General features: G+C 44.3%; 2 protein-coding genes across 3 annotated transcripts in view; one reads left to right on the top strand and one right to left on the bottom strand.

The window, feature by feature from the left end:
- Nucleotides 1-14,046: 14,046 nt before the first annotated feature.
- On the bottom strand, nucleotides 14,047-113,375 carry ITPK1 (inositol-tetrakisphosphate 1-kinase). Its single transcript, XM_066607526.1, has 11 exons — nucleotides 113,026-113,375; nucleotides 108,606-108,800; nucleotides 93,546-93,570; nucleotides 61,606-61,731; nucleotides 54,393-54,510; nucleotides 27,768-27,866; nucleotides 27,577-27,617; nucleotides 25,788-25,953; nucleotides 24,431-24,498; nucleotides 21,042-21,204; nucleotides 14,047-15,181 (listed from the first exon to the last, which is right to left on the bottom strand). The coding sequence occupies exons 2-11, from the start codon at nucleotides 108,698-108,700 to the stop codon at nucleotides 14,901-14,903; spliced, it is 1,182 nt and encodes a 393-aa protein (XP_066463623.1). The 5' UTR covers nucleotides 108,701-108,800; nucleotides 113,026-113,375; the 3' UTR covers nucleotides 14,047-14,900.
- Nucleotides 113,376-133,376: 20,001 nt separating this feature from the next.
- The window catches only part of LYSET (lysosomal enzyme trafficking factor), a 9,140-nt gene continuing 7,090 nt past the window's right edge, over nucleotides 133,377-135,426 (top strand). The window contains exon 1 of one of the 2 annotated variants that reach the window (XM_066607524.1): nucleotides 133,377-133,568. The gene's annotated coding sequence lies outside the window, so the exon portion shown is untranslated. Of the gene's footprint in view, nucleotides 133,569-134,018; nucleotides 134,171-135,426 lie in introns of those variants that run through there. The other variant, XM_066607525.1, reaches the window with a different exon arrangement.

The following is a 135,426-nucleotide window of genomic DNA, read 5'->3' as shown; positions in this document are numbered from 1 at the left end:
AACTTTGGGACATACAGCATGAAAAGTTGGGGGTTATGCTGACGCCCTGATGACATAGTGGGGAAGCCTCCTTTCTAAGTACTTTTCACTAGAATAAAGTATAAACCAGACGCTTTTCAGTCACTACTGCAGAATAGACTCTATTCAGCTGTATTTACTGAACTTCATCATGTGCTCTACTTGGCATCCAGCAGTGTTTAACAGGTTACCAACTGTGATATATAGGCTGATTGTCAGCAGTAATGAATAGAATAACTGTTACTGTAGTTCATGTCCTATCAGAATTATTCAACCACATTGAAAGTTAGGTTTATTTGCCAAATTTACAAATTTTCAGCTGTTGGCAGAAAAAAAAAAACAAACTCAAGCAATAACAATTTAAGTAGTTAAAGACTAGAGATAAGTGAGCACGCTTGGATAAGTCAGGTACTCGAGCGAGCCTCGCTCTTCTCGAGTAACTGCATTCTTGTCCGAGCGTGCTCGGGGGGGGGGGGGGGGGGGCGGCGGATTACTTACCGCTAGTCCTTTTTCCGGGAGTCATCACGACGGCCCCATAACACATCGAGGTTGCCCTCTGACCTCAATAGGGACAGGAAGAGCCCTTAAAGCACCTCCCTTTCCACCATCTCCTCAGTGTCTTTCAAATTATTACGGTGGACAATGTATACTGAACCAAAAGTTTTACCTTCATTGGGTCACATAAATATTCTATAGGGGAGGGAACTATGGGCCGTTGTGATGACTTCCGGAAAAAGGACTACCAGTAAGTAATTTGTACATTTCCCGGTCCTTCATCCCGATGGCCCTATTACATATGGAGAAATACCAAATTATAGGTAACTTAGGGTGGGACTACTGCCTGGAGGACTTTCCGTCCATATCCCAGGTCTTTGTCAGACTGTACATTAACCCTGTAGTGTTTAATAAATGTATGCGGACTGGACCAGGTACCGCTTTACAGATTTGTTCAGCGGAGGCCTGGGCCGTCTCTGCCCATGAGGAGGAGAGGGATCGTGTAGAGTGGGCTTTGATATTTCCTGGAGGATTGAGACCCCTGGCTTTGTATGCCTCCTGGATGGCCATCCTGATCCATCTTGCAATGGTACTCTTAGATGCCGTCTTTCCTTTGCCCGGCCCCTGAAATTGGACAAAGAGGCTGTTAGGCTTCCGAAAGGAATGGGTAGCCTCTAGATATGTTAGAACAGCCCTCCTGACGTCTAAAGTATGGAATTCTCTCTCTGTCATTACGGGGGTTCTGGCAAAAAGAGGGTAGGGTAATTGCCTGCTCTCTGTGGAATTTAGACACGACTTTTGGAAGGACAGCGGGATCTAGATTAAAGATGATTCTATCGTCTTGTACCACCATATGTGGCTCCACACAACATAAGGCCTGTAATTTCCCCACACTCTGTGCCGAGGTTACAGTGACTAGGAGAGAGACTAAGTGTAAGCAACCTTATGGGGAGTTGGAAGAGGGGTTCAAAAGGTGGCTTACAAAAACTATTTAGGACTAAATTTAGGTCCTATGTAGAAAAGGTTTCCCTAATGCCGGAGTCTGTCAGCTCCTTTAAGGAACCTGCGGACCCAGTGATGCTCTGCCAAAGGAAAATCCAAACAGGATCCTAATGCTGCCACTTGTACTATAAGAGTTCTTGGGCTTAGACCCTTCTCAAAGCCGGCCTGTAGAAATTCCAGAATTATAGGTATATCTATACTCGGAACCTCACTCGGATCTAAATTGCAGTACTCCAAGAATTTCTTTCACACTTTATTGTAAATGGCCGCGATTTTCGAGTACTTCCGTATTTGGGTGAAAAGATTCGGGGGGCGCCGTGGGTGAGTGGGGGGTTGCAGCGGGGAGCGGGGGGAGAGGGAGAGAGAGAGCTCCCCCCTGTTCCCCGCTGCTACCCCCAGCTCCGCCACGCCTCCCCCACCCCCCAAATCTTTTCACCCGAGTACGGAAGTACTCGATCGACTAATTACTCGAAACGAGTATATTCGCTCATGCCTAGTGAGAACCCTTTCCCCCGAAGTATTATGCCTTCAGCATCCAGGCTGCTAACTTCAGTCTTTCGACTCCCGAGTACGTTAGTGAACCCTGGAAGAGGAGATCTTGCTCGACTGGTAGCTGAAGATGACCCTGGATTGCTAGGGCCTTCAATAGGCGATACCAAGGTCTCTTGTCCCACATGGGGGGGGGGGGGGACTAGGATTACCACTGCTCGGGTGACCTCAACCTTTTTGAGGATGTATGGGATCAATGGGAAGGGGGGAATACATATGCCAAGTCTATGTCCCAGTTCTGAGACAAGCGTCTACCCCGCATGGATTGTCCCTTGAATTGAGGGAATAAAAGTCTCGGCATTTTGTATTTGCCTTTGTAGCAAACTGATCGATCTGCAGTTTCCCCCACTGGCATGTTAGGAGATCGAAGGCTCCTTGGTTCAGACACCATTCTTGGTGGGAGGACGCTTTGCCTGCTGAGGAAATCTGCAACGACATTTGTAGACCCCTTCAGATGGACTGCTGAGAGGGCTAGCACCGTGGATTCCGCCCAGCGTAGTATCCTTGCTGCCAATTGTTGGAGGTGCGAGTGTCGTGTTCCCCCCCTGGTGACGAACAAACAATAAGGCTGTCATGTTATCAGTCAGGATTTTGACATGCCTTCCTTTAAGGTGGGGTTCTGCCACACAGAGGGTCTCCCATATTGCCCTTAGCTCCCTATAGCTGGATGAGCATGCGGCTATTCGAGAGTCCCAGGTTTCCTGAAAGGTCAGGTCTGCTACTTGTGCTCCCCACCTGGTCTTGCTTGCACCCGTCGTGACAGATATCGAGGGTTCTCGTGACTGAGGGGTACTTTTGGTAAGGTTACTCTGGGAAGTCCACCAGCGCAGGGACTGTTTAACCTGGACAGACAGGCTCACCTTCTTATCTAGGGAGGCCTGCTGTTTGTCCCACCGGGAAAGGATAAACCGTTGCAGCTGTCGAATATGGGCTTCTGCCCATGGGACTATTTGTATACAGGCTGTTAATAGACCCAATACCTTCATTGCATTTCTGATGGACACTGTAGTGGCTTGGCATAGGGACGACACTGATTGGAAAAGGTCCTTACTCTTGGATGGGGGGGAACCGTGATTCCTGGGTGCGGGAATCTAGGAGTACCCCATGATATGTCTTCTGCGTACCCGGGATCAGGTCTGACTTTTGTTTGTTTACTATCCACCCCCAGTCATCCAAAGTGGACAGGACTACGGACAAGTCTGCGCATAAGGCCTCTGTTGTCTTTGATACTAGCAGGAAATCGTCCAGGTAAGGAAAGATGAAGATTTGATTTCTCCTAAAGTAGGATATCATTTCTATCACTACTTTCGGGAAGACTCTAGGGGCAGTAGAGATACCGAACGGTAGAGCCATAAATTGGTAGTGATAAACTACATCGCCTATTTGCGGAGCAAACCTCAGGTATTTGTAATGAGCTGGGGCTATTGGGACGTGGTAGTACGCGTCTTTAAGGTCTATGGTGCACATGATGCTGTCAGGATCTATTACAGGTTACGATGGACCTGACAGTTTCCATTTTAAATTTCCTGTAAGAAATAAATTTATTTAGAACTTTAAGATTAAAGATGGTTCTGATCGAGCCCTTTGGTTTTTTGATCAAGAAAAAGGGGGAAATAGAAGCCCTCATCCCTTTCGTGTTTGGGAACCTGCATAATGACTCCTAGTTCTTTAAGTTCCTGGATGCCCTTTACCAGATTTTTCTGCTCTTGCGGGGACCCCTGAGGAGGCTAAGAAGAATCTATTAGGGGGTAGGGAGTTAAATTCAATTTGATACCCTGTCTCGATTATCTGTAGTACCCAGGGGTTGGATGTTAGCCCCCGCCACTGGTCCAAATATCGTGATAGTCTACCTCCTGTTGTGCAGAAATGGGCTGCATTTCATTACCCCGACCTCCTTTGGGGTACAACCATTTCCCCGTTTTCCCTTTTCCTTTAGTTTCTGGAGGTGGCTGCCGTGTCCTTCTTGGAAAGGATGGCATCTTATATGACCTTCTATCCAGAAGGATCTTGTTTTTGTCTCCCACTTTCTCGAGGATTTTATCCAGGACAGGCCAGAACATGTATTCTCCTTGAAACGGAATCGTGCAGAGTTTGTTCTTTGATGTCACATCTGCTGACCATGATTTTAGCCATAGCTCTCACCTTGCGGTGTTACTGAGGACTGCAGTTTTTGCACCGTATCTAACAGATTCTGCTGACGCGTGTGCTAGAAAACCAGTAGCCATCTTCAGGAGAGGAAGGCAGCTGGCTATCTCTTCCCTCGGAGCCCGTTCTTTAATTGATGTCTCCATCCAATTCAGCCACAGGACCATAGATCTGGCTACCGATGTCATATTGATGTTGGCTTCGATAGTGAAGGAAGTCGCTTCCCATGTCTTTTTCATCAGTCCGTCAACCTTCTTGTCCATAGGATCTGATAGTTGGGATGCATCCTTAAAGGGCAGCAGGGCTTTCTTAGTCACCTTGGCAATCTGCATGTCAACCTTTGGGGTTTCTCTATATATGTGGACATCTTCTGGAGCAAATGACAGACAGTTCTTAATTTCTTTTGAGACAGATAGTCTCTTTTCTGGTTCCTGCCATTCGTCCGAGATGACTTGTAGAGTCTAGTTTATCGGAAAAAGGGTTTTCTTTCTGGACCGAAGCCCCCTGAACATTTCGTTCTGGGCGCATGGTCCTCTGCAATCTGCATGGTTTCCCTCACCGCTTTGATGAGATGTCCCATGTCATCTGAAGAAAAATAGTATTTCTTCTCATCCTCTGCTTGTGGTAGCGGGTCTTCTAATTCCCCCTCTGATAGGGGTTCCAGGGACTCCTCAGAGATGGAACTCGCTGATTCTGCCACCCTTGACCTTTTGGAGGGTCTTGATGAGCCAGGGTGAGAAAAGGACGCCATAGAAGCCTGCAATTCCTCCTTAATCATGCACCTAATATCCGCTTTAAACGCCGCCCTTTCCTCCGCTAGGATTTTCCCTGTGCATTCTTCATATAGAGACTTTTTGTAGTTATCTTCTAATCTCTTCTTACAGATAGCACATTTCCTAGATTTTTTTCTAGGGTCCGCTTTACTCTTCAGACCTTCCTTATCGGTTTAACCCATGCAAAGAATGGGGGGAAAGGGAGAAAAATGGAACATATATGCATTCAATTAACCACAGTGACAAGTTGCATTTTCCTTTTTAGCATATAGCCACTCACGGTTTGAAGGGTATCTGCCTCTCCTTCCCGTGCTGAGCTGTCACGTGCTGACATGCTGAAGCACTTTCTTGGGTCTGCAGGGTAATCTCCAGCGGGAGCATAGCCTGCACTGAAGGCAGATTTTTAAATTTGGCACCATTTCCGGGTTTGTGTCGATAGCCATGCCCCCCCTACGTCGTACGCGTGACGTCACCGCGCTGGATGACATCACCACTATGCGCCCCGCCGATTGAGGAGGCTGCCGTTCCCCTGCCAGGAGGAACTATCCGATGTCCGGTCTGCAGCAGCGGCGGCCAGGAGAAGCTAACCTGCCCATGGAGACCTGCGCTGCTCAGTGACCGACGGCTCTATGGTGGCGCAGGCCGGGGATGCAAGAACTCCGCAGTATGCAGCCCCGACCTCTTCCCTCCAGGGGATCTTTAGCACAGTGTGCACTTGGTAAGTAACCTCCGGAGCTTGCATCTGGCCACTGTAGGGACAGGAAGACACTGAGTAGATAATGGAAAGGGAGGTGCTTTAAGGGCTCTTCCTGTCGCGTCAGAGGGCAACCTCCATATGTAATAGGGCCGTCGGGATGACAACCGGGAAAATGTAGTTACTAGATGAAAAAAAAAAAAAAAAACAACAACAAAGCAAACACAGAACGCCCCTTCTGCTCCTTTTTGTTCCACTGCCCCCTTGAGAAGTAAAAACGCCCCCCATCTACGTTGAGAACCACTGGTCTAAGACACTGCATGCTACTATTGTTGGCCAATGCTACTCATATGAGTGTCTTAGACTACCAGTATATACAGACTAATGCACACTGTGTATTAGATAGAGAAGCTTCTTTAAAAGAAGAGTTAAAAGGGGTTGTCTCGTGAAATCAAGTGGGGTTCAGCACTTCTGTATGGCCATATTAATGCACTTTGTAATATACATCGTGCATTAATTATGAGCCATACAGAAGTTATTCACTTACCTGCTCCGTTGCTAGCGTCCCCGTCGCCACGGATCCATCTAAATTCGCTGTCTTCTGGCGTTTTTAGACGCGCTTGCGCAGTCCGGTCTTCTCCCTGGTGAATGGGGCCGCTCGTGCCGGAGAGCTGGTCCTCGTAGCTCCGCTCCGTCACGTGTGCCGATTCCAGCCAATCAGGAGGCTGGAATCGGCAATGGACCGCACAGAGCCCACGGTGCACCATGGGAGAAGACCCGCGGTGCATCGTGGGTGAAGATCCTGGCGGCCATCTTGGTAAAGGAAGAAAGAAGTCGCCGCAGTGCGGGGATTCGGGTAAGTAAAACTTTTTTTTTTTTTAACCCATCCCTTGGGTTTGTCTCGCGCCAAACGGGGGGCCTATTGAATTAAAAAAAAAACTGTTTCGGCGTGAGACAACCCCTTTAATTGTCTTGCACAAACAAGGAAAAATACACAAAAAGATAGCAAAGGTTCTGAATGTTGATATGCAGTTGGAAGCATAGTCTATAAATTCAAACTTAAAGGAACACTGACCACACTATTTGGATGTGGCAGCAGATTCCTGAGTGACTGCAAAAGACCTGCAGTAAGATTTGGTGACAGCTGGCACTGAGGTTTATGTTAGCACTATAAGGTACATACTAAATGCTGAAAGTCTTCATGACCGAACTCCAAGACTGCCCCAAAAGCACAAGAAATGTTGGTTCCAATATGCTCAAAGATTTTATTCTGTACAGCAATGAAACAAAAGAGGAACTTTTCGGACCTGTGGATCAGCAGTATGTCTGGGGAGGAATGAATGAAAATTACACCGAAAAGAACATCCTGTCTACCGTGACACATGGCGGTGGCTCGGTGATGCTCTGCAGTTGCTTTGCTTCCTCTGACACTGAAAAACCAGCAGTGTGTAGAGGACAAGTTAGAATCAATCAAGTATCAGGATGTCTTAAAGAGAAAAGGTCATTCCTTCTGTGAGGAAGCAGAAATTTGAGCACCATTGGACCTTCCAACAGGACAACGATCCCAAGCATATCTTAAAATCCACCAAGGCTTGGTCTCCAAAGTCCTGGAAGATTCTGGAGTGGATGTCACGGTCGCCTGACTTGAACCACATAGAAAATCTTTGGAATTTGAAAAACGTGGTTGCAGAACGCACATCAAAGAATATTAGTGAGCTGGAGGCCATCGCCCATAAAGAATGGGCTAAGATTCCTCAGGAATGCTGTAAGGAGCTGGTTAGCTGGTATAGCCTGGCTATACATCACATTTTCAGCAGGTCATGACAGCAAAAGGTGCTCTACTAAATACTAAAGACGCTTTAGGGGAAGCACCACAGGTGAATATTAACTGGCATTATAACAGGCATTATTACAATGGTGGCATGAAAATAAAGAGTATTATTAAATGGGGGCCTATGAGGTGCATTACTACCAAATGGGGACCATGACAATGAAAAGCATTACCACCAAATAGTGGCCTATGAGGTGCATTATTACCTTTCATTTGGTAATAATACCCCTCATTTTCATAGCCCCCATTAGGTAATAATGTTCTTCAAAGACTCCATTTGGTAATAATACCCCTAATTGTCATAGCCACCATTTGATAATAATACTTTTATAATATCCCATTTGGTTATAACGGGGCACTATGGTTGAGGATATAATGTAAAGGTTTGGAAAACAAAGCCGGATGGCTGGAACATTTAGGAGTTAAATTATGTCTATGTCAAATTCTGCAGAAACAAATTGTGACCAAGAGAAGTTGTCATGGTGGTCTGGGCTAGATTAAGAAAAGGGAAAGTGAATTACTCCAGTCAGAGGGGATGTCACCTGTGATCATTGGATATGACCATACTGTAATCATTAATATAGTCTGCAGAGCTCCTGTATAGAGCTGGTAAATAACACTAGGTGGTCTTTATTCAGTACCAGTATGGTGGCATTATTTAGTCACTATGTGGTAGTAATATGTGATCACAGTCAGGTGTTATTTGGCCTATATATAGTTTTATTATTGGCAATGGTGGTCTTGGTATAGTGGGTTTTGTACAGTGACAATATTGATGTGCCAACTTCTCAGCAATGACATACAGGCTCGTTATCAGCAGTAATATATGGAATAGCTGTTACAATAGTGTGAGGTGTAGATCACATGGGCATTTGAACACACTGTATAACAAAAGAAATAGTAAGGCCAGTGGCACACGAACGGATTTGAATTACAGAATCCACCGCAAATACCATTCGTTAAATGCCATGTAAAAGCGCTTTTTCTTACACACGTGCGGAATCGAATTGGAAATAAAAAAATTTGAAAAAAAAAATTTGTACTGCGCATGTCCGCCGGCGAGCTATCTGGACCATCCGTAGTACAGATAATGATAGGTACACGCGAATGCTGGCCAGGCACAGGGCCGGATTCCGCTGCGGGCTCTGACCAGTTCGTGTGCCGCCGGCCTAACAGTGTAATATGACAGTTCTATATTTTGGGTGGAGTTCTCCTTTAACATCATTATAGTCCTACGATTACAATATATTATGGCCATCATTGTAGGTAATTAAGTTGCCTCATCAGCCATTTCCTCCAGTAGGAGCTGCTATATATAGATTATACAAAATTTTAGCATATTAGGACTATTATGTCCTGGGGTAAACGCCCTCTTCCCAGTGCCTAATAAACATAATCACATAATTGCCATAATTGACTTGTTTTTCACACTGAAGTTGGAGCTTAGTGCATGTGAATTTCATGACATGAGAAGCCGGAGGATGCTGCCTCATTATAATCTCCAATATGTAAATGACACATAATTACCAGGTGATTTGCTGCCATTTAATTGTCCTCGTGCATTATTATGAGTAACAATGGAAAGCAGATAAAGGTTCTTCTAATACTGGACACCAGAACGTCTTAATTAGGTCTGACTATTAATGACACACTAGGATCATGTTCTTCTCGACGTGAAGGAAAAAAATCCCACAAAAATGTCAAAAGCCAAGGCATGCTGGGATTTACCCCCAGGGCAGCATCCAAAGAAAGTAGCGGCTCTGTTCCACATTGTGATAATAATTGGGTCTACTATAGGCTGCATATTTTTGCACGATTTGTAAAAAGAAAACAACCAAGAACAGTAGATGCAGGAGGACACGCACACAAGGCGACCGGGCTCAGGCCACCTGAGCCTTCGACAGACCACCAGAAGAGAGGGTTGTCTGACCATGCATCAAGCACGAGCAGCTCCAATTGTTTCGTTGTTCGCCATCCAGAGACAGGCGGCACCATCGTTATAGGTCCCTGTGTCTGTTGGAACCATTTCTTGGCACTTGACTGAAGGACATTTGGTGTCACTGAACCCATCAAGTGTACGGTCTTTGACAGTCACTCACCATCACCTCCGTTGGCAGTGGCGTCATGAACAACTATAATGGACTGCTATGGAGTGGAACCGGGTTGTTTTCAGTGATAAATCCAGGTTTAGTTTGGGCACTGACGACAGCCATGTTCATGTCTGACAAGGCAAGCAAGCTAAAATTGCTTACTTGTCGCAAGTCGCTTGGTTTTTAGATCAACTACTAACCTACTGACTGTAGGCCCATTTAAACAGGCAATCGTTTATCTAGGAACGACTGCTTTTTCTGAATGGAGGCGGGTGGCTAGAAGAGATCCTGTGTAAAAGTACACTAAGGCCTCCTTCCCACGAACGGATTTACGCCACGTAATTCGCGGCAAAAATCCGCTGCGTTGCCCCCTGCTATTAGGTTCTATTGAACCTAATAGCACAATGCTCACGATGCGGAATTCCACCGCGGAATTTTGCACCGTGAAATCTCCCGTCCTCACCCGCAGCATGCTCTATTTGCCGCGGGTGTACGCGCTGACGGCTTCCATTGCAGTCAATGGAAGCCGTCCGTTCACGCTATCTCCCGCTGTAACACAGCGGAAGATAGCGTGAAAACGCTTTCCCGCCTACCACCGCCGCGTCACATGACGCGGCCGGCGCGTCACGTGACACGGCCGGCCGCGTCATGTGACGCGGTGGGCGTGTCACATGACGCGACGGCGGTGGGCGGGGAAGCGTCTTCACGCTATCTTCCGCTGGTAAGTATGGGGTCTCTGGGGGGCGCCGTGACGGGCTTCACTGCGGAATATTCTGCGGCGGAGCCCGTCACGCTCGTGTGAAGCCGGCCTTAGGCATATTGAGATTATGTAGGTTGTCCTGTCTTCTTCCTACAAAGTGGGGGTAACATTAGGCAATTCCACACAGGGAACTTCTGCTAACTATGGAGAGTCTGAGTTATGGACCTCCCATTATGATCCAATTCATCTCTACTCATAAGTTGGGCTCCCCAAATCAGGATAGTTGCTATTCTTCACAATGTTCAAGATCACTGCTTGCCCTAAGAGATTAGAAACATCAGGGACTAAAAAGCAGTCCTGATCTCATACTTTACCCGATTTGGTACAATTACATGTAGTCTAGATGTTTGCAGGGATGAATGGAGGGAAATACCAGCTGAAGTGTATCAGATGTCGGTAGAAAGGATGGCACGGAGACAATCTGATGTCACTAAGACCGAAGGAGGCCCATTAAGTATTTCCAAAATGAAATAAATACTACTTTTGATTCTTGCTCAGGTGTCCAATAAACATTTGGTAGGATAGTGTAGCACACAAGGAAGTAAAGAATTCAATCACCGCACTCAAAAAAAGAGAGAGGAGAGACTTCGAGCCCTTTTACACACAATTATCGCTTAAAATTCGCTCAAAAGCCATATTTTGAATAATAATCATTGGGTGTAAATATGCCCATCTTTCACTTTTCTGCTGAACAATGATTTTTAGTTTGGCATGAAATCCATCGTTCAACAGAAGATTGTTTGTGATAAGACAGACTGCACGCTGTGTTCTGCTCGGGGAGCACTGAGAACATTGTCTCAGCTGTCAGCCCCGTGGCAGAACAAAGGGAATTAATTCAGAGAACAGCGAGTACACCTCCTGACGGCTCACATGCTACTAATAGGCATTAGTATCAAGTAGTAGTTTATGCAAAATGATTGCCCATAAGCCAACTTTTGAGCGATCATCTTTGTGTGTGAATGGGCCTTTCCTTGTTTACGTATTTAGAGGGGCAGAGATTACCAAGGATCGCACTTGTGGTATGTTATAGAAATCAGTTTGTTAGAACAGACAGTGTTAGTTCAAGATAATGGAGGCTTGGTGCTATTATTAATGACTGAGTGTGTCGGGGGCTGCGCCAGCATTTGATATCTTAAAATGACAGTGAGGCCAAGTTGCCGCCCCCTTCCCCTCCATCTTCACTGCGCCCAGGGCACATGTCCCGTTTGCCCCTCCTAGCTAACCCTGCACTCACATCCCCCTCAGTTGTCAACTTCGTAGACTTGTTGTGGTGTTTCAGATCAGGCCTAGCCTCTCTAGCACTTTACCTTCTGTCACTTAGCTAGCTGCCCCTTCATCCTGCACCTCCATGTTACCATCCACCCCACATCTACCCCAGCCAGTGTCTGCTCTGTGAGCAGCAAACTCCTTTCTAGGTTATCAATGAATCTTACTGTTGCAAACTGCTCATTAAAATCCAGGTTCCAGAATTCCAAACGTGCGACACGCACACATCTTGTGCAGCATTACACACTGTCAAATGGATGTTCAAGGACTGCAAACATGGTACAAGATGTAAACTGCATAGACTGTGCTTCATGATTTGCAATGCTAACTAATGTGGAAAGCAGAGCTAAATCAAAAGAAAGCAATTTGGACAGATGAATACAGAAACTATCAAAAAATACAACTTCCTGTTGGAGAATCCGTGACGATTTTTTCATAGTCCTCTCTGTGAGAATAAGGTAGTGACAGGGATATGTCTGCTGTGTACATCTGTGGAGTAGTTTAGGAAAAAATTACATTTTATTAGTAGCAGCCAGACACAGAAGACTACAAGAAGTAGTCCTCAATATTCATGAGCTGCAGCTAGCCACACCCATTCCCCCAGTCTGCCTATAACTGTGCATAAAGAGATGGCAGACAATCAATGACTGGAGAATGAAGTGGGCATGGCTAGAGTTGCAGTTCATTAATACTGAGGACTACTTCTTGTAGTCCTCTGTGTCTGGTTGCTACTAATAAAATGCAAGTTTTCCTAAACTAATCCACAGGAACATACAGCAGACAAATCACTGTAATCAGTGAGCCGGTCACTACTTTAGTTTAGTTCCACAGTGAAAAGTAGCATTTCCGCCATCTGTGAACATACCTAAAGTCCCATGTCAGGCGAGTATATTGCAACACGTCTGAAATTTGGACATGTTCTAGATGACATACAGTAGTAACGTCATTAGTATTTCATCAACATTTGGTCAGCATTTCCATCCGTATATTTTAATTTTCTTCGGGACAAATACGGATCCATATTTACCCAATAGAAAATAATATCAATACGGAGACAGATATGGAAAAAATAGATAACGCTGTGTTTTTAAAAAAATAGCATGAAAAATAGAGCCATGGGAATAGATGGATAGATTTACATTAGTTCTGTATTAGGCCGCCTGCACACGAATAGAGTTTTGCTGCGGAATCCGCGGATTCAGAGCAACTACTGTCCATAGCATGCTATGGAATACCGCTTTTTCTTGCAAACTTGCGGAAACCAACTGCGGTGGAGGAATAATCGCAGCATGCTCCATTTTTGTGTGGATGGCTTGCATTGAAATCAATGGAAGTGGTCTGACCCATGGCCCGGAGAGATCGTGGATTCTGTGTCATCAACTAGCGGCGGTGGTGTAGGAGAAATAAACATTTTGAAAAAAAATCTGTACTGCGCATGTCCAATGGCAGCTTGGCGCGTCCATTTGCAGCACAGAAAAGGAAGAACCCCCCCCCCCCCCCCACGTACGCAGGGTTACCAGCCGCGGTCAGGGTCCAGAGATAAATTGACTTACTATGTATTCAAATTCCTCACTGCATATCACTTTTCGCACGGGTTTTGTGCTACTATTGTAAGTGTCGCGGATTTTCCCTGTGGAGGGTCTGCCTATAAAAATCTGTGGCAAATACGCCCCATGTGAACATGCTCTTACACTGCAACTGCTTCCTACTCCCCTCCCATCTCTATAGACTTCTATGGGCAACACAGAACCTGATCCTTCATTGATCCGACCCATTTCAAGACAAATTTTATCACTATATAAGAGTAAATAATAAGTACAGGAGGCTTTGTACTAAGTTTTTTGAAACAAATACGGAATCCAGCTCTGCCACATGCAGGCGGCCTTAACCCTTTCCAATCCACTGTCTGGTGTCTGAAGACATTCTAATTGAAGGCTGCACAGCTCCGATGTGGGAAGATGTCCAGCAGGGTATTCTTACTGTATATTATCGTCCGCTCTGTTGTTGGGGGCCTCTCCAGCATGTCCCATACCACAGTACTGGCTCTAGCCAGCAGATGGCGCCATTGTATAATGTCAGAAAGAGAAAAACCCCTAGCAAACCCTGAATCCAAAATTGGATTGCAAAGGGTTAAGGTCCGCAAAACACAGCCCACATACAGAGCTAAAATAAGCTCGTCTGAATGTGGCCCAAAGTGAGTTCTTTTTCCACTTAGCTGCAGCAGATGCAAATGATTCCTCTTGTTGTGAACTTGACCCTCAAGTGCCATACCTGTCACTTCCCATAGATGGCACTGTGGTCAGAAGATAACCAGTGACCATGACACCCTTCTGGGACTTGCGGTTCTGCAGCCAATGAACTCGCTGCCAGAATAGACATACAATTTTGAATAGCTTGTGAAAGTAAATGCTAAAGACGGCATCTTTCATGTAACGGAGTACATTTGTTTTAATCAGCAGGATCATTTTAACAATATATACATTTAGTAATTCTTTCTTTCTATAAAACAGAAGTAGAAGAGCTGTCCGTCCACACACACACACACAAGGTGGGAAGAAGCTGGAAGTGTTCTGACAATCACATGGGTGGTGCAGAATGTATTCTCTCATTTGCTGGGGTGTTTTGTTGCACTACACCAAGGACAATCCGACCATGATAACCTGGAAAAGACTCCCTACCAGATGGATGATTCATCCAAAGTTAATAAAATCTAGGAAAAATCATTAAGCTAACTCAACAAAGCAATGCACCAAAGAACCTAAGGAGCTTAAAAACAATAGAAAAAAAAATTTGAAAATCCTACAGTGAATGGGCGGCGATCACACCGGACATCATTTACTAGAAGTATTACTTTCTTTAGAATAAAATTTCTCTTTAAAAATAATTTCATTTTTGTAAAACATTTGCCAAAAAAAAAAAAAAGAAAAAAGAAAATCTCCATTGCAGTTGTATTTAATCTCGCTGCACATGATGGCGGTACGCTTATTTAATTAAAGCACTTTTTCTCCTGGTTGTGTTATAGTTGCGGGTAAAAAGTTCTCTCCGAGGATTCCGTTGTCAAGTGGTGATTTTTTTATATATATATATTTAGATATATACATAAAAAATAAAATAAAAAGTAATTATAGGCAACCGCGACAGAAGTGCAGATCCGATGACAAACTGCGCGTGATGCCGCAACGCTCCTCAAGTTATTTGCCCTATTTCTGTTCAGATTTCTCAGATAATAATCATGTGTTCTTTTAACCCCCTACTTGCTCAGATCGCAGTTCTGGGACTATTGAGAGGACGCCTTTGTTGCTAGTGACGTCACACAGTGCTTCTGGAAGCTGGGAGACATGGCGGAGTTGCACCCTAGTCTTTGGCTTTGCAGTTTTACAGCTCCGTTGGAGTCGCTCTCCACCATCCAGGGGTCTATCCGAGCGGTGGGAGTGCAGCACATAACGGTCGTGGTTATTTGTTCTGACTGGGGCTTATTCGCATTCACCTCTGGACGCTGAAGGATAGTTGTGATGTGGTTCAAAAGATCCCCAAAGAATTCGGGAACGCCCTCATATCCTAAGAAAAGAGGATAGAGAGACTGATGAGTTACATCCTATATACAGATGTAGCAGATTCAATTTGTCAATGAGATAACTACAAATTTCTATAGGATGATGTTTAGGCACTTGCTGTGCCACTGTTGATTGGTTGGTTATTACAGTTAATATAAAAACAGTATAATTGTTGGGTTAATCTCTCAGAATGTAAAAGTCTTTTTTAAATTAAAATGGAATAAGATTTAAAGCATGCCGCCCGTTTCAGATGACTTTCAGAATAAGCCCTTATGTGTGTGTACATAAAGAATGCCACCATTGCTGCCCATTACATGACGTGTATCCTACCTTTTCAAGTTTCCCCCATTGCATCCTCAATCTCCATTTCTCAGTTGTCTCTGAGCTGGTGGCTGGAGACTAGCTGCTATTAAGTATCCCATTCACAGAGAAAAGAAGATCTGACTGCCTCATTAGTAGCACACTCTCAGAAGTAGAAGTGACATGGAAGACATTATACAAAGACTGAGCAGTGTATCTGTGTGTATCTGTGAATGCAGCACTTATGTGAGAGAAACTGTACTACAACCGGTAGCAACAGGGACCTGACAGAAGCTTTTTGGCTGGTATAGTTTTTTCTAAACTGCACAGAATAGCAGAGTCTGCATTCTATACTTGAGGCAACTTTTGGAGGTATGGGTCGGGAAATCCTCCTGACATACCTCCAAATGCAGTGCGAGTAGACTCAGCGTGGAGGAGTTTACTTTATATTAACCTCTATTGCCCAAGCATTTTATATATGAGGAGTTTCCTATAATATTACATTCCCCTTTAAATTGAGAGTAGGCCGTGAGAAGCGTAGAAGCAAGATCCTCATCTACATGGTGTTGTTATTCATGTGTGCATTGCGGACAAAGCACTCTTCATATTAATAGAGAGATTTCATTAACATTTATTAGCTAGGTCCAGGCTGCAGCTGCCACGTTCCCAGTAATCAGATTCACGGCTGCTTGGAAACCTGATTTTATGCAAGATATGTAAAAGGTTGTCTTCTCTGCTAAGAGACTATTACAGCAGCAAGTGAAGGGCAAAAATGCTGCAGGAGCTTAAATGATCATTGTGGACTGAACAGTTGTGCATCTTTCTAATAGACTTTGTTTCTTGTCCGTTTCATTGGGGGGGACCGTTTTGATCGTGGTTATAGCTATTGCCATTAAGAAATGGGCACCAAACAGAAAAAAGTATTAGCTCCTCCCACTAGCTATATTTCCCCTGCAAGCTCCAAGCTAACCAGTTTTAATGTAGTGTCCGTAGGAGGCAGACCTCTGTCGCTGGTCTTCAAGCACTATTTGGATTCAGGGAGGCAGAACTCTTCTTGTAACCCCACTGAAGGGGGCAACCAGAACGGCGCTAACCATTCTCATCTTGGCCCCGACCTCAGCAGAAAAGAAGGCACATCCGAGCATCAACTTGAACATGGCCCACCAGCCAAAGTATCCCCTCCTTACCTCTTCCCACAAGCGCACTTTCTTCCTTGCTAAAGGCTGCTGAAATCGTGGAGCATACTGCCGCTGGATGCCACGGTTTATTTTGATAGGTGAGTATTTACGCTCACTGATCACTAAGGTAAGTATCCTGGATCTGGTGCGAATCCCTATCTCTTTGTGCCCCTTCATTTTAATCCCTACTAGCAGATGTAGGGAGATCGAATAGCGGGGTGGGGGTGGAAGGAAAGTGTACAAGGTCCCATTTTCTTAAATCCCTCAGTGCACCGCTGGCCACCAGGATATTTTTCACGGGAATACCTACGCTACTTCAGTGGGCATGTTCAGGATGCTGGCCAGGCCTAATTGAGTTCCTGTTAAAGCCATACCTGTGGGGTAAAGCTATCTTGGGTTCACGATGGGGAGGGCTGAATGCAAACAGGTGTGGTAGCTCAGTTGTTGAAAGATGCTGCTTTGCATTCCTGGAGTTGCAGGTTCAAATCTGACCGAAGCCAGACTCTGGATGGTCAGGGCTCCTATTGGTCTCTGCTTCCTGATCCTGGGATCCACTCAGAGTCCAACGACTTCTGTCACTCCACAGAACAACACCAGTTTGGGTAAGCTCTGCCTTGCCGTTAGCTCCCCTGCTTGTTACCCCTCCTATGATACTTGTAACCGTCCGTGAGATCAGTTTAGCTCCATTTCCGACACCAAAGTGGAAATCCCGAGACAAGGGTCAGCCATAACCACTTACTATGTGTGCTCTCACTGCAAGACAAAGTTTATATGCGGATAGTCATAAGCAGTTTTGTCCTAACTGTATCCTGTTACTACTGGCACCCCTCTCGTTCAGCCTTCTCAGCTCGCCCAATCAGAATGGGCACACTCAGACCTTACTAAAGCATGCATGGCGATTCTCGACAAGTTGGACCGTATGTCAAGCCCACCTGGTCGGAATGTATCTGACAGAGACGATTCCATTTTGCATGGCTCCTTTCATGATAGATCACGGGTCCCCTGCATCGTCTTCCTGAAGAGCTCGTGGAAGCACACTCTAGACACAATGGACGCTCAGAGGGCGAACTGCCCGAGTCCCCCTCCGATTCTGGACAAGTGACGAGCTTCCAAATTCTTGACTACGATGGATAGCCTAATAGTTGCCGTAACGGATACACTACTGATAAGATGACTATGAAAGTTTGTGTGACTTGTTCCTTCAGGCGCCCAGGGTGTTCTCCGAAGGTCTTTCTACCTCATGAGGATTTTGATAACACATTATTGGGAATATTCTATTCGCTGATTAACCGCTTCACTATGCCTAGGTGCTTGGACCTTATTTATCCCTTTCTAGAGGGGTTTGTGAAGAAATGGTTGGCTTTACCAGTAGTGGATCTGCCAGTGTCCCATTTGGCGAAACATACCACTTTGCCTATGGCAGATGCTTCATCTTTTCAAGACGTGCGTTACAGGAAGATGGCATCCCCAGGCAAAACCTACTTCAAGGCAGCAGGTTTGGTCCTCAGGCCAGTTTTCGCCTCAACCTGCTGAGTCAACAAAGCCGCAGCTGAATGGGTCAAACAATTGTGCAGATGTATCCTCTCCGGTTCCATATCTGAAGAATTGGCAGACATTGCACTTCAGATAGGCCAGGGGGAAAGTTTATCTGTGAAGCTTCCCTGGAGGCGGTCAGGCCCTTAGCTTGCATGTCGGCAGCTTCAGTAGCCGCACATTGTGGCCAAAAGCCTGGGATGCATATGCCTCCTCTAACAGGTCTTTAGCAAACCTCCTTTTCATTGGCGCAAGGCTTTTCAGTAGCAGACTGGATGAGATCATCGCTGATGCCACTAATGGGAAAAGTTCAAAGCCAGACCCAAACATGTGGTAGTTGTCACCTCTATCCAAGTGCTCACAGCTTTGTCGGCCAAACCTCCGTTCACCATTTTTCATCAAGGCAAGGTGGTACTACGTCCAGTTTCCTCCTTTCTACCCAAGGTGGTGTAGGTTTTCCACCTAAATGAGGACACTGTCCTGCCTTCAATCGATCCTGACACAGCTCATCCGAGCACAACATGCTCTTCTCAAAACGGATCTAGTGCAAGCCTTGCAGACCTATCTATTCCAAATGGCCCCTTTCAGACACTCAGATTCCCTATGGAATCCCAGATAGCCTGAGGTGTGGGCTTGCGGCTTCCAGAGTGGTCATTTCTTGCTGGATATGATCTACAGTGGTAGAGATCTATCATGCCAAGAGCAGGGCACCTCCATTCTGCGTTACGGTGCATTCTACTGTGGCAGTATACAATGGGGCCCTCAGCTACACAGGTGTGCAAGGCCACTACATGGTCTTCACTGCACACCTTTTCAAAGTTCTACAGGGTGCATAAGTTTGTCTCCGCATACACCTCTCTCGGTTGGAGAATTTTGCAGATGACTTTTGCAGAGGACTATAGGCTGTCCGCATGCACCCTGAGATATCTTCCCAGCCGCGAGGGACTGTTCTGGAACATCTCATGGTCAAAGCGGTCTCCTCCAATGATACGGACAAGAAAACAAGATTTTTGTACTTACTACAAAATCTCTTGCTTGTCTCGTTGGTGAGCAGGTAATCGTTCTTTTACATTTATCCCTTCTTGTTGGAGTGTCCCCTTCATTGTTGCACATCGTGCTATCCCGAGTTATCATTTTGTCATGTCGTTATATTAACGGTGTTCTTTGTGTACCCTACTTGGCTGATTCTACTGCTTGCATACTAAAGGATTAGCATTTTCAGTCATAAAAGGGGTACAACTGGTAGGATGAGCTTACACTTTGTTGCCTGTGTCTGCCTCCTAGTGGCAGTAGCTATACCCACAGTCAAAGCTGTGTCCCCCAATGAACGAGACGAGAAAGAGATTTTACGGTAAAAAAACAAAAAACTTGTTTTTCATTCTTAACCATGTTCAAGATAAGATCTCTGCTGAATTAGTATTATTATGCTCACCTCTGCAGGCTGAAAATCTGTACAACCCTAACAGCTGAGGTCCTGTTACAATTGCATCTAGGATAAACAGCCTGGACGCAGTATGGGTCTCTGCCTTTACACATGCACGACTACCCTCACTGGGAGGTCCAGAACGATGTTAGGGGGGGAGGGAATTCTATACAAGTAGTTATTCCAGATTTTCAGACATTGGGGCACGTTTATCTAAAACTGGGGTTTTACACGTTGATCTTAGATAAGTGCCACGGGCGTAAGATGAGCCAAATGTATTAAGAGGTACATGCTTCTTAAAGGGGTTATCCAGGACTGAACTCCCGATGATCAAGTCTCAGGATAGGTCCACACATTCATGACACCTGGCAATCAACTGTTATCCAGTCCACTGTCAGTGCAGATGCAGCTGCAAGCTCACAGCTCCATACACGTCGCAGTGGCCCAGGTTGGTATTGCATTGAATAAAAAAAAGTTAATGCTTACAATACCAACCCAGGCCGCTGCCGACTTCTGGCTACATCCACAATGATGGTGGGCCACACAATAGTTGACCACTGTGGTCTAAAGCAGCAGACTCCTGTCACTGAACTATTGATAACCTATCCCTACAACAGATTATCAATAGTCCAGTGCCAGATAACTTCTTTAATGTCTTTGTTACATCTTGGACAAAAATCTGTACCTTTTACACAAGAATTATGGCATAAAACACTGATCAATTCTCCACATTGTGCTTCTCTTTCAACATTCACAAAGGCAAAGCAAGCTGGAGAGATATGTACATCACAGAGAACACGCACACCCAGGAGATGATGTAACAGGGAGACGCCCGATTCTCACCAGGTCCTAGGACTCTATCCCACTGATAAAGTGAGTAGGATTTCTTGCTATTATTAACCCCTTAACGACCAGCCCATAGTGTTTTTACGTCCTCCCGAAGTGGGCTCTATTCTCTGAGGACGTAAAAACATGCTTCCTGCAGAGAATAGTGCCCCTCGGGCTGTGGACGTGACAGCTCCATGCTGTCGGTGTCCGCAGGTAGCTGACAGCATGGAGCTGTCATCCCGGGCTGTTCGGAGCCCCCCCCGGCATTGCGATCGGCGCTATGCAATGTATAGCGCCGATCGCAAAAAAAGTAAATAAAAGTACATAAAAGTTAAAGATTCAGCTGCTCTGATGGATCGGATCCATCGGAGCAGCTGAAATTACTCACCCAGGTCCTGCACGCTGCTCCCCGCTCTCCTGCCGCTCCGGGGCCCGAAGCCGGTCTTCTGCGCATGCGCGCCAGGCGGCATTACGTCAGCCGCATGCGCAGAAGGCCCGGCGGCGCGGGAGATTTAAAATCTCCTGGCTCCCGGCTCCTGTAGGTAGAATTTATAACAAAAAAATATCATGTCACAGTAATGTTATAGCAGCAGCCTCTTTACCTGGAAATGCATTTATGTCAATAACAGCGTGTTGGCCGGTTTTATTATTTATTATAATATCAATCCCAAATAGTGAGATGCCCAGAGCTTGTCGGAGAGCCTTGGAGATGGCGCGGATGACATCATCATTCGGACGCTCGAACACGCCTTCTACTTTGTCCAGCTGTGTAGGAAAATGAGGAAAATTGGAATTTGATGAAAGAAAAAAAATATATATAATTCCCAGAACCCATTTACTTCATTCAGCATTAATAGATGGAATAACTGCTACATTGTGATACATGGCAATCATGAGTATTCAGTGATGTCAGTAACCGCAGGGAGAGGGAGGGGGTCGGTGACTACCTCTCAGACATGATATACAGGCTGGTTGTCAGCAGTAATAGATGGAATAGATGTTACTGTAGTATAAGATGTGTGGATCTCATGTCTGATCACTATGTAATTATATTACTATTATACTCAGTGATGTCACTAACAGGGGGAGGGGCTGTGACTACCTCTCAGACATGATATACAGGCTGGTTGTCAGCAGTAATAGATGTTACTGTAGTATAAGATGTGTGGATCTCATGTCTGATCACTATGTAATTATATTACTATTATACTCAGTGATGTCAGTAACAGGGGGCGGGGCTGTGACTACCTCTCAGACATGATATACAGCTGGTTGTCAGCAGTAATAGATGGAATAGATGTTACTGTAGTATAAGATGCGTGGATCTCACGTCTGATCACTATGTAATTATAATACTATTATACTCAGTGATGTCAGTAACAGGGGGCGGGGCTGGGACTACCTCTCAGACATGATATACAGGCTGGTTGTCAGCAGTAATAGATGGAACAGATGTTACTGTAGTATAATATGTGTGGATCTCATGTCTGATCACTATGTAATTATATCACTATTATACTCAGTGATGTCAGTAACAGGGGCGGGGCTGTGACTACCTCTCAGACATGATATACAGGCTGGTTGTCAGCAGTAATAGATGGAATAGATGTTACTGTAGTATAAGATGCGTGGATCTCACGTCTGATCACTATGTAATTATATTACTATTATACTCAGTGATGTCAGTAACAGGGGGAGGGGCTGTGACTACCTCTCAGACATGATATACAGGCTGGTTGTCAGCAGTAATAGATGTTACTGCAGTATAAGATGTGTGGATCTCATGTCTGATCACTATGTAATTATAATACTATTATACTCAGTGATGTCAGTAACAGGGGGCGGGGCTGTGACTACCACTCAGACATGATATACAGGCTGGTTGTCAGCAGTAATAGATGGAATAGATGTTACTGTAGTATAAGGTGTGTGGATCTCACGTCTGATCACTATGTAATTATAATACTATTATACTCATTCATGTCAGTAACAGGGGGAGGGGCTGTGACTACCTCTCAGACATGATATACAGGCTGATTGTCAGCAGTAATAGATGTTACTGTAGTATAAGATGCGTGGATCTCATGTCTGATCACTATGTAATTATATTACTATTATACTCATTCATGTCAGTAACAGGGGGCGGGGCTGTGACTACCTCTCAGACATGATATACAGGCTGGTTGTCAGCAGTAATAGATGTTACTGTAATATAACATGTGTGGATCTCATGTCTGATCACTATGTAATTATATTACTATTATACTCAGTGATGTCAGTAACAGGGGGCGGGGCGGTGACTACCTCTCAGACATGATATACAGGCTGGTTGTCAGCAGTAATAGATGGAATAGATGTTACTGTAGTATAAGATGTGTGGATCTCATGTGTAATCAGTATGTAATTATATTACTATTATACTCAGTGATGTCACTAACAGGGGGAGGGGCTGTGACTACCTCTCAGACATGATATACAGCTGGTTGTCAGCAGTAATAGATGGAATAGATGTTACTGTAGTATAAGATGTGTGGATCTCATGTCTGATCACTATGTAATTATATTACTATTATACTCTGTGATGTCAGTAACAGGGGGAGGGGCTGTGACTACCTCTCAGACATGATATACAGGCTGGTTGTCAGCAGGAATAGATGTTACTGTAGTATAAGATGTGTGGATCTCATGTCTGATCACTATGTAATTATATTACTATTATACTCAGTGATGTCAGTAACAGGGGGCAGGGCTGTGACTACCTCTCAGACATGATATACAGGCTGGTTGTCAGCAGTAATAGATGGAATAGATGTTACTGTAGTATAAGATGTGTGGATCTCATGTCTGATCACTATGTAATTATATTACTATTATACTCAGTGATGTCAGTAACAGGGGGAGGGGCTGTGACTACCTCTCAGACATGATATACAGGCTGGTTGTCAGCAGTAATAGATGGAATAGAGGTTACTGTAGTATAAGATGTGTGGATCTCATGTCTGATCACTATGTAATTATATTACTATCATACTCAGTGATGTCAGTAACAGGGGGCGGGGCGGTGACTACCTCTCAGACATGATATATAGGCTGGTTGTCAGCAGTAATAGATGGAATAGATGTTACTGTAGTATACGATGTGTGGATCTCATGTCTGATCCGAAAATGTGCAGCAGTTTACAATGCAAGCAATGTGAGATGGAATTTTAAAAAATCGAATCTACACGCTGTGGAAAATATCTGCAACGTGAAATTGACCTGTGCTTTGATTTCACACCAGATTTCCCCTTTTCAAATGAGCGTGTAAAATCTACAACGAATCTGCACAAAAATATATACCGCTTGGTGCGGATTTTCTGCTGAGAAATATTTGCAGCAGATTCGACCTGTTCTAACATATCGCAACAGATCAACAGCATTACTGTATGGATTTACATTGAGGGTGCCTTCACACCGATTAGGGTGGATTTTCTACAGCTAAAAAAAACAAAAAAGAAACAAAAAAAAAAACCACTGCAAATCTGCACTATTTGGTGTAGATTTCAAAGTGGAATTCCATGTGGATCGGCAGCCGATTTCACCCATCCAAATTAAATTCAATTGAAGGGGTGAAATCTCCAGCAAATCTACTCTGTGGGAAAACATATTAAAGGTCTGTTCACAAGTAACAGAAATGCTGCAAAGTCTTTGCTGCAGAATTACAGTAATAAAAATGTAGATGGGATTTAAAAAAAATAAAAAATAAAAATCATACACATGCGGCAGAAAAAAATAATCTGCAATTGTCCGTGTACGCTGCAGATTTTCAGCACGGATTTCACCTTTTCCAATGCGATGGCTAAAACCACATCCAAATCTAAAATGTTACATGCAGATATTGACACTCTTCAACACCAAGATTAGCAGCAGATTGTCCCCTGCAGACAACCCATTACCTGGAGACGCAGCCTTACACCTCCCATGTACCAATGAGGAAAAACACAAAACTCACCGCTGTTAAGACTGAAGACGACTCTGGTTTTGACACATTGTGGCTATTGAAGAATATGGATTCTCTATCTTGAAGAGAAAACAACACATAGTACTGGTTAATATTTTTACTGCAAGGCAATAAGTCACTGGGGAGGGAAGCGGGACAAATCTTGGCAGGACTGATTTAGCTGAACTTTCAGCTTTCATGTTGGAATGTTCTGTATCCAAAAATTTAAATAAAAAAGTTAAAAATAAATCCTCAAACCTCCTACTGCTTATCCCACGCTGTGCTTGGGCAGGAGGAAGAAGTACAATGCTGTTTAGCAAAGCCAGGGCAGCCATGCAAGGAGAGCTGCATGTAATCAGCAAGAGTTTACTCGTTTATACAGGCAGATACGTCGCTGGCTCTTTCAAACGAGAAATCGTTCAGTCATTCGCGTTAATAGAAATAAATGATAAATAATGGACATGGGATGTAATAAAAGAAAATCTAAGCAGTAGTCACCTCCTTAAATAAGCCCCTGATCCAGCACAGTAGCTCCGATCCTGAAAGAAGCTGGAGCAGTCACGTGCCGTTCATCGTTTATGTGACTAATCAGCCACTCATTGGCTTCAGCAGTGGTGCTACCATGAACACAATGTGACTGCTGAAGCCAATGACAGAGTGGTCAGGGGGTCATCTAATTAGAAAATCTCTTTCACCTTTTAACACTGAAGGGCATACATGTATGCCCTCGAGCAGCTGCGATTATATAGAAAAGGCCTAGGAGTCAAATGCACCCCATACATAAGCGTCGGCTATCTGACAGCCAACAGCAACCCAGACATATTTGGTATCAACACCTCTGTAAAAATCCGATCTAGCAAAAAAAAAAAAAAAAGGGCACAGTGAACACAATCAATCAGAGAGAAAAACGGACCCATGCACCACCCCATCAAGGGGAAATAAAAAAAAAATGAAAAAAAAGAAGAAAATACTTCAGGAGTCAAGGGGCTAAAGACAGGAACAAAAAACCTCTGGTGGAGACTTTTTCTGCAATTTTTATGAATTTTTAATTATAAAACAAATCGATTACTACAAGTTGCAAGATGAAGCAAAATAAACCCTTTGGAATTGCCTGGACACCCCCCTTAATAAACAGAAAAGAGCAAATGTATACATCTCAAATATGCCAGCAGGTGGCAGTGTTGCTAATGAAATCCACTCATACATAATAAGTGGATTACAGTTCAGTCACAGGTATATTAATTGCTGCATGCATGCCATGTATAGGACAAAATTGACTTGCCTGAACTTGTAAGTAAAACTCAAATGCTGTTGGTTATAATATTCATATATTTTATTTTGTTTTTCAGAACCGCACAATAAGTCTTACCTGAGCTGCCTAGTGAAAAATTTTTCAACGACGGCCTTTCCACTACAGTGTATGAATCACCCACCACAAATACTTTGTAGAGCACAGCGTTGTGGCTGATGAAACTCTGAATGACGCAGGGGCACTGTATTGCCCGCAGACCCTCCATATTAAATATTATAGCCATCTACAATAGACAAAAAACGCAGGACGTTAGTACCATGGCTGCATACAGAATCTCCTATAAAGAGTTCAAAGGACACTTCAGGGGGAAAAAATCCATACAATGCATGGGTCTGAGGGGACACCGCTCTAATCATGTCCAGCACTTATACTAATAATGGATTCCGTCTGATGGCTGCAGATTACATACCATCCGCTCCTGAATTCATGGTATTGTATTTTGATCTATATACATGATAGATTATGGTTATATGTTCTCAGGCAGATCTGTGTGGGAGGTCACCATCCTCATCCTGCTAGACATTCAGTATCAGCCGGTGACGTCTATTATGGATATAACGCACTTCACCGTTTATCCCGGAGACACACACTTGGCTGCTTGAGAACCTTTCACCTCATCTATCACAAGTGGATGGTTATATGCTGCCAAGATGAAGAACTTGGAGTATGCTGGCAGTGTATGATGTACTCTTAAAGTGCATGTGTTTTGGTCTGACAATTGTTTATGCCATAGTTTTTGATTAAAAAATGTCACTGTTTGTCTCCTGCACCTTCTACATATCACTGTATATAGACAAGTAGTCGTCTCAATAAGATATCTCCTAGTGAAGCTGAACTGATGGCTAAAGGCCCGTTTACACGCAACGATTATCGCCCAAAATTCGGTCCAATGACCACAAATGAGCCGTCATTGTTGCGTGTAAACGCTGCCATCGTTCGCTTTTTGGTTGAACAATGATTTTAAGGGGAGCTCAAAATCCATCATTCAGCCGGAGAGAGATAACAGAGACCGCAGGCGGTGTTCTCAGCGGGAGTCGGACAGAACATTGTATTCTGTCGACAGCCTGTGTGAGAACAATGGAGCTGCCTGCAGAACACATGCTGTGCTCTGCAAACAGCTCCCGGAGGTCCTTTTACACGCAAATGAAGCTGAAAAATTGTTAATGGACTACAAAAAGATCGTTAAAACTGTCCGTCGTTCAACCATTTGACAGATTGCATTTGTGTGTAAATGTTTCCTCAGCGCTCTTCTCTCCTGCACCTACTTATGAGCAAATTTATGGCTACAACAAAGTTTCTTTGTTAAGGCCATAAATCAGGTAATAAAAAGTGCAGGAGAGTAAAGAGAAGGGCTGAGAAGCTTCCCTGTTGGTGGCTACATGTGCACGGGACGATCATCACCAGAACTGACCTTTTCCAGTGAGAATTTGGGCGACAATCAACCCGTGTAAATGTATCTTTAGCAGTCAGTCCAGCCTCACTGATGGATTTCTCATTAAGCCTTAGACTGCAGTGTCTATATACAGTGATATGTAGAAGCTGCAGAAGGCAAGCAGTGTAAAAATGTTTAAATAAACTCTATTGTAAAGATGATCGTCACCCGAAACGCATGTATTTAACTGGAAATAATTGCCCCAAAAGGCATCTATAGTCTTTACATTAGTGCATTTCCACCAATACTGCAACCACTGGGGATGTCACCAAGCTTACCCAGACCCCTGAATTGCCTCCTTTTGGGAGAATGTATAGCTTTAACAACTAAAAAAATCCTCTGCTTGAGATATACCACCTATAATGTACAGGCTATATGCATTCTATGATAAAGGAGGAATCGCTGTCATCCTACCTCGTGTGAGTTGGTCCCATGAGCAACTCTTGTCTTACAAACTGAAAAAAAAAAAAAAAGAGAAGTTAAAGCACCGAGCTGGTGGCCGGTTCATTAGTGCGCAGCAGATCAGCGACTTTTCCAGAAATGTGGGTTATATTAATACGCTTTTATAGTCATTTAATTCCGTTTTGTCTGTTAACAATACTTACTGAACGGGAAGGCTAAGCCACTTTTCTCTATGAGTTCCAATGTATCCTCTCCGCATTCTGTAGAGATCTCCATGAAGGGTGGAGAACACAGCCGTTCATCTAAAAGGGGAGGGAAAAGAACATTTAAATGGTTAAAAATACAAAATGTTCTGTCATTGGGGTGAGATAAAAAAAAATCTTTTCTGTCCTGTTGTGGGACTCTCAGCCTTTAACCTCTGACTGCGTTGCATACAAACACCCTGTGCTTCTAGGACCCTGGTCATTAACGCTGTAGCTCAGTCTGCCTTTATTGGATATGCAGACGTTTACTGTCTATATGCAATGCATTTGTGGCAGCCTGCACTTTTGTCATGCACTCCATTTCCCCATCTGTTTCAGTGATACGGTAGTATATAAGCCAGGGACCCAGCTTTCCCATTCATGTGAAGGCTTTTCAGCCTAGAGAGGTGTCTATAGAGCTAGGTACCCATCCATTAAGGTTTGCCTTGACGTGGCAGATGGGCATACATGGTTTTGATCAAATCGTGCACTAAGAACCTTGCGTTTTTATGCGGTCAGTACAAAAATCATTATGTATATGTTTGCAGATAATAAGCCTGGGTTCACACAGGGCGGATTTGCCGCGGCAAATCTGCCCGCGGCTGCTAATCTTGGGATTAGCCAGCCATGTGGAAGAGATTTCTCAGAAATCTCGTCCACACGGGACGGCTAATCCGCTGCGTTAAGTCCGGCTGAAACCGTGGCTGCGGCCGCCGCAGCCGCGGTTTCAAAAGATGCAGCATGTCTATTTACTTTTCTTTTTTGTTTATTTTCATCACGGCCGCGCTCTCCTCTATGGAGCGCCGGCCGCAACGGAAAAGCGAGCGGCCGGGCCGCTTCAAAGCCGCCTCAGCTTTTTCCGCGGAGGTTCTCCCGGCGGAAATCTCACGTTTTTTGCTGCGGCCAAACCGTGAGATTTCCGACGGGAATACGCCCCGTGTGAACCCAGCCTAAGTGTGTCGGGTGCTGAAGCATGTTTGTTACTGTATTTCTTGCAGCCATGGCTTTTTGTGCATCTTCACATTTAATTTATTTGTTGGATGTGCAGACTTTTATTTTCTCCATTCCCACAAGATCAGCACATCCCTCTGCTGAAATACTCTGTGCTGTTGAGCCAAGGCACTAAAAGTAAGCAGTAAAGCAAATGCAATATGTAAAATATAAAATAAATGTACAACAATTTTAGTGGGAAACCCTTCCCAGATCTGCACTACACATCCAGAATGTTCATTCACCACAATCCTGACAGCGGGGGTTTCTTCCATCGGAGAAATACTGTAATAGTGGCGGAGAAGAATAACCACTCATCCTTGACTTTTTCTTATGAAGGATGGGAGGAGGATATGACGAATAGCAGATTTACATGTTAAGCCGAGTTCTTTCCATGAATGGAGCTGAGAAGCTAAGTCAATGCTCAGGGGATGAGTCATGAGCCCTGAATCTAAAGATTTATTAAATGCTACAAACACTGGGAACTTCTCCAGAAGCTGCAGAGGTGACATCAAGAGACGGCATCACCTCGCAGGAAGTTGGCACCAGGAGCCATGCAGACATGGAACATCTAGAAATAATGAATGTCATCAACTGTCCGCTTAGATTGTAAGCTTTCATGATGAATGGCTCAAAGAACCATCATTTTCAGGAGGTGGGACCATGAGACTGACTCTAAAGCTTCTCCACCTTGGCCAATACCCTCATACAAAGTAACACGGTGAAGCGGAGTCTACAAACAAGAATGAGCTAGTTGGGTGACCGACAGAATGTCTCCATAAGTGCCATTATGGCCGACAATAGAGGAAGTCAGACAGCTACTCCCGGTACCAGAAATCGGAGGTAGCAGAAATCTGGAGCACAAACATTTTAGCTTGCAAGATAAAGAAATGGGTACAAAGGCCTCACCAATATTTACAGCAAGATCGATCAATAGCCCAAAAAATTAGATGCATGTCTGACAATTGCTGCAACGGATATTGCAGTTTTATTTCCAGTTGCATAGATTTCTCAGTACAAAAGTTAATCAAGCACTAATTGTGTTCTGCAAAATCAGGGCTGACACAATGCATATCATAGGATGCAGACAACAGTATTACCAAGCGGTTTCTGAAATCCAGCTTTTCCCCAGAAGCACATTTAATAGCATCACAAGCAGCTGACTTCACAGCAGAGGACTTGGGGACTCCTGATGTAATTCATATGGAGATTCTACAAAACATAGCAGCTGCAGGAGGCTGAGGACCCCCTGGTGGCGGAGCCCTCCATAGCAGAGGTGAGGTTACCCACACAGGGTTCTCCAGAGTTGACTGTAAAAGGCCTGATGGGAAGAGCGCTGGAGGCCAGGATTCTGGCAGCATACGGTACTGATAAACATACAAAGCTGGAGGCCCAGGGCCAAATCCGGGGTAAGTGCTCCACAATCCAACTTCTGGTAATTCTGATAATCTTATTTGGAGTCCAAAAACAGAGAAAGTAAATAATCATAACCTACAGGATGGACGAGATGGCCGCAGCATCAGAAGACTTAGAATTCCGAGCCGCACAATTGGTTAAATAGACACCCTCTTTCATTAATGTATTAAATTTGGGTAAGATTTTAGATGAGAAACACCAAATTAATTGGGTGTATTTACATGGGAGAATGGGATATTGGTCAGAGAAAACTCCGATTGATTTCATACTTGCAAACACGCAAGTGCAATGTATTTCGTGTGTGTGTGGGAAGGGGGGCGGTGGTGGTAGAAGCATCCTGCTTCAAAAGTCAAACAATAGAGAAATTGCATCACATGGCATGAGAGTGTGAGGAGATTTTTTTCAGCTCCATTGGAAAGAATGGGTGATATTACACAGGGGGGAGTATAACTTCGTGAATAGAGGCAGGTAGGGTCAGGGACTGGACGAGTCAACCGCCTCCATTCACAGTAACCAGGCAGTCGCTCATAGATCAATGATGGTCTGCTTACACAGGACGATCGTTGTTTGATTTTTACGTTTGCTGAAACTGCACAACCAATTATTGTCTGTAGTTCAGTTGCTGCCAGCATTCGCACTGAATGATTATTGTTCAGATTCCCACAATCCAGCCAAAATCTGAACAATTATCGTTCACTGTAATAGGGCCCAATCTCACAAAGTATCACCCGTGTACATACATGGGTATGTGTGTACATACATGGGTATGTATGAAAAGTATTGCCCGTGTACATACATGGGTTCTTATTACGTATGATTTCCATGCATCTAAAAGCACAGAAATTGTACATGAAAATCGCCCGTGTAAATACACCCTAAGGCTGCATGTCCACGGACGTGATTCCGCCAGCGATAAATTGCCAGCAAATCACGCTGTTTGAAGCTTTCCATAGCCTTGCTATGGAAAGTACAGCCACAGCGTCCACGAGCGGAGAATCATACCGATTCTCCGCTCGCGTGATTCAAATCGCAGCATGCTGCGATTTGCCGCAATTCTCCGCGGTGAGTCTATCTGTCAGGTAGGCTCAGTGGGGACAGCAGTTAGCTGTCTCCTGCTCCCCGGCGGCGGCGATCTGCCGCGGGATATCGCTACGCTCGTGGACAGGCAGCCTAAGGCCTCATGTCCACGGGCAAAAGAAGAATTAAAATCCGCAGCGGATTTTAACTCTTCTCCCGCACGCGGATCCGCACCCCATAGGGATGCATTGACCACCCGCAGGTAGATAAATACCCGCGGATGGTCAATAAAAGGGATTTTTTTAAAAATGGAGCATGAAAAAATCTGGACCATGCTCCATTTTCGTGCGGGTCTCCTGCGGGGACGGCTCCAGCGGGTTTCTATTGAAGCCTATGGAAGCCGTCCGGATCCGCGGGAGACCTAAAATAGGAATTTAAAAGAATTAACTCACCCGCAGCGGACCGGGAAGGTCTTCTCTTCCTCACGGCCGGATCTTTCTTGCTTCGGCTCGGCGGATGTGCCTGGCGCATGCGCGCGGCACGTCGGAGACGTGTCGGCGACGTGCCGGAGGCATATTAGCACTAACTGCTTAGGTTAATCAGCGCTGCTGATTAGAGCCACCTGATTGGCTCTTCGGCACCACGTGACTACACAGCGTGCACGCGCATTGCCTTCAGCAGCCGTGCACTACACACTACAGTTAAGCAGACGTGCACTACACACTACACTTAAGCAGCACGGGGTTAGGTTTAGGGTTACGGTTTAGGGTTAGGTTTAGTTTGAGGGTTTAGGGTTAGGTTTAGTGTTTAGGGTTAGGTTTAGGGTTGGGGTTTAGGGTTAGGTTTAGCTAACCCTAAACCATAACCCTAAACCTAACCCCGTGCTGCTTAAGTGTAGTGTGTAGTGCACGTCTGCTTAACTGTAGTGTGTAGTGCACGGCTGCTGAAGGCAATGCGCGTGCACGCTGTGTAGTCACGTGGTGCCGAAGAGCCAATCAGGTGGCTCTAATCAGCAGCGCTGATTAACCTAAGCAGTTAGTGCTAATATGCCGGACACGTGCCGGCGACGTGCCACCGGCGTGACAAGTTCATCCGCCGGCCGAAAAAGTAGATCCGGCCGTGAGGAAGAGAAGACCTTCCCGGTCCGCTGCGGGTGAGTTAATTCTTTTAAATTCCTATTTTAAGCGCCGATGTCCACGGGGCAGGAGGGACCCGCTGCAGATTCTCCATGGAGAATCCGTAGCGGGCCTGATTTTCCCCGTGGACATGAGGCCTAAAGGTTTAGATTTTACAGTCACAAATCTCTATCTGTAGTCACAAATGCATTGTACATTGCTGCCACCTAGTGGAACACTCAGCTAATGATACCATGAGCGATAAGATTTCTTAACAGTAACAATTTCTTTTTGTATATTATTTATATTGTTACTTTGTGTTATCAGTGGCATGCAGCTATTGCAGAACTACAACCCCCAGTATACCCAGATATTTTTCTTATGTGTGCTCCCACAATTATTTGCATTGCCGTATTTAACTATTCAAGATAGTCCAATAATACTGCCCATCCTTATCCGTCTTGGTTTCCACTAAATCAGTGATAAAGGCAGACCGGCAGGAGCAAGAGGGGACAAGGGTAGCGCAATACAATGGAATGTGAAAAGCTGAGTAACCACCCTTACAGGCAATGTGTGATGGCCATCAGTGATTTTCATGCATTATCTGTTACCTGGGAAACAGCTGAAGACTCGGGGTCTCATTTGTCTAGGTTTTTTATTGCTATGCAATTAGGCATTACTTTTAGTAAAACCCTCACTGATGTTAGGATCCGACCCATGACTACGCCATCCTAGTGCAGACGACCAGTAGCCTTGCTGCCACATCCACTGTAGCGGTGCCCAGAGCCTGCTCACATCTTGCTGCCGCTCTCACACCCACTCACATTCTGATGCAGTCTTAGAGATCAGAGAACTGCAAAATGTAACAGACAGAATCAGGCCACACTGCACCATCTCTGGGCAAATCAAACTAGTTAATATTGTGCAAGTCAGGAATCCCCTCGCTATAATCTGTCACAGAACAAAAGCCAATCCCTGTGTGACTGCTGGTCGGGTAAGGGCTCTTAAAGGAGAACTCCAGCATAGAAAAAGGGGTTTTTCCCCCTAGAGATGGGTTCACTGCAGGAAACATGGTGTGTTCTGCTAGCTAAAGCAATAGAGGCTGGGATATCGCATGTACAAGAGGTGTAAATGCCCAGGTACTACCACCACTCAGGCCCATCACGCTGCTCTTATTTGTGCACTGTACGGTGATACTACTTGTGTGCTATATGGCACCACAAGTGGCACTGTATATAGTATATTTTTTGGAAACGGTATAGCACCAGCTTTATTATTTGAGAATTGCGCAGTGGTTACTGTAGTGCACCATCTTTGGTGTCATCTGTGCACTATACAGTAATATGTATACTTGGTCACTTTATAGTGCCAGCTACGGTATTATTCCTGCTCTCTACAGAAGTATTACCAGGGCATGTATTGCTTCAGCTAGGTTATTATATGAACACTGTAAGGGTATGTCCACATGGGAAATATATTCCATAGCGGAGAACACGTTGGGGATTTCGCCACATTTTCAAGGCCAGATACAAGTCAAGTCTGCAGCAAAATCCACACATTAGATGAGGTTTAGCTTCAGATTTCACTTGAAGGGGTGAAACTTGCAGTGAAAATCTACAGCATAAATTGACATGCTGCGAATTTACAATATATAACTGCAGGTCAATGCACACTGCCAGTGTTCTTTAAATCAAATCCAGTTAGCTTGTAGTGTAATATTCTACTTCCTTTCCATACACATATCCACAGCACAATATGCGCTGTGCGTGTATATATGCTACATGTGGACATATCCTATATTAGTGTTGCCTAGAAACGGTATAGCACCAGCTGTTGTGTATATTTATGGCCTGCATAGTGATTTCTTTTTTCCCCCTTGGGCTCTGTATCACAATCATTGTAGCTTTAGGCCTCCTGCACACGGGCGGATCTGCATTGCGAAATCCGGAGTGGCCGTCCACCTCTGGATTCCGCAGCAAATCCAGCCCATAGCATGTTATGGCAATACGCAATTTCATGTCCACTCACAGAAATTCATTGCGATTTTTCACTCGCAGAGAAAAAAAAAGAAAAAAGAAGAAAAAAAAAAAACGCAGCATGCTGCGATTTTGTGCGAGCTCCTCACAGACTGCTTCCAGTGAAGTCAAAGGAAGCAGTGCGTCCCGTAGCCATTCCGTGATCATCAATGCAGAAGGGTCACAGGATCAGCATCATCACTTATACAATTGTCACTGGATACAATTGGAACAAAACCTCAGTTGGGAATAGTATAAGGAGAGAATGAGGTTTTCCAGTTTCAGATGCAAACATGTTCCCATTCACTGACTGCAAGCAGAGGATCTTGAAAACAGTGAACAGATTAAGAAAGTACATTAGAAAATTGAAGACCTCAACGATACAACGATAATGAGTTGTCCTGGGAATAGCCTCTAAATCACCGTTCCCCAAACTCCCCCTAAAGGTCATGTTTTCAGGATTTCCATAGTATTGCACAAGGGCTGTGATTATTGTTAGCGCCTCAGGTGTTCTATTTCCAGGATATTTTGACCTTTTTGGGGGGCGCATGAGGACTGGAGTTTGAGAAACACAGCTCTAAATCAATACTGATGCTTATAACACAAAATGCCCCTGTTCAAGAGCAGCCATAATCAGATGAGCCATTCAGGGCTGTAGAAAAGCTGGATTACAACCCCTTGTGTGAGCTAAGTAAGATGTCACCCTGCTCTTCCAAAACCAGATCGCACCGATTAGAACATTTATAAGATGAGAGGTAATGAGGTCCTTCATCCTCGAGCCATGAAGGGATTGGACTCTCAGGCTACAGATCAGTAAGAATGTTTGCAGGTTACAGCTTGTAAGCTCACAAATCTGTGTCATGTAAAGCTGCTGGGCGGGATGCCTAAGCCGCATCTTCCTCTTGCCATCTTTAATGCCAAAGTGAGCCCTCAGGCACCTAGGACTGGATGGCTGAGTCACAGATCAGTTGTCCTTCTCCGTCGTCTTTCATCTAAAATGTACTAGAAATAAATTGTCAGTTAGTGCTATTTTCTCATGACACTCTCTAATCAGTACTGAAGTCTTTACTGGCAGAGAAGGGGTTAATGCTACCCGCAGGCGCAGCATGGAGGAGAGAGCAGAGAATAGAAGTCAGGGGGTGTAATGCTCCAAGTCTGTCGCTGCCATCTGGCCCTCTGTGCAAACATAAAGCCAGCCATAGACGGAGGTCATTCTTGGCAGAAGGGTACAATTCTTGTATTATGATAGTTACATTACTTTCTAATATACTTTTGAGTTTCGACTCCTCACTATTTCCAGTCCCTCTGCTTGCTATATGCCTGGCTTCTCAATATGCACCGTCTCATGGTTGTAACTGCCCCCACTGGTGAAGGCCAAGGGTCACATTAACATTTCCAAAAGGACCCATAGTGCTAGGATGGGAATGAAGCACACATACTATAAAAGGCAGCCTGTGACTATTTTCCCGAAAAGCCAAGAAGGGAAAGACAGTGCCACTTCTGGGTATACGAGTGGCTTCAAATACTAAATTTATGTCATAAGGTGAAACCATTCACTCTCAGCATCACATTGGTTAACTGCTAACCTTACAATATCAACCACGTACAATCCCTCCTTGTGACGGATAATGTGTGCAGGAGGATATATATTATATGTATACACCCTCTTTACATAGTTGGAAAAGGGATGCAGTACGGAGCCTCCCGTCCAGTAAAAGAGGATGCCATGGCAGAATTCAGCACCCGTCATGTTCCAGTTTTTTTTATTTCCTATAGACCCGCCTCTCCCTCCTGTCAAAAGCAACTGCAGTGCTATACTAAGGGGTTAAAATGGACCGACTTCGCCAAGTCTGAAGGTGGGTGGCTTCAGTGTTGACAGTAATAAGGCACATGCAGGCTTCTAAGGCACACAAACCGCCCATCACGCCGCAGCAGGACCTGCCGGATTTGTATAAAGTTCCTGAGCACTTGAGTCCATTGCGCCTCTTTAAAGGCTTTCAGGGCTGTTTATTATAATTTTTCCCCTTGTAGAGAAAGAAAAAAAAAAAAAGCTTTGACACCGGGTGGTTATTATAACAAGGCGTAAACATATCAATGTCTGGCAAGCAGGATGGTCATTTCATGTGTAAGGGGTCACCCCACCTGCAGGGCCCAGTGGAGTCATATACAGGAATCCAACAGCAGGAGACTTATGGCAATTGGCAATTTAGGGACTTCATTTTGGACATAATTTGGTAATTCTTCTATCAGTCCAGGATTACACACAGATCAGGGCTCCTTGGATCGTGGCGGCGGCGGTGCACTGAGAACACGTGGAATTGCTGCTCTTATTCCGACTCTGCCAAATCTGGTTAATGGACCATTGATAGGAGAGGGTGTAATGGTATATGTTATATTGTAAAGGCTACATAAACTACAGCGGTGTGCTTTATGATGGATGCACGGCTCACTGGGACATTTTATTACACCTTAGATCCTATGGTTTATAAGAACTAGAAAATGGTATATGTATAACGGAAAGTGATGAAGCTGAAGACTGACCTCTGTCCATCTGCCCCATTAGGGCATCTAAAGAAACCATCTATGAGCTCCACAATAATGCACTACAGCCGATGGCCTATAAGGCTTCATTCTAAGGCTGTTATTACACAAGCGCTAGTGGCAGCTGCTAGAGCTCAGTTTTCCTAACAATTGCTTGGTCTAACATGCAAGCGGTGGCGCAAAATAGCAATTAGCGCTATTACGAGCATTAACGGCACTCATGTTATAGCACCTAAGGACTTATTTACACGGGCATATGTGGGTTTCGGCCGTGTAATAGGCAGCATATTTACACGACCGAAATTGCATATTCTGTGAGTATTTTGGCCGTTCTGTGGATCCTTGCGTATGTAAACATGCAGCGCATTTATGTGCAAAAAAAAGCTTGCAGAAGGGCTCATTGTTTAGATGCACAAATACATAGTGAATACGCAGGTCCATTTACTTTAATGGCCTATTTCGGCAAATAACATGCACCAGAATACGTCCTGCCACATATTTTTCAAGCAAGCAAAAACGTGAAAAATACGTTCATCTGACGATCCCAATGTAAGCCAATGGGGGTTCAGTACAGCATATTAAATGTTTAATACACTGCACAAATCAAAGTGCTACCGACCACCTGTCCGTGAGTGTGTGTGTGAGTGGTTCGCATGTGCCGGCCCCTGATCACATGACGGCGAAGTCATTGCAGGAACTAAAGCATATATAAAACACAGAGCCTGACAGCAGCCGTGTGCTCACAGGACCTATGATGATGCCATTGTCTTGTGATCAGTCACATGGTCTCTGAGCTCCGTCCCTAATCACATGACGATGTCATCACAGGTCCTAAACTAGCAGAGCCCGATTACATGACAGTGATGTCATCACAGGTCCTAAACTAGCAGCGCCTGATTACATGACGGTGATGTCAGCACAGGTCCTAAACTAGCAGAGCCCGATTACATGACAGTGATGTTATCTCAGGTCCTAAACTAGCAGCGCCTGATTACATGACGGTGATGTCAGCACAGGTCCTTCATCCTTGTGCATGGAATGAGGGATTATGGGTGCACTAAATCCCCCACAAACCCCGGTGGCCTAAATTGCAATGGATACAGCAGTAGGCAGAACCTCCCAAGCTCACAGTAGCTGCACGATTTTACTATTATACTGCCCGTCTACTGGTAAAACCTTCCAGCTGTTGGTCAACAAGGGTTACCAAATGTGGTTACTGCAGAATGAAACCTCAGACTATGAAGTTCTCCATCTTTGGGCAGGGGGAACATCACACACCTGTATGGTCATCACAGCACAAGGACAGATTTTAATCTTCAAAGTATATAAAAAAAATAAAATAAAAAAAAAGAGGCTCTATTCAGTGACAGCAAGCAGATACCTTCAGAACCTTTAGGAACAGAAAGTGCAACAGAAAACGGCAGAACTTTTTACAATGCAATGATTTGCTGTGACCAGAAAACTTCTAAAATTTCTTAAAATTAGAACGGACTGTTTTGCCCATTTAGGCTAAATTCTAGTCCAAATCAGTCTCTGTCGTTTTCTACAGCCGTAGTGCCTAATGCAGGATAATTCTCAAAATTTATTAATATGGCTGAAAAACAGAAAAGTCCAAATGTTTACAGTGATTGTGATATGGGGATGAGGGAGGCGCTTCCACCGTTACAGAAGCCTCAGTGGAGAAGCTGTAAATAATCACTGAGGGCAAGAGACACCAGGAATCATAAACTTGTTGAGTCTTCAACTCCTTAAAAAGGTTGTACAAGATTAGATAAATATGGCTGCTTCCCTCCCCCAAAAGAGCGCCACATCTGTTCACAGGTTGAATGTGGTATTGCAGTTCAGCCGAATTAACTTCTTCTAAAGGGGACCTGTCACCTCCTCATGTCAGAGGGCCCAGCTGCATAGTCTTGCTGAAACTATCACAGTTTTTTCCCCTCTCTAGGCAACCCTTATTCTTCGATATGTACTATACTAAGGCCTCATCCAAACGGTTGTATATACTCGGATGTTGTACAAGCACAATATGCAGTGAACAGAATCCATTGGTTTCAATGGGTTTATTCACATCTGCATATTTTTCAGTCACTTGAAGATAAAAATACGCAGCATGTCCAATTTTGGTCTCTATTATGAGCCGAAGTAAAAACAAATGAAATGTGGATATACACTGCTTATTTGTGCATAAAGACAATAGTCTCTTCTTGCATTTTTTGGAGTGTGTAAATACACAGGGCTTATGCATGCAAAAAACAATTTGAAAAATAGCAAGAAATGCCTAAGTACATCCTGAATAGGCGCGCAACACACTATGCCCATGTGAATGAGCCCTTGGATTCAGCTCCCAGCGCTTTGAATGTGTCAAGTGTGTGGTCAACACTGCTCATTGTCAATCAAACCTAAGGTCATTAATTGACAGTGAGTGGAGGGGACTACCCACCTGGAAAATTCTGTGCCAGGAGCCGAATCTAAGGATAGCCTATATGGGGAAACAGAGACGAGTAGGGAGGAAACAAGAGTGGAGATCGTATCAGTGGGCATCAGGCTGAAAAGTTATGCAACTGGTGACAGGTCCTCTTTAAAAGGGCATGTTGATGGTAAAGGGTGTCCTTTTTCCAAATGGTGCTGTGGGGCCCCAGGGATACCATTATATGAGCCGATGGCTCATATAATCTAAACTGTGCGTAATCCAAAAGGTAGGAAATATATGAATGCTGGGAACACGGGTTTCCCAATACTCTTTTATATTCCAACAGACTTTACTTCCTGTAGCGAGGACTCATGAAAGAATTCAGCTCAGTAATAAGTCCTCCGCTTACGTAGAAAGGAAAGCAGCAGACATTCCGCATCGTAGATAGACTGTTCAAAGCCTTGTGAAAATCTCCATTAAATTCTTTTGACTTTAAGAGTCTCAAACTGGAACATATACAATGCATACAGGTGCGATATAAAAATCAGAGGATTTCAGTATTTGCCTGGGGCTCAGTACATGTTGGTATGCAGCACATAAAGGCAGCAGGGAGAACCTCATGTAAGCAACATGATGGCAGTTTTCCATTACTTATCTTGTACTGATCCCAAGTATAATACAGAATGTAACTCCGGATCAGTACAGGATAAGTAATGTAATCTATGTACACAGTGACTCCACCAGCAGAATAGTGAGTGCAGCACTGGAGTATAATACAGGATGTAACTCCGGATCAGTACACGATAAGTAATGTAATGTATGTACACAGTGACCCCACCAGCAGAATAGTGAGTGCAGCTCTGGAGTATAATACAGAATGTAACTCAGGATCAGTACAGGATAAGTAATGTAATCTATGTACACAGTGACTCCACCAGCAGAATAGTGAGTGCAGCTCTGGAGTATAATACAGAATGTAACTCAGGATCAGTACAGGATAAGTAATGTAATGTATGTACACAGTGACTCCACCAGCAGAATAGGGAGTGCAGCTCTGGAGTATAATACAGGATGTAACTCAGGATCAGTACAGGATAAGTAATGTAATGTATGTACACAGTGACTCCACCAGCAGAATAGTGAGTACAGCTCTGGAGTATAATACATTACATTACTTATCCTGTACTGATCCCGAGTTACATCCTGTATTATACTCCAGAGCTGTACTCACTATTCTGCTGGTGGAGTCACTGTGTACATACATTACATTACTTATCCTGTACTGATCCCGAGTTACATCCTGTATGTACACAGTGACTCCACCAGCAGAATAGTGAGTTCAGCTCTGGAGTATAATATAGAATGTAACTCAGGATCAGTACAGGATAAGTAATGTAATGTATGTACACAGTGATATCACCAGCAGAATATTGAGTGCAGCTCTGGAGTATAATACAAGATGAAACTCAGGATCAGTACAGGATAAGTAATGTAATGTATGTACACAGTGACTCCACCAGCAGAATAGTGAGTGCAGCTCTTGAGTATAATACAGGATATAACTCAGAATCAATACAGAACAAGTAATGTAATGTATGTACACAGTGACTCCACCAACAGAATAGTGAGTGCAGCTCTGGAGTAGGATACAGACTGTAACTCAGGATCAGTACAGGATAAGTAATGTAATGTATGCACACAGTGACTCCATCAGCAGAATAGTGAGTACAGCTCTGGAGTATAATACAGAATGTAACTCAGGATCAGATCAGTAAGTAATATAAGGCTATGTTCACATCTGTGTTCGGAGGTTCTGTCACAGATCCAGCATGAAATGCTGGATGAAAAAGTCCTGAATGAAGGACTTTCATTCTATAAAATGGAGGCAAGGCCAAATGGAAACTGAAATGACCCCATTAAAGTCACAAAACAGGTCCTTATGGCCAGGGGGCTGCCCTTTTCTGCTCTCATCGCGCAGCAGAAAAAAACGGAATCCACGAAAGCAGATGTGAACATAGTCTTAATAGGGGTTGTCCAGTTGTACGCTATTGATGGTCTATCCTCAAGATAGTTCAATCAAAAGTAGATTGGTGAAGGTCTGCTGTACAGGACCCTCACAGATAAGCTGTTCTCTTGGCCGGTATGTTCGTACGCTGAGCTGATTTCTGCAAGACACAGACAGCTCTGTTCCGACTGCAGTGGCTAGGTTTGGTATTGCAGGCATTAAAGTAAATGAGAACTTTTCCTGCAATACCAGTACTGGCCACTGCAGTTGGAATGGAGATGTTCGCTTCCTGCAAAAATCAGCTAAGTAAATGAGCAGAGGGCGTCCCAGGTGGAAGACCCCCACAAATCTACTATTAATTACTTATCGTGAGGATAGACCATCAATGGATTACAAATGGACAACCCCTTTAAATGCATTTACAAAGTGACTCCGCTACATTGATATTAGATTAATTCTAAATATAAAACTAACACGGATTCCAATAATTACAGGACATTTGAGGTTAAAGATTTTATGGAAAATAATGACTTCTAAAACCAGAACACTGTGGAGACCTACATAGGACTGAAGAATAATCTCTAAAATTAATTTGTGCTTCTAATAGTCTAGGTCAGTAATTCGCAGTGGTGCTGTCAGAACACATTGGAGCAGCGCTATGACAATGTGTCACAAGAATTGAGAGGTTTAGGGAGAGACTTCTCTAAAATACCAATTTGATATACACCCACCCTGACTCAGCCTTTATATATCAATCATTGGGCCTACAGAGAAAAGGTAGCGGGTAAATACTACTATTGCACCCTATTCTGAGTGTACATTTGCCCATTCATTGGCCCGTCTGAAAGTGCCCATGATCAGCTGATGAACAAGGTGTATGCTCATTCATTGGCTGATTGGATGCGGGCATAAAAAAGTTCACTCGTCAGCAGCACATCTCCCCATGTAAAGAGGGGGATGTGCTGCCAACAAATGCCATCTGTATGGTGACGAATAATCGTACTAATCATCATTCGACCCCCGTACTAGTAATCCTCTGCCACATGTGAATGGCCATAACAAGCATTGATCGAAAAGCTAATTTTTAATTTCAGACTAATGTAAATTAGTTATAAACATTATATAAAATTTAAGTTGATCACACTGAATTTGGTGGGATTGGCCGACTACCTAATGTGTATCGGACCTCTTGACTCTCCCCCAACATCAGATAGAAGGATCAGGTAGTTGGACTTCAACATGGCCGTTCCTTTAGTTCTCTGGGAGATAAGCTTCGACCAGAGGTGTTTGGCAGCAGCTTACTCCATTCTTCCTATTCAGAACACAGGCACGCTCAGCCAATGTATATGGGTGGGTCAGAAGGAATTGCTGTAGCCCTACGGCCATCATGTATCGGCAGATTTAGCTTCCAACCTACAATGCAGATAAGCTATATTTACCGGTTATAGCTATGATCTAATGAAGCAGAACTATTGTAAATAGCATGCAACACTGGAGTTGCATGAAATATAAGCCAAAACCAATAAGGAATGTTTAAGTTCATGAGTTGACGTGGTAGAAAGGAAGACTTGTAACTGACTTTGCATTAGGACTAGATCAGCCATATGTTACAAGTGAAGTTCCAAGTTTCAGAGTGGAGCAGATGAGAATCTGAATCCAAGGTACCTACAGCAGAAACCTCTGTGCCTCAGTGCTAGATTCTGAAATCACTGAACATGGGGTAGAGTCACCCCAGTCTGAACAGAGAACACTGCAGGGGGAAAAAAACAGAAGTGTAGCATTACAGATTATTAATATGGACTTGTAAATTGAAGCTACTTGGCATAAAAAAATATGCATTTTGGGCTGACAATCATTTCTGCAATAGGGTTTAATTAAAGGGGTTGTCTCGCGGCAGCAAGTGGGGTTCAGCACTTCTGTATGGCCATATTAATGCACTTTGTAATATACATCGTGCATTAAATATGAGCCATACAGAAGTTATTCACTTACCTTCCCTGCGCTGGCGTCCCCGTCTCCATGGCTCCATCTAACTCCAGCGTCTAATCGCCCGATTAGACGCGCTTGCGCAGAAGGGTCTTCTGCCTTCGGCTCGGTCTGGCACGACCGGCGTTCTGGCCCCGCCCCCTTCTTCGCGTCATCGCGTAGCTCCGCCCCGTCACGTGTGCCGATTCCAGCCAATTAGGAGGCTGGAATCGGCACACGTGACGGGGCGGAGCTACGTGATGCCGCGTAGAAGGGGCGGAGCCAGAACGCCGCTGCTGCCGGAAAGACCCGAAGGCAGAAGACCCTTCTGCACAAGCGCGTCTAATCGGGCGATTAGACGCTGAAGTTAGACGGAGCCATGGAGACGGGGACGCCAGCGCAGGGAAAGTAAGTGAATAACTTCTGTATGGCTCATATTTAATGCACGATGTATATTACAAAGTGCATTAATATGGCCATACAGAAGTGCTGAACCCCACTTGCTTTCGCGAGACAACCCCTTTAATGTTGTTGCACGGTTTATCTTCTGCAGCTTTTACATATCACTGTATATATATACTGCAGTCTTAAGTCTCAATAAGACATCTGTCGGTGAAGCTGGACTGAGGGCTTAGTGTTTGGGCCATTTAACAAGGGCCGATGGTCAGGTGTAGAAGCGACAGACAGTCTCCACAGTTCTAGTCACTTCTGTTCTTTCACTTATGGCCCGTTGTTGAGATAGTGCTGGCATAAAAATCAGACGACAATCAGCCCGTGTAAACAGGCAGTCATTCATTTGTGAATGGAGGCTAGCGGAAGCCATCTTCGCCCTGCTATGTCTCCACACACTGAGTGATGATCACTCCATGTGAAAGAACAGGGGAGGCTATCACTGCGATGACTGTCAGACGCTTCTATCGGCCCATGTAAAATGGCCCAAACGCTAAGGCCCAATATCCACAGGCAAAATAGAATTAGCAAATCCACGCGGGTGTCCCACTCATGTGGTCCGAGCCCATAGGGAATCAGACACCCGCAGGCAATTAAATACCTGCGGATGTCATTTTTCCCTGGCACGTGGATCGCATGCGCAGGAAAACACCCGCAGCATTCTCCATTTTGTGCGTGGCTCCCGCCTATGGAAGCGGTCTGGTCCCGTGGCATACCAGCTGCTGTATTTGTGCTGTGCCGCGGGAAAGCGGGAGTTCAAAAGAAAAAAAAAATGTGCAAGGTAATTATTGGAATCAGTGTTAGTTTTATATTTAGAATTAATCTACATATCAATGTAGTGGAGTCACTTTGTAAGTGCATTTAAAGGGGGCATCCATTTGTAATCTATTGATGGTCTATCCTCACGATAAAGATTGTTTGTCCAGTCATATCAGCTGCTAGAAATATCTGACACAGCAATCTATGCGAAGCACTACTGAGGGAAATTGACCATTGTCCAGAAATATTGTAATAATGGAAATCACTCTGTTCACATCAGTGTTCCAGCTTCCATATATAAGGTTTATTCTACTTATATTAAATGCATTGTATACCAGATACCATCAGCACTCAATAGACCCCTTTACCCTAAAATGGGGTTCTGTTGCAACATCCATCTTTTTGGTGGGAAGAAAAGCGCTGCTCTTCATTAAATCTGACCAAATTAATAAGGGAGGTCCTGAATCCAACTGCGATCATAGCCTGAGTAACAGTAAAGAGTTAGATTTGGAAATTGTATGAGGCCCAAGCACTCAAACATGCCCTTTAAGTAGGCTTGGGATAGTGTGGGAAAAGCGGTTACCAGCATCTTTATTACCCACAGACTGGTATTAAGTCACAGACTGTATTTGACCCATCGAGTCGTCAACATGGCAGCCATAACAAGTAAATCAAGAACTCTTTATAGAAGATGTGCTGCTAGCCATTGGGATCAGCAAATTCTATGATCTGTGTCCTATATGCTTTTGAAAGGGCTAAATACATACCAGCAGCAAGTATGCAACTTCCATTTATATATAGAATATGGAATTATTGTATTTTTAACAGACCGGAGAGGTGCAGCAGTTGGACGTCTAGATGGTTAGAAAGATGAAGGTATGCACCCAGAATGATTTGCATCGATAAAACATTGGCGCCAAGAAGAAAGGTCAATAGATGACGACATTTATTTGATGTCCTGGTTACTGATACACTAAGAAATGGCAATCACTCCCTAGGCAAACATGACAGTATCTCTGGGCTCTCATTGTATTCAACATGGAAGGCAGAAGAGACTTTACTATAAAGAATATGCATAGTACTGTATATAGGAATGCAAGTAAAGTGCCCATATACCTTCAACAGCGGTCGGTTAAATGATCATTTAGGTGACAGCAGTTTCTCCAGCTCAACTATACACCTAAATGTTGGGCTTGGCCAAGCAGTCGTGTGTTTAGGGGGTGCGCCACAATCAGACAGCTCTGGTGGTGACCATCTCCCAGAGAACAAAATGGTCATGTGCTGCGATTCAACATCTCCAATCGTTGCGTTTATACTGAACGATTGTTTATCATTTAAGAAAACATTCAAACAAGTGAAAATGGATATCATTCCGTGTAAAAGGGCCTTTAGTCTTTCATCAAAGGTTTAGGCCGCTATTCTGTCCATACATTATGCTGCAGCCATGATTCTTCAGATATGAAATACTTCATATACTCAACAGTGGCCGAAATATCACAGAGAAAGGCCGCCTGCAGATGGCCGGGACGAATCCGGCTGCGAGAATTCTCACAGCGGGACCCAACCCGAGCGCCTGCAGAGAGCAGCGCGGAACTCACCCGCTCCCGCAGCTCCGACTGTTTCATGTGCCGGCTGCCGACACATGCGCAGAGTGGAGCCGGCGGCCGATGCGTGACGTTTCTGTGCGGTGCTCGCAGAATTAGAGTATGCCGCGGTTTGTTTTCTGTGCGGGATTTCGCGCAGACAAATCGCGGCCGTCTGCAAAGGATTGCGTATTGTAATGCAATCCTATGCAGGCGCGTACGGGCGGAAATTCTGCGGGGAATCCCACCGCGGAATTTCCGCACGTGGAAGCTGCCATAGGATTGCGTTAGCAAACGCAATCCTAGGCAGACCGCCGCGATTTGGCCGCGCGAAATCTTGCGCGGCATGCTCTATTTCTGTGCACGCACAGAAATCTCACTCCCCGGCCGCCGGATCCGGTCTGCGGATGCACCGGCTGCCCGGCAGCCGCCACATCAAACAGCCGGAGCCGCGGAAGGAGGTGAGTGCCACGCTGCTCTCTGCAGATGCTCGGGTCGGGTCCCGCTGCGAGAATTCTCGCAGCCGGATCTGACCTGGCCGTCTGCAGGCGGCCTAACAGCTGCTTGTTTAACAAAAGAATGAATATATTAAATCACTAAGATATGATAATATCAATATTTAAAGTTACCTGGCAGTATGAGGTGAAGGAGTGAATGTTTGGGTAAAAACAGATCCAAAGATACAATGTATCCACTTGTTGTTACATGAAACAAAGGTTGATCCATGAGAACTTTGACCCAGTGTCCCCGGACTGATTAACAGGCAGCAGACGTGGTAAAGATTATTGGACTAAAACAATTTTATGAAGAAAAAAAAGGCATTTCCCTTCGAATGTTAATGAGGCTTTTGGTTTTTGTGTTTGCCACATGGTCGGCCATTTAAGGTGAGTGCAACAACTGGTTAGTGCCAAACAAGACTGATTAACTATTAACTGCTACTTAGGACAACTTTACACAAACTCACAGGAAGACACATGGAAATAAGGGAACAGGTGAAGGGTATCCACACAGCAGAGAGTGAGGACTCCATGCTTCAAACACTGCATTCACCACGCAAGAGCCAAAGACCCACCACTAGATGGATTATTATAGAACTGCTCAACGTACATTAATCTCTAATAACCCTAAACTGGTCAATTCACTGGAGAGCAGCAGTGACATCACTGAGAATATCCTATCCATTCACTGGAAAGCAGCGGTGACCTCACTGAGAATGAAGCCTATCCATTCACTGGAGAGCAGCAGTGACATCACTGAGAATGCAGCCGATCCATTCACTGGAGAGCAGCGGTGACCTCACTGAGAATGCATCCTGTCCATTCACTAGAGGGCAGTGGTGATATTACTAAGAATACAGATTGTCTATTCACTGGGGACATCACTTAGAATGCAGTCTATCCATTCACTACAGAACATAAGTGACATCACTCAGAATGCAGCCTATCCATTAACTACCGAGCTTCGGTGACATCACTCAGAATGCAGCCCATGCATTTACTAGCGATCAGCAGTGACATCACTGAAAATGCAACCTATCCATTCACTAGAGGGCAGTGGTGACATCACTGAGAATATAGCCTATCCAATCAATAGGGAGCAGTGGTGGTATTACTGAGAATACAGATTGTCTATTCACTAGAGAGCAGTGGTGATATTACTTAGGGTTTCCTACAAGGTCTCCTTATACTCTGTCAAAAAATAAAAATCAGGCACCTAGAAATAGTTGTCGTTTTGCTGCAAATCCTGGCATGCAGTTACATCTCAGGCAGATATGCAAATGATTAAACTTGTGGCGTGATTAGATGAATGGTCTTGCCACCTGAGACACTAAATGTGGTTACCCCATTGGCCTATAAAAGGCTCTCAGAGGCTCCTTGTATGTAGTGACCTCTTCTTCCGCTTGTGTAGATCTTGTTGACCACTAGACCCTCTACGATGCAATCAAATACATTTTGCCCAGTAAACAGAGTCGGAGAGGGGCGTGTTATAGAAATTTGGGAAGCTAGATGGTCGTATCAACAAACTGCCCACAACCTGGGCCGTTCTTACCAGACTGTTATGAGGTGTTCAAACCAGTGGATGCTTGAGGACACACACAGAAGGCGATTAAGCTCAGGACACCCTGGACAGACCACCAGCAGACAGAATCATCTAATTGTCCAACAAGCATGAGCAGCTCCAACTATTTTGTTGTCCGCCATCCAAAGACAGATGGCACCATCGTTACAGGCCCCTGTGTGTCTATACCATTTCCAGGCGCTTGGCTAAAGGATATTTGGTTTCACAATTCCCATTACGTGTACTGCCCTTGCCATCCACCATCACCTATGTTTGCAGTGTTGTCATGAACAATGAAACTGGACGCTATGGAGTGGAACAGAGTTGTCCTCAGCGATTATCCAGGTTCAGTTTGGGCACGGACAACGGCCGTGTTCATGTCTGTAAACCAAGAGGTGAGCGCCTCAATCCTGCCTTTCCAGTGGAGCGGCACACTGCCCCCTGCTGGTGTGATGGCATGTGGGGCCATCACATATGACAGTCGGTCACCCCTAGTAGTGGTACGAGGGACAATGACAGCTCAGCGATATGTTCAGGACATCCTACAGCCACATCTGTTCCTCTCATGGCGGCTTCCAAGAGGTATAAAGTGCTCGGCCGCACACACATGGGGATCACAGGAATGTCCCCACATCATTGTCACACTTCCGTGGCCGCCTGGTCGCCAGATTTATCACCAATAGAACATGTATGGGACTATATGGGACTAATGGGAGTATAATCCCAATTGCCCCAAATAAATAAATAAAGTGTATTGTAGCCTTATCAATCAGGCATGTCTAATAATTATCTGTACAGTGCACTAGAGTACAACTTGGACACAGCGCAGAAGTGATTGAATGGCGGCTCAAAGCTCTTCTGAGCTAAAGCTTCTTTACTATTTTTAAAAAGTAAATGAGAAGTAACAATAACCAATCAGGCCCCCCTCACACACACAGGGTCGGCAAAACATCGTGTGTCGTTTTGGTGAGGTTTTCAGATGCAAGTTACTGCGTCTGACAGCAGTTTTTAATGCACCCTGTCACTGTGATGGGCGATGAGGTGCGTTAAAAAAAATGCTGCAAAATAGAGCATACAGCGCTCAAAAAACCACGGAGTTAGAAAACGCAGCGTTCGAGCGCATGTCTGCAGGACCCACTGAAATCAATGGGAGCGGTATACGGCGATGTTCAAAACGCCGGCATAATAAGCGCACATATAAGAGTGCTCTAAGTGTCTGACAACACCGATAGCTATCCTATCACTGATGGACAACATGTAGAACATTTTTGTCAGCAAATCATCTTAAAAGGATAATAAAAGATGCATGAATCGTTTAATCTCATGAGCCAGCGGATATCTATAACCATATAGAGTAATGCCTGAACCCTGAAGACCTCTCTGCTCACCAACTGACCTTTAGACAGGTCAAATATAGTTCCTTCTACAGTGTGTTTTTCTTTTCAACCGATTTCACAAGTTTTAGGCCAGGTTCACACAAGCCAAGCATATTTGCGCAGTCCTGAGTGTAGCGCTTTTGCGCAATGAACTATGCTTTGTTGCGCGCACATGAGCGTATTTTACCATTTAACTGCCGTGGGAGCCGCATGTGGCAGTGATAGTGCGCTGCGCATAACAGCATATCTCACACACATGTGCAGTGTGACTTGTTTCTTATAATTCCCCGCTCGGTCTCATAGCAGCTTTGCGTATGCAATATATTGCGTATGGACAGCGTTAAATACGTTACCAATAGAGAAGAATAGGGCTGTACAAGCGTAATCCTTGGTGAAAAAGAGCATTGTGCGATCTGGTTCACGTGCGTAGTTACACACAATGCTAATGTGAATAGATCAATGAAAATCAACGTGTTTTCATTGACTCCAATCACCGCGTATTACACAGGCATGCATCATGTCGGAATATGTGGTGAAAATCACGCTTGTGGGCATGAGCCCTTACAATCACAAATATAAAGATTCATTCCATTCTGACAACTTCTAGGTGCTTGATTTCTTTACAATAAGTGTAATACATTTTTTAATGTGGCTCTAACAGGTATATTCCCGGACTTTTATACTGATGAGCTCTTCTTACAATTGAGTTTGCAGTATTGGTAACAATGGTTACAGACGCACAGAGCTGTTATAACCTTGGTACACCACAGCTCATGCATATAGTTGGTCAGTGAGAGTGCTGGGAATTGGACCCCCAACAATTTAATATCGATGACTGATATCCTATGTATAGATAATGAATGTAAAAGTTCTGGAATATCCCTTTTACTCCTTAAAGAAAAGAATATATGTCACCAGTCATAACGTGATTGGGTTTATTTAAGTGCAATCAGATAATTACACCTAGTGATATACATAGAAGATAGCAAACATTTCTGGTCCCCCAAGGCAGTATTTTTCTTCACCAGGCACGTATCTGTGAAGGTGTATTCACTGTATGTGCCCAGATGAACTGCTTTGTCCATTATCATATACACCCTGACTAGGTTAGTTCAATCCATGGATGGCATTTTATTGACTAAATGCAGGGTTGCACAAGTCCAATGTGACCGCACAGCCACAAAGTCACCCAGCAGAGGTCGGAACTGACCTGAACTTGGATTCCTAAACAATACAAGGTTACTTTACTCACAATGTGCTGTGTGTAATGTAAACACCTGGCCACAATGGCAACAAAATGTGATATGATGTGACAGAAAGACACAAAAGGGAAGATCTAGTGAAAACAGAATGTCCCTCGTTCAGCAATAATTAAAATCTCCTACTACAGTTTAATATGCTAGTCAATAAGGAGCAGTATTGTAGTAGTTATATCCTTCTACATAGGAGGCAGTATTATAGTAGTTATATTCTTGTACATAGGAGCAGTATTATAGTAGTTATATTCTTGTACACAGGGGGCAGTATTATAGTAGTTATATTCTTGTACACAGGGGGCAGTATTATAGTAGTTATATTCTTGTACATAGAGGGCAGTATTATAGTAGTTATATTCTCATACATAGGAGGCAGTATTATAGTAGTTATGCTCTTGTACATAAGAGGCAGTATTATAGTAGTTATATTCTTGTACACAGGGGGCAGTATTATAGTAGTTATATTCTTGTACACAGGGGGCAGTATTATAGTAGTTATATTCTTGTACATAGGAGCAGTATTATAGTAGTTATATTCTTGTACATAGGGGCAGTATTATAGTAGTTATATTCTTGTACATAGGGGGCAGTATTGTAGTAGTTATATCCTTCTACATAGGAGGCAGTATTATAGCAGTTATATTCTTGTACATAGGGGCAGTATTATAGTAGTTATATTCTTGTACATAGGGGGCAGTATTATAGTAGTTATATTCTTGTACATAGGGGGCAGTATTATAGTAGTTATATGCTTGTACATAGGGGGCAGTATTATAGTAGTTATATTCTTGTACATAGGAGGCAGCATTATAGTAGTTACATTCTTGTACATAGGGGCAGTATTATAGTAGTTATATTCTTGTACATAGGAGGCAGTATTATAGTAGTTATATTCTTGTACATACTGGGCAGTATTATAGTAGTTATATTCTTGTGCACAGGGGGTAGTATTATAATAGTTATAGTCTTGTACATAGGAGGCAGTATTATAGTAGTTATATTCTTGTACATAGGAGGACAGTATTATAGTAGTTATATTCTTGTACATAGGGGACAGTATTATAGTAGTTATATTCTTGTACATAGGGGACAGTATTATAGTAGTTATAGTCTTGTACATAGGGGGCAGTATTATAGTAGTTATATTCTTGTACATAGGAGGACAGTATTATAGTAGTTATATTCTTGTACATTGGGGGCAGTATTGCAGTAGTTATATTCTTGTACATAGGGGCAGTATTATAGTAGTTATATTCTTGTACATAGGGGCAGTATTATAGTAGTTATATTCCTGTATATAGGAGGCAGTATTATAGTAGTTATATTCTTGTATATAGGGGGCAGTGTTATAGTATATTCTTATACATAGGGGGCATTATTATAGTAGTTATATTCTTGTACATAGGGGGCAGTATTATATTAATATTCTGCATATAGAGTAATATTATAGTAGTTATATTTTTGTACATGGGAGGGAGTATTAAATTCTTGTATATAGGCACATTATTATAGCAGCTATATTTTGCACATATGGGGCAGTAGTATAGTAGCTATACACAAGGGGCTGTATTATTTCTGAAATAAAATATTTCAGTGTAAGCATTTGCTCATGCAATAGAGGCAGATCATAATTATATCATTATGTATATGTTACTTTCACAGAGACAGCCTGCTAACCACCAGACCACCACACATCACACATACAATGACATCTCGTTACACTGATTCCTCAGCACAGCGATACAATCTCTACCACCTGAGCTCTATTATTTTGCCATAATGCTGGCTCATCCATCACAAAGCTGCTCTTTATGTCTCGATAAACACTGGGCTTTCTGTCTACTTGTCTGAGCAACAAAGACTCACAAGAGCCGGACAGAACAGGTTCCCCTGTCGCCTGATCCTATGGGCCAACATAACGCAGCTGTGAAATCTGATTAAAGCCACTCCAAATCGGCCCAGGGGAAGTAGGAGCTGGTCCCCTATTTACAGTAAGAACAAAGTTATCATCTGGCCTTTCTATATCAACATGTACAGAAGGCATTCTTCAGTAGTGCAAACCTATATATAAATATACCATTAGCACATTGCTCCCCAGACTAATTTTTAGATAATCAGATAGGTGTACACTTTTACTCAAAATGTATACTTCCGACTACTTTTAAATTAGCTTTAACCTACAAATCAGTAAATCAGACACCTCAAAATTCCATCTAATCCAAATATTAGATGTGGCACTACATTATTGCCACTATTTGGAATGGTTTTTAACTATCAGGATTTCCAGATAATCAAATCCTAATCTGTTTGAAATCTACAGTATATGTAAAATCATTATGCCCTCTACTACAGCTCCCACATAGGTACCAACCCAGCATTCCCAGATTCCTGAACAGTGTATCAATCTTAGTATGCAGCAACTTTGTCTTCTTCATCTGTCCATCCTAGTACTTTCCACCGGATAGTCGTACATGAGTCTTAGTATATACTGAAATAGGAAGCGATTTAGGAACAGCTAAAACTAGTCTTAAAAGAAGAAAAAAAAAACTACTAATACCAAGCAATTGAACCTATGAGTCAAAATAATCTGATGGTGAGTTACTGAAGTGGAATAGATATAATGCTAATCTGCACTAAAGATCCATTATAGCCCACACAGAGTATATTATGAGTGTCTGTTGTTAACCCTGTTCTTATAGTCCTTTTAGGGACGGGATGAGCTGTTGGGGAAACGATATCTAACACTTGCCTCAGTGATGCTCGCTCCTGTGCTATTACACAAGAGCGAGTATCGCTGACACCACTCACAGCACGGGGAGGCAGAGCAGGCCGGGGAGCATATTAGCCTTTTATCCCCCCACTTTTACACAAGCCAACCTAAACAACCAATCACCATCTATCAGCCCACCCAAATAACCAGTCACCGTGAATCAGCCAACCCAAATAACCAATCACCGGGAAGGAGTAAATCCAAACAACCAATCAGGTTGCGAATGGTGCAGATTTGGGGAGTAATATAGATATATGCATCCCGGAAGCGTTCTCTTGCCTCAAAATTGAACGACTGCTGTTTACACTGAACGGCACGTCGTTCAGTTTTCTGCATGCAGAAACTGACCAAAGAAATAATTCTCATTCTCATAGGAATACACCTCACAGGGGCTGCAGTTAACCTACCTTGCATGTAATAGACAGAGCTTTTTATTTTTTTCCCAGAAAAAAAAAAAGTTGAGAAGCTAGTGTGTCAAGTAAAAAAGGATAGGTTTTTCTTTATTTCATTTGTGCCATTATATATCCAAAAGATAAAATCCAACAAGGATGCGTTTCAGCTCCTGCTGGAGCTTTGGTCACCACGGGGGCTGAAACGCATCCTTGTTTGTTTTTATCTTTTGGATATATAATGGCACAAATGAAATAAAGAAAAGTGTATATCTTTTTTATTTGACACACTAGCTTCTCAATTATTTCTTCCTGGGAAAAAGAAAAAAAAAAGCTCTGTTTCTTGCCTGTTACCGCTTGGGTCTGGGCGGTGAAGCTGTGTCTCACTAAAAATGGTGGAAGGAACTGCTGGAGCTGGGACTGCATGCAGTGAAGTTAAGGTAGAGAGCAACAGTTTATTTTTTCATTTACCTTGCATATAAGACTCAATCCTTCGAATGAGTTCATAAGACTTTGAACGGTCTAGCAATGTTCGGATAGCTGGCAGAGGGTCCAAGATGATGGTCTCAGGGTGGGCATCAATATATTCCTAGGATCAATAAGAAAAAATATTGTGAGTGGCCGACACCAGGGTCCTTATCTGCAGGTATGCTTTTCAAAAATAAAATTTACACAAGAACCAAAAAATCTCATCAAAAGTCAGAAAACTTCAACTTCAGATTAATATAGTACTGGAAAGGGGAATGTGACAACCAAAAGGTCTCATAACTTTGAACTTTTTAGGTTAATTTAAGAATATAGAATATAACAACTATAATACTGTCCTCTATGTACAAGAACATAACTGCCATAATACTGCCCACTATGTACAAAAACGTAACTACTTTAATACCCCTATGTATAAGAATATAGCTACTTTAATACTGCCCCCATACGTACAAGAGTATAACTACTATAATATTAAATCCTATGTGCAAGAATAAAACTACTATAATACTGCCCACTATGTACAAGAATATAACTAGTATAATACTGCCTCCTATGTACAAGAATATAACTACTATAATACTGCCCTCTATGTACAAGAATATAACTACTATAATACTGCCCCCTATGTACAAGAATATAACTACTATAATACTGCTCCTATGTACAAGAATATAACTACTATAATACTGCTCCTATGTACAGGAATATAACTATAATACTGCCTCCTATGTATAAGAATATAACTACTATAATACTATCCCTATGTACAAGAATATAACTACTATAATACTGCTCCTATGTACAAGAATATAACTACTATAATACTGCTCCTATGTACAAAAATATAACTACTATAATACTGCTTCTATGTACAAAAATATAACTACTATAATACTGACTCCTATGTACAAGAATATAACTACTATAATACTGCTCCTATGTGCAAGAATATAACTACTATAATACTGTCCACTGTGTACAGGAATATAACTACTATAATACTATCCCTATGTAGAAGAATATAACTATAATACTATCCCTATGTACAAGAATGTAACTACTATAATACTGCTCCTATGTGCAAGAATATAACTACTATAATACTGTCCACTATGTACAAGAATATAACTACTATAATACTATCCCTATGTACAAGAATATAACTACTATAATACTGCTCCTATGTACAAGAATATTACTATAATACTGCTCACTATGTACAGGAATATAACTACTATAATACTGTCCACTATGTACAGGAATATAACTACTATAATACTGTCCACTATGTACAGGAATATAACTACTATAATACTGTCCACTATGTACAGGAATATAACTACTATAATACTGTCCACTATGTACAGGAATATAACTACTATAATACTGTCCCCTATGTACAGGAATATAACTACTATAATACTGTCCCCTATGTACAAGAATATAACTACTATAATACTGTCCCCTATGTACAAGAATATAACTACTATAATACTGTCCCCTATGTACAAGAATATAACTACTATAATACTGTCCCCTATGTACAAGAATATAACTACTATAATACTGTCCCCTATGTACAAGAATATAACTACTATAATACTGTCCCCTATGTACAAGAATATAACTACTATAATACTGTCCCCTATGTACAAGAAAATAACTACTATAATACGGTCCCCTATGTACAAGAAAATACCTACTATAATACTGTCTCCTATGTACAAGAATATAGCTACTATAATACTGCCCCTATGTACACGAATATAAATACTATAGTACTGCCCCTATGTACAAGAAAATAACTACTATAATACAAGAATATAACTACTATGTACAAGAATATAACTACAATAATACTGCTCACTATGTACAGGAATATAACTGCTATAATACTGCCCACTATGTACAGGAATATAACTGCTATAATACTGCCCCCTATGTATAAGAATATAACTAATATAATACTATCCCCTATGTACAAGAATATAACTACTATAATACTGCCCCCTATGTATTATAATATAACTACTATAATACTGCCCCCTATGTACAAGAATATAACTACTATAATACTGCTCCCTATGTACGAGAATATAACTACTATAATACTGCCTCCTATGTACAAGAATATAATTACTATAATACTGTACCCCTATATACAAGAATTTAAAATACCATAGTACTGTACCACTATGTACAAGAATAAAACTGCTATAATACTGCTCCCTATGCATAATATAACTACTAATTACTGCCTCCTATGTACAAGAATATAACTATTATAATACTACCCCTATGTATAAGAAAATAACTACTATAATACTGCCTCCTATGTACAAGAATATAACTACTATAATAATGCCCCCTATGTACAAGAATATGACTACTATAATACTGCCACCTATGTACAAGAATATAACTACTATAATACTGTCCCTCTGTGTACAAGAATATAACTACTATAATACAGCCTCCTATAGATATAAAGTGCATTAACACTCAGAAGTAGGCTATAAGTAGTGTCTCACTGTAATTAATTTTTAGAGAGATTGGATATGCAAGATATCTAGACATCACTTATGTTGCATTTTGATTGGACGTTCTAGTACGCTTAAAAATCCTCTAGTTTGGCATCTGGTTGTTCGTAGAACTTGCTACAAAATAATGATGACAGAAATTTTCTGATAGTCACCCAATGAAGAGTCTCCTAATTCCCCATGTTCAAACACCTTAAAAGCAAACTACCACTAGAAGTGGCCTGTACATCATCGCTCATGAGGATAGGAGACTAGATGGGGCTGTGCCAGCAGGTGATCCGTTTACTCTGCTATAATCCATGGCGGGGAATATAGGTCAGGGATATAAAGACAAGCTGATCCAAGTACAAGGACATGGTGCAGAAGGCCAATTTTCTTCTGAGCATGCAGGGGTTAAATCCGTTACTGAACGCAGAATGTGCTGTTATTGCGCCAATATCTTTGCCCGTATACATTATTACCTCTGTATTATATATTAGATGGAGGTCATATTTCATATTTTTCATATATATCTGTGCATTCATCCCATATACTGTAGATTGATCAAACAGGACTGCAGCTTGGATAAAACCCTCCATCCTTGTAACTGCATGCAACAGAACGGGGGCAATTATATGCAAAATAGACAATAACAGTTGGTGTGGATAGATACCAGACACCTTCAGCAGCTCAATAAAGACGTGCAAAAAGCAAGAACAGCCTGGGCATCAAAGGCTGTATAAAGCAGGTGCCTACAACTAAAGATCGAGATCTAACACAGTATCTCAGGGAAGGCTTGGAGATGCCATGAAGCAAGCACAGAGATCATTTTTTCCCAATAATTTGGCCACCGGGGTCTTGGGTATCAGTTAACGCATCAACTCTAGTGGCTTAATAATGTATTATGTCAAACCACAAGAAGGCTTCTTGAAGGGTCTCTGCCATGAGCGGCCAGAAGGACTACTAGTAATAACTTATCAGGCTTTACTAGCAACAATGTAGTATTACACAGTGGATTATTAGCAATTATTAATGTGTAGGTGCGGGAAAGAACAAGGAAGTTTCCATAGACAGGCTATAGAGCATATATACTGAATATGCTGACACTGGGATTACTGCTGAATAAAGTTACTATGTGCGTCGCTGGAACAGATCGGCGCATGGTCTGCATCAAGATATGTCAAGATACTAAAAATGTGACAGCAAGGAAGTTGCAGACCTTTGGTGCAAGCCAATTGTACAGTATTTGTACCCATCCAAATGTGGGGGCAGGGAACAACCAAGTCAGCTCAAAAGATTTGTTTGTTTCTCTGCAGCACCCCCTTCTGGTAAAATCAAGTCTCATGCTCAAAATATAGAGCTCTGTGGAGCTCTATTGTGTACATGGAAAGACTATATTTGTGGAAACTGTGTTGAGCAATGGATCAATCTCCACTTTGTACGCCTTCCCCAACAAGGCATTTTAGGAAGTTCCAATGTGGGGGTTTAACAAAAAACATACAATCAATAAATCCAAAACTAAACTTTCAAAAGGCTTATATACTCGGTTATGCTTAGTGCAGGGCATGGAGGAGGGATGTAGGTTTGGTATTGCAGGCAAAGTTTGCATTAAAGTGTATGGGGCCTTGGATTGTAATACCAAGTTGGGCCACTGCAGTGAGTACAGAGCTGTCCACTTCCTGCAGAAATCAGTTCAGTGCATAAGCACACCATCTCAGTGAATGGCTGATCAGCAGGGATCACAGGCAGCAGGCCAAGCTGATCTACTGATGATCTTTCCTGAGGACAGGCCAGCAACAGTTTACAACTGGACAACCCCTTTAATGAGAGCTAAAATCTTTTGAGGAAAGAGGTGATGTGAGCCTCTGTCCACTCTAGCACTGGCCTGGTTGTGCCTGCGGCTAGGAGGAACTGGATCAAGGTTCACCTATCTCTTTCGAAAATTGGGTGAAGTCTACTCCTTGTCCTTGAGTCACATTGTACTTATAGGAGTGGCCTCTCTATGTTGTATAAACCCTCTAATCCATTTGAGTTTATTTTATCAACTAGGTGACTACAATCTTTTGTTCCCTGTTATCAGCCATTTCAGGTTGAGGTGAGGCTGACAGTTTTTTTCAATAAAATTGTGACAGGAAATGAAGAAACTCAAGCCCCCACCCCCCCCTCCCCCCCATGATCCCTACTTTATGTCACGTTCTCCAGTAAGGAGCATCTCCAGAGACTTTTGCATGCATTGCACTTCAATAATCCAACTTCGTAAAGGATGACTGGCCCCTTAAACTGTTTTATATTGGGGTTATATAAAGATTTACTCTGATCAACAGTACAAAGTTCAGGCATAATAAAGAGAAGCTGTGGGAGGGTGAGTGCGTCAGCTCCAAAGATAATAAATACAGATTTAACTGCTGAATTTAGCTGATCTACGCCCATTCTGAAGAGCCTGGCATATACAGAACCTCTGATATCCCAGCAATCTCTGGCCGCCTGGGCTGGATTAACAGGACACTTGTGAAATAGCGCAAGCTTAGGTTTTTGCTTTGTTTGGAAATTGAAGGATTATTTATTCCACTAACTGGATAATCTTCACTGTCTTCTATTAAAAGGGAAGGGGTAGGGGTCCTATCGTCGTTACTCAATCACTAACTGCAGCACAAAGGACACAAAGAGCAGTCCCCGCTAAAACCCCTCAGAAAATGGAAGTTATTTTGTCAAACTGATAACATTTTTTTAGCCGCTACTGCGAAAGCTGGCGATAACCAATATGGTTGCCAGTTCATCTCTCAAAAGGAGCCACCTGCCAACTTTGTTACATTCCTTATCAGTCAGTTCGTCTAGCTATGCGGTAAAACACTAGTGTGGAGGCATGATTCTCTAATTAGGTAGATTTACCATTCAGGACCCTTGGAAAGCTGGGCGATTGCACTTATGATATGAAAATCCACCTAATTATACAATGCGACCCTAACAAATTTCTCAAAAGTGTTGTCTAGTCCAGGCAATTAACATATATACTCGAGTATAAACCGACCCAAGTATAAGCCGTGGCACCAAGTTTTAACTCAAAAAACTGGGAAACTTGTTGACTCGAGTATAAGCCTAGGGTGGGTTTATACTCTATTGAGGTCCGTGCACCATTGCATCCAATGGGGCCGCCGCTGCTGCCGGCAGCCCCATTGAATGCAATGGGCTGCGTGCAGTGATTTTTGGGGAAGAGCTTTAAATATAAGCCCTCCCCTGAAAATCATCCCCGATGTGTAAAAAATGAAAAAAATAAATACTCACCTTTTCCCCGCTGTTGGGGCTCAGGCATGTCCAGCCTCTTGGTCCTCCGGCAGTGCAGTGAAGTTCTTTCAGCAGGCGAAGACTTAAAATCCCCGCCTGCTGAAAGGGATGTATCTGATTAGCTGAGTGCTTAGCCAATCACAGGCAGCGCTCATCCATTCATTGAATGACAGCTGAGCACTGCCTGTCATTGGTCACAGTACTAAGCCAATCACAGGCAAGGCTGGGTCATTTATTGCTGGAGCAGCCCGTATACTGTATGATTCTCGTTGAGAATGGTGCAGTCCTCGGGCACTTATCACTCAGTGTTTCACATTGCTATGTTAAACACTGAATGAGCAATATTTAATCAGCATGATAAGTGCCCGAGCCAGCGAGGATTTCTATACCAGCTGAAACTGAAAGGCCAATGAGAAGTGCAGAATTCTCAGTAGCTCATGTTTAATCTGAACAATCATTCTTCAGTTTTGCTCATTCCTTTTAACAATCTGAACGATAATCGTTCCATGTAAACCGGGCACTAGAAACAGAACTGTTATGAGACTTCGCTGAAAATCGAGACCATGTGAATCAATGGATTCCGATGCATTCAATTACATGGGTGATTTTCAAGTGCATGAAAAAAATAAAAATCGCAGTGTCAAAATGTCAAATCGCCAACCATTTTCAGTCACTGATTTTTCACACTGCGTCAAAAAGATCTTTTCTATCTTTTGACGTAAACCACTGGAGGCTCCCATAGACTCCTATGGGAGCTGGGGAAAAAAGGGAGGGGGAGGGAGTTTACCTGCATCCAGCACTCGGAAACGAAGACCACTAGCTACATTTAAGCTATTAGAAGGATTTCTGCCAAATGACGGAATTCTGCTCTGCAGCGTATTTTCTCGCGATACGCCTATGTGAATGGACGAGAAAACGCTAATTAATCTCAGGACTCGATTGCGGCTATTTGGCAATGATGCAGTTGGCATAAAATCGAAATGCCCGTTAGAATGAGGCCTTATAGTGTACCTATAGACTAATACTTCATCTCCACTGTGGATCTTTGGAGCAGAAATTCCACTATTTGTTTCTGGGTTTAGTTTTTACAAAATTCACCATTCGGTAAAAATAACATGATGATTTTCTTATGTGGATCAGCACGATTACTGCGATACCAAGTTTATGTAGATTCTTTTATTTTTTACTACTTTTGCATAAGAAAACAGGTTTTTAACAGAAAGAAAGAAAAAAAACTGATGAGCTAAGAAAAATATCTTATGTCCAAGGGTACATGAAATAGGAGGAGGATGTATTGACTATGTATTGGGGAGTCACAATTGGAATTCTGACCACTTGTGTTATTCTGGTTCGGACATTCTGATATAAGACTTTGCTATCATTAATACACTCACCTGGAATCGTTGGACCACCTGCATGGACTCGCTATCATTTTGGTCAGCCTCCAATATTACGTCTGTTAACTTGTGAATGATGACGTCAAGTGGACCTTGGTCCTCAATGGGTTTGGCCAGGTCAAGCTGAAAGAATAAACATATATTGTAATTTTAAAAAGGAAATTTTTATTTAGCAAATACAGCGGCAAAACTTGAAACCAATGAAACTCGAGGCAATTATTTCCATAGGAATCAATGTAAATCCAATTAATTTGTTCTAGACAATCCAAAAAACACACCAAACCACATATAATAGAGAATAAAAATGGCTTTTAATACCAAAAACAATAACAAATGAATATAAAAGACTACTGCAAAGAATAAATGAACATTTAACATGTCATTGAACAAGTTACTGTGTGTGATCTGTGGCGTTACATAGGACTGCAGGTCAAATCTACTACATCATCTGTTTTCAGTGTCATCACTGTGTTGCATAGGACTGCAGGTGACATCATTATCTGTCCTCAGCGTTATCACTGTGTGTTATCTGTGGTGTTACATAGGATGGCAGGTGACATCACTGTGTTATCTGGGTAAACAGGGCCACTTCCATTAGACTACAGTACTATTTTACTAGCGCCCACAGAGACGCTGGAGAAGGGGGGGTAGCTATTCAGCACCAGGAGGAAGAGACGCTGAGCAGATCACGTAGGTTGCGTCTGTAGCGAGGCCATGTGGGCCAGTGGCCACCAATGAAACCAGAAGCAGCCAGTGAAATTAGAGGCAAAATTCAGGCTTGAGGGAGAAAAAAAAAAATAAAAAAAATTTGGTGAAACTGGAAACCGGCTAAACTAGAAGACAATGAAACTAGAGGTTTGACTGTACACCAAAACTTCTAAAAATACAAAACTGCTCCACCGAATGGATAGGCTGCATGGTCTCTTGTGAATGCATAAGCTGCATTCTCAGTCATCGAAGTTCTCTAGTGAGTGCCCTTTATTAAGCCGTTTTGGATGGAACTCATTACTAAAAATATATATTATTACTGCTTGCAAACTGTAACGGATTGACTGGGAACTATGCTCTATAAAAACATCAAGGAGAACTCCCTAAAGGCAGAATGTGCCTCCTACACAAACAATTCGTCTTGTTTAAGAAAAATAAAAATGTCATTTTCCAGTTCTGTTACTTGGCAGGATATACCTGCGCCTGTACAGCAGCCTCCCCATATACCAACAGAAGCTATTGTAATGTGGGTTACAATTCTCCAGCATTTCCTTACACAACATCGAACTCTGGAATACCTCTCCAGACTAATTGTCAGGACTTCAAGAGAGGAATACAAAATGCATACTTCTAAGGGGCATGTAAAACATGTAGTAACTGAACTTGGAAAGAAACCGCTCTAATCTAGTAACCTGGAGCCAGGGAGTTGGAACAGTAGAGGGATCAGTAGTTGGCATACTCTTGGTCCTTGTTTATTCCAACAGAGCTCAAGACTAGGCTGAAATACCCAACTTCCGAAGAGGGGATATGAGTGCCTGACAGCCCCCGCAGACACTCAGGGGATATGAGTGCCTGACAGCCCCCGCAGACACTCAGGGGATATGAGTGCCTGACAGCCCCCGCAGACACTCCGGGGATATGAGTGCCTGACAGCCCCCACAGACACTCCGGGGATATGAGTGCCTGACAGCCTCCACAGACACTCCGGGGATATGAGTGCCTGACAGCCCCCACAGACACTCCGGGGATATGAGTGCCTAACAGCCCGCACAGACACTCCGGGGATATGAGTGCCTAACAGCCCGCACAGACACTCCGGGGATATGAGTGCCTAACAGCCCGCACAGACACTCCGGGGATATGAGTGCCTAACAGCCCCCACAGACACTCCGGGGATATGAGTGCCTGACAGCCCCCACAGACACTCCGGGGATATGAGTGCCTGACAGCCCCCGCAGACACTCCGGGGATATGAGTGCCTGACAGCCCCCGCAGACACTCCGGGGATATGAGTGCCTGACAGCCCCCGCAGACACTCCGGGGATATGAGTGCCTAACAGCCCGCACAGACACTCCGGGGATATGAGTGCCTGACAGCCCCCGCAGACACTCCGGGGATATGAGTGCCTGACAGCCCCCACAGACACTCCGGGGATATGAGTGCCTGACAGCCCCCACAGACACTCCGGGGATATGAGTGCCTGACAGCCCGCACAGACACTCCGGGGATATGAGTGCCTGACAGCCCCCACAGACACTCCGTCAGCAGATCACAGGATGATAAGAGATCATAGTATTTGCCTTATAGCACAAGACTGATCAAACAAGAAGTTAAAAGAGCAAATCCTGCCATGCTTAGTTACAGCGGTAAAGTATTTTTTCTCTTAAAAGTGGGAAAGGAGGTTCCCTATAGTTTTCTCCTCCCTTCAGGCTTCATTCCTGGCAAACTTGTTCTGTGAGCACAGCCCGAGAGAGGGTGCCAACCACTTTCAGATAAACAAGCCCAAAAGGGGCAGATTGAGCAAAAATATTGACTCCTAAAATATAACTGCTCGGTTTCTTGTCATTCCTTTACATGGAGCGGCTGCTTCATGCAGGGGCGGTGGGGAGAATTATATGTTTTTCATTAACGGAAAAGAAAAGTTTGCAGAGGAGGTTCTATAGAAGTTTGTATGTCTTGTTCTTTTCATCCCTAATTTAAATCAATGGGAGAAGCTAAAAACTTGGCATCTAGTGTTTCCCATTGATTTCAATTAGGCATAGAGGGAAAAAAGGGGGGGGGGGGGGCTCATTGTGAACTGTACCCAAGGGGCAATCTTGAATTGCAGACTTTAGGCACATCCACCCACTTGTCACACAGGAGGATTACTGCATTTATTATTATTATATAAAAACATGTAGGTAAAGATGAAGAAATACAAAAGGTAGGACTGCAGCCTAACAGCTCCTAATCCATACCAGGTTTCAGTATGGCCAAGAAAAAGGAGCGATACAGCTTTATGCACTTTTGCCATGAGAGCCAAGTCAAGTCAGGTCTTGTTATCTTGAATACCGGTGAGTGCAAGAAGCATTGGGGGATGTCAAGGTAGGAATTCCTATATTGGAGAAAGTAGTAGGAATGACATGTATGTAATATATAAATGGTGATGAATTTTTAATTCTTGCCACATGGTGGCGGGGGCCATTCATAGACTGTAGCAATGTGCTGTATATATGCACCCCTCTGCATCTGTAGGTTATATTTGTGTGCCATCCAAACTAGTTTCATCCATTAGCCTGACGAAGGGTCTGTATCCTAAAAGCTCACTGTAACATCATGTATTTTTGTTAGCCATTAAAAGGTATCATATCTACAAGATTACTTGGTTTTTCTCTTGCGGGGAACAATTACACTTTAGGCTACTGGCTAACACCGTACCAAACCTTTTTTTCATAGTATATAGAATTGAAATGTGAAAAGTGCATATATGCACAGCACTCCAATGAGGAGCAGGAAACTACATGCCGCCTGTCTGCACAGTATGGAAGTTCACGTCAGCACACTGGGCGAAAGCTGCCAGCTCAGTTTTTGTGCACAATATAAGATACATACGGTAGCTTTATAGAAAATAAGCAGACGCTATATTTAAAAAGTGGATTCTGAGATATCAATTCCCCGCCCCCACGCAAAAAAAAAAACTGAAAAGATTTAAGTGCTTTTGGATGGAAGAATTTGATGGAAGGATGGAAAGAAGGTGTTACAATTAGAGATGAGCGAGCACGCTCAGATAAGTTAGTTACTCGAGCGACCCTCGCTCTTCTCGAGTAACTGCATTCTTGTCTGAGCGTGCTCGGGGGGCGGTGGCGGGGGATAGCGGGGAGTAGCAGGTGAGGGAGATCTCCCCCCTCCCGAGCACGCTCGAACAAGAATGCATTTACTCGAGAAGAGAGAGGCTTGCTCGAGTAACTGACTTATCCGAGCGTGCTCGCTCATCTCTAGTTACAATGCATCATCTTAACCCTTTCCAATCCAATTTGTATCCTGGTTTTCCTAGGGGGCTTACTCTTTTTCTGCCGTTATACAACGGCGCTATATGCTGGCTAAAGCCAGTACTGCATGAGGTGACACATTGGATAGGCTCCGACAGCAGAGAGGCTGGCAATATACAGTAAGAGAACCCTGACGGATGTCTTGCAACATCGGAGCTGTACACCCTTAAATCATAATGTCTTCAGACGTCAGACAGTGGATTGGAAAGGGTTAACAGGATAGAAACAGAGCACCCCACTGCATATGTATAAGGCGGCTTTCACATCTGCGTTAGGGCTCAGTTCACAGTTTCCATCTCCCTGCTCCATTTTTGGAGGAGAGAAACTGGAAGCAGCCCAACAGTGACAATCTGACTTTTTTTCAAAGTCCAGTGCGCGCGTTTCTCCCATAGTCTTGTATTGGAGCGTGGGCCCGGGAGGCTGCAGCAAAGTTCTGGCATCATGGAGCTGAGGACAAGCGAGTATATGGGGTTTTTTTGTGTTTATTTTTTTATTTGAAATCCCACACAGAGCCTGTAAACATCTTTCTATTCAATACGCACAGCCCTTTAAGTAAAAAAAAAAAATAGGCTCATCACTAATAATATTGTTTATCGTTTCCCAGTCCCCCTCCCTTTCCCGCACCTCCAACCTAAATATACTGTCACTCCAGCTCCTGTTGCCCCCGCCCTTCTGTCAAGTGGAATTAGTTGTCAGTTCTTCGCTAATACTATCATGCCGTTTGCTGCCTGCCAGGCTATGGGACTTTCTGCATGGCATAGCCCAACTCCTCCCCTGGTCTCCGATGCCAATGAGCAGAAAGTTAGGTGCAATCTTCTGGATTGAACCGAAGGCAGCAATGCGCTTGGAGCGATGCAGAGATCTGGCGAGGGGAAGTAGGGGCTGGGGGTCCTTGGGCCCCCCTGGCTTAAGGGCCGGATCACATTAGCTACCCAGCTTTACCAGAAATAGACAACTAAGAAATGGCTGACTAAAACATAACTCGGGTACTTGCATCTGCTGGAATTTTACACTTTACTAAAAACTTTGGATAGTTGGCGCTTGGCCACTGAGCCAGCAGACTGTGTCCTGTGCAGGGGATGTATCCATAACAGCAGTCCTCCATCTGATATTGTGCAGGCAGCGGGTTCCTGCCGCCTGCTCTCTTTTTCTGTGGGGCCCCTATGAAGAAAGATGTCAAATAAGGAAAAACAGAGAGAACAGGATGCAGGAGATCTAATGAGGTTATTACTAATCCGCTGTGTAAACCTGAACAGGTCAATAATACAGAGAGAGTTAGGAATCTCCTACATCCTGCTTCCTGAACTTGTGATACAGGGGTCAAGATCAGTTTCACACCCCACAAAATATGCATGTTTTCTGTTAATAGGGGGATTGCACAGCACTTCACTCCATTCAAGCCAGGAACATGTTCAGCTGGTGGAATGAGGCTCAGTGGACACCAATGTATAATATTTATGCCATTTACTTCCCTTGAATGGGCTAATTGGCTTCTTACTCATTGTTTGTTTTTTTTTGCTTCCCTCTGGATCAACAAGTGGGGGGCGGGACAGGCTGAACTAGATGGACATAGCCTTCATTCAGCCTTACATACTATGTTACTAAATGTTATTGTCAGCAAGAGAAACAAAGAAACAAAAGTAATCTTGTAGATAGGACACCTTGTAATAGCTAACGAAAAGAAATTATGTTACAACAAGCTTTTAAGAAAACGTGGGCCTTTGAACGCTATACCCTTCCACTTTTCCAAGGTGTCAAGAGGGAAAAAGTTGCAACTCATCATGCAATGGTGGTGTGCGCCATAATGGTTTTCTTACACACCACAATTATGTCACGCAGCTCTTTATAAAGTTTCCTTTGCTTTAATTCCTCCCCATTTTGAAGATCCTTGGCTTCTTGTCAGGAAATAGAAGGATTCTTGATGATATCCAAAACACTACAAATCTGACCTAGTCCTTCTTTCACAGCTGCAGTTTGCTATATTGCAATCTATTAGAGATAGCAGGCTAGATTTGTGCTGCCATGTTTAGTTTATAGAGGATTAGGGCAATATGCAAAGTTTTTGAAAATGGTGAAAAATGTGAACAAGTCGTTCACCATTTGGAACCATGACAGTAATGTGAAAATAGCAGTTTGTCGACACTCATTCATTTTCCCAACTCCATACATATGCATGCTTGGCCAAGCTTGAATTAAGGCCCCTTTACATGGGACGATTAATCGCTCCTGAGCTTTCACACAGGAGTGATCACTGCTCAACCGAGTGGAGGCGGAATGGGCCGACTGTCGTCAGTTTTCAGGCATACCTAAAAGAGAATGAAGTGTCATTCTTTGTTCAGTCGCTGGCAGTATTTAAACTACATTCACACGGGACAAGTGTCTTCTAAACGACTGCACGAACGGGTGACGACGACGCCAATTCCTAGCTCTTGTGCAGAGTGTTTAGACAGGCAGATCACTGCTGACTATCACGGATTTCTCGCTCTGCGCTTCACATAGAATGAACAGGAACAGTTTACGCGCAGCGAGAAGCCAGCGATTATTTTTATGCTGGCTGAAAATGAGCGACAAAAAAAAGTAAACAAATAGTAAACAATGTTTTGCATATGAACTTAGCAATTATTGCGCATTTTCGTTCAGTTGAATGAATTTTGCACAATAATCGTCCCGTGTAAATGGCCCTTTACACGGACAGTTATTTTTCAGATTCCTGCGATCCAGCCAGATCTTCTTGATAATGTAAAAGGGCCCTTAGCTCACAATAAGCCGCTGCCAGACAACTCCGTCCCCTTCAGACTCCTCTGACAACAGATTAGGTCTCTTGAAAATAAAAAGGATCGAGCATCTTGAAACCAACTGCCTGATCCTTCCTTCCCGATACCAGCCATCAAACGATGAAAGCAATGAGGTACATGATTTGGCCAGTCTTTGAATGAAATCTAAATCTACACATTCTAAGCTGTGTGTTAAGCTCCATTTACATGCAAAGATGATGGCTGAAAATTCGTTCAAAAGATAAGATGATTGACAGTTTGAGCGATCATTTTGCATAAGCTGCTAATGGGCACTAATACCCATTAGCAGCTAATTAGCTTCCTTTTGCATGTAAATGAGCCTTCCTGAGCTGTATGTGGAAAACAGCAGGTGGTCTGTTATCTGCATATAGCTCTATTGTTCTCCCATGGGACTGCAGCTAAATACAATGTTATCAGCGCTCCTGTAGAGGAAACACAGCGTGCAGTCCCTGCTATCAGCTCTCGGGCCGAACAATGGATTTTAAGCTCAACTAAAAATCATCGTTCGGCTAAAAAGTAAACAATGGTAGCATTTACACGCAACGATTATTGCTCAAAAGTCATCAATTGAGCAAATTTTGAGCGATAATTGTTGCTTGTAAATGGGGCTTTAGTCATCAAACGTAGTTTTGGAATTATATTCATGTAGCCAGAAGAGGCAGGCTGAACATGTGCTGCCCAAATAAAGTAAAATCGGAATGTGAAATGTTCACTTCAATAATGAAATAATGCATTTGATTATCATCCGTAGGTAATGCTCCATCTTTAGCTGCAGTCTATGGGGGTTAATATGTATGACCTCAATCTCAGCCACAAAAAATGAAAACTTCTCCTGTTAATATTCAGAGGCCTTACATCGTTGAAGACGATCCTAGCGAGCATCTAATACGCCTGAATTACGGGCCGTGTTCGGTCAAGTATTTAAATATGGGATCAGACTTTACACTGTGCATTATAGGATTACCGCTCTCAGATCTCCAGAACGGAACGGTTCAGCTGAAAAATACACTTTATCTGAAAGAATAACAATGTGTGTAAGCGGGAGAGGAAAGACTGCAGAAATAATGCTGTACACCAAGGAATGCGACACACAGGCTCCACCGTCGGCGCCAAGGACCGGGATATGGTTTTATGGCATCTACGGAGTGAGGCATCATATCCTAGGCACTCTGGACCATCAGAAGTGCCAAGAGAATTTATTTGCTGGCACCTTATATACAAGTACAAGTCTTGACAGCTGGATGATGCTGACGTATTAGTCCTCTTGGCACTCGGAATAGCCCAAGAGCGCTCAGGCCCACTCACATACAACTTGCAAAAATATTCAGTTGAATAGACCATAAAACTAATGATATAAATTAAGATGCTAAACATATTTACCCCCTTTAACGTATTCAGTTCATCATGGGAAAAAAGTCTAAAAACCACTGAACAAGGTAGGTTCTGCTGATGCATATTATTGGTTTATGTGTATTCTAATTGTGGTTTGAATCAGTACTCTGGATAATCCATCTTATTAAAGGGGTTCCTTAACAATAACTAGAGATGAGCGCGCGTACTCGGATAAGCACTACTCGCTCGAGTAATGTGCTTTATCCGAGTATCGCAGTGCTCGTCCCTGAAGATTCGGGTGCCGCTGCGGCTGACAGGTGAGTCGCAGCGGGGAGCAGGGGAGAGCGGGCGGGAGAGAGGGAGAGAAAGATCTCCCCTCCGTTCCTCCCCGCTCTCCCCTTCAGCTCCCCGCACCCGAATCTTCAGGGACGAGCACAGCGATACTCGGATAAAGCAAATTACTCGAGCGAGTAGTGCTTTTCCGAGTACGCTCGCGCATCTCTAACAATAACCCATTTTCAAAATGCAGTCATTCCTACAATCAGTTGATCACCGAGAGTCCAGCTTCAGAAAACTCAAGCGATCATCTAATGCAGTATTACATGCCAGCTGTTTAAATGAATGGCCAATCAATTGCCACATAGTTATCATTAATTAAAGGGATCTATTCAAAAATGGGTCCATCATAGTGCGCATTGCTCCATTATGAACACATGTTGCCAGTGTGAAAAAAGGCTTAATGGGCCAATAAGCCACACAACTTCAAGATACCGTTATCTACCTAATGCAGTCCATACTAGGATAATATATCCAAAATACAGATAAATCAAGAGCAGCTTGTGGACAGGTTCCAGAAAGCAGCATCATTTATTAGAGGACGCAAAATTTAGACCATTTTGACCAAAAGTATATTGGAAAAGGTTTACCAACCGTGGTAACAAAAAAAGTAAGGTTCTAGAAAGTGAAAAGAAAAAAAAAAGTTTTATTAAAAATGCTTTATGAAGTAGAAATGAGTCCAGGAGCGGCCAGATGACACAGTAAAGATGGATTATTCCTCACCAAATTCTTCAGCGAGATCATCACAGGAAGTTACTAACACGTTAGGAAATATCCTGAAAAGTTTCAATTTTCAGTTCTGCAAAGACTGTTATTTAAAGAGACAGTGTAATTCACAGGCCAGTGCAAACAAGAATTCAGAAGTCAGTGAAAATAGTTTTCCAGCTTTCCAAGTCTCCTGAAAAAGCACACAGCGTCAATTATATCTGACAGAGAAGGACAGAGGCGATTTTGTCTTCACTTTTTAAAGGAGTTTTCTCACCATAGATATTAATATCACTAGTAATTATTAGGAAATTATACTACCAGCGTTTCTAGTGGCGCAATGCGACACACAGCTCTCCTACGTGCACGTCACACACACAGCACTGCTACATACATTGTTCGTGCCATACAACAGAGATCAGAAGCAGCACAGCAGTGGAGATTAAGGACCTGTGATGATGTCACCGTCATGCTCCGTGCCCCGATTACATGACGTTCATCCCGAGTGAATGACTTACATGCTCCGCCCCTGATCACATGACAGTAACGTAAAACAAAGGTCCTGCATCCTTGTGCAGATTACGGGCGGACTACAAACCCCCTGCGGCCTCACTTGCTATGGAATACTAACGAACGCCTAGCCAGACAGCAGCCGTGTGCGCACAGGACCTGTGATATCACCATCATGTGATCAGGGGCAGAGCATGCAACTCCCTCACTAGGGATGAAAGACTTGTGATGACGTCACAGTCATATTCAGGGGGCGGAGCATGTAAGTCACACACAAACCTTCTCACTACTGACTCACACACGGACAGACAGGTCATCGTTAGTATTTTGACTAGTAATTATTAGGACTAGTAATTATTAGGACATGACACTCACGGCAGCTTGATTACCACAAAAGACAAACACAGCTTGTCTCCTCCCACAGCAGTGACATCACAGCGGGTCCTTTAGCCCACTGGATCTCTGTGGTAGGTCAATGTGTTCTTTCAGGACTGCTAAGTTGTGTAGGAAATTCTAGTACCATTGTTTCTGGTGGCGCAATGCGCCATACAGCTCTGCTACACCCCAAACACCACACACAACTCTGCCACATGGTACATGCATTATGATTGGAGATGAGCGAATATACTCGTTTCGAGTAATTACTCGATCGAGCACCGCGATTTTCAAGTACTTCCGTACTCGGGTGAAAAGATTCAGGCGGCGTGGCGGAGCGGGGGGTAGCAGCGGGGAACAGGGGGGAGCTCTCTCTCTCTCCCTCTCCCCCCCACTCCCCGCTGCAACCCCCCACTCACCCACGGCGCCCCCCGAATCTTTTCACCCAAGTACGGAAGTACTCGAAAATCGCGGCGCTCGGACGAAAAAGGGGCGTGTCCGAGTAGGTTCGCTCATCTCTAATTATGATCCCCAAACATCACACACACAGCTCTTCTACACCCCACACACACAGCTTGGCTCCTCCCACAGCAGTGACATCACCACAGGTCCTTTAGCCCACTGGATCTCTGTGGTGGTGGTAGGTTGTTGCTTCCTGTCAGGACTGCTGACTTGTGTCTTCTGTGATAATGGCTTAGTTGTACTCTCATTTTGGTATTTTAGTCCTGCCCTTTCAAGAGCCCAAACTGTGTTGTTCTTCTGTCAGTCAGACTGTGTTTTATATATGTTGTAGGACCTTCGATGGCATCACCAGGGGGCGGAGCAAGAGAAGCACTCACACACATACAGACAAGTGGTCGTTAGTAGTTTGACTAGAAATTATTAAGACATTATAGTAGCAGTGTTTCTGGTGGCACATCACACTCACAGTAGCTTGATTACCACATAAGACAAACAGCTTGGCTCCTCTCACAGCAGTGACATCACCACAGGTCCTTCAGCCCACCGGATCTCTGTGGTAGGTCAATGTATTCTGTCAGGACTGCTGAGTTGTGTAAGAAATTATAGCACCAGTGTTTCTGGTGGCGCAATACACCACACAGCTCTGCTACATGGTACATGCACACACACAGCTCTACTATATCCCGCCGAACACGAACACACACACACACACACACACACACACACACACACACACACACACACACACACACACACACACACACACAGTTTGGCTCCTCCCACAGCAGTGACATCACCACAGGTCCTTTAGCCCACTGGATCTTTGTGGTAGGTTGTTGTCTTCTGTCAGGACCGCCGAGTTGTGTCTTCTCAGATAACAACGGCTTAGTTGTATTCTCAGTGTGTTATTTTTGTCGTCCCCCCCCCCCCTTCCAAGAGCCCTAACTGTGTTGTTCTATTGTCAGTCAGACTCTGTGTTTTATGTATGTTGTAGGACCTTTGATGACATCCCCAGGGGCGGAGCAATGACCTCAGCAGGGGCAAAGCATGAGAAGCACTCACACACATACATTAAGACAAGTGGCCGTTAGTAGTTTGATTATCCTCACTGCCATGAGCTGGGTACAAGGTATTTCCATTCTCAGATACTATGGGGGAAACTGTAGCCAGACTCTGTTCATCAGATATTTCTGTCATATTTGTTATTCCACTAATGTCTAGGCTTCAAATTGGTGTCAACCAACCTATCTTTCAGTAGCTCACATGTGAAAGGAGAACGACTGAACACCCAACACTGGAGGCTTTAATTCATAAATATTTAGGAGTTACAGACTTATACTGTACAGAGGAAATGGTTTAATCACATTTTAGGAGCATTTGTAATTGTAACTTTTGATGTCCTAGCTCCAGGAGCAATCAACAATATGCAGGAGGGATGTTCAGGACTACAGAAAAGCTGAGTGACCAACTGCTTCTTCTCTATCAAGTTTAAAAAAAAAAAAACAGCTACCTCCTGCTTCTAGAAAAGCTGGGTGATATATATCTTCCATTCCCTAGACGTGCCATTCAGAAGTCTACAAGAACTGGATGACAAACTATAATTAAGTCCATATGACTTGTCATCCAGCTTTTTAGTAGGAAAAGCTGCCCCAGCTCAGCAGTCTTCATATTTTCATCCCCTCAGCACACGTTTCCTCTAGTTGGCCCTGGTATATACAGTAGGTAGATCTCAGAGGTAACAGCAGGCAGCGGCCAAATGAACTTTGCTCTAAAGTGATGAAGTCACCCCTGAACCACCCAGTACAAATCAACAGGACTATTGAACTGCAGATAAGGCTCTAGATGAACAATCCCAGAAAATTGATTCCTCTGAGCATCACAAGTGCAGAGTACATAGCAATCAGTCAGAAGAAGAAAGGGTAAACGGATTGGTGCGTACTCTGAACTTTTTTGTTTTGTTTTTTTTTAACTCCTGTTGTTCTAAAATTGATGGCCTATCCTTAGGATAGTAGATTAGTGGGGATCCGATCCTCGGTGGTTTTAAGGTTATGGCTGATCAGTGTATACAGTGATGGTAGGAGTTAAACTTTATAATATGGCACAACCCTTTTAGATGGGCACTAAACTGCAATAAAAACTACCTTCGCTCTGCAGCTGGGACTCCACTGCAAGTTCTATGAACTATTTGGTTTGCTCTGCAGATGAATATGAGCTACTGTTCTCCGATATCAGCAACTTCAAGATGGAAAGATGCTGACTGTAATACAAACGAATACAATCCAATGTTTCCTATCAGCTCTCTTCAGTTCACAGAGAGCCAACAAAGATATTCAAAATAGGGTAGTGAGCAAACTAGAACACAAGGTACATTATAGTGCTATGCCAAAGGGTGTATTTATGAACGATTCTCTTTAATAGGGGGACCAAATTTTTAAAATAGAAAAAAACCCCTCATATATGAGATCACCGCTATCCCGCAACACTTTACAGACAGAGCAAATGTAGTCCCAGCTATGTATGAGCAGCGGCCAAACAGGGGTCCCCCTTGCACTGCAAACCTGACAGTTCCAGCTGTGTCCAATCACATGAGAAAGAAGAGGGTCCCTGCAGAACATCAGCTTAATCACAACGAGCAACATGACAAACAACATTAAGGCTCAAAGACGTCCAACAATAAACAGGATGAAGGAAGAACCTGTTCCGAGCAGGTTTCATCTTCTTAACAACTTCATATCCATCATGTACAGGCAGAATTTCTAAAAGACACACACTCAATATACAGAGGAACTTTACTGATGTACTGGCCACTGTATTCACCAAAAAAGTGCAGAAAAGACAAGAGACGGCAAAGACTACTTCTCCCTATGCACAACTACTAGAACACTGCTCCTCTGCTATCAGGACTAGAACCACTATAATACTGCCAGCTATGTACAAGAATATAACTAGTATAATACTGTCCCCCATGTACAAGAATATAACTACTACCGGTATAATACTGCTCCTATGTACAGGAATATGACTACTATAATACTGCTCCCTATATATACGAATATAACTACTATAATACTGCCCCCTATGTACAAGAATTTAACTACTATAATACTGCCCCCTATGTACAAGGATATAACTACTATAATACTGCTCCCTATGTACAAGAATTTAACTACTATAATACTGCCCCCTATGTACAAGAATATAACTACTATAATACTGCCCCCTATGTACAAGAATATAACTACTATAATACTGTCCCCTATGTACAACAATATAACTACGATAATACTGCCCACTATGTCCAAGAATATAACTACTATAATACAGCCTCCTACCGGTATGTACAAGAATATAACTACGATAATACTGCCCACGATGTCCAAGAATGTAACCACTATAATACTGCTCCCTATGTGCAAGAATATACCTACTATAATACTGCCCCGCATGTACAAGAATATAACTATAATACTGCCCCCTATGTACAAGAATATAACTACTCGAATACTGCTCCCTTTATATAAGAATATATCTACTATAATACTGCCTCCTATGTACAAGACTATAACTACTATAATACTGGCCATATGTACAAGAATAAACTATCATTCTTATATATAGGAGGCAGTATTATAATAGTTATATTCTTGTACATATGTGGCAGTATTATAGTAGTTATATTCTTGTACATAGGGGGCAGTATTATAGTAGTTATATTCTTGTACATAGGAGGCAGTATTATAGTAGTTTTATTCTTGTATATAGGAGGCAGTATTATGGTAGTTATATTCTTGTACATGGGGGACAGTATTATAGTAGTTATATTCTTGTACATAGGAGGCAGTGTTATAGTAGATATATTCTTGTAAATAAGGGGCAGTATTATAGTAGCTATATTCTTGTACATGGGGGACAGTATTATAGTAGTTATATTCTTGTACATAGGAGGCAGTGTTATAGTAGATATATTCTTGTAAATAAGGGGCAGTATTATAGTAGTTATATTCTTGTACATAGGGGGCAGTATTATAGTAGTTATATTCTTATATATAGGAGGCAGTATTATAGTAGTTATATTCTTATATATAGGAGGCAGTATTATAGTAGATATATTCTTGTAAATAAGGGGCGGTATTATAGTAGTTATATTCTTGTACATAGAGGGCAGTATTATATTAGTTATATTTTTGTACATAGTTTAGAACAAGAAATCACTGGAGCAGGAGGAACACCAGATGGTCAAACTGAATTTGTCACTGTAGGGTTCAGAACTAAAATATAAAACTTTTATTAAATCTTTATAAAAAAGAACTTGATGAACAAGTCTCAAATAGGACACACATATAGCTAAAAAGAGAGTACTCCTTAAACAAAAATCCCAGAGATGACGGAATGGCCGTATTTCGGGATAGAGAATTTAAAGCTATACAGCTTTAAAAGGAGTAGACCATAGAAGGTTCAAAACAATCAGTGATTTGCTAGCGTGCCGTTGTTATGGGGGCTCGGCTCCGCGTGCAGCGCTACCACGGTCCCATTTGATCAAACGTGGTGACGTAGGACGCTGAAAGGGTGCATAGGGAGAATTGTCATCCCCTCACCGTGCGCGCGCCCACGTGATCAAGCGCGATGACGTGGAGTGCTAGAAGAATGTACTGGGAGAACTTTGAAAAGTTATAGTTTCCCTGTGCGCGCGATCACGTTTCTTCTCTGACTACAGGACCGAACCTGGTAGGAGAGTAAATCAGAGGGAGGTGTAAATATCAACCCCTTACATCAACATGGCTTATGTTGTACTTATACTCCGATCATAAGACCGGTCCTGTTGGTGAAAATGATGAATGAGCCGTGTCTGTAACCTCCCCTAATGGTCACATGATCATGGCCGAGGATATGACTGGTGGTGTCCTATAATGCTATTGTGTAGTGCCCAAATAGACAGCGCCGAGGTGGATCGTCCACTCAGTCTTGGAGTGCAATTTAGAGGGATTTATGTATACCTCTGTGCACTAAACTAGGCTGGGGTAACGTGTGAAGTTCCAAAAATTCTGAACCCAATCACCGAGTTAACCCCTCGTTTAGAGGGCTACGGAGACTTCTTGAGGTTGTTGGTGTTCTGAGAAACTTCTGAACGTACTAGCTAGTTTGACCCTTTGAGTAAAAGGTTATAGCTACACTACATAATTCAGTAGCAAATCACTGATTGTTTTGAACCTTCTATGGTCTACTCCTTTTAAAGCTGTATAGCTTTAAATTCTCTATCCCGAAATACGGCCATTCCGTCATCTCTGGGAATTTTGTTTAAGGAGTACTCTCTTTTAGCTATATGTGTGTCCTATTTAAGACTTGTTCATCAAGTTCTTTTTTATAAAGATTTAATAAAAGTTATATTTTAGTTCTGAACCCTACAGTGACATATTCTTGTACATAGGGGGCAGTATTATAGTAGTTTTATTCTTGTATATAGGAGGCAGTATTATAGTAGTTTTATTCTTGTATATAGGAGGCAGTATTATAGTAGTTATATTCTTGTACATAGGGAGCAGTATTATAATAGTTATATTCTTGTACATAGGAGGCAGTATTATAGTACTTATATTCTTGCACATAGGGGGCAGTATTATAGTGGCTATATTCATGTACATAGGGGGCAGTATTATGGTAGCTATATTTTTGTACATAGGGGGCAGTATTATAGTAGTTATATTCTTGTACATTGGGAGCGGTATTAGTTATATTCTTGGACATAGGAGGATTCTTTTTTTCTGCAGTTTAACACTCTTTAACGTGTTAGTATTTAAAAGAACCAGTATGAAAACAGAAGAAAGGCTTACTGTTTTCGATGCACCTTCACTGCAGAGTGTGAATACAGGTGTAATCCCATTTTATACCTTTATGGGATATCCACAGGAAATGCCATAAAATGTCAGACAGATGCAGGTCCCACTTCAGAGACCTTTACCTATAGGCAGCCCACCAGTTGTTGGGCTTATGTTAACAGCCCAACTGGCTGTATGACGTAGTTTCTGTAACTCCCATAGAAGTGAATGGGAGTTACGGGAACAGCATAGTATAGAGAGCTATGTGGTTTCCACAACTCTGGAGTTAAGGAATCAGAGTAGCCTGGTTTTGTAACTCCCACTAACGTCTATTAAAGTTACAGAAACCATGTAGAACAGCTGCTTCTATAATTCCAGCCATTTCTGGCTGTGATGAATATGCTGGTAGTCCCATCTCTGCCATATTCAGCGCAGATAGAAATACCCATTTATATTAGAAAAATACAAACAGATGCAGAATGAAGTGTTTATGGCTAGTCAAATCAATTTTCTTTTTTCCTAGTAGTTTTCATCCAGTGTGTGGATCATGATTTTTTTGTACAAACATTCCTATGATCAATACTTTCCCTGTGACTATGGCTGTTCTGGGGAATTCTATTACGGCTGGATTTCTCATACATACACAGAATAAATGGCCTGGTTCCAGGAAGCTAGTGTTCTTTCTCCATGCCCTTCTCAGGTAGTGTTTCCTTCTTTTGCTCCACTGTAATGGGTTAGTCACATTGCTAAGAGGGGAAATACTTCATCCTTTTCACTACAGAGTAATGTTCCCTCAGACGGGCCGAAGGACTCTCACAGTTTGATCAAGGGAACGTGTAGCATGCCGTTACGTGTTTTATGAAAGTTTGCACCTACATGGGATTTTTATTTCACTTTGGGTCGGATGTCTAGCTTTGCCTTTATTTGCAGCTTTGACAAAGATAGTACTGCCTCTCCCTTTAAAACATGTAAGCACAGATCATACTGACAGGACAGACACTCTGGGAATGATTAGGATAGTGCCTCCCTGTCTCCCTCTGTAAATGAGCTAAGCATATAATCGTACTGCCTCCCTGTGATATAGGTACATATAGTAAAACAGTGTTTGTCCTTCTAGCACTGCCTCCCCTTCTCTCCCTGGCAAGAATTAACCATTAGGTACATATAGCATTGCCGCCCTGTCCCTCCTTGTAAATGATGTAGATAAGGATAGTATTGCTTTCCTATCTTTACCCTGTAAATTATGAATGCACAGATAGCACTGCCTCCCTGTGTCTTCTTGTGCAGAACACTCCAAACCAATCCTATGAAGTCCCAACCTGTTCTATTAAACACATTCTGCTCGCAGAATACGCAATTCATAATCCAAGACAGTGAAGAGAAGAAAAAAAAAAAATAGAAGCACATGTCTGCGTTTTTCAACATGGATCGTCCATGCGGACGGCGATCTCGGAATCCGCAATACAAATCTGGTTGTGGGAGACCGGCCTTATAAAAACAGTTAAAAAAACTTATGGATGGTTACCCCCAACAGCATACTCCTATAATACAGGGGAGCGGTTAGTTTTCCTCTATACCAGATAATTGTGTGCTGTCTGGTGTAAAGGTGACAGAATGCAAACTGCCTGAGGAAGCTCTGTGCAGACACGGAACAATGCTGGGGAGTTCTGCTCTGCAGGCAGCACAATTGGACCCTCTTGAATATATCTTTAGGATGAACGATCAAGGTTTAACAAATGAGGGTCTGGCCCCAAGGATCAAATGAGCAAAGAAGTGCCTTCAGTGTGTTTCCAGGCACAATGCGGTGTCTTTCTGCCTGGTACGATACATCAACCGCATTCACTTGCTCCATCCGTAGAGCTGTGACCTTCTCAGGGAGTTATTTGAGGTGTGCCGCGGTTTTATTAGTACATGTTCAGGCACCCAGGACCCTGTCTGTGTGATTCTTGCAAATTAAAAACTTGTCTTCTCCGTAGATGAAGCGGGGAGAGATTTTCATGTTTTTCGTTGCCAGGGAACTGCTGTTTTCTTGAAACATCGGAGATGGTTTATTTTCACATGAAATATTAATGGCAGAAGCTTACAAGCCAGAGCCCCAGGAAAACGTGAGACGCTTCAAATGCTGAGCCAGAAAAAGCACACAGACGTCAGGAACCCATCACACTGACAAAACTTGGCGTGCTGTGATTCCCAAAGACCTGTTTATTTTTGTGCCAGAATATCCAAAAAAACACAGCAAAGTGTGGACGGAAAAGCACATTTCTTATTTTAATCTGCTCCCATAAATGTGACTGATTACACAGGGGAAAGTGGAATCTCTTAGAGGGTCCAAGAACCCCCCCCCCCCCCCTTGCACATTACTTTCTACCTTATCAGTCACAGAGTTAAAGGGGTTGTCCCGCGCCGAAACGGGTTTGTTTTTTTTTCAACCCCCCCCCCCCGGTCGGCGCGAGACAACCCCGATGCAGGGAGGTAAAGAAAGCTTACCGGAGCGCTTACCTTAATCCCCGCGCTCCGGTGACTTCAATACTTACCGCTGAAGATAGCCGCCGGGATCCTCTGTCTCCGTGGACCGCAGGGCTTCTGTGCGGTCCATTGCCGATTCCAGCCTCCTGATTGGCTGGAATCGGCACGTGACGGGGCGGAGCTACACGGAGCCTGCATTCTGCACGAGCGGCTCCATAGAAGACTGCAGAAGACCCGGACTGCGCAAGCGCGGCTAATTTGGCCATCGGAGGGCGAAAATTAGTCGGCTCCATGGGAACGAGGACGCCAGCAACGGAGCAGGTAAGTATAAAACTTTTTATAACTTCTGTATGGCTCATAATTAATGCACAATGTATATTACAAAGTGCATTATTATGGCCATACAGAAGTGTATAGACCCACTTGCTGCCGCGGGACAACCCCTTTAATATTCACATATGATGAATTCTCCCACTGTATGGCTCCTCAAAAGTGAAACAGTGTATCGTAAGGGCAGGAGAAGGGAGCCAGGTTTATATAAATACCTAATGCTGGATAACTTTAGAATATGTCCAATAGTGGTTAAAGCTCCATTTTCCTGATATGGAGCTCCAGACTCCCTCGGAGGTCCTAGATCTTGAAGATAACACATTGGTCGCCTGCTACCACCACCACAAGGAGCTCAGGCGCTAAGTGCATCCTGTTATCCTTTATAAAGTCAATATTAAGAACGGAAGCTTCTTCTAGTGGCGGCTGGTAGAAGCCTGCGTTTTATCATGTAACAGGGTTTGGGTTCAAGGTCTTAGAGCAGGTACAATAATACCCTTAGTGCAAACCACCATACATGTACAAAGCTCGTGCTATACAGACCTAGGAACTAAGTCCGTGGTGTTCCTAGTGTTATTGACTGCCGGACTCCCACTGCAGCCGCTGGTATCGAAATTGGTTCCAATCTCGGGGAATTACCCTATAGATGATGCTGTCAATGCAGATAGTGGCATCTATGAGCTTTCACACTATTCGCACCCCATGATCTGCTTGCGAGGTGCTGATGGCTGCCATGGGAACTAGAAGTCAAATCATGGTCTCTGGTTCTGCCATATATGGTTTCATCATCCTAAGGCCTTAAGGCCCATTTACACCAGCCGATTATCGCTTAAAAAAAACAAACAAACAAAAAAACCCCCACGAATCAGTGATCGTTTTAGCAATGATTGGTGCGTGTAAATGTGCGCCCATTGTCTGATCTTTAAATTCAGTCCAACATAAAAATCTTGGCTCACTTTTATCAGTAGTCTCCACAGGGGAGTGCTGATAGCATTGTTTCCCATGGAGAACAAAGGCTATTCCCTACATTCAGCAAAAGCTTCATTTGCATACCTAATTGGTATTTAAGTAGCTGAGTATCTCACCCCCCAACCCTTTCTGGCAGCTGTCACAGCCGCGGCAGAGGATCATAGAGTTCTGCCATTGCTTTCAATGGGACCAGTGCTGCAGGAAACCATGGGGTAGCGATGAGAGACCACACAACCGCATACAACATGTCGCGATTTGTTTCTCACAACGCACTACGTCGCAGTGCCATGCAGGAAAACAACACTCATGTGTATGAACTCCCTCAAATGAATGGGGTTTATATTTGTGCGTCTCGCAACGCAGAAATCTCGCACTAGTTTCTCGGCTGTATGAAGCCAGCCTTAGGGCTCACTCTCACAGGTGTAGGAGGAGTGCGTATTAACCAATGGTCCAGCTTTGTATGATGCTCTCTTCTAAACAATTGTGTTCTGTACTGTGTTTTTTGTATTCTGACAAATAAAACAAAGTTAAAAAAAAAAGCCCATGGATTTCAGTCATGTGTGTGTGTGTGTTTTTTTTTTTTAACAAGAGTGTATTATGTCCTATTATGGTGCGCACTGCAGGCATTATAGGCTTTGGAGGTTAAAATAATCAGTAAATATTCATATATAATAGTGTACTGGGTATATTACCGTGGGAGTAAGCACTTGCTGTCAGTGATGAAAGTGACAGTTTAAGATAATACACTGTACTACATGAGTAGTCCACTGTATTATTTAAGTGATTAGTCCCCTAGTACAATCGTATCAAGTCCTCTTGCACAATGAATAAATATGGTTAAAATAAAAATTAAAAATCCAAAAGTTGACAATTTTCTAATAAAACTTTTTCAACATAATTTTTTTCCTGCTAAGCAGCAATATTAGAAAAGACAAAAATAAAAAACAAAAAGGGGTTGTCCTATTGAAGTGAACGGGCCTGCATTACCAGCCTGGGCCACTGTGCAATGTATGAAGCGGTCTACTTCCTGCAGCAAAACAACTGTAAGACAACCCCTTTAAGGGAAAGTCCTCCTGATAATTAATATAAGGGTTATTATTCCAGACCTAACAGGAAAACTGTCATCTAACGGGATCTGCTCAAATAATGAAGAGAATACATCACCAATATATGTGTAGTACAATCCCCAAAGAAGATACTGCATTATGGAGCTGCCGGCCCTCACAATCAATAGCCCGTAATTGAACTGTCCTCAGTTGTAATAGAAACCCCCAGGCCCAGACTGTACACTCTCCAAATATCATTACATGGATAGAACAGCAGCGCTACTGATCATGCTACCAAATCAGCCATTCCCATCATATGTGGTCATCTTGCAGGAGAGATCACTGGGGCAATGCATTCTGAAGGTCTGTTAAAAGGGGTGTTTCAGAGAAGGGGCTTACTGCAGTCAGATTTATTCTGAAATATGGTAAAGTAATTAAAAAGTTGATTGATCACCATAATAATTGTGCCAAAGCTGCCCCGAGTGTGACACTTCTAAATCAGCCTAACAGCACACTCAGTGACAACCCCGCATACAGTATAGGACAGGAATTAGGACACCCAGTTTCCTCCCATGTACAAGAAAATGAACTGACAGAGTGAATCTAAGTCAATGAGTGGTCAGCATCTGGATCTTGGCCTTCACTAGCCATATAATATAAGCTCCCAGTTTACTGACATCACCTTATGGCTGGGTTCACACAGGGCGGATTTGCCACAATGATTCCGTGATTGCGGACGCTAATCCTGGGATTAGCCAGCCACGTGGACGAGATTTGTCAAAAATCTCATCCACACGGGACGGCCAATCAGTCGCAGATTTCTCAGCCGCAGCATGTCTGTTTTTTTTCCCCACATTGCAGCCGCGCTGCTCCCTATGGGAGCGCTAGCCACAATGGAAAAGCATGCGGCCATGCCACTTCAAAACCCACGGTTAAGTGCTGCAGGTTTTGAAGCTGAGCTTTCCCGGCAGAAATCTCACGGTTTTTCACTGCGGCAAAACCACAAGATTTCCTGCGGGATACCGCCCTGTGAGAACCCAGCCTATTACTAAAATAATATACACTATGCTGACAAAAGTATGGGCATACACATAGGTGGTGTTGAAGTTTGATTACATTCACATTTTTTAATAGTGTTAGGCCGACTTTGCCCTCACTGAATGCAATACCCCTCCTAGGCTGCGTTACAGCAAATTCTGATAGAGGTGTGGAGGGATTTGCCTTCATTCCTCGAGAAGAACTTCAGATAGTAATGCAAGGGATGATGGGTGTGCAAGGATATGGCGTTCTAGTTCATCCCAGAGATGCTCAATGAGATTCAGTCCAGACTTTGGGCTGGCCAATGAAGTTTGCAGACATTCAGCTCCTCAAACCAAGGCTCAACACTGGGTGCTGTAAGACATGGGGCTCGGTCATTTGGTATTGCCATAGGGTAGTTAGTTAATGCCACATTGTCCACAATGTCTCTGTACAGATTGGTATTGAGGGTGGACTTCCCTATAACCAGTAGCCCTAGTCCTCCCCAGCAGAAACACCCGACATCATAACAGAACCTCCTTCTAATTTCCATCTTTGGGCGATGAAGTTGCGTAGAAACTGCTCTTCAGACAACCACCATACCCAAGTGCGGCCATCCGATCAGAAGATGGTGTCCTGTGAACAACACTTTCTTCCACTCATTTACAGTCCAAGAATGACCCTCCAAGCCCCATCGCAGACTCCTCTGTACATTCACTGCTGTGATGTTGGGCTTCTGTGCAGCCGCTCATCCTTGGTAATCCCTCGCATGCAGCTCCCTACGGATGGTTCTGGTGCTAATGGATGTTCCTATGGCCCGTGAGACCTTCTGAGCGAGGGCAGATGACGTACGTGATGCCTTCACAGCTTATACAAGTCTTCATTATCTACGTTCTATCAGTTACTGAGGTCTCCCTGAACGAGGCTGCATCACACACACCAAATGGTTTCCATTTCCAGACATTGCCAACAGTGGACTTTGGAAGGTCCAGAAGTGCTGCGATGTCCCATACTGACTGGGTGCTCAGGAGACATCCCACCACCAGACCCTGTTGGAAGTCTGACAACTCTACACTTCATGGCATCCTGGTGGTTTCTGTACTGGGATATGCCTGTGTGGTACTCTCCCTTATACCGAATGCTCACACATCCGATTTGCACAGCCCTGCGCCTGACAGCACAGGATTAGTGGGGGTCCCAATACTTCTGTCAATATAGTGCATGTACAGGAAGAGGAAGCCATTGGCACTTAGGGAACAGTCACACAGCAAATTTCCATTGGGAAAAAAGTTTGTTGTGTAACTGCAGAAAAATCTAATGGACAGATGGAGTAGAAGACCATGGGTAGCAGCAAAATGACAAGCCAACGACTTCATGACAAAACAACTAAACACTGACACTTGTGGTATAAACTGTAGAAATATTATTTTCTTGGCAACCCACCTTTGAGTTAATACATTTTAAAATAGATTTCTAGGGTTAAGCTACTTTATCCCAAGTAACTATGGGAGAAGACACAACAACACGGACTGTTATTTCCTCATGAGAGCACTGCACAATTTACAAATTACATAAATGGAAGACAGCTGCATCAGAAGGCCAGACTGGGGACAAGTGTGAAAGTCCCTTTAATCATGGCTATGGGGAGTTTTAGAAATACAGACCTCCAGATGTTGAGAGGCGAAGATGAATACTGGCTGCCATCGCACTGAAAACATATCAATTCCTTAGAGGACGGAAAGAAATGACGCCAAGAGATATACCAAACGTAAAAGGTCATAAAAGGGGTATTCGGGAGAGTAAACTGTTTGTCAAGTTTTCGCCCATCCACTGAGTGAAAACTGAGTTGCAGGGTCAATAAAGAGTCTAATCACTCCTCTGTGCCTAATTAGACTCTTATTGACTCTACAACCCAGTTGCTTAACCCCCCTCAGCTGCCATGATTACTTCTGACCGTGACACCCAAGTGGTTTTGCAGGGAAAACTTAGAGAGAGACTGGCGTCCCACATGCAAAAATGCTCGAGTCTCCCATTGTAGTCAATGGTGTTCGTTACTCGGGTAGAGCTGTCGAATTTTGAGAAGAGCTCGACTCGAATAACGCAGACCCGGGCATTTGGGCGCTCGCTCATCTCTACTCTGCATCTGTAACAACCTGCAGTATAAAGTGAATGTGAACAGCATTTAAAATAAATAAACTGACAGAACAGCTATTTTCTGTACAACTTCATTCCCAAAAACAGAAATAAAACGGCGTAATCAAAAAGCCATATATGTACCCCAAAATTGTAGCAAAAAAATATTTAAAAAGGAGAGAGTCCTAAAACCTCTGTAAAGCTTCCCTGGACTGCTGACCCTCTAACTGCTGTGGTGCATGTAGGAGACCCAGCCACAACCTGTCCCCAACAAACTTTGTTGAAAGGGTGAAATCTGCTGCAGTTACATAACAAAAACTGTGTCAAAATCTGCACTATATTGATTTTGACAGGTTTTCTGCTGCGGTTGCGATGTGGAATTTGGTGCGGAAGTCCGTTGCTTAAAAGGAACATGTCAGCTTGAAAATGCAGTTCATTCTGCAGGCATCGTGTTATATAGCAGGAAGGGCTGAGCAGACTGATATAAAGGTTTGTGGAAAAAGGCACAGTACATCCCAGGCGATTTTCCCGTATGATTTCAGAAATCGCACCGAAAAAGAGCCCATTGTATTTAATGGTTGTATTTGCATGTGCAAATACTCTCCTTCTTAAAAGGGGTTTTCCGATTCCAGAACTCGAATATTGAGGACCTATGCTCAGGATAGGTCATCAACATAAATTGATGGGGTCCAACGCTTGGGACTGCACCAATTAGCTGACCGCAGAGCGCTCAGGTGAGTGCGACAGCCTATTCTCAGACATGTGATGCCACATTCATCAGTCACATAGCCTGAGAGCAGCTCAGTCTCATTCAAGTGAATGGGACGGAGCTGCAATTACAGGCATAACCACTACACGATGGTGCTATGCTTCACAAGTGATGAAGCAGCTGTAGTGCTCAACAAGTGCCACTGTCACTTCAAACAGTTGATCGTTGGGGCTCCTGAGGATAGGTCATCAATATGTGCAGGCCCATTTAGACCCAACGATTCTCGCTCAAAATTCACGTAAAGCCGTCTTTTGAGCGAGAATAGTTGGGTCTAAATGCACAGAAATCGTGCACTTTTTGTGCACGAGTAATTCATCGTTCAATTCTAGTTTTCTTGAATTGAGCGATGAATTCTTATTGGCGGTGCAGGCTGTTATCACAGTCGCCAGCACTGATAAGATTCATTCAGCTCCTGACCCGCTGTGAACTACCAGCTATAGCTGTAATCGCGAAGAACAATACAGCTGTTTGTATTTTGCTGAGGTATAACAGCCAGGTCATAGAATGGTAGAGTTGGAAGGGACCTCCAGGGTCATCGGGTCCAACATCCTGCTCAATGCAGGATTCACTAAATCATCCCAGACAGAGATTTGTCCAGCCTTTGTTTGAACACTTCCATTGAAGGAGAACTTACCACCTCCCATGGTAACCTGTTCCACTCATTGATCACCCTCACTATCAGAAAGTTCTCTCTAATATCCAATCTGTGTCTCCTCCCTTTCAATTTCATCCCATGGCTTCTAGTCTTTCCTTGTACAAATGAGAATAGGGCTGATCCGTCTGCAGTGTGACAGCCCTTCAGATATTTGTAGGCAGCTATTAAGTCTCCTCTCGGCCTCCTTTTTTGCAAGCTAAACATTCCCAGATCCTTTAACCATTCATCATAGGACATGATTTGTAGACCGCTCACCATCTAGGTAACTCTTCTCTGAACTCGCTCCAGTTTGTCTATGTCTTTTTTAAAGTGGGGTGCCCAGAACTGGACACAGTATTCCAGATGAGGTCTGACTAAGGAAGTGTAGAGGGGGATAAATACCTCACGTCATCTAGACTCTATGCTTCTCTTAATACATCCCAGAATTGTGTTTGCCTTTTTGGCTGCTGCATCACATTGTTGACTCCTCTTCAGTCTATGATCAATTAGTATACCCAAGTCTTTCTCACATGTGCTGCTGCTTAGCCCAATTCCTCCCATTCTGTATCTGCTTTTTTCCCCCTCTTCCCCAGATGCAGGACTTTGCATTTCTCCTTATTAAATGCCATTCTGTTAGTCGCCGCCTACTGTTTAAGCTTTTCTAGATCTTTTTGAATCATCTCTCTCTTCCCTAGTATTAGATATCCTCCTAGCTTTGTGTCGTCTGAAAATTTGATCCGTTTCCCATCAATTCCCTCCTCTAAATCATTTATAAAAATGTTGAACACTGGGCCTAGGACAGAGCCTTGTGGTACTCCACTCGATACATTCTTCCACTTGTCTGTGCAGCCATTTATGACCACTCTTTGAGTACAATCACTCAGCCAGTTGTGAATCCATCTAACAGTTGCCTTGTCAATCCCAATCATTTCCCTGATCAAGATGGAGGCCGAAAGGATACCTTTTTGGACTCTTCATAATAAAAGCCCTATTGACACGTTTAATATGTACATCAAGATCTTTCCAGTCATACGCAGTAAAAAAAATAATGATAATGTTAATATGCCCTAATAGGTCATTAAATAATAATGAAACAAACCACACTAAACCATGAAACTGTCCAATTATTTTTGTGTGTGAAAATGGAGAAACAATGAAATAAATGACTGTAATCCTTAATGGATAATACAACATCTTTGGTTAACCCCTTGAACAAAACCCTTGGGCAACATACGGGGGCTCCCTCACTTACCACATCTGCCCCAGCAAATCAATTATGGGGTGCTGATGAGTTGCTATGGCAGCCAGAGGCCTAACAGTGGTTCCTAGGCTAGCCATCTTATGGAGGGTCTAATAGGGTGACTGTCAGCATTACGTGGACAAGCAATACTTAAGCTTGACAGAGAGTTTGACAGGCAATTTCCTGTTTTAAGGCCCATTTACACACAACGATCACTCAAAATTCGTTCAAACAATGCCTTTTGAGCAATTGTTGCATGTAAATGCTACCATCGTTAGCTTTTTAGCCCAATGATGATTTTTAGCTCAGTAAAAAACCCTTGTTCAGTTTGCCAGCTGATAGCAGGGACCACAGGCTGTGATTCTCCGTGGAAGCACTGATAACATTGTTTTCAGCTGCTGTCCCATGGGAGAACAATGGAGCTGTATGCAGATAACAGACCACCCGCTGTTATCTGCATACAACGAAGGGAGCTTCATTTAAATGCAAATGAAGCTAATAAGCAACTAATAGACATTAGTGTCTATTAGTAGCTATGCAAAATGATCACTCAAAACTGTCACTTAAACTGTCTTTTGAGAGATCATCTTTGCGTGTAAATGGGGCTCAAGTCCTGGTGGAACAACAAATTAAAAAACCCAAAAAAACTTTTTCTTAAGACACTGCACATAACTGGTATTGCCTCATCAGTAACTAACTGAAATCTAAAGCAATCATGTTATCTAACCCTCATCGTGAAAGTCATAGAAAAAAAACATGACCGCATAGCTGCTTTAGTTTATCCCTTCTCCACAAAAAAAAATGTACTAAAAAAAAAAAGGTGTATGTAACCCAAAACGGTATGAATAAAAACAGAAGCTCACTCTGCAAACAACAGGCCCTCACACACCTCCACTGACGGAGAAAAAGGTTATTGCTCTCAGAATAAGGCGACACAAAAACAAGTGATTTAGGCTGCCTGTCTACGGGCGATTTTTCACTGCGTTTCCATAGACTTTCGATGGAAAGCGCAGCCCCGCTGTGCACGAGCGGAGAATCATAGCGGTTCTCCGCTCGCGGGATTTAAATCGCAGCATGCCGCGATTCTCCGCGGTGATCTTATCTGTCAGATAGGCTCAGTGCAGAGGGCTGTCAGCTCTCCCTTGCTCCCCGATGGTGGCTCCCGCAGGATATCGCTACGCCCATGGACAGGAGGCCTAAAAGTGGTTTTGTTATGCAAAAGTGGCAGAACAAAGCAAAACAAAAATACAACCTATAGATGTCGCATCATCGTCATTGTATTGATCCACAGAATAAAGCCAACTAGTCATTTATATTTTACAGTGAGCGCCTTAAAAAGGTGTTTTTGTTAAACACATATGTACCATAAAATGGTATCCTACAGAAACAAAAAAACAACAACTTAGCTGTAAAACAATGGCTACTCTGACAAAGAAAAAAAAAGGTAAAAAAAAAAAAAACAGGCCCCTTAAGGGGTTAAAACCTGAAAGTGTACGTTTCTATCAAATTGCCGGCTTTATTTCCAATCCATTGTGGTTGTGTTCAGAGGATTGTGAGAATTGTGTCACTGTCAAAATACTTCTGTGCCCGACTGTAAGTGAATCGCTTCTTGCCTGGATAGCTATGGGAGTCAGCGCTCCAGAAAACTAAACTGGGTCATCGAAGGACGTTTATGAAAAGCCTGGTTCTCTGAAGGCTGAAACTTTGTGGTTAAAGTAGTGTTGGGTAAACAAACAAACAAACCAACAACAACTAAATATGCAAAAAATATTTTTTTACTTTCTATGGACCCTGGAGGACATTTTTTTAAAGTGTCTCTGTACTCTGAGATGTACATATTTTGTGATATTCACAGCTAGAGGCGTAACTTGAAGCTTCTGGGCCCCAATGCAAAACCTGGAATGGGGCGCCCAACTATAATGCTTTATTAATAGTACTGGGTCCCCTATATGGAGAAGAGAGGCCTTATGGGCCCCCTAAGGCTCCTGGGCCCGGGTGCAACCGCATCCTCTATAGTTACGCCCATGTTCACAGCTTTAGTTGCTCCCTAGTGACACCCTACAACCCCTTTCTCAGTATTTACCAATATATCATAAAGCAGATCTCAGCCAAAGTAGCTGTACCCCCATCGCCGAGTATTCTTCTAGTGTCAGTCTTCACTTTAACACTAGCACTTGATTCCTAACCAGGAAGAATGGTGCTATACGTCTTTTAACTCTAGTGCAATATGGGAAGAGACCATTACAATTTTTTGCGATAGACTATGATTATATCATCAGCATCTGCGTCTGTAATCTTTGGAGCTCCAGGAACAAGACTGGTGTGGGTGTGTTGGTTTCCCATTGCTTACATTTAGTCAAACAAAAACTTTAGACGTTTTTGGCAACTCCGGCACAGCAAGTCGTCCTTAAAAAAATACATATATTTTTTAATCTAAACTCAGAAACAAAAGAAAACTTGACATTTTGCAGAGCACAGCAGCAGCTGAAGGATTTTTGCAGCACGTCCAGCTGTCACTTAACTGTGGCTCAAGATTACCAGGTTTGAATACAAGTCCTTTTGTTATCAGGGCATAAATAAGCTGCCAGCTCCTCCGCTTTCAACGAAGGCTTTCCAAAATGGCACGAGAGGGCGAGATAAACAATTATGAAAGGAAATGCAAATATAACTTTTTTTTTCCTGAAAGGGCGAAGTCATCCGGAACAAGAACTTGTCTACAACATTCAGCCATACAGGTCATTGTTCAAGAATGCTGCGCTTTGTAGGATTCTGTGCATGCTGGCTCATGAATAGAACATTATAACTACAGTGAACACTGACACACAGGTAGAAAAGGACGGACATAAGATTAGTCTTCAGGAACCAAACATACACTTATACTGAACTGATCCTGAGTTACATCCTGTATTATACTCCACAGTCCTATTCTGCTGGCACAGTCACTGTTTACATAGATTACATTACCTATCTTGTACTGATCCTGAGTTACATCCTGTATTATACCCCAGAGCTGCACTCAATATTTTGCTGGTGGAGTCACTTTGTACATACATTACTTATCCTGTGTTGATCCTGAGTTATATCCTGTATTATACTGCAGAGCTGCACTCACTATTGTGCTGGCACAGTTACTGTGTACATCCCGAGTTACATTCTGTATTAAACTCCAGAGCTGCACTCACTGTTCTGCTGGTGGAGTCACTGTGTACATACATTACACATTACATATCCTGTACTGATCCCGAGTTACATTCTGTATTATACTCCAGAGCTGCACTCACTATTCTGCTGGTAGAGTCACTGTGTACATAAATTACATTATTATCCTGTACTAATCCTGAGTTACATCCTGTGTTATACCCCAGAGCTGCACTCACTATTCTGCTGGTAGAGTCACTGTGTACATAAATTACATTATTATCCTGTACTAATCCTGAGTTACATCCTGTATTATACCCCAGAGCTGCAATCACTATTCTGCTGGTAGAGTCACTGTGTATGTACATTATGCAGGTATTCATGTATCTTGACGCCACCAGAAGGTAGGGGTGTGACAGGGCTTACAAAGAGGAATGGCTCTGTCACACCCCTATCTCCGCATTGGCTGTTAGTGAGCGTGCTGTGCCGTGCCCCCTGCAGCAGTGTTACTCAGCAGCTGGCAGCTCCATGGTCTGTGGTAGCACGCAGCTCCCTTGGGTGTTGCTTGTCGTGCGACGGAGCCCTTCTCTGAGGCCTCCCACTGCAGGGCCAGAGGGGTGGGGAGCCACAGTGGCGGTGGGGAGCAGCTTCGCGGACATAGCAACGCTGGAGCCTGCAGCAGAGCACAAGGGAGACTGCAGCCGGACCCACCTCAGACTCCGGAACCCAGCGGCAGAGCGGCGCGAGTGGAGCGCAGCGGGTGACACAGCTCCACACTGCACAGGGGAGCAGAGATGGGGGGTGGTGGGGTGGACATGAGCCTACGCTATTTCTGCAGCACAGGGAGGGAGTGCGCAATGCTGCCCCTGTGACCTAGCCCTGCTGTTAGTATTCTCGCGTCTCACACTCTTGGGGGGCAGAGTGCTGGGGACTGGCAGATAAGGGGGACGGCGGCTACATGCAGTCACAGCGCTGGAGCTGAGCGCCGGCGGCTTCTGGCACAAATCCAGAGTAGTAGGACCTTCAGCTCTTGAGCCAATCAAAAGCTAGGTGTGCGAGAGAGGCGTTCCTCCTGTTAAACCCCCAGCTTCCAGTGGCATCAAGATACACTAATACCCATTATGCATCTTGTATTGATCTGTGTTACATCCTGTGTTATTCTCCAGAGCTACATTTTCTATTCTGTTGGCAGAATCATTGAGTACATCCATTACTTATCCTCCACCGATTCTAACTTACATCATGTATTAGACCCCAGAGCTGTACTTAGGATGAGTAAAGTTCACCAGCAGAATATGGAGTTGTATTCTGTATTATACTCCAGAGCTGCACTGATAATTCTGCAGACTTCAGAGCTGAAATCTCCCAGTATTCCCTTCTTGTTCAATGCCTGCCCATAGCTTGTTGTAGGGAATTACATTCAGGGAAGTGTTATTTTTACACCACTGTACAGTCACACGATGAAAGAAAATCTAACTGCCCAACTGTATTATAGGCCTTCAGCTATGCTGTTAATAGGGTGTCTGATCACAACCTTGCTGACTGTTTGCAGTTATGTACAAACTTCGCTCCTGGGCACTGTAAATGGACTGTGATATCTTTTTTGTACACATGGCATTCAACAAATAGATGCTGCATATAGAGAGCTAGATGGTACACAGTGCACATAAAACATTCCCGTTCACATATTACATAACATATGAAATGCAACTTTCAGCTTTTAGGGTTTCCATTCATCAGTGTGGCTGGGGCAATCAGGTTTAAAAAAAAAGTTAAAAAAAAAGTAAAAAAAAAAAAATCAGCGCTTACATAGGCAAGTTGTAAATCAGAAAATAGTGCATGATCCTACTCACCTGTACGACTTCAATCCCTCGTTTCCTAGAACAGAAGAAAAAATTTCCTTAAGAAGCGTACATGAAGATATAATAGCATACACAGTAAATTGACAGTTTAATAGTAACAGTAGAGTATTGCTCCATAGTTAAGATTCTACATGTATAAACTGACATTTGCCTGTTCCAAGTCCATTACTTACCAAAACGCTGGGCAGATTTAATATTTTGAGAACTCTTGGTCAGACCCCATGATTATAAAGTGGTGATGTATTGTAATGATATGCCATCACACTACAAGACAGCAAAACACCTTTAAAGGGGTATTCTGGTCAAAGTTATCACCTAGCCGCTCGACTATTCCTGCCATTCCCATAGAGATGAAATGAGCAGCAGTTCACAGGCTCAGTTACTACTCCATTCGAATGGGAAAAAACAGAACCCCTGACCTGGTGATCAACTGCACTCATTTATTACTTATCTATATGGTGGATAGGTCTTGACGTATTACCAAAATCCCCCTTTAAATCTACTCATCTATTGAGTGAAACCTAAGCAGGACATGTATCCCTGAACCATCGGGTAGGTTTATATGCAGAAAAGGCTATCAGACTACCAACATGTCCCCAAAATGTTTGTAACCCCGGATATTCCAGGACTAATGTTAGAATAGCGCCACCCGTTTCTGTTGAAGAGCCTTGCTGTGTCCGGTCTACTTTAGTAAATTTTCTAAGGTGGGCACACCAATGCAGTTTTGCTTCTCTGCAGTAAGGGCTTCCACACACTTGCGTTTTTTTTGTGCGAAGGTCAATGGGACTTTCTAATGTTAAAAACACATCACAAGTTTGTGCTTTGTAATTTTTGTGCGAAGCGTTTTTAAACATTAGAAAGTCCCACTGACATTCGCATTAAAAAAAACACAAGTGTGTGGCAGCCCTAACACGGTCTCACTCGCTCATCATCTGTTCAACATTTCTTTTGACGCCAGAGAACACAGAGCAACGTCACAAACAGCCGCTTACCTCACCAGGGAAGCCTCCACATACCCAGTGGAGCAGAGAGAGAAGGAACACTGAGCATGTGCGACCACCCTGCAACAATTACCAAGGTGGACAGAGAAGAGATTCAGGTGGTGCTATTCTAACATTAGTCTTGGAATATCTGGGAATGTGAACATTTTTTTTTATAAGTGTAAATGCAAACAGTATTTAGAATTATGGGTTTGATATAACTATAAACATTTTGTTTAAGTTGGGAGAGCAACCAAAATGCCTTCCATAACAGCTTCCACAAGTCAGTCAGTTTTTCCAAAGTCTTGAATGGTAAATCAGCCTAAGGGCTTAGTCACACGGGCACATTGGCACTCATACATGGGTACCGATGCACCCGTGTGACTGTGCCCTTACTGCAGGAAGAAGACGTCCATACTTCAGGACGGACGACTCCCCGCAGCGCAGAAGAAAGAACACATGACCGGCAATGAAGCTGGTCACATGTTCTTTTCTCCGGCGCTGAAGTATGGCCGTCTCCTTCCTGCAGTAACACGGGCGCGGATGCGCCCGTGTGACTAAGCCCTAAGAGCAAATTCACATGTAGTGGAAAATTAAGCTGCAAAACCTGAAGGATTTCCGCATCAAAACCCACACCATTGGTATGGATTTTGACTCGTAAGCAGATTTCAGCCTGCCACTCCTCCCACCTTGCAACCAGCATCAAATCACTGCAGCACAGAGAGCAGCCCTCACCCGGCAACCGCTATTGAGCACCGCAACCTCCAGGCAGGTGATGCGCCCACTTCCGCAGCCCTTAGTGGCGGTTGCTGGGTGAGGCATGTGAGGGCTGCTCTGTGTAGTGAGGGGCTGCTGATTGGAGGCGAGAAGAGCGGCACAATTTGACTCCTGGTGCGATCAATACATCGTTCGGTGTAAAAGTGCCCTAACCTCGCTTTATTGCCCTGATAATACTGCTATACTATAAGTTGCCAGGCTTTGGGGTTCGTGACATCCAGTTTGGCGCCACTGTTGAGTAGATTGATATTATAATGTCAGAGCGGCTAGTGAAAAAAAATTAGAAAGCAGCAAAATCTAGAAAGCAGAACAAGACGAGTTGAAAAAAAAGCGAAGCCCCAGAGTGGAGGCGGGCAGGAGGAGGCACAATGTGTGCCTCACAGTACAGGCTGCTGGTTGCCATGACAACCAAACAAGGCCTCAATGAAAAACCTGCTAATGGCTGAAGAACCTCACGAGTGGGGTGACCGTTACTAAATAGGGATGAACTGAGCAGATACAGAAGATACAAACATGTATTTTAACAGTTGGGCTCCAGACTGAGGTTTCATTTCACCGGCACGGACACGGTATCAGGATGGAAGAGACGTTTGTGCTGCTCAAGTGTTGAGCTTACTGAGGACGGTCTAGACTGGCTTACTGTTAAAGGGAACCTGTCATGTCCGATAAGCACCATAAATGGTTGCGGTGCTCAGTGTGCGCAGTCTGGGGGTATACTTTATATATGTACCCAGTTTCCTGCTCCCCCATTGTCACCCCTGAACATCAGTGCTTGGTCTGTAAGCGTGACCCTTTTCGTCAGTCTGTCAATATGTGTGCATTGCCATACAGTACAGTGTTTTTCTGTGCAAGCACTACTGAATGCATGGGTCTGGACTTGGAGGAACAGACTCTGTTTGGACCGTATAACTCCCATATAAGTCAATGCCAGTTACACAAACAGCATAGCACAGTAAGCTACACTTTTTTCATAACTCAGAAGTTGCGGAAAATTCATAGCTCACTTTTTTTTTTTTTTATAAATTCCATTGACTTCTATGGGAGTTATGGAAACAGTGTAATGAAGCCTGTTTAGCTATACCCATAAATCCATACCATTGCATTCAGCTGGGCTGGGGTCTGTGGTGGCCAGAGCTAGAAACAGGAGCAGGTCCCATTGTAGGGACCCACATTTATCAGACTTTCATAAATCTCACATGGGAATACCCCTTTAGCTGTGAGAAGTCCACACTTTACATTTGTTTGTTGTTGTGCATTTTGAACAATTCTGCTAATCTGCAACTAATTTCCCGATAAACATTGCAATCTGTGAAACTCATTTTTTAAAAATTGCAACAAAACTGACATTTCATAGATCATAAAAGCCACAGCATGCCCTCAATTCTAAGCAGTTTCTTGCTGCCAGAAGTGGATGGGGTTTTTAAAACCTCATCCAAATGAGTTGTACTGCAAACTGCTGCAGATTTCCAGCATGGAATTTACAATTTAAATCGGGAGCGAGCGAGTTCAACCTTAGATCTGAACAGGTTGCAGTCTCTGGAAGTCATCAAGAAGGTTTCATTTCAGGACAAAGACGTTTTGAAGTGATGACAATTTTAAAGTATCGTAGAAAGTTGCAGAACTTTTCACTCTATGATGGTTAAACTTCATTGACAATGATCACTAGATAAGGGGTCCCTCGTGTCGTTCTGAAGGTCGCGTTGATTGTTCCTTTATAGGAAACAATGTCGCTGGGTGCAAAGCCTGGAATTATGGTGGTCACTTTATTCTCATAACTGGTTGGAGTCCTAGCTTATAGGCTCTATCAATGTAGTCATCTCCAGTGTAATGAGAAAGCCAAAACTGGAGGGTCACCTTATGCGTAAATGTAGACATCATGGAAATTTTATGCAAGTTAATTGCATAAAAATAAGCAATGAAATCCACACCATTCTGTAGCGGATGTCACTCACTGCTTTGCAATGAAATATTCCAGTTTCCCACAATAGAATCGGCTGCAGATTTCTCCCACTGAGTGAATGACGTTTATTAAAACCATATTCATTTACACTGTACTGAAATATTTTGGTGTCCGTTCTGCAATGTGTGAACAGACCCTACAGGATTCTACTGTATAAAACCAAATAATTCCCCTGTCGCACATCTTAGTTTGTTACATTTATCCCTTAAGAGCTCCTTCACACGGCGTATTTGCGTGCAATACGCAGAGTATAGAACCTATTGTTTTCAATGGGATTATTCACATTCCCACATTTTGGTGCGTATTTCAGTCGCGTTCTACTTTTCTGTGCATTTTGCACTAAAGCTCCCCATAGAAGTCAATCGGGGGTCCATAGATGCGTGCAACATACAAGTGGATACGCAATACACTGCGTAATTCCGATGGCAAAAAAACCCACACATTTGGAACTAATCAGCCATTTCAAGTGGTGAATCTTGTTTGCCGCATGCAAATGAACATGCACTGCAGGCAGAAAAAGTACACTAAAATATGCAAATACATGCGCAAAAAAGCATTGTTTGTTCGGTAAACAACAGCGGAGGCATGCACAAATACCCATACGCCCGTGTAAAGGAGCCCTACAATCTGCATGTTCCAAAACTTTGGACACAAGTACAGTACTTATAGGTGATAAAGGGTCTCATACAGCCTTTAGCCAGTGTCAAGATCTAGGATTCCCCTCCATGTGAATGTATTCCTATGACAACCTAGGTTTTTTGGGGGGATTGGACAGAGACAGGCATAATGTGGGCAGTGGGCTAACCTTTCTTAATTATCTAGGCTTCTAAAATACCAGAACATTCCAAGCTATGCAGCTATATTACCAGATAACTAGTCACATTTGCCACTTCAAATGTCCTATTCCCAAAACCCCAATGATTAACTTATTTAAAAAAAATAAAAAAAAGTTATTTAGTCTCTAGGTTAACAGGACCTAAAAAAGGCTGCCCACAGACAACCCCGCTTAATATACCCTATAAGGTCACATGGAGTTAGTGGGGACCTTGGGGATGTGGGCAAATAACAGGTAATTTCCCCTGCAGCGTAGTTACCAGTTGCAGGACCTCACCATAATAAAGCAAAAGTGAGCAATCCCTTTAAAGTCAACCATACTGTGATGTCGTAAAAAGGACAGGGCAGCGACAATTCTCCTTTCATTGCCCATCATAGGTAAAGGACATCGTTAAAAGCTAATTAAGGTAAAGTGACTACACCTATAACCACAAAGATAGAACACACGGATAAGATATTTTACGTATTAGGTGGTATGATCCTTGAAAACTGATGTTCAATCAGTTAAATATTTTCATAGCAACCGAAGAGCAATAAAAGTAACTAAGGCCTCATGTCCACAGGGAAAATCAGGCCCGCTACGGATTCTACATGTAGAATCCGTAGCGGGTCCCTCCTGCCCCGCGGACATGAGCGCTTAAAATAGGAATTTAAAAGAATTAACTCACCCGCAGTGGACCGGGAAGGTCTTCTCTTCCTCACGGCCGGATCTTCTTTTTTGGCCGGCGGATGAACTAGTCACGCCGGCGGCATGTCGCCGGCGTGCCGCGCGCATGCGCCGGGCACATCCGCCGATCCGAAGCGAGAAAGATCCGGCCGTGACCCGCACGAAAATGGAGCATGGTCCAGATTTTTTCATGCTCCATTTTTTAAAAAAAATCACTTTTATTGACCATCCGCGGGTACTTATCTACCCCGCGGGTGGTCAATGCATCCCTATGGGGTGCGGATCCGCGGGCAGGAGAAGAGTTAAAATCTGCTGCGGATTTTAATTCTTCTTTTGCCCGTGGACATGAGCCCTTAAGGAAGAATAGGGAAGGGGGAGGTGGGGGGGCTGTTAGTGATCGTGACCCAAAGACTATCAATTCAAAAGGGAACGTGATAATACCAGAATTGTTTGACTTTGCCCATCACAGGTTGTTTGCCCAGAATCACTTGGTTCCCCTCCAAACACACAAACGACAGCACTTGGAAAATATGTTTGTGAGTTTGCAGCATAAAATCAGCCTGGTCTGGATCAGATACTACCCCCTTCGTGCTTCAGTGACACATCATTTATTTCCATGGGGTGATTGTTATATCTCACCAGCCGAGAAGACCCTCTGTGTCCATAGAAACATCCAGAATATTTAATAATGGAGCAACTTTCCAACACAAACTTGCTGCACTCGCTGTACCCAAGAAATAAATATTTTGACAGAGTCCCAAGTACAGGGAGGAGGATATCTGGCAGCGGATTTCTTCCTGCATTGGCGGATTTGACTTTGTTGCAATACTGTCATATCAGTAAGGTTTAGGAAACTGGGAAACCCCATAACAGATGTCCTGTCATCCCTACATTAAAAGGTGTGCCGACACCATTGCTTTAAGACATCCTGCTCTCATCAATGCTCATTCTGATACTTAAGATGCAAAGTCCTTCTTCTCTGTTGCTCTGTACATATCTAGTGCTGCTGTGCCAAGAAATCACATGCCAGAATGCCACACCGATCAGCCATAACATTAAGAAGCAGTGCATAAGGGCTCTCATACGAGTGTTTTTTTTGGAGTGCACCGCACAGGTGCCCGCAGCAGTACACAATGTATTGACTACTTACTGCATGCATACAATCCCTGAACACTATCCTGGCATATATGCATGTGTATTATGTACTAAGACAGTACATGCTTTTTATGCCTTTTTGAAAATAATGTAAAGATTGGTACTGCATGCACGAAACCCGCGTGTGTCCTTACCCTGATCAATTCTGAGCCCATATGCGACTCTCCAATGATACTTGGAATCAACAACAAGTTAAGATGCTGCCCGGCAATCAGTGGAGCTCCACATGAGCTTTTGGTGAAGATTTGCAGTGTGTACAAGTGCAGCATATTCTATTCCTGTCTGTTTTCACGGACAAGAATATAATATGCAATGTGTGGGGTTTCGTGAACATCAGATAGCATACAGGTGGGGGTTCATGTGCTGCGATTTCTTTTTTTGTCCAACTTTGTGAATAGTACATTGCCACAGCCATGTGAATAAGCATAAGGTTACGACCATATGGGGCAGCGCTGAGGCAGCCGCCATGTGGTCGAAAATCGCAGTGGTGGCTGTCTTTAAATCTATTGTTAAATGACCACATGATTTTGCAAATAAACGGCAATTTCATCCACAAAACCACATCCATAGTGATACAAAAGAATCAGTAAGAATAGACTGCATTGGGTTATAATGTACAAAGATTGTTACAAAGTCCGGACTTATCCTGTGCAGTCTGCCCGCAGCTGTATACTAATAAAGAGTTATTATGTAACCAACAATAAAGGTAAAAGGCTTCTCTGATAACACATGGGCAGAGTCAAGGCACAAAAACATAATTGCTACTCCCAAATTAGGCGACAGGACACTCATAGGAATTATAAGGCATCACCCCCTAAAAAGCAAACTCTGCAAATTGGGAGCTGCAGAAGAACAGGTGGCAAAGCCCCAATATGTCCCCTATGGACTTCCTGCAACGATTACTGATAGACAATAGTTTGGCATTGATTCAGAAGGATTTAAAGTGGTTGTCTACTTTGGGCAATACCAATACTGTGCTTGACATCATTATCTGCCGGTCACAATAATAAATGTATATAATTCTATATCGAAAGACAAGTATACTGATACCTCTAGACTTAAGCATTAGGGATGAGCGAGTATACTCGCTAAGGCACTACTCGTCCGAGTAATGTGCCTTAGCCGAGTATCTCCCCGCTCGTCCCGAAAGATTCGGGGGTCGGCGCGGGGCGGGGAGCTACGGGGGAGAGCAGGGAGGAACGGAGGGGAGATCTCTCTCTCCCTCTCTCCCGCCCGCTCTCCCCTGCTCCCCGCCGCAACTCACCTGTCAGCTGCGGCGGCCCCTGAATCTTCAGGGACGAGCAGGGAGATACTCGGCTAAGGCACATTACTCGAGCGAGTAGTGCCTTAGCGAGTATACTCGCTCATCCTTATTAAGCATGTGTGATCCAAAATAGATACATCTTCATGACATACCCATGGAGTCAAATAGGTCTAAATCAAGAGCAATGACAATAGTTGAGAAATGCAAAAAAAAAAAAATCTGCAGCAGGGTCCTCTCCCTATTAAAGCCCGATAAGGGCGCTCCCCCTTAACAGTACCTGAACCCTCTCACTGTCCACTATTATAACCTGCTAAAAAGATCCCGTATCACCCGTCACTCTCCATCATCATGACACGTTTTCCCACAAGTCATGTGATATGCGAGTATATGCTATATCTTAAGCCTGTGCATATTTGAGTATAATCTTTTGATGTAGAATTACACAAGTTTATTATTGTGACTGCAGATGGTGAAGTCAAGCTTAGATATAGAGTAAGCATGGAATGATGTTTGTTGATTTACTCCCGCAAAGTTTATCCCTGTTTATGTAGTATCTGGTGAAATTAAGTAACATCATTGTTTATAGTCATTTGAGTCAATAAAAGACTTTAGACAAAACAATAAAAGCTATTACAAGAAATTGGTTCACGTCTTTGGAGTTTGCCAATTGCACCAAATGTTGCATTGAAAGTATAGCATTGCAGAGAGCATAATAGGCACCCATGTGGTGCAGAGGTGCCATCAATCCCCCCCCCCCCCAAGGGCAACCCTGTAGTGACTGCCCTCTACTCTGAATATAGAAAGTCCCCCATTGTCCTCATAAGTCTCTTTTGGGCAAAGTGACAAGGTTTATCAACAACCAACCAGCCACTAATAAATAATTACACTAGTAGAGGGCCTCCTTATAAACACAGAGGAAGGTCTCATGAGAAATATTACTAGTTGGACACAATTCTCCAGCCTGCTCTCTGGGGACTCTACAGCGTATATTTCCCAAGATAGATGCAGAATCTGCGATAAGATCTGCAGCTTCCGGGTCTGAACGGCAATAGATCAGATCATCCATCATAACCATTTTCCGATGTGCCGGCGTAATACTTGCTCCCAGCACTTCCAGAAATAAACAAATAATCTCCATGGACATTTCTCATTTTGCACAAGCCTTCCAAGATGAACAAATCTTAAATCTCCAGCAATCCACCAAATCGGCCTAATGTAAAACTGTTATATTAAGGGTAATCTACAGTTATTATTGGGATTAAATTCCCAGCCAGTTCCTTGTAAGGCCGGCTTCACACAAACTGATTCCTATAGCGGAATCCGAGATCGTTGATCACAAATCGCACACATTGAGAGGCGTGGATTTTTGGGTTTTCGCTGACACTCGAGGATAAGGATTTCATATTCTGCGAGCAGAGGAAAAACCGCAGCATGCTCCATTTTGCTGCAGACTCCGCACAAACGGCTTCAATTGATGTCAATGAAGGCCGTCCAACCCGCAGGCAATTAACATTGCATATGGAATATGGGTACCCTTGTCAGCACTAAGCAACAGCGCAGGAAATACAAATATTGTCCAAATACGCAATGCAGAAACCACAGGTATGCAGGGTCACTGGCCAGCTTCATAGTCAGAGTCCGACCTGGTCGTGTGAAGCTGGCCTAAGGGGGCCTCCATACGAATGCTAAAACGCTGCGTTAGCATTTCCAGTTTTCCATTGTTGAGAAACAAAAATGACAGCAGTGAAGGCTCCGTCTCTTAAAGGACGCCAATGGTGCTTGACAGACCCCACTGACTATTATGGGGTCTGCTGGGTTTCTGTCATAGTGTGCACCACTTTGTAGGGGAAAAAAAAGTAGTGCAGCACACAATGTTATTTCTTTCCATCATTTTTTCCGGAATCTGCGGCAGAGGTTCCAGTGTGCAGATGTGAATACAGCTTAAATCAGTCAGCCTATAACCAGGGACCGTTTACTGCAGCCCAAATTCAATGCCCCTGTGAATATTTGATGCAGGCAATTGTCTTCTTCTTACTGACAGACCAAGAGATGCGCTGTCCCATTATCACAACTCTACAGCCTGATTTGATTCCATTAATGTGTACGAATTATGGAATTGTTATTCATGCAATTCTCCAGTATATGCAGCTTCTTGGCTGAGAGTGCACTTTTCATATCCAAGGAGTCTCAGAAGTAAAGAATGTTTTTCTCCTTCCCCTGTGTAGCACTCTGGAAGCCTAGTAAATGCAGACACTTCTGCCTAGCAGTCAATGATATAATGAATGTATATCATGGAAGCCTACACAATTAAAATGGACCTTAGAAACCCTGATAATGCGCCCCATACGACTGGTATCAATAAATAATACCCTTCTGTCCAAGTTAAAACTTTTGGCAAAAAGAGCTCATACTCCCCTCTCCCCATAAGTCTTTTACCAGCGGCTCCAGGTCTGCCCCATGACTTATTGTTCACAAGCTCCAGCCAACCAGTAACATCCCGCAAACAGGCTGCTGCAGCCAATGACAGAGCTCAGCAATCATTGTTAAGCCCCATCATTGGCTGCAGCAGCCTGTTTATGGGACAGTATAAGCAGTCTACAGCCTGTAAACATTAAGTCAGTGAGCAGACCCAAAGCCACTGGCCGGGAACGGCTAGTATGAACCCTTTCATGTGCAAACAGCCTTTGCAATGCAAAATAACTAGGTTTTAGCTCTGACAGCCCCTTTAAAAAAAATGGGGACCACCACCTTGGATGCTATTTTTGTAACAGAGGGTTGTCACTTCCTCTCCCCCAGATAGTATACCGAATCTTTAGGGATGTAAAAAAAAAATTTATGAGCGCCAGGCCTTTATATTAAACCTACTGTAAGGTGATGGCACCTCTATCTCTATGTACAGAGGCATCAAGAGACGGTAACCAGGATACCGGAACACCCTGCCGCCTTCGCTCACAAAATATCAGATGTGCAACCACAAATAGACAGCGGCGGCAAGACGCTCCCTGTGTGACTCACCGGCAGCATCAAGACCAAAGTCTGCAGAAGCCGAGGAATACTAATACCCTGCGCTACCACCTGCAGCGCTCCTCCAAGGCTCTGCATCTCTGTAATGGACTAAACTGCATGGGGTATCCAAAGCAGTATCAGACACCAGTATTCATCATACAGGATAACCTATAGGCTCTCCTGCTGCTTTCTTTTCAAGGGCTTGGGTCATCGTAGACTTTGGTGCGATATCACTAGGATATGCCGGTAGGTCTGATCAGAGGTCTCTGACTCTGCCTATTGTGAGAATGAAGTGGAGGCAACGCTACAGAAGTGCTAAGCCTGCTTGGCTTTTTCTGAAGGCCGCTTGGTCAGTCATTGATTATAATGGTCATCCATGTGGTTGGCTCGAAAAGCCAAGCAGAGCTGATAGAAGACAAACTGCCCCCCATAACAGCATCAGCCACAGTGCCCACCAACAACAGACCACTAGAGGGAAAACATAATGGACCATAGGCGTAACTCTTAGAACAGAATGCTCATTGAGACAAGGGAATTAACCCAATTCTTCTTTACTCATTAACATCCAGCATATTTGACACGTTTTGAGGACACAGCCCCTTCCTCAGAAATGGCTGGATAGAGTGCAGTGGTTAATCAGTAGGAGGTTCTTACTGCACTCAGAGAAGAGGAATAGCAGGTCAAGATGGAAGAGGTCTTTATCCATGAAATTTAAATAAAATACTGTTTTTATTCTGGAATTCACGGAAGTGCCAGAGTTTTGCTCTTATTGCCATTATTTATGGTGAAGACATTTGAACTGTAATCACCTTATTGACTACCTCAATAATTTCTCTACTAATTGACTTAGACCCCATTTACACTGACAGATGATCGCACAAAAGTCGTTCAAACAATAGTGACAGTTTTGAGCAATCATCTTTGCATGGTGTATAGTAGCTAAGTAGCTACTTAAGAGCTATGCAGGCGGAGTGGAACACCGCCGCTATTGCTCGGCAAACAATACAGGTGTTTTGCATAAGCAAACAGCTGTATTGTTCTCTGTGATTACGGCTCGCGTCCCACTGTGAACTACCAGCGGGACACGAGCTGAAAGAATCTTATCAGCGCTGCCGACTGTGATAATAGCCTGCACCGCTGATAAGAGTTCATTGCTCAATTCAAGAAAATTAGATTTGAAAGATAAACAACTCGTGCACGAAAACTGCATGATGTCCGTGAATTTAGACGCAACGGTTATCGCTCAAAAGACGGCTGTGAGCGAGAATCGTTGGGTCTAAATGGGCCTTTACACTTCTCTTTTTCTGCTTTTGGATTCACCAACAGAGAAAGCCAAAGTGCCCATTCTATGGCTCCTTTTACACGCAGCGATAATTTGTTCGCATAAGCGAACAATGACAGAGTTCGCTCGTTCACTCGTGTAGCCCGTTTATACGGGCAGATAAATCGTGTGCAATTTCATTCAGAAATCGTCCATTCATTCATTGTACCAGTCAACGTGAATGACTAAACAATCAAGGTTCACATAAAATGAACAACGGAGGGTCCAACGGTTTTTTTAAGCGATAATCGTTCTGTGCAAAAGGGCCCTGAGTGAAAGAAGTAACAAGACTATATTTGTGTGGTATGGACCAAACAAACGCTGTATGAATAAACTGACAACTGGCAATCAGGCACAGCAGAAGAGCGGTACAGCGTGGAATCCTTATATCATGGGGAATGCAATTATTTACTAAAACAGACCAGGCAGGTCCTCTTTAACATGGCTCTGTCTCTTCAGAAGTTGCCCGAGATGGCGGAACTATAGAAACACAGCAGAATCCAACGAGACGCATAGACTGGACACAGATGGTTTTAAGAGAACCTAACATGGAGAAACTTGCCAAAACTTAAAAGTTCCACCTCAGACCACTGAATCATTTCCAAAGCTCCATGCAAATTACCAACCTCCTATATCCTCTCCGCATCAGCCATATCGACTGAGCATCAGTGGGTGCCTTGGTGCATGTCGGGCTCCAATTCCAATAACCTCACACTAGGAGATGACTATTAATGCCGTAACTATGCAGAACCTAACCCCTTACAGTACCAGTGCATGGGCAGCCAATACCCACCATCCATTACCTGCTCCCAAGTAACTTCCTGTGCCAGTACAACCTGTGATAAACTACTTTTGCCAGGAGAGAATAGTGGTGTCTATATACTGTGTGATGTCAGAACTTGCCAATCATAACTATCAATGAATTCCACTAATATGTATTCTATAATAACAGCCATGTTGCATGATGTGGAGGGACCCCGACTGACATTATTATTCCTGGCGCAGGTGAGGATCATATATCTTATGCAGGATTAGGCTGAATCATTACAATAGGGATAAATACACAAGCTGACTCAGACCACATGCAGCAAAGACAATGGAAGACAAACAGCCGGAGAGCGAGATGCAGAACATGATCCTCCGCAGGGTGCAGCACAGGAGACAAGGAAGTACATCCAGGTGAAGAGTCAACTTATTTGTTATCCGACAGGCACTGCAAATACCTGATCTAACTGCCCAACTCATAAATCAAGAAGTCAGAACTTTCTAGGAACTTGTCAATTCTACTTGTAACAGGTGGTATAAGCAACATACTGAGATTTATCCTCAATGCCCTTCGAGGGAATTCCCTTAAATAATACTTCTGGGAGCCAATTAGATATTTTGGACCCCCATATACCACAAGAATGAAGGTAACTGAGGGGTCACTTGACTGTTTCCATAGCTATCAAACATTTCTATATAACATGCCCACTTCCTCAAGGAGTGGGGACTCTTCGTTTCAACACCCAGACCCTGATGATCAAAACATGACATGTTAGAAGTTTTTAAAAAGGACTGTGATATAATACTATATGACGACGTTTGCCAATCATTTATTTGTCGTCTTAAGGCCCAGTTACACGCAACGATTATCGCTCAAAAGATGTCTTTTGAGCGACAATTTTTGCATGGAAACGCTACCATTGTTTACTTTTCGGCCAAATGATGATTTTTAGGTGAACATAAAATCTATTGTTCGTCCAGAGACCTGATAGGAGGGTCCGCACGCTGTTTTCTTCACGGGGAGTACTGTATACATTGTATTCAGCTTGCAGCCCCGCAGCAGAACAAGGGAGCTGTATGCAGAGAACAGATCACCTGCTGTTCTCTGCATACAGCTTCCAGACACTCATTTACATGCAAATGAAGGTAATAAGCTGCTAATGGCCATTAGTGCCCATTAGTAGCTTATGAAAAACGATTGCTAAAACTGTCAATCTCCCTATCTTTTGAACAAATGTTGAGCGATCATCTATGCGAGTAAATGGGCCTTTAGCTTTTGTCCACAAAAACGTTTTCTCCTGTGACAATACTTAAAGCAATTGAGCCACAAAACAAAGTTATCCCCTATCCACATGATAAGGGATAGCCATCTACTGGAGAAGGTCTGACTGCTTGTACCCTCACAGATCACAAGAGGTGTGAATGAATGAAGTGGTGGTCATGTGTGCGTAGTACCGCTCCATTAATTTCAGTGCAACTGCCGCAGATAGCCAAGTGCTTGTACTCATAGTAACAAACAGTTTCCTCCATATCCAGCAGGATTCAAGAGGCAGAATTTAAAATCTTGTATAGGTGGTAGAGTCCCCTTCAGACTACTAGCATTTTCCCTCTACTTCTTCCCTAAGTTGGCACTGTAGATCTCAAGAAGGGACTATCCTACATGTTTTCTGGAATTCTAGGATACCATTTAGCAAGTACCCCACAATTTACGTCCCATACGTTTCCTAAATCATCTTCTCTTTCTGTGCAACATCACCCTCTTCACCTACAAGACGTTGATCATTCGTCATCCGATCCCCACGACCCATTCTTCTATCCTCTCTCTTTGGGGACAAGTTACTGCACACACCACACACTTTTGGTTTAGAAGAATCTAAAGCCCGTTTTACATGAGCCGATTGTTGTTTGAACAAGCGGAGGAGCGAGTAACATCACCACTAATTTTTCCGCGGTTGTTCGCACTCATGCAGAATGTTTAGACAGGCAGATCATTGCTGTAAATCGTTCACTTCTCATTTCTATGTTACACACTGAGCGAGGAGTGTTTAAACGTAGCGAGAAATGAGTGAGCCGGCGATGATGCCTATGCAGGCTGAAACTGAGCGACAAATCAAGAGTGCACGACGCCTCGTATTTAGACGTAACAATTGTTTTCTATTAGATAGGTGATAACTTCATTTTGTAAGACATCCCCTTTAATCATGAGGTTCTTAGTACAAGCCCCCCCCCCTCCCCAGCAGATCTAAAGGGGTACCTGCGCCAAGAGAAACCTGTCACAGACCCGAAAGGATCCATCCTGCATAGCACCCCGCATGCACCCACCTGCATAACTCAGCAAAGGCTTGGAAATTCAATTTCTTGATCTTCTTTTCACTCATCCAATAGCCAACTCGCTTCCCTTTCAGGAACGTCTGCATTTTTGGCACCTGTCACAGCAGGGACCCCTGAGGGATCAGTCCGGAACCCCGACACAACAATAGGGAGACCTCCAGTTAAAGGGACCGGTGTGCTCTTCACCTGATGAAAAGGAAACATGAGATGACATGTGGGTCTATTCAGGGCAAAGAAATGAAAAGAAACGTGCAGTCAGCATTGATGAGGATGGGTCCTGTGTACAGAGAACGGAGGGGAAATAGCTGGAAATATAAATTATGCAGCAGCTTTACTAATCAGTCAATATGGGTTTGACCGAGATCACCATGCAGTGGGAATGCTGGGACTTGTTGTCCTAGCACAGCTGCTATTGTTATCAGTGCTAGAATGGCTGGAAGGCACAGTAAAGGACTAGAAACTGGAAATTAAACTTCTACTTCAGTTCCCATTGGAGACGACTGTAATTAGTAATTATAGAGGCAGAAAAAGGTCCATCTAGTCTGCCTTCAAGTTATTTCGGGGTGGTGCGGGTCTGACATTAAGGAAGACGTGATTAACCCTTGCAGTGCCAGAAGTAATAATAGCAGCACCGGCCACAAAAGGACAGCGATGGGATTGATAGTTCTACCATAGATGAATGAGGAAGCTCAGACCAATCGAAAGTTCAGCAAATATTTAATATACACTGCTCGAAAAAAAGGATGTTCAAAAATACTTAAAACATCACAGTGAAAGGGCTTATTCAGACGATCGTATATCGGCGGGGTTTTCATGCCCGGCCGATGTACGGTGTCCCTCTCTGCAGGGGGAGGAGGCGGGACAGGAGCAGAACACTGAGCTCCCACCCCCGCTGTTTACAATGGGAAGGTGCAAGCTACGTTCCGAGACTTAGCCCCGCCCCTGTCCCGGCTCATTGCATATAGTGCCGAGGGGCCGAGAGTGGACGGGACCTGAGAGCGCTGCTCCCGGCCCACCCCTTCCCCTTGCAGAGAGGGACAGCGTATATTGGCCAGGCGTGAATACCTGTCTGATATACGGTTGTATGAATAAGCCCTAAGGACTATTTGTGCAGTAATTTGCGCATGCATTACACAATGAATACAACACGTTCGTTCACACAAGTGTACTTTGCGTGCATTTCATTTGCACAAAAAAAATAAACATGTTGTTTTCTTGCCCATACGCACATATTGAACTAATTAACCAAGTAGTCCATTTCAATGAATGGAAGAACGTTTGCGTGTTTTTTCTGCGCACCCAAATGCCCAGGATTTGCGTGTGCAAAAAGTATAGTAAGAGGCACCTGCACGGCACAAATGTGCGTGTAAATGTGCTTATGCCCGGGTAAAACCAGCCTGAGGGGGCCTTCACACTTGCGATATTGCTGCGTTTTTTTTATGTAAACGTCAATAGGACTTTCTAATATTAAAAACACATCGCACAAAAATCGCAAGTTTGTGCTTTGCGATTTTTGTGCGATGCATTTTTAACATTAGAAAGTCCTATTGACGTTTACATTAAAAAAAACGCAGCGATATCACAAGTGTGAAGGCACAAGTGCTACTGGCAGCCGTTAGCACTCACGTTTTCATGATGATTGCACCTGTAAGCGCAACCCAGCAGTTGGCGCGATCACACGAGCGTTACAGGTGTGCAATAGCACTAACTGTCGGGCTGCGTCTGCGCAATTGTCAGGAAAATGTGCCTGCTTGTCTAATAGCACTCTAAGGGTGGCTGCACACGGGTGGATTTGCATTGTGGAATCCGGGGCGGGCATCCACCCCCGGGTGCCGCGGAAAATACCCACCATAGCACGCTATGGAAAAGTGATTCTTACTGCACACGAGCGGAAATCAAGTGCGGTTTCTGTTTATGGAAAGAGGGGGGAAAAAAAAAAAAGAAAATCGCAGCCTGCTTTTTCTCCGTATTCCACGAGGACGGCTTCCACTGAAGTCAAGGAAAGCCGTTCAACTCACGGCCTTACCACAATTAACATTGCGGAAAGGTGGCAGGCACCCGCGTCATCGCCTAGCGACGGCACGGGTATATCTGTACTGCACATGTCTGACGGCGAGCTGTCCGGACCAGCCAAAGTACAGATCAAGAAGACGACTGACAGGTACGCAGGCTCGCCAGCCGCGGTCAGGGCTGGATTCCGCACGCGGAACCCAGCTCTGCCTTGTGCAGGCGCCTAAAGCTGCATTGACATGGGTGAGTGCGATATACAATTTCACCCACGAGTGTAAGCGGTTTTGTGAGAAAAATCGTATCCCATGGCTACACATCTGATACTCACGTGCGTGGGGGGGGGGGAAGCAATTAGCGCTATTAGCCAAGTCTGCATATTTGTACGCGCAAAACAACCACGCTGGCATGTTCCCATTGATTTCTGTGGGCAGTTAGGTTTAATATGTGCGATTTTCACATGCAATATGCACAAAAATATTTTTTGCGCAACTGGAATGTGCATGCAAAAAAACGGACGTGACCGCACCCCTTGACATCAATGTGCCCAGTGCACAACGCGTTTCAGGGAAACAACTTTTTACAAGTTTTTCTGAGCGGGGACTCAGTGATACAATCACCGTTTGCAAGATCTCTGCGTTCTGTCAACAAAGGGAAATATTCATTGTTTAGCGCTGAAGTCCCGCTCCAACTAGTTCGATTTTCAATCAGTTGTCGAGTTAATTACAAGTTTTTCACCGCGGACAACCCTTCACTAAACTAAACTCAGCTGCAGCTAAAATGTTTCTCCTGCCCTAGGAGAGCCGATATTTAGGCTAGAGCAATCGTTACACGGCCAGCGATGGATCCTGGTGCTGCGCTGCCACACTGCAAGCGTCAGAAGGGAAAGCGCATTACGCCTGCGAGTTACGGCGACGGGACAGGCGGCACATTTACAGAAGTTGCTGGATTTCTGTACGATTCCCTTTCATTAGTTGTGATGCCTACAGCACAACGCTGATCTCTGCCCAGGCAACACGTGGCACACCCAAGTCACCGGCACTAGCCTCAGGGCGCTGTCACACACTCCATGTTCAAAAAGCCCGCGGCAAATCTGCAGCGGACAAATCCTTATCTACATGGGGCAGATTTTGCAACGGATTTCAACCCTTGTACTTCAAAAGTTGAAATCCGCAGTCTGCAGCATAAACAGGCCGGTTGTGGATCTAAAATCCCCGGCGGATTTCGTGCGGAAATTTTCTGCTCCATTGGGATGAGATTTTCGAAATTTGGTCAATATGGCTTGTATTGCAAAAGCTGCGCAATTTCCACATTTACAGCGCGTGTGTGAAGGCGGCCTAAGGGCATGCGGAATCCGGCCCTGGGAGCAGCGGCGCCCGCACGTACCTGGTACCTTCAGTTGTCATCTGTGCTGCGGATGGTCCGGCTGGCGAGCCTTTCGACATGCGCAGTACAGATTTTTTTTTAACTACGGCTTTTCCCGCCTCATCGCCTAGTCATGATCCGGAATCCGCGACCTTTTTGCAATGTCATTGCAGAAGGGCCGCAGACCAGACGGCTTCCATTGACTTCACACGGAATCCACGAACAAAAATGGAGCATGATGCGATTTTTCCTCCGCTTGCAGAAACCGCAATTAGTTTCCACAAGTGTGGAGGAAGAATCGATTTCCCATAGCATGCTGAGGGCGCTATTTTTGGTGGATCCGCGGTGCAGACGGATTCCGCAGCAAATATCCAGCCGTGGGCAGGAGCCCTTAAGACTCATACACCCCAACAAGCCCTCGGCTGTGTGAGCAGAACTAGCTTAGGGGCAGTTTTTAAACTTCTGAATATAAACAAGAATGTTGACATTCACTGACAACAAGCAGAGATCTTGAAAACATTGATAAATAGATATAAAAAGTATACTAGAAAGTTACAGAAGTTTTCATTACACAAATAAAAAAAAGTTTGTTTAAAAGTTTAGACAAACTATTTTTACAGTCAAGGAATGCTGGGACTTGTAGTTCTAGTGCAGCCAACAGGGGGCTACAGGATAAACCAAACTTAAAAAAGAAGTGCATGCATCTACAAATGGGAAAGCAATGAAAATAGAAAGAATTCAACCCAATAAGCCTGGGAGCCATCAGATCCAAGGCAGGAGAGGGGCAGTGGTGCCAGGGGTCCAGCAGGGTGAAGGAGGTGGCCAGGGAATGTGCAGGTGGCACCATCCCAGAACAAGCCACTTTCCTCCCATCAGCCAGTTCCCAGTGCCCCCAAGGCAGGGCATCCCCAGTTAACCCCTCTCGTGCAAGCAGAGGTAGGAGCACGTTGCATGGCAGGCAGGAAGCCTGGCCGAGCGGAGAGGAAGAGCTTGTGATGAAGTAGGTCAGCGCCCCCTCCCACACAGCCCCTCCACCAACCTGGTCAGCAGCAGCAGCCGAGGAGTGAGGTCTCCCTCTTGCTGAGGATCTGTCTCCTGACTGTCTCCCTCGCTCGCTCTCCTGATGACTGCTTCCCTCCCCCTCTCAGATCTCCATTTGCTGAGCTGGGTCCCTCCCTGGTCGCAGCTTCTCTTGCAGGTTGGGAGTGAACGGAGGACCCCGGGCCAGGACACACCCTCCGCTACAGCGCCTCTCCTGCTGCTCGGGCGCTCCGTGCATTGAAGGGGGAAGAGCAGCCTGGAAGTTGGAGGCTGTGGAGGGAAAAGCAGGCACCGTCAGCGGCGGCACAGGCTCCTCTGAATGGAGAGGAAGTGCAGCACGGAGGTACCGCCGGCGCCCACCAGAGGGCAGCAGAGAGCGACGAAAGGGAACACCTGACCAGTGTGGAGAGTGTATCTAAGCCTGGCTGGGATACCGAGCCTCAGCCTTAGCACACAGGGCAGGGTTAGATACAGCAAGTGGTAGCAGGCAGTACAGGCTATGTTCACAGGGGTCAGTGACAAGCTGACTGATTTCACTGGGAGTGTATGTGCTTTTAACATGTGAGTTTTAGGGCTCATGCCCGCGGGTGCCCAGGTAAAATGCTACGCGGATCCTGCCAGCGGTTTACTGGTGTTTGTGATGCGTATGCCCGCCTGTCTCACGCACGCGGTCATGTGAAGTGTGACACTGTCTTTTTAAAAATTCCCTGCTCTATTTCCTAGCGGGACTGCATTTGTATCGCCACCCATCCGTTGCACGCACCGCCCATACAAGTGTATAGGTCTCACGCTGCAGGGAACGCCGAGGAGTAGAGCACGCCTATCTACATGTGCATAGATCAGTGGCTTTCATTGACTCCATTCACCACATAGCTACCCGTGTTTCCCCGAAAATAAGACAGTGTCTTATATTAATTTTTGTTTAAAAAGGTTTAACTTTTTTACATGTATAGCTGCCTGGACACTATTTAAATTGACTTTTTTTAATTAACTGTTAGCAGGGCTTAATTTTGGAGTTGGGCTTATATTTCAAGCATCCTCAAAAAGCCTGGAAAATCATTTTGCATCCTCAAAAATTCTGAAAATCATGCTATGTCTTAATTTCAGGGTATGTCTTATTTTCAGGGAAACAGGGTATTAGACTCTGCCGGATGTGGGGTGTAATAAGTGGAGTTACATGGCAAACACATAGGCTTTTGTCATAGGGAACCCATTGGTACGTTGGGATACGGATAGGTGATAGGAGGAGCCCTCTCCCCTTGTCACATGCTCCATTACTTGTGGCATGTAAGGGATTAAATGCCAGGATCCAAGCTTTCTCCGCTCCTGGCAGTTAGGCCTAGTTTACATTGGTCAAGCAACTGAGCCCTTTTTACTAGGATCAGTAACTAGGGTTAGTACTTGACTTGCCCTCAGAGTGTTGAACTTGTGTTTACATTAGTCAATTAACTGGCACTAGTAAACTGGGCCCAGGGAAAAACAGTCCCTCCTTCTACTGCTATTCCACTCGCCTCTGCACTGCTCTGTCTGTCTACACAGGGAAAGTGCAGGGCAAGTGCACAGTGAAGTGGGTGAACAACTATGGTGTCCAGTCTATCACTTGACTCTCCCCAGTACTTGCCTGCTCACTTGACCAGTGTGTTTAAATGGTCGAGTGGTCATGCTTTTACTAACCTGCCTGCCTACTCAACCATTTACTTTACTTATGTAAACTAGGCCTTAGAGCAGGAGCCTGGCTGTCAGTAGTCAGCCAAGCTGCCACCTTAAGAAGATGTATGTGCAGGTTTAAAGCTCATTAGTGAGTTCAGTAAAAAGGTGTATTGGCCGTCACTAAGGGGTTATATGATAATTCTATAATACTGTATACCACGTCCATTATGAAGTTCTGTAGTATTAGGGTAGTGTTATATGCAGCCCTGTACATACAGGTGGGTTGGCAGAGCCAGCATGCCTCAGTCTGATGGACTTGCATTCTGATGACGGAGTACAAGTCTGATGACATAGCCGCCCCCACGCAGACTGGATGGTGTAACCTGGAGTAGATCCCCTTCTCCTCTCCCTACATTTTGCTTCACTGGAACTCTTTATTCCAGGAAGGCTTCTATAAAGCCCAGAAATCTGACCTGATGGAGACCTTCACAAAGGACAGATCAGTTTCTAGATCTTTTACACCCTCTTGACTAATTTAGATTTGTGCCAAATCTCGTTAATATATAACCAGATGATTCATTTTCTAATCTCATCAGTCACAGAACAGACAGCTTCAAGAGAAGTAAGGAGATCTTGCATCATGGTACTCCCTGCTTCAAGAATGCGTAATCTGCAGGAACCTGCCCTCTGATCTGCCCTCTGGCCCGCATGGTACTTCATGTATATAGACAAATCAATAGAATAACCCCCCCATATAGTCAGGCCCAGTTGTATCTAATGCCTATGCTACTATCTGTGATACAAAAAATACGACTCTCCAGAAACTCTCTATTATTCTATTTAACCCTTTCCAATCCACTGTCTGATGTCTGAAGACATTCTGATGGAAGCCTGTACAGCTTCCGATGTCGGAAGACATCCGGCAGGGTATTCTTACTGTAGATTACTGGCTGCTCTGTTGTCGGGGGCCTCTCAAGTATGTCCCATACCGCAGTACTGGCTCTAGCCAGCAGGTGGCACCATTGTATAATGGCAGAAAGAGAAAACCCCCTAGGAAAATTAGATTGCAAAGGGTTTATCTACTATCTATTAAATGATACTAAATAGCCGCTAACCGCGGGCCCCTCGCAGTTGTAGATAAACCCTACCATTATATACAGCAAAAAACTATATGAATGATAAAATCATCTATGTTCTAATTATTTCTTATGGAGCAATAAATCCAATAAATATTTAGCACAATACTCCGAGGATAAATAATGCACTTCCAAAAAATGGACTAAAAATGGCAAGATATTAAGTAATATGTTCATCAATATCCGTCCATTTCAATATTCAATACTTTAAGAGATGCCATTCTAGCCACAAAGTATCAGTCCAAATATAATGAGCTATAGCCATCCCACGTCTGCCTTCATATAAGAGGCACTCGGCGTGCCCACGATGATGATGATCCACATAAGTAACTTTAATAGCACTTGTTGGCAATGTGAACGATGTCTTGTATTATATTAAGCGGACCTGTAATTTTAAGCATTATCCCAGAATGTGGATACAATTTTGGACTGCTTGCAGTTTGGGCATACAACTCCTCGATTCATTGCATACAAATTAGCAGAGGTTTCGCACTACAGGTCCCAGCAGCAACAGAGAGACACTATTCACAGTCTAGGTCGGACAACGGCACTCACTGCACCCTTGGGCCAGCTTCACACAAGTGTAAGGCATCATGTCCACGGGCGGGTTTGATTTGCGGAATCCCCGCGGGGCACCCGCGGGTCAAGCTGCCCATACGGAAGCATAGGCGTCCGCACTGGAATTAAAGCATGTGGATTTGTTTTTCGAACCTTGTTCGTAAAACAAATCACAGCGTGCTCCATTTCACTGCAGATCCCGCACGGACGGCTTCTATTAAATCAATGGAATCCGTCTGATCCACGGCACACTCGCAGCTGACACTGCAGATGTGCTGCGGATCCTAGGCAAAGCAGGAGATTAAAAAGAAACAAACTGTACTGTGCATGCGTCTGACGACGAGCCGTGAGGACCATGCGCAGTACAGCGAAACCCGGAAGTGAAGAGATCCGCGCAGATGCCACTGCTGGAATAATGCAGGTAAGTAGGGCTCATTGGCTGCGGGCAGGGCTGGATTCAGTGCGGGATTCAACCCGCCCGTGGACATGAGGCCTAAGTGTATTTGTGCGAGCCTAAGAACTGCAAAATGCGTGCGCAGAATACGGAAATGTGAATATACCCATTGAAATCAATAGGTTTTAGTCTCTGTGTATTGCACACATAAATATGCCCGTGTGAAGCCAGCCTTAGGGCTCCTTCTCACTGGCGAGCGTGATATTGGGCCGTGAATTACCACGTGAAAACCCCATAGATGCGAGGTGTGTTTATGTGAAAACAGCCTTGCATCGCTTCAGGGATGAAGGGAATCCCGCCGCGGCTGTCACAGCCACGTCAGAGGATTGCAGAGTTCTCCCATTTCTTTCAATGAGGCCGGCACTGCTGAAGTATATAAAGTAGTTGTGGCATCAAAACCATTTAAATAAGATATTCCCTGTCAGTTATCGACAGTGGGAGACGGTTCCAGATGTTGACCTTATTCGCAAACTTTCATACCAACGGAAGCAAACTGGCAGAAATATAGTGCTTGGGCCTAGAAGATGCCACAACTCCCAAATATTTGAATTCTGCACTATTTGTAATTGCATATACGAATAGTACACTGGCATGGTACTCTTGTATACAACAGCAGATCATCTGCATATACTGAGATACGCTGCTCAATGTCTCCATACTACAATCCAACTATATTGGATGATTGCCTTATCAAACCAGCCAGATACTTGATTGCCAAGGCAAAGAGAAGTGAGAACAGGGCCTTGTTCTCCTCTCTAACACCATCTGCCCCAAATGATGACCATTTATCCTCACTCTTGCCCCTGGCATTGAATAGAGTGATTTAACCCAAGCCACAGATTTCTCACCAAACCCATCCTATGAAGTACAGCCCACAAATAATGCCACTTAACACTGTTAAAAGCGTTGGCAGCGTTAAGTGAAAAAACAGCATTGCTCCCACAAACTCCATGATCTGTGTGAAGATTCAGATATAACCTCCCTAACTGAATAGCCGTTGATTTGTTTTGCATGAAGCCAGACTGATCCTCGGGCATTTAATGAGCTACTACTAGAAGTGATCTATTCGCAAGGACCTTCACCAAGATTTTGACATCAGTGGTCAACAGAGATATTGGACGATAGGATTGGTCTCTTCCTGATTCCTTTCTTGGTTTAGTAATTAAGACGACCAAATCATCTCTCATTGACGATGGAAGTATACTTTTGTGCAATGACTCACCGTCAATAAATTTAGCAGAAGCATATCCCGGTAGCACTTTAAAAATTAATTTGGAAGACAAATCTAACGTTTGTGCGCCCGTTCACACGGCATGGGTCCCAGCGCATATACGCTGAGATCACCATGCCGTCACCCCTTTCCCCTCCCTCCCCCTCGCAGGCTCACCTCTGCTCTCCCAGCTCGTTCTTTGCAATAGGAGGAGACAGGGGCGGAGCTAAGCACCACCCCATTCCGCCTCCTCCCATTAAAGGGTATGGGCAAGGGGCGGGAGCTTGGCTTCGTCCCGCCCCTTGTCCGCAGCCAGCAATGGGAGGAGAATGGATGGGGCAGCACTTAGCTCCGCCCCCTTCCATTGCAAAGAACGAGCAGGGAGGAGGGCAGAGGTGAGCCTGCGAGGGGGAGGGAGGGGAAAGGTGGAATGAGAGCAGAGTGAAGAAGTTTAGCTGCCGAACTCCCTCCGGCTGCCGTCATTGGCTCCCATAGGAGTCCATGCAGTAGCCAACATATTCTGGCCTAAAAGATAGTTCCAGGACTATCTTTTGGTCCGGATGTAACAAAGCCCGGCACTATATTGGCGCTTTTACGTCTCAGGAATACAGCCATGTGATCTGATGCATTGGAATCCTACTTCCCCTTCCTCAAAGATCTTCCACTTCATAAAAAGACGCTTATTTTTTGCAACATCTCTCAGATGACCTGGAAGGTGAGACTGTGCTTCCTTCCAATTAATTTCTGCCTGATTAGTGGGAGAATGTATATACGCTTGCTCTGCATCTAAAGCTCATCGCTGAAGGGACCTAATGACATCCCGAGATTATGTAAGCTAATCATCTGTATGACCACATGTAAAAGCCTTCCTAGTATTCTGCACTGCAGACACTGAAGAAGAGCCAATATTAATCTTAAAAAATTCCAATAGAGCCTCTGCTGTGCTAGCAATACCATCAAGCAGGTTCAACCAAAAAGGATTTAACCTCCCCAAATATCTAAACCAAATCCCCCACCATCCATAATCAACAACAGAGTGGAGAGTGATCAAACGCTGCTCCACTCTACAAACATGAAGTGTAGATGCAGTACTTAAAGGGGTTGTCCCGCGAAAGCAAGTGGGGTTATACACTTCCGTATGGCCATATTAATGCACTTTGTAATATACATTGTGCATTAATTATGAGCCATACAGAAGTTATTCACTTACCTGCTCCGTTGCTAGCGTCTCCGTCTCCATGGTGCCGTCTAATTTCAGCGTCTAATCTCCCGATTAGACGCGCTTGCGCAGTCCGGTCTTCTCCATTCTGAATGGGGCCGCTCGTGCCGGAGAGCTGCTCCTTGTAGCTCTGCCCCATCACGTGTGCCGATTCCAGCCAATCAGGAGGCTGGAATCGGCAATGGAACGCACAGAGCCCATGGTGCACCATGGGAGAAGACCTGCGGTCCACCGTGGGTGAAGATCCCAGCGGCCATCTTAGCAAGGTAAGTAAGAAGTCGCCGCAGCGCGGGGATTCGGGTAAGTACTATCCGTTTTTTTTTTTTACCCCTGCATCGAGTTTGTCCCGCGCTGAACGGGGGGCCTATTGAAAAAAAAAAAACCGTTTCAGCGCGGGACGACCCCTTTAATTGGGAGATCTAACCTAAAACCCCATTTACACTGATAGAAGATTGCTCAAATGACAGTTTGAGTGACAGTTTTGAACAATCATCTTTGCGTAGTCTATAGTAGCTAATCAGCTATTTAAGAGCTATGCAGGTGGAGTGGGACACTGCCGCAGCCGCTCGGCATACAAGTCAGCTGTTTTGCATAAACAAACAGCTGCATTGTTCTCCGTGCTTACAGCTCACGTCCCGCTGTGAACTACCAGCGGGACATGAGCTGAAAGAGTCTTATCAGCGCTGCCGACTGTGATAACAGCCTGGACCGCTGATAAGAGTCCATCGCTCAATTCAAGAAAACTAGAATTGAGCGAGGAACGAATCGTGCACGAAAACTGCACGATGTCCATGCATTTAGACGCAATGGTTATCGCTCAAAAGATGGTTTGAGCGAGAATTGTTGTGTCTAAATAGGCCTTAAAAGTGTATTATATGAACTGGAATAACAAAAGTGTTGTCAAACTTCTGGTTTTCTCAACCTCCACAGATTACATAAACCGAAATCCATTAAGAAGAGTGTGAAAGCAGTTGGGGATGTTGGAATCACTATAGGGCCTTTATTAAATCTATCCAAACAAGGATCCAGACAATGATTAAAAATTACCCAAAATTAATGTAGTAAAAGCAGGTAATATAGCCACAAATTCCATCACCTGCTTAATGTATTTGCTGGAATACGGAAGAGAAAAAATATTTATTTTGCGCAATAATACATTTAAGACAAAGTAATCTCTCCATTCAATCTATAAAACATGACTCATACATTAAGAGATCTTTTTATGAATCCGTACACTTAGGCTGCATTCCCACAAACGTATATTGGCTCGGTTTTCACGCCGAGCCGATATACGTTGTCCTCGTGTGCAGGGGGGGAGGGGGGGAGGATGGAAGAGCAAAGAGCAGGAACTGAGCTCCCGCCCCCTCTCTGCCTCTTCTCCGCCCCTCTGCACTATTTGCAATGGGGAGAGCTGGGGCGGGGCTAATTCTCGGACCTTAGCCCCGCCCCCGCCCGCCTCTCCCCATTGCAAATAGTGCAGGGGGGCGGGAGCTCAGTTCCTGCTCCTTGCTCTTCCATCCTCCCCCCCCCCCCCCTGCACACGAGGACAACGTATATTGGCTCGGCGTGAAAACCGAGCCGATATACGTTCATCTGAATGCAGCCTTACTCCGCGAATAACTCGAGTACACAGAATGAAAAGAATACGCCCATACAGAATAGAGCAAGTGTACAGTATCTCTTGTTAAGTGTGTTTCTAAATAATAGACAAACAATAGCTGGTTGAAATGATTAAATAGATGAAAAACAGTGTGTCTTTTAGCTTTGTCCCCCGTACTATACACATCCCGCAAAATTATATTAACCTCTTGAACCATGGGAAATGAGATTCATCATTTATATTTTATACATCTCATTTAAGACGCTAGCTGCATTCCATGATAGAGGAGGAGAAAGAAGTGAAGAAAAAACAAACTTACAACTACACACATAACCATATCCCCCACGGCTCTAATCACCTAGGTGTAGTGATATTGGGCACTATCACAGTAAGGTCATCAATACTAACAGTAACCAGGAACCTCCCACCAATCTAACAAATCTCATTTTAAGCTGTCAAATAGTGTACTAGTAATCCACTAATAAAAAGGACTACTTATTTCTGTTGAACATCGCTCATATCCGTCAATCCAGGAAACCTAGAATGATCAAAGCCGCGCCCGATACAAAATAGCATAAGGCAGCTGTAAACCCTATAACCTCTTCACATGTTGGAACTGCATCCGTTTTTTTTGTATGTCCACTAACTAATCTGGAAAACCAGCTGTACGATGACTGTTGCTATTTAATCCTTTATTACTCTTATCTTTAAAATGATGTCCCGATCTTTATAATGTAGCAGTTTTATCAAACCGTTCCCAACGTGGCACCCGGTGGAGGTAGTTTAGCAGGAGCTCTATGAGCCCTTTCCACAGCAAAGAAACCAGACAAAGTTTCCTCCCCAATAGTTGATTTCAGCCACTCCTCAGAAAATTATTTTGGATACAATCCTTCCACCTTTTTTAGAACCCCCCCCCCCACCAGGCGCTAATTATTTCTCCTTAGTCTATTTTCCAGATTTTTTTATATTGCAAAACACGGATAAACTGCTCGCATTTACTATTTCTATCCTACATAAGAACAGTTTTTTTTCTTCCAGTTCATTAATGCATCTCTCTGCTTTAGCATATCTCTCAGTAACGTTCTGAGAATCGTGTCCCATAACTCCAACATCCTCTTCTAGGCTACCAGCCTGAGCAGAGTGGGAAGCCAAAACTGCATTGCTTTTAGGCAGCTAGAAAAACGTTGCAGAGAGTAGGTTCATTTTATGCATCATTTATGCTGAAATAGCCTGTATAATAGTATTCACAGAGGCACATGAAGCATATAAAATAGGGCCATGCTTGCCCTTCTCAGAGTGAAATAACATATTAAAAATCCCATCATTGGAGGCAAGTACAACTGTAGATGTCTCATGATAATTTCTTACTGGGGTTGCAGGAGGAATTGAGCGAGCAAATTCTGCCAACCTGTTTGCCACAACACAGCATTTCTCAGTATGATCAAAGCGTTCTATGCATTCTGCATGATCACCCCAATATTACTTCCAGTGTTGCATGGGTAGCCTCTCAGGGCAAAGTATTCGCAGTAGTGTTCGCAAATGCCTGTGCCTCAGCGCTATCCTGAAGTGCAAGTGCACCGTTGGTTTCTTTCCTCCTTATCATCGCAACTCTGTTAAATGACAGACAAGCCTCACAACAGACCAGCTTCTGCTACTGCTGGCCCACAACAGCAGCCATGGTGCAGCACAACCAGAGGCCCAGGGACCAGCAAGGTGGCCAGCACAGCAGGATCAAAGACATCGTCTCAGGAAAAGAACAAAGCTAGTAGGTTAGCATAACAGGTGAGAGCTCTTCTGGTGTGTCTCCACTGCTCGCATGATACTCTAGGCCACATGTGGTCACTGGCCTTCAACCTTTGATTCTCCTGCTGTTGCAAAATTATAACTCCCACCATGTTCTGAAGAACATACTGGGAGTTGTAGTTTTGCAAAAGCTGGAGAAAAATGGATGGGAGACTAGTAACATAAAGAACAATTATTATAACTGCCCCTACCCCCTCATGAACACAAATCCCACCTTGATCATTTAGCGCTTTGACTACTTTAACCCATTACTAATTGGTCATCCAAAAATCAAACTGACTCTGAATCAACCACTCCTGAGACCAGCTTGTTTCTTATAAGCACAGTGGCTTGAAATAAGTTCATCAAGTTCAAGTGGGCATAATAATGTCAGTTACCCAAGAAGGTAAAAATCTATAAGGACAGAATTAGAATTGTGCGTAATATATCATCGATGGGTCTACACTGCCACCTAGTGGATGTAAAGCATATTGTTTTTCAAACAAGAACGGGCATAATAATCAAGCAACCATAACATTAAAACCGTTGAAGGTATTATCATTGATTATTTAGTGACAATGGCACCTGGGAGGGATATATTGGGCAGCAAGTGAACAGTCAGTTCTTAAAGATGATGTGTTGGAAGCAGGAAATTGGGCAAGTGTAAGGATCTGAGCGACTTTGTAAAGGGCCAAATTATGATGACTGGGTGAGAGTATCTCCAAAACGGCAGGTCTTGTGTGGTGTTCCTGGGATGTAGTGGTTAGTAACTACAAGGAGGACCACCAGTGAAGTAGCTGTAGGGTCATGGGCGGCCATGGCTCGTTGATGGGGAGAGAAAGCTAACAGTCTGGTCCAATCCCAGAGAAGAGCTACTGTAGTACAATCTGCTGGCTGCTAGGTGTCCGAGCACACAGAGCACTGCAGCATGCTCCGTAGCCACAGACTGGTCAGTGGGCCCATGCTGACCCCTGTCCACTACTGTAGTGGCTACAATAGACATGTGAGCGTCAGATCTGGTCCGCGGAGCAATGGAGGAAGGTGGTCTGGTCCAATCCCTGTAAAGAGCTACTGCAGTACAGTCTGCTGGCTGCTAGGTGTACGAGCACACAGAGCACTGCAGCGTGCTCCATAGCCACAGACTGGTCAGTGGGCCCATGCTGACCCCTGTCCACTACTGTAGTGGCTACAATAGACATGTGAGCGTTAGATCTAGACTGTGCAGCAATGGAAGAAGGTGGTCCGGTCTGATCCCACAGAAGAGCTACTACAGTACAATCTGCTGGCTGCTAGGTGTCCGAGCACACAGAGCACTGCAGCTTGCTCTGTAGCCACAGGCTGGTCACTGGGCCCATGCTGACCCCTGTCCACTACTGATAGTGGCTATAATAGACATGTGAGCGTCAGGTCTGGACCGCGGAGCAATGGAGGAAGGTGGTCTGGTCTGATGAGTTACATTGTCTTTTATATCATGTGGACGGCCGGGTACATGCCCGTCTTCTACCTGGGGAAGAGATGGCACCAGGATGCGTTCTAGGAAGACAAGCTAGCAGAGGCTATGTGATTCTCTGGGAAACCTCAGGTCCTGGCATTCATGTGGATGTTACTATGACACGTACCACCTACCTAGATGTTGCACCCCTTCATGGCAACGGTGTTCCCTAATGGCGGTGGCCTCTTTCAGCAGGATAATGCCCCCTGCTGTCACACTGCTAAAATAGCTCAGAAATTATTAGAGATGATGAATGACTTGGACTTTCAGATTCCACAATCTCAGCTATCTCTCTTCTTTCCAGCATTTGCGGGATGTGCTGGAAAAACAAGACTGATTCACAGAGGCTGCACCTCACAATTTCCAAGATTTAGCCCTTTTAACCCTTTCCTGCTCCAGGACGTACATCTACGTCCTGGAGTTTCGGGGTATGTATTAAGAGAAGTCGCGGGGTGACCTCTCTTCATACAGCGCAGGCGTCATCTGTATACTACAGCTGCCTCCCGTGGGCAATAGCTGCAATCGGCCGTTCGCGGCTATTAACCCTTTAAATGCCACTGTCAATTCTGACAGCGGCATTTGAATCCCCTGTTCGGGGATCCCGTACGGCCCGCATATATCTATATTATACTCAAGTTTGGCACTATGGAGCAATTCCAGTAACCTCATTCGTTGTTTGGCTTCTCTGATTTAACCTCATTAGTTGTTTGGGTTCCCTGATTCAACCTGATTGGTTGTTAGTGCCAAACTTGAGTGAAATATAGATGTATGCATACGGCCCCCCAGTGGTAAGATGGCGGAAGCCATGCAGGTGTGATGGCAGCCTGGGTCCTTCTGAAAGGCCCCAGGGCTGCCTTGGGAGACTGCCTACCAAGCCATCCCCATGGGGCGGCTTGATAGGCTGCCTGTCAGAATGCAGTATGACGTAATGCTATAGCATTACGTCATACTGCAGGTGCGATCAAAGCATCGCATATTGTAGTCCCCCAGGGGGGCTTAAAGGAAAAGTGAAAAAAAGATCAATAAAGTTTTTTTAATTGTAATAAAAGTTTAAATCACCCCCCTTTTGCCATATCTGTAATTTAAAAATCTAAATCATAAAATAAAAATACATATTTGGTATTGCTGCAAGTCCGATCTATCAAAGTAGCGCATTATTTACCCCGCACGGTGAACATTGTCCAAAAAAAAATATAAAGAACGACAGAAATGCACTTTTTCAGTCACCCTGTCTCCCAGAAAAAACGCAATAAAAAGCGATCAAAAATTTGTATGTATTCCGAATTAGTACTACCAGAAAATACAGGAAATCCCGGAAAAAATGAGCCCTCATACAACTACGTTGACGAAAAAATTAAAAAGTTATTGCGCGCACAAGATGACCGCAGAAAAAAATTAATGTCCACGGAGGAAATCTGCGGCATTTCACCACAGCTATTAAGTTCTATTGAACCTAATAGCTCAATGTACACACTCCGGAATTCCGCAGCGTAAAATTACCCGCGGCATGTCCTATTTGCCGCAGGTATACGCACGGACGGCTTTCATTGTAGTCAATGGAAGCCGCCAGCCACGCTATACTTCCACTGTAGCACAGCGGAAGTATAGCGTGAATACGCGCCCCGTCCGCCGCCGGCCACATCGTATGATGCTGCCGGCGGGTCATGTGACACCACCGGCGTGTCATATGACACTGCTGGCGTATCATGTTCAGTGGATCCGGAGGTAAGTATGGGGTCAAAAACATTAAAGCCCCACATTTCCCCGATTCCTATGTAAATAAATTACACTTGTGGTATTGCTACATTCATAATGAGCCATAGAAAAATTTTGTATTGACGCGGAGAAGGCTTTCGATAGAGTGGGATGGAGGTTCGTAGAAGCCACGCTGCGGAGAATAGGGTTGGGGCCCCGCATGAGGAACAGGATCATGGCGTTCTACAACAGACCCATGGCCAGGGTCAGGGTAAATGGGTCACTATCTGATAATATACCCATAAAAAATGGAACGAGACAGGGCTGCCCACTGTCGCCTTTTTTGTACATCCTGACAATAGAATCCCTGGCTAATGCCATAAGGAGGAACGACTCGATTAGGGGCATTAGGGTGGGACAAACAGACTACAAACTCTCCCTGTTCGCAGATGACCTCCTTATATGTCTGTCCTGCCCGAGCGTCGGAATACCAGTTCTGCTACGGGAGTTCGGTAGATTCAGCGCAGCGAGCAATTTTAAAGTTAATTTACAGAAAACAGAAATATTGAATGCATCCCTCCCACAACATGAGATGCGGACCCTACAGGGACAGTTCCCATTCAAATGGCAGGATAAATCCATTAAATACTCAGGGGTCCAGCTACCGGCGGACCCTGAGGACACATTTGAACTGAATTTCAGACCCTTCGTAGCCAACCCAGAGAGAGACCTAAACAATTGGAACCCACTTTTCCTGTCCTGGGTGGGAAGAATTAATTCAGTTAAAATGGACTCCCTCCCAAGGTTTTTATATGTATGCCAGGCCTTCCCCGTTAAGCTACCAAGGCCCTACCTTAGGCACATCCGCTCCTTAATAACAAAATTCGTCTGGCGAGGCCGCAAACCTAGACTAAAATATAACATGCTTGCCAGAACAAAGGAGAAGGGAGGCTTGGGCTTACCGGACTTTTCCTTGTATTATAAGGCTAACATTGTCAACTGCGTGCTGAATCTCCTCAAGCATCGGGAGTCCAAGCTTTGGGTTGAGATTGAACATGATCTTGACCTGGGGTTGACTCAAGGCGTGTTCTGGATTCCGGGGGGTCTAATCAGGGACTCCCCTAGATTGTCCCCCTGCTGAGACAGCTGGTAGAAACGTGGTCGGGCATCCTGAGAGGATACCCGTTGGTCACGGTCCCAGGACCTCTCACCCCATAATTAGCAAACCCCCAATTTAAAGCCTTCGAGCAGCGGAAATCCTTGCTGATTACCCCCGCGAATAAAACACTGCGTCTGAGAGATGTGTTGGGACAGTCGGGGCTGAAGCCCCTGACGGAAGTTTTTATAGAGAGTCATGTACCCCCAGGGGCCTGGATGGAACACTTCCAGCTGAGGGGCTCGCTGGATTCCCTGACACCTGGATCGAACCTAGCTAAGGATCTCACCCCCTTCAAAAAAATAAGCATGTCTACTGGCTCTCCTGGTCACTTGATCTCACTGCTTTACAAGATGTTGCTGGAGTGGGAGATGGGGGACACATCGCTGGGGTACATTGCGGCTTGGGAAAAAGAATTAGGCAGATGCTTCCCCCCGGAGGCTTGGGAGAAGTCGTTTGCTCTGACACACAAGGGGTCAGTCTCCTCCAGATTACAGGAATTAAATTTCAAGATTGTGTCACGCTGGTACAGGACCCCAGAGAGAATGCATAGAATGTCCCCCCAGGCTTCACCCACATGTTGGAGATGCCCGGACGTAAGGGGCAGCATGTCCCACATCTGGTGGGAATGCCCGCCAATAGCAGCACTGTGGGAAGACGTATCAGGGTTGCACAATAATCTATGCAGAAGGGAGGAGCATCTCACACTAGAGATAGCAGTGCTATCCATGTATCCGAGATCTGTCTCAATCACCAAAAAGGGACTGCTTCGCTTTTTCGTGCAGGCAGTAAGGCAAGTCATCCCAAGGTTCTAGCGGTCTCCTGCCCACCCCACCAGGAGTCAATGGGTCGAGGTGGTCAACGAGCTGGCAAGGTTTGAGGAAATGAGGGCCGACGAAAACATGACCACCGAGAAGTTTTATGAGATTTGGAGGCCATGGCTAGATTTCAGGGCATCCCCCAGGGCCGCGGAATGGATAGCACACGGTCTGGTCTCACCTTAGTTATGCAACCAACCCCGCAAAACATGGAAAAGAGAGATACCAGAGACCAACACACCAGGAACGACCCAATATTGGCTCCTGGATAGGTCAACGCATTACAAGTAAATTTCAACTTGCGGAAACGAAACCACGCCCGCCAAGGCATACCGGCGACCCAGCCCTCACCTCTGTCCTACTCCCCCTCCCCCACGCCTTCCCCCTCTACCTATTCTCTGCTGTAGTTAAACTCTCTCTAGTTTCTAGATCTCTTTCTTTTTCCTAAGTCTTAGGGTTAATTCTCTGGTTAGACTAACAGGTTTAGTTTAGGAATACTTTAGGGCAATAAAATAATGGCAGCAGGACTCCAGAGATGATAAAAGATAGACGAGAGTAGTTGATATGTCATGTTTTGAATAATCTGATGTCCGCTGCGACGCAGCCAGATATATTATTTGTATGTAACAAGTATTGTCCTAATAAAAACTTTTTGAACGAAAAATTTTGTATATAATTTAATCCACACAGTCCACATCATGAAAAGAAAATACAAAAAACCTTACACCTTACAAAAAATGGAATAAAAAGTGGTCAAAATGTTGCATGGATCAACAAATGGTACCATTTAAAAAGTACAACTCATCCCTCAAAGAAAAACCCGTATACAGCCCCGTTGACAAAAAAATGTTAGAGGTTTTTGGGTTTTTTGCAACTTTTTCATGCTTTAAAAAAAATGTCAATTTGGTGTTGATTTAATCGTACTGGCCTGTGGAATTAATTTGACAGTGTTTAGGGCTTATTCTGACGTCCGTATATTGGCCGGGTTTTCACGCCTGGCCGATATACGGTGTCCCTTTCTGCAGGGGGAGGAGGCTGGAAGAGCCGGGAGCAGTGCTCTGAGCTCCCGCCCCCTCTCTGCCCCTCGCCACTGTTTGCAATGGAAGGGGGGGACGGGCAGAGCTAAGTTCTGCCCCGTTCCGACCCTTCCATTGTAAATAGTGGAGAGTGGGCGGGAGGTCAGTGCACTGCTCCCGGCCCGCCTCCTCCCCCTGCAGAAAGGGACACCGTATATTGGCCAGGTGTGAAAACCCGGCCGATATACAGACGTCGGAATAAGCCCTTAAGCTAGCACAATACACTCCAATACAAATAAAAACGTGACAGAATTGCAGATTTTGTTAAATTTGCCTCTAGAAAAAATGGAATAAAAAGCAATCACAATGTTATATGTTCCCAAAAACTGGATAAATAAAAACTAGAGTCCATCCCTCAAAAAAACAAGCCCCTATAGAGCTCTGACGATAGAAAACTAAAAATGCTATAGCTCTGAGAATGCATCAATACAAAAACAAATGTTTAAAAAAGAATTAGGCTGGGTTCCCATGGGATGATAATCTCGCAGCTTGGCTGCACCGAAAAGCAGTGACATTTCCGCGGGAGAGCCGCAGCTTCAAAACCCACTGCATTTTGCTGCGGGTTTTGGAGCATTTCGGCCGCTGGCATTTCATTGCGACTTTCTCTCCCCATGGAGAAGAGTGAGGTTGCAACAGAAAAAAAAAAGAATTGACATGCTGCGGTTGTCAATTCCACGCCGCATCGTCAGTTCCACCCGGCTTTGTTAAATCTCGTCCACATGGCTGGCTAATCCCAGGATTAGGAGCCGCAGGCAGATTAGCCGCATGGAATTTCCGCAGCAAATCCGTCCTGTGTGAACCCAGCCTAAAGCTTTTTTTTGTGGACAAAAATAGCAAAACATAAAAAAACTGTATAAACTTGTTATTGCTGGAATCGTGCCGACCCAGAGAATAATGTCATCACATTATTTATTTTTCACACTGAATGCTGTGAAAATAAAATTAAGAAATGGCAGAATTTTGTTTTTCCCCAATCCTTCTTATCTTTCACATTACAAGCCATGGCAGACCTGGGGGCCACTGTCAGGTGTCCGCTTGTGATCGAAACCCATCAGCCCCCTGCAACAGGATGGCAGAGGGCCAATGACGTCACAGAGAGAGCTCTCTTCCTGCGTTGACTGCTTAGGGCCCATTTACACAGAGTGGCTGACAGTCATCCTAGTGATGATCGTGCTTTTACATAGAAATGATCATTGCTCAGTGAATGGAGGTGAAGCGTGATGGGGATTGTTCCGGCCCGCCTGCCTCCATTCGCAGTAAACACGGACAGTGTTACAAATGACGTTGCAGCTGTATGTCTTCAGTATTTCATTGTTGCAGTGATGGGTTTTAGTCTCTACTGGGCAAATACATATCTGTAAAAGAAAATACTACTGAATGTAAATATGGTGACAAAGTAATGCATGCTGCGTTTTTAAAAAAAAAACCTCTGGCAAGAAGTCGGCGCCCTTTACTCTTGGATGAGCAGAAAGTCCATGCGTCTGACGCCGGAATTAGCACTACTGTGGATGTTTCCGGGCTCTCTGGCTCAGGTCAAGAAATCACTACTACGTTTTTTTATTTTAGCCGTGCGTCAAGTGATTCCCAAAAAATGGAAATCAACGACACCACCCACCAGGTTGATGTGGACAGAAGCACTTGATAATATTAGATATATGGAGGAATTATGCGCCAGAGATGAGATAAGACATAACGGGTACTTGACAACCTGGACCGCTTGGGTTTCGTTCTGAGACACAGCAGAAGTGTCAACGTGGGTCTTGAATGGCTATATTCCTCCACCACAAATTAATGCTACCTTGCCGTAGGTAGTCCACAATTTAGTGTTTGACATCCAGGTGATCACCATCCCCCCTCCCCATACCTATCCCTGCCCCCAATCTGTTCACCTCTGTTCTTTCTAAGGCTACTCTATTCTCTTTTTCTTTTTCATAGGATTGTTACTAGTGATATCAGCAATTCTCCTCAGAATAACTTGACTTTGATAAACGTGATATCAGAGCACCGAACTATTTAGTAAACGGTGCGATGTGTAAGAATGGGACATATTTTTGTGGAAACCAGTTTAATGTTTATAACACTAAAATGTTACAATGTGGTAATTTGATAACATTTGTTGTTCCACTGTGCCAACAGCGTTTATACAAATGAATAAACACGGCTGTGAAAAGTGTGGCCATGTGAATAGATACATAAATGTATATTAACTATATTACGGTCCTTAAACCACGGCCCAAACATGGAGTGAATATATGCTGGTCTAAAGGCGACCTAATAGCTACAACAGTCAGAGAACCTATCAAGGTCTCCCAGTAATCTCAATGGCGCACATAACTGGACGGCCATAACTGTGCATCACTTATGGCCCTTGATTGCTATATTCTTGATGTACGATGAGACACCCAGGACGTAAGAAGCGAACAAAGATTTATTTGTGTCGACACAATTTAATCAGAGGGAACCGAGTGTTCACAAATCTCTGACTGCCTTATTACATCACTTACAACAGTTTATATCTCCAGTAGGCAGGCTTATTACACGCTAAGGGCTCACACCCACTGCCATTTTTATTTATTGCGCTGCGAGAGCGAGTGAAAACACTCACCTTGCAGCAGGTAAAAAAATGCGATATCACCAGTGTTTTTAATGGGGCCAGTGGCAGTAGCGCTAGCCCCATTGAAAACATGGAGTATATCGCAGACTTCTGCCACAGCTGTGGCAGGAGTTTCCTTCATCCCCGCGGGGATGAAGGAATCCTCTGTGACAGCTGTGGCAGACGTCCAGGATGCTATCCCATTGCTTTCAATGGAGTCGACGCTGCTGCTGGCCCCATTGAAAGCAGTGGTTTTGTGGCAACCCCCGCAGCATGCTTTTTGGGGAAGGGCTTGAAATATAAGCCCTTCCCTGAAAATCATCCCAACACTGGCTACAAAACCACTGCTTTCAATGAGGCCGGCAGCAGCAGCGCGACCCCATTGAAAGCAATGGGATAGCATCCTGGACTTCTGCCACAGCTGTGGCAGAGGATTCCTTCATGAAACTCCTGCCACAGCTGTCGCAGATGTCCGCGATATACTCTATGTGTTTTCAATGGGGCTAGCGCTGCTGGCCCCATTGAAAACACTGAGCGATATTGCAGATTTCTTCTCTGCGATGCGAAGCTCTGCTGAAACATCGCAAATGAGTATAAACCATTGAAAATCATTGGTTTTATAATCATCACTGTCGCATCGCAGGGAAAAAAATCTCAAGTGGGTGTCCACCCTGACACTTATTGGTTCTTCTTTACACAAGGACCCGGAAATATGTTTCTACTTTCACTTCAGCAAGTTTAGGGAAGGGAGGCGGGTTAGTGGGAGAATTCCAGGTTCCTGGTATCTGGTTACACAGGGTATCTTAGCTGCAGCTAGTATCACACAGGAGTTTAGATACTTAGCAAAGCAGACTGCATGAACAGACAACTACGTTTCAAGGGGAAGGGAAGCTAATAAGGCTCAAATTTAGTATACAGTAGCTACATTTCATATGTAATAAACAGAACAATATAGAATATGCTGCAGCCTTCGGGCTGATAACAGAGAAACAATAGCTTATAAGTCCTCATTACCACATTATAACTGCCCCCCACTTCTATCTATGGGCCAGATGGACAGGAGAATGAGTGTGGGATCTGTAACCATGGAAACACATAAGTGTGCTTAGGTGCTGTAGACATAAAAGGGTTTTCTTTGTTTTGTTTTTTAGTTTCTTTCAGAGGCATTGGAAAAATATAAAAATGGTAGCAAAGGTAGATCTAGGCTTTAAATTAAATGTACTTTATCATGGAGGTCAACCGTAAGGAAAGGTCCTTTCTGCGCTGCGCTGCTCGCCTATCCGTGGATAATGGAATAATTCCACCACTTTGGTAGTGACCATTCAATCAATTCTCTATGATTTTCTGTACATATTGGAGTCACCCTGCACATTAATGACATGTACAATGTTTCCCGATGTGTACAGAGCTGGGCAGGGTTCACAGTCTCACTACCAGGCTGCCATGTTTTAGAGCAGAGGTCCCCAACTCCAGTCCTCAGGGACCACCAACAGGTCATGTTTTCAGGATATCCTATGGTAAGAACACCTGTGGCAATGTCTGAGGCACTAATGATAATTACATCACCTGTGCAACACTGAGGAGATCCTGAAAACATGACCTGTTGGCGGTCCCTGAGGACTGGAGTTGGGGACCCCTGTTTTAGAGAACAAGAAAAAACTGTGATAATAGGTAAAAGCTTTATTTGTTCTACTCAAAAAGGCTGAAAAAGTGATCACGTGAGGAAGATAGCTCACGTGACTAAGAGCCGGGCTCTAAGCATCACATGACCCCGTGTCTGTAGGACTAATCATGTGATCGTGACGTCATCGCTGTTCTCTGGCGTTTCTGTTGTACATTTTCACTGAGCTAGCTCCTTCCTAGATGTCCGTCGGGTGAGGGGGCGCTGTGCTCGTCATAGTGAAAACATTCGCCGACTGTAATCTGCTTTATAGTAGACTGGACGGTTCTGCCCGCAGTAAAAATGGCCGCCGCATAGAATCGTACTTGTGATTTGGGTAGTCATTTCCGGTTTGGGCTGGGAAGCGTCAGTCAATGCAGGGATGAGAGGGAAGTGGAGGCAGTGATCCCGGGAGCTGCAGGAGACCTCTCTTCGGAGACAGGTGAGAGCCACACGAGACAGCTGCGTAAAGTGAGAGCGAGCACCTGTTCAGAGACCGCACTGTGTGCCGGCAGGCCCTAGAGGGCGCAGTCCTTGTGCCTGGGAGGCGCCTTCCCTCTGGCTGCAGGATCCTCCGATCCACAAAGGCTGAGCAGTGGGTTGGGTGGCAGCCTGGTGCCCACAAGCTTCCACAGTTGGCAGGCTGCTACTAACAGAGTGGTTATGGAGGTGATCAGAGGGCTTGTACTGCCGACTAGTGGGGTTATTGGGGAGTCATCAGGTGTGATTGCATAAGGAATTGCTTTTTAGGCAGCCTGCACCTTGGCAGCGACTGTGGCACTACCAGCCTTGTACCCAGGGATGCCCTGCAGCTGGGTGTGGCGGTCACAGTGCATTGACATGGGCTGCAGGCGCTGGCAGCTGTTTCTCAGTGTGGCGACAGCCGTTCTGCACACTGATCACAAGACGTCCCGGGTGATGCGCACATCCGCCTCCTTGTGGTTTTCCTGTGTGCAGTAATCGCCCTGCGTTCACTTCTGCAGTCCGTATTCTGCAGCGGCTTCTGTGGAGCGAGTTCTGCAACTTGGGGAAGGTTATTATTAGGTAAGTGATCCGTCGGAATAAACAAGTTCTGGTGGCCGGCGCAATCAGCGCTTCTTCACGTGGGAAATGCTACACATAGGAGTGTCTGCAGGTTGTGTTCACATCGGCGTCGCAGGTTCTGGTCGGAGCTGATATCTGTGAAAATCCCGGATGCGTGCAATGCCGATCCATCTAGAATAGTGCTGGAGCGCGGGACCATGTAGTCGGGGGGGATAGGTGGAGCGCGGGACCATGCAGTCGGGGGGGGATAGGTGGAGCGCGGGACCATGCAGTCGGGGGGGGATAGGTGGAGCGCGGGACCATGCAGTCGGGGGGGGGATAGGTGGAGCGCGGGACCATGTAGTCGGGGGGGATAGGTGGAGCGCGAGACCATGCAGTCGGGGGGGGATAGGTGGAGCGCGGGACCATGCAGTCGGGGGGGGATAGGTGGAGCGCGGGACCATGCAGTCAGGGGGGGGATAGGTGGAGCGCGGGACCATGCAGTCGGGGGGGGATAGGTGGAGCGCGGGACCATGCAGTCGGGGGGGGATAGGTGGAGCGCGGGACCATGCAGTCGGGGGGGGATAGGTGGAGCGCGGGACCATGCAGTCGGGGGGGGGATAGGTGGAGCGCGGGACCATGCAGTCGGGGGGGGGATAGGTGGAGCGCGGGACCATGCAGTCGGGGGGGGATAGGTGGAGCGCGGGACCATGCAGTCGGGGGGGGATAGGTGGAGCGCGGGACCATGCAGTCGGGGGGGGATAGGTGGAGCGCGGGACCATGCAGTCGGGGGGGGATAGGTGGAGCGCGAGACCATGCAGTCGGGGGGGGGGGGGGGATAGGTGGAGCGCGAGACCATGTAGTCGGGGGGGGGGGGGGGGGATAGGTGGAGCGCGAGACCATGTAGTCGGGGGGGGGGGATAGGTGGAGCGCGAGACCATGTAGTCGGGGGGGGGGGGATAGGTGGAGCGCGAGACCATGTAGTCGGGGGGGGGGGGATAGGTGGAGCGCGAGACCATGTAGTCGGGGGGGGGGGGATAGGTGGAGCGCGAGACCATGTAGTCGGGGGGGGGGGATAGGTGGAGCGCGAGACCATGTAGTCGGGGGGGGGGGATAGGTGGAGCGCGAGACCATGTAGTCGGGGGGGGGGGATAGGTGGAGCGCGAGACCATGTAGTCGGGGGGGGGGGATAGGTGGAGCGCGAGACCATGTAGTCGGGGGGGGGATAGGTGGAGCGCGAGACCATGTAGTCGGGGGGGGGATAGGTGGAGCGCGAG

The sequence above is a fragment of the Eleutherodactylus coqui genome, chromosome 6 (assembly GCF_035609145.1).
Source record: "Eleutherodactylus coqui strain aEleCoq1 chromosome 6, aEleCoq1.hap1, whole genome shotgun sequence".
Classification (NCBI taxonomy): Eukaryota; Metazoa; Chordata; class Amphibia; order Anura; family Eleutherodactylidae; genus Eleutherodactylus; species Eleutherodactylus coqui.
The sequence above is the reverse complement of the archived record's forward strand: the minus strand, read 5'-3'. Positions and strand labels throughout refer to the sequence as shown.

Bases quoted from the DNA above. Each gene is read 5' to 3' on its own strand.
- ITPK1 (XM_066607526.1), bottom strand. From the start codon at position 108,700: ATGCAGACGTTCCTGAAAGGGAAGCGAGTTGGCTATTGGATGAGTGAA. The intron at 27,867-54,392 runs GTAAATGAAAAA...CTCCCCTTTTAG, and splicing joins GATTGAGTCTTATATGCAAG to ATGAACGGCTGTGTTCTCCA. The intron at 27,618-27,767 runs GTAAGTATTGTT...TTTTTTTTTCAG, and splicing joins TGGCTTAGCCTTCCCGTTCA to TTTGTAAGACAAGAGTTGCT.